Below are 144,179 nucleotides of genomic sequence, written 5' to 3'. Positions count from 1 at the left end.
GCCACATTGAGGGAAGTGTAAATTCATTTCACACGATGCTTTTTGGCCAATCCCGAAATAATCGTTTTTTTTTTTCTGGGAAGTCGTCCAAATCCAATTTCATTTTATCCAAAAGTACCGATAAAGTTAAAAATCTGTAAATTACAACACATGCAGTTTGTTTTCAAAATCTTATGTGCTGTAACAAATGAATAAAATAAAATAAAGCCAGCAGCCATGTCACCCTCCAGCTCACAACTGGCAGCCCACTGAAATTCAGCAGGTGTGAGCCTGCTCAGTACCTGGATGGGTGACCTCCTGGGAAGAACTAAGGTTGCAGCTGGAAGAGCTGTTAGTGGGGCCAGCAGAGGGCGTTCACCCTACATAGTCCCCCACATAAACCACACTGTAAAAAGGTGCCGTCCTTCAGACAAGATGTAAAACCGAGGTCCTGACTCTCTGTGGTCATTAAAAATCCCAGAGTGTTTCTTGAAAAGAGGAGGGGTGTAACCCCAGTGTCTTGGCCAAATTTCCCATTTGCCTTTACCAATCATGGCCTCCTTATAATCCCCATCTATGAATTGGCTTCCTCACTCTGCTCTCCTCCCCACTGATAGCTAGTGTGTAGGGAGCATACTGGTGCACTATGGCTGCTGTCACATCATCCAGGTGGAGCTGCACACTGGTGGTGGTGGAGGGGATCCCCATTACCTGTAGAGCGCTTTGAGTGGAGTGTCCAGAAAAACACGATATAAGTAGGGAATTATTATTATTATTATTTATTTAATTATAATGACTCGTGTTGGTTTTAAACCTTCAGAAAGAATAATGAATTTAATATGAATTATAAGAATAGAATTTGTGTTGTATGGTTTGAGTATCAAGCCCATCAACTTACTGTATCTGCTGGTTGCTGTTTCTCAGATGCTTGATGAGGTGGTGTTCTCTGGAGCATCTGCTCTTTTTTCTTTCTCCATTATCTACCCTTTTCATCACTTTGTTAAAGGTTCACAGTATCTTGGTCTCGTGTGTCCATAAAACTTTACTCCAAAACTTACTTGACTCATCACTGTACTTCTAAGCAAATTCTGAAGCATGTCGGAGGTAATGTCATGGCCTCGAAAAAAAAGGCCACCTCTGGAACTGGCTCACTAATTCTAATTGATGATGTAGTCATTGGTGGCAGTACCATAACAAATTCCCCAAATTACAAAAACATGTTGCCTGCTCATGTACACTACCTGTAGAAGCCATTGGAAAACACTGAAAAATTTCACTTCAAAACTTTTAAAATTCTAATTACAAAATGCTTCTATATTACATCACAGATGCAGCATGACGATGACCCAAAACTTGGTGAAAGCAACCAATGAGCTTATCAGGTGAAAATATTGGGAGATATGGCCAAGTCAATCTCCACAATTTGATCCAATTGAGCATTTATTTTACACGCTGAAGAAAAAATTAAAGTAAATCCACTCTAAGGATAGACAAGAACTCCAAGTAGCTGCAGTGAAGGCTTGGCTAAACATCTCAAATTACACAAAAGATCACAAGGTTTGATGGGTCACAGAATTAATTCAGCTATTGTGCGCTGAACATTACTTAAAATTAATCAGTCCCAGTACTTATGGTCTTTTGAATCTCTGGGTATAAAACAAAGTATGTTTTTCTTCTGATATGATTAAATATAGTGCCTTCAGAAAGTGTTCATTCCCCTAGATTGTTTTCAGAATTTGTTGTGTTTCAAACCCAGATAGAAATACATTTATATGAAATTTCTGTCACCCATTTATTCAAGCTACTCTCTAATGTCAAAGTGGAATAAAAGTTTATATACTGTATGTGGTTTAAAGAAAACACTGTAATGTCCTGATTTGATAAACCCTTTTTGCTAAGACTCACTAACTGAGCCCAGGTGCATCTCTTTTCCTTGTGAAAGCACTTTAAAACTTGAATGGAGTCCTCTGTGGTCTGTTCAATTCGTTGACATGATTTCAGAAGCAATATACTGCACTTCTCTGTATACGGACCCAAAAATTGTGAGGAGGCACAGATCTTGAAAGAAGTTTGAAACATATCTAGAGTGTTGAAAGTTCTCAGGGACACAGTCAGGTCCATCATTAGGAAATACGCAAGAATACGGAACTACTAAGGCTCTTTCATGAGCAGGTCATTCTTCCAAACTTGAACACCCAGGCAAGAAGTACCTTGGTTAGAAGAGGTGACCAACAACCCAATGAAAACTCTGACGGAACCACAGAATTACATGGCTGAGATGGGAGAACCTTACTTCAGTCAGCAAAAGACCTGGGGCAAAGATTCATGTTGTTCAGGGCAACAGGACAATGACTCCAAGTCTATGGACTAAGCAACACTGGTGGGTCTTCAGAGCAACTAGGTGAATGTGCCTGAGTGGCCCAGCCAAAGCCCAGACTTGAAACCCATTGAGTCTCTGTGGAAAGATTTCAAGATTTTAGGTCACTGAGACTCCCCATCCAATCTGACAGAGCTTGAGCAAATCTCCAAGGAAGAATGGGCAAAAAAAACCCAAATCCAGATATGCAAAGCCGATACCGACATAACTAAGAAGACTCACCACTGTAATTTTCCTTTAAAATGGGTTTTATGCTTCTACAAAGTATTGATTCAGGGGGTGAATACTTTAGTAAAGAATCTAAAAACTGTGGTCATAACACAGTTGTTCAAGAGAGAGTGAATACTTTCTGAAGGCACTGTACTGTACATCCACGGTATTATCCAAAAATAAAATGTACATTATATTGTACTTCTGTTTCATATTAATCTTATGACTACAAATGCAAATTGCTTAACTGCACAGCAAAAAATACCCATTTTGACTTTGCAGTCCCAAAGTTTGGAGAGTACTGTATATAACGTTCTTATTTCATTCACAGAATATTTTTCTTGTACAGTAGATTTCTCTATTCCAAGTTAATACTAAACAGTCTTGACAATTATGTGTTGGTAATTTTCAACGTGTTACCTTATTTTGAATACATTTCAAAAGCCATGCATTTGAAGTTAATATTAATAAGGGACTGTATGCTTTTCAGCATTACAATTTAGACCAGAGCCCTACAACTGGAAAAACCCAAAATGAATTAAACTGTCGTGCCATGGGAGACTGAATATGTTGTTGATGTGTCGCAAATTGTCAGTAGCATTCATTTATATTACATGTATTAAATTTCTTCAGTCTTTAAAAGGTCTTATGAAATGCCTGTCAAAGAGCCTTTCAGTTTCAGGAAAAGGCTAAGGTTAATAAGGTGAAAATAATGTGCTATTCTGACGCTTTTGTTCATTTGAGATAAGGACAGAGATTGCACTGAATGCTAATCAAAACTTTTGCCAAGCATAACATAAAAGTTATGTGATGAAAAAACTGTACTTGACATTAAAATGTATTTTTAATGAATGCTTGTGCTTCAATCAGACAGTCTTATACCGTGCATGAAATCTAATCACAATGGAATCAGGTTATATAATTTAGTCTTATAATTAATCATTTTTATTTAAATAAGCAATGAATACACCTGTGTGTATTGCTGTAGACCTCACAGATTTGGATATAATAAAAGAGAAGTGTAGGTCTGTTAATATCTATTACGAAGAATGAATATTATTTAGTTATATCCGTTTCATGGTGCCCTGACTTTTAAGCATATCAAAATACGTCGAAATTGGCAGGATCAGACAAGTTTAAGATACATCACACTTATTCATGTATTCTCAGCTAACGCAATAGATGTGTCCTAGGAAAGTGGAAGATGAAACTGTGTTAGCTCGATGCAAATTTGCCATAAGAAACAATATAAATATTGGGGAAATTTTTCCAGCCACAACACACATGTAGAAATTGTTCTACTTTATTATGATGAATCAGGTTATTCTTTTGGGTTTTTTTTAACATTGTATATATTGTATACTTTAATATATTGCAAGCTGTGAGAGAAAATGGCAATGGCAGACAGTTTATGTTTTAACCAGTTGTGACACTTTGCAGAGCATGCAGAGCACTTACAGTTTTTAAGTTTTTAAGTGTTTCAACCTGTAAAAGAAACCTTTCAGTCCTAAAACAAGAAGGACAAGAAAACTGTGATGCTTGGCAGCAAATTTCCAAGGGGAACTGGGGGTGGTGGAGGTGAGGTTTAGGGTCCCTGAGGTGATGGAGAGGGGTGAGGATGAGGGTGAAAAAGGTGATGTGGATGAGAGTGTTTCAGGTGAATGTGCCTCAGCTGTTTCACCTCCTCCTTCTTGTCCCTCAACATATCACAGAAAAGAGATAGAAAGACTCTATCACTTGTTATTATGACTCAATATGACATAATAAGTCATAAAAACAAGACGTAAAGTGCTCAGCAATCGTGATCCTGAAACCCAATTAAAGCTTCTTCAATCTTTTTGAGATTTCTTATAAAAGCCTGTTTTGTCATCTTTCATAAAGGTGCATCTTCCTGATAAGTATCTGCCTCTGGATCTTTAGAAACAAACTCTTGTACAGCTTTTTAATCTCTTTATTCTACAGTTCTTCTTTTTGTGGCTCCAACATCTCAGCAATTCTGCTCTGTATACTTAGTTGAAGACATTTTAGAGCAATAGTAGAGTTTCTTCAATCAGGTTAATGCACTGGTAATTATGAATGCACTGATGAGGCAATTTCTTCTATACACTGTACACCATTCATGCAGTATTCAGGCATTTCTGTGCCAGGCTTTGGATATGTCTATTGTGTGTTCAGTGTTGAAGGATTTCCAAAATTCCTTTTACTGTAGGTTTCTTTTCACCATCAGTGACCATCATAAGATATTCAAATATTTTTTCTGTGGTGTGAGAAGGCAGATCATTCCCCACTGTGTTCTGGTTAATGTGTTTCATGCAAGATCTGCCACTGTCTCTGAACTTCCTGTCCTCTTACATGAGGTACTGAGCCTCACATATAGCTATTGCTCATTGGTCCATTGGCTGGTGAAATAGTATAGTCTTTAGGGGCATAAACACAGCTTTTATATGGGCAATAGGAGGATGGTTGCAATAAGTTTTTACTTTATGCTGGTCTCTATCAGTGACAAAAGCAGTGAATCCTGGACCTGGAAACCAGATCGTCTTTATAGACCAACAATACACAGGAAGGCTGGATTTGAGAAATCCTTTCAGAGCCTTTCATTTCTCATCTACATCCAACTATGTGGCATCTGAATCAGCTGAATCTCTTGTGAACTGGATTTTCTGAAGCTGCTGATGATCTATATACAGTACCAGCAGCATCATCCACTGCTTGTTGTGAATTCCAGCTTACAGCCTTCACTTTTGTGGCTGAATTCTTCTTCACCTGGTTTTCAAGTCCAGCTTGTAAGCATCCTTTCTTGCATGTTTTGCACAATCTCAGCCTTGCCTGAGATGACCTGCTGTAGTAGTACCTAGAGCAGTAGCACAGCTTGCTCTCATCTCCTCCACATTTACAATAATGTTTTTTCAAGCCAGAAGCAAAGACTACATGACGTGTTCACTCATTGTTCTCATGGTGCTTAATCACATTTTGCACTGCCATCAGCCCCACTGCACCTCCGACCATGACCACTCATTGTGGGTCAACAGCCGGTCGGGTTTTCACTCCCTTTCTTCAGCACACCACAACCAGGCAAAAATCGCTTTAACCCCTGCACACAAATCCTGTGTGGAAAATCGGGTTGAACCAAATTTTTATTGGTTGCCAACGGAGACCATTTTACTTTGTACACCTGTTCCATGGGTCAGTTTCCAGTGTTGCACCAGCAAAAACAAAACACCTTTGCGAAAGATCTTCCTCCTAAAATAGATAGCATACTGTATATGCGATAAATATCTTTCTTGTAAGTACCCGAAGAAGGCTCCATGGCCGAAACGTTGTGTTTTCTTCCTTCTCTTTTCAGCAGGAATCAACCTATTACTTGTTCCTTTGCAGCCTACGCATGCTGATGCAGCTACCCACCTGATCTATTGCATACATACTAATTGTACACAATGGTAGAAAAGAAACATACCTATTTCTCTTTTGTATGAATTTTGAATGTTATACCCCCCCAATTTGGAGGAGGTTTTGGTTTTTCAACTTGCAACTATGAAACACACATCCACACTCAGGGGAGAATGAGGACGTGGGGGCAGAATCTTCCCAAAGACCCTCCCACCTTCCAGTCACTCATCCTTAAACTCATCGCAGGCGGCACAACCCTGTTCCAGAAATTGGGCATGAAAATTGGTTCCAGAAATTGGGCACAAACTGCAGAATAAACGTGTATTTCACTAATGTGTGCCACCTTTTACAGAATCCCAGTCACAGTCAGCTTGTAACCTGACACAGGCTCGAACTTGGGGTCACAGAGCTCAGGTGAGCATATTTACAATCTGAACCACTTGGTAAGCCCAATTATTCCTGTTTCCAAAAGGCAATTAGAAACACCTGTCATCATAATTGCCATGTTTATTTAAAGAAAAATTGGCAACAGTTTTATGATTAATTTGCTTTGGTAATGGCTGCCTATTCATAATTTCTCACTGAATTATTTTCTATTCAGATTACTCATTGATTCGCGCAATGAAAGCAGGACAGGTTTTGATTTGTCTTGCTTTCTGTTTGCTTTGCAACGTCTCTAATTATGATAGGTGTTGCAGCCACACATCAGCGCTGTGAGGTGGAATAATTCTGGGGTCTGAGGAGAGGCGCTTGTTGATTAATCATCTTGATTAAAATGATTAAGTGTTCACTGTCTGAATTGTGTATGAAGACAGCCTATTCTGTAGGCGAGAAAGTTTTCTGTTTCTCATTTAACAAACTACCGCTCCTCTGGCAATAACTAAAAAAAAAAATAGCAATAAAATACGCATGTTAGATTTTACTTATATCCATTCAAATGGTTTTCAATGTGTCACACTCAACCGCACTTTGTCATGTTAATGTGGGGCTGTCTGCCTACAGAAGCAAAATTGTAAATGAGACAAGCTCCCAAGTATAAACACACTGAACAACATATCTTACTGTATAAATTATAAACTGCAGCTCAGGCCTCCTGCAATGGGATTTCTTTTCTTCAACACGCTCTGGATTCTGGTCTATGACTGTGTTGACTAAATATGAAACAAACACAACGACTAAGGGAAGTAATTGATAGTGGAGTCAACAACAGTTATGTCACAGAGCTGAGGTTTGAGGGTGAGCACGCAGGCAAACAAAACACATTTCCCCTTTCCTGTAGTGCTCTCTGTGTTGCAATCACATGTGTCTGCTTCATCTTTTTTTGCTAAGGAACCAATTCAATGACCCGTGTGGGAAACCCCTCTTTCTTGTGTCTTGTACCTTTATCTGTATACACCTCGACACCTTTATGTGCCAGTTTTATTTCAGAGTACTTGAAATGTTTTAGTGGAAATTTGCTTAGGAAGGTCCAGATTTGTTTTACAAAATTCCCTCCAGCTTCCTGTCTTGACTTGGCCCTGGACACTCTCCCCTCGTTTTTACTGTACCTCACTCTTTGCGAGCTCCAGCTCTCTTTTCGCTCTTCTTTTCTCGACATCTCTCTCCCTCTCCGGGGGGACGGATGCTGACGTCAGCCATGCTTAGGATGGGCAGATGTGCCTGTTCCCTAACAAGCCACACAGATGAGCCCAGCATGCCAATAAGGGGCTGACAGATCACTTCATTAGAGAACCTGTCAGTCAGGCACACTCACGGTGGGGCTGGAGCTGCAGGAGTGAGCGTGTGCAGATCGAGAGGCCCGGTAGGGGAGCACTTGCTGTGGAGCCCTGGCCAGGTCGTGCGGGGCTGAGATGTTTCAATGGGTCTTGTTTCTGCAGAAGAAGAGGCTACAAAACATTCTGGAGACTTGAAGTTCTGAAGCTGAAAAAGTGGGATTCCAAAAGGATTTGATCAGGACTGGAGCTAATTCAACATGACTCTTCATTCCCTCTTTTTCTGCTTTGCTTTCCCAAGTAAATGATTTTAAAGCTTTTGGATGAAGTGCCTTCGAACCATTTCACAACAGGCTTTCTATGCCAAATATGTATCAACTTGGATGGCATAGAGGATAGCACTGCTCCTTCACAGGTCTTGGGTCCTGGGTTTGATTCTGGACTCAGCCCCTTTCAGCTGGAACTCCAGTGTTTGTCTTCTCCAGGTGCTCTGCTCTCCTTCAACAAAGACACGCCATTTAGGGTAATTGTTGTCTATGATTGTGCTTCTGCTTTGTTAGATAAGTATACTTCCCAGCATGTTGCCCTTTCCTGTGCCCTGTGCTTCTGGAATAGGCTCCAGTTTGCTACCACCCCTACCAGGATTAAACCTTTTGATCATGGATGGATATTGGACTTTGGAGGCATTCTTATGTATTCAGACTTTTTTGGTCCACAGTGTAACAGGGCTTAGTAGAACTGCACATGTTGTGCATACAAGGAGTGACGCCACCCCCTTGATATCTAAACAGGGTAGAAGTTCACTGCTGTCCGAGGAGTGGCATGCTGTGTGCTCTAGCCTGGAGTACCGGGGAACTAATCCTGGCAGGGGAAGAGCAGAACGGCACTCAGCAGAAACATGTGTCGTGGTTTAGAGATTATAGTCTCAGCCCACCTCAGTTGCCTGACGCTGGGTATCATTGAGACATCTGTTTGCGGCTCAGGGAGAGTTTCTGTCCACAGGCAGACAGACCCACTATCACGGGACAACAGAGTCCATTATTTCATGTGCATGGAGAGGATACAATCATACAGATATGAAAGCAGCCTCTGAATGATGATGTCAAAGGTAATGGGTTTTATACAGCAGGATCATGGCAGCATAGCTCATTCTAAATTTCCATATTAGGAGTTGTTTTCCTCTATAAATACTTCTTTGTAACTGACCGCTTTTAAAGGTGCTTTTGAAGTATACAAATAGAATGTGTGAAATTTAGCTAAACATTCTGTGGCTATAGCATTAGCATCAAAAAGATAAAATAATGTGCCTGCAATTTATTCTTTCTTACTGTCACCAGGCAAAAAAAAAACATATTAACAAGAACAAATAGTTACTATCTTGTACACTTAAAATGCTAAAATTCTTCCTCATTCACAGAAAGCTGCCCCACTTAAACAAGTGGTTAATCTGGAAAGCTGGAGTGGCAAACTGGAGTCTGTTGCAGAAGCTTTACTCTTTTACAACTGTGTGATGTTTAAGAATGTGGGTTTTGTTTTCACTTTGGAATGTCTGACACTGAGAGTTCATAGAAAAGAAGAGACTCACAAAGTTATCTCAAACTATGATTATGACTATGCAGACCAGCGAATAAGCTCCCGATGTGTTTTTATGTGTTGTAGGGCTAGTTGGCTTTGTTGGTTTGAGCTGAAGAGAGCAATGTCCTCGGTTTCAAGGCCTGTTGTGCAACTTGATCCAGCACAGTCTGACGCCAGTGCGCAGCATGTTCACAGCAGAATGCTAAATTCAAAATCCACAAAGGTGATGAACTCTACATCTGCCACAAAACACTGTTGTGATTGCAATACCAGTTCAGACAGTGAGGCCACTAGACATTGACCGGCATCTTAAATGTATTACAGCTCCAAGTATGTGAGCTGAGTTTATCTGTGCTTTGACACTGTGTTGGAAAGATGTTCAAGCTGAAGTCCTCCGCCCTCTTGAAAACGGTATTCCAATCTACTTTTTAAAACACATTGAGAGCGAAGAGCATAGTAATTACACTTAATGCTGTTTTGTGCGTGTGTGTATTTTCCCTGTGTGGTTTGATTGGATGGAGGGAATCAAGCATTAGTCTCAGTAGCTCCCTAGGGATGCAGCCTCTCCAGATTTTCCCAGCTTCAGTGTTTGATTGCACCCTGGTTGTTCATCAGCTGCAGCCCCACTCGCACACAGCTCCCTCAGCCTCTCTACTCTTCTGTCTGAACGGCTTTCTTTTCCTCCACTGGCTGCCTTCAGCTGCAAAGCATGATTACTAGGCTTCACATTGCAAGCTGCTTCCATGTGTTTGTCGCAGAGGAGAGAGGAGAGGGAAAGAGAAACGGGAAGGTCTTTTCTAATGTCTGATGGATTTAAGAGCGTTTCTTATTTCATCAGGGCTAAATGGGCTTCCAAGAATAATTTGTGTGGAACTTCATGCCCTCAATACATTTTAGATACAATAAATATACCACATCTCAAATCTTAACCTTTTATAAGCTCTTTATCGATAAAGGAAATGAAAGCTTCAAGTACTTCATGTCCACCATGCTAAAATCTTTCACAGTATACACCAATTTCTTGCTACTGGGGAAGTCAGTAATAGCAAACTCCAGTTCCAGCCTGGACACCACTGAAATCCTAAACACAGTGATCTCGTCCTCCATCAAAGCATTGTTCACGCTGCTCTTCCTGCTCTTAATTATAGTCATCTAACCAGCCAAAGCAGAAATCATTCAGACCCATCAACTCCAATATTTGATGGAATCACCTTTGGCAGTAAGTACAGCCACATTTGTCTTTGAGCATCGAGCCAGCAGTCAATATCACCATCACAGGTGCTGGTCTGCAAAGTTTTAGGCCAAATGTATGAATTGTTCAGTCTCTCTCAAATTCTTCGGGGATTTCATATGAACAGTCTTTCCACATATTCTCTGTAGGACTTTGACTTGGCTAGTCAAGGACACTCTTATTCCTAAGCCACAGCAGTGTAGCCTTGTTCTTTGGATCACTGCCCTGCTGAACGGTGGATTTTTGTCCATGTTGAAGGTCTGTAGCAGGTTTTCCTATAGAACCTGCCAGTACTTTGTTCCATTAATTTCCCCCTCCATCCTGAGAAGATTCTCAGTCCCTGTTGATGAGAAGCAGCCTCATAACATAAAGTCACCACTACCGTGCTCGATAGCGGTGATGGTGTTTCCTGAGTGTTGCACTATGTTGGGTTTGTCAGACTTAACACCTTGCATTTAAACCAAAAGCTTACAGTTCTGTCTGGTCTGAGCTGTTTGTAATCTGTGCCAAAAAACCCTTGCCACATATTTGCAATATCACGTAGATGCTTTGTTGACAAACACCATAGAGGACCTGAGTAGTTTTCATTCATTTCCACACGGGCCCATTTTTTGGAATGACTGGGACCTCGCCAGTTTCCTCCTCGTCCAGCTGCTCAGTTTGGAGGGACAGATCTTGGTCTTGGAATTTTTGTATTCCCTTCTCCTGATCTGTACCCTTCGTTCTGAGCTGTTTTGAAATTTCTATACTCTGTATGGTTGAATCGTTGCTTGCAATTTGCTATCTAAGGGACCTTTTCCCATTATATTATGCATTATTATTGCACCCAGACAGAATCCAACTTACTGTGTGACTTGTGTACGTAAAAACTCATTTGTTTTGTCCTAGCAAAAAGAGGTGAATACTTATGTAATCAACAGATTTAAAATTCTGATGTTTCTTTGTAACTGTTAATGATATTTAACTTCTCTTACCCATAAGTATTCAGTTAGACTAGAGCATTCAAGCTGCGATTAAAAATATTTTGGAAAACGGACCTGCAGCATTTGTAATTCCACAAAATAGAACATCTTAAATCGATCATCATGAAGGATGGGGGTGAACACTCTGTTTGGAAGGATAGTATTAGATATAAGCTTGACCATTTTTGGACATACAGTAAGTATACTTAAGGAAACAGTCAGAAGTTTAATCTGGTGATCAGTTAAGCGATGGATCTCAAGGCGAAAGGCTCGCACTTCATTGGAACATCTTCCACACCTTAGCCTCGAATGACCACAGAGCCTCCAGAGACACTGAGTAACTGTTGTCTTGGGCCCTGTCCATAAGTGCCCACTCTCCATGGAGTGATCGCTAGAGTGAATAATATGCCATCTCTTTGACGGCAGAGTTCATCCGTCACAGGCATGGCCCTGCTGTTTGCGTGGCACTCTGGATAAATATTTATTCAACAATCATCGTTAAGCACACCAAGTGGCTGACAGACCTGTGACATGCAAATTGCTTCCTAATTACTAATCCGGCAACTAATAATAATTAAAAAAGCCATGTTTAGAATGGTTCACAGAAGGTGGTTTCTAGGAATGACAAAAATAATAGTCTGTAATCCTGAATAGGGAGGATAGAGCTTTTATTAAATCCGGAGCAATAATTGCCATTAAAAATGTTACTTCATTGACATATACAAGGGTGAATGTGTTACTTTAAAAAGAGCTTTAAAGAAAAGGGAACAGTTGTCAAGGGTAGTGAGACACAGAGCAGACTCTTCTGAACAGCCTGAGCACTTTTTAATTTTTTTTTACAATTTTACCTACCTTTTATTACTTTGTGGCCACACTATTTACAGTATCTAAAGATGAACTCTGGAATGGATAAATATGTTGTTGGACCATACGTGTACATATACAGATGCATAAGGTCCCTGCTATTTAAATGTGGTAGATTCCAATCTTTGCAATTAAAATAATCTGGTATTCATTCTGTTTAGTTCAATCAATCTGCAGGTCCACTTCATTTCAGGAACAGTCCGCAACTAAGCAAGTGACAAATTCCATTTGAGAAAACAGAGCTCTTCCCTCTTCTTCGTCAGGATTTGCAGAGCGATTAAAAAACGTACAATGAACAGTTTTGATCTCTGGATTTGGAATCTTAATCACGCCAATAAAACGTGCAGCTTAGAAAGCCGTTTCATGCCTCAGTACCTGAAGCTGCAAAGACAAACTCCAATTATTCTCTCTGTGAATCGCACCCCCCCCCCCCCCCCCTACACAGAGACAGGTTTCAGACTGTTCTCTGCCAGTTCTGTGTGCTCGGTTTGTCAGGGCGAAAAGTACGCCTACTGAGATGCAATTAGCCACCGTTATTGAGATTAATATTCCAAGCTCTCTCTGTCTGTCACGCACTTCAGAGACACCACACAGTTCTGCCAGAGAGTTAAGTCTTCAAAGGCAGCCAGTTGGGTATAAAACAGCTCTGTAGATTTGTGCAAGTGCTGTTTTAAAACTCCTTGTTGTACTTAGTATGCCAATATAGGACACTTTATCTTCTAATGTGCTGAAAGTCAGATGGCTGAGCCTTTCTTGTTTTTAACTGTCTGTAGTAATTAGCAGCTACTCTATGATGGCCTCAGAGAGAAAGAAGAAAAGAGGGAGATGGCGAAAGAGGGAGCGACAACAGAACACGATTAACACATTCCCAACGTGAAGACGCAGACAGCCTGTTTTTTGTCATAGCTTTTCTGTGTCATTCGTCACTTTATCACTTTTGTCAGTCTCGGAGACTAGAAGTTACCACAGAACTATGTGAAGAGACTGAAATAACTGAAATAATTCAATTAACACTCTGTGTTACATAAACCTCTGCCTGTTGCAAGGAGAATGTGACTCACGGCGGGATTACGTACTGCAGGAGACGTTCTGTTGTAGTGTCTGTAATAATGTTTATTGGCGCTGCGTTCTGCAGGATACAGGCTAACACACCATGGAAAAGAACTTCAGTTACAGACCCATGTAGTGGCCACAGCACTGCATTACTCTTCAGTTGTGTGGCAAGACCACTGATTATTTTTCTATAGCTTAATTTATCTGCTCTCTGGCTGGTGTATTGATTTCCTTGCTATTTTGTCTCTCCAAAGTACCATTCACAGAGAATGAGGCCCATTTTTAACACTGTAGCTGGGAATACAGCTCTGGTGCAGATGCAGAGTCCTGCCTCACTGTCAGGGGAAGGGGAAAGACTGCTCCATGAGGCACACACCTCTAAAATTCCTAAATAAAAAAATCTATATCCCTTTTACTCACCCTGCACACGTGGAAATTGTGCTTATGAGGGCCAGGGATCCATTGTTATAGACGCTGTGGTGGCTCTGATGGAAGGCAGGGAAATCTCTGATCAAGCCCCTTTCCCAAATAAGAATTATTGACACGGGAGAGTCCGTTATTACGGCAATACAACTGGAAAACAGAAACAGGAACAAATGTGCTTGTGGTACAAGACTTGGTTTAGCTAGTGACACTTCACTGCTCTGATCATCTGGCCGACAGCCATGTTTGAAGCCATTAATCTCCTGTTCTCCAATCCAGGCAGAGGAAAAGCAGAAAGAACTAACTCTCAGGTACAGTAAGTGTAGGAAGGACACAAATCAAAGTTTTAGCTCTTGCACCACAGTTTTTAAGGTAATTAGAATTTCCTTTTAATACTTTAACAATAAAACAATGTTTTACAGTAGTTATGGTGCTTGAAGTAGCAGATAAAACATACTTAGCAAAGTAACGTAGCGATGTAACACCTTTTCTTTAATAAAACCATAATGCAAAAAAATGGTTTTTGTGCACTGCCCTGATTTTGGTTATTAAATATGCTTTAAAACCTATGTAAGCATGATTAGTATTTTATGAAAATGGTGGTTTGTATTCTATTTAGCTGTGGAAAATTAGCTAACAAAAAACAGCCATATAATTTGGAAAAGATTATTGGGTTGTTTTACTGGTCTTGGGGCTTTTATATTCAAATATTCACGAATGGATCATCCCTGCAGGGCCAGGAAGATCATTGCTCATGTGCTTGCAATACGCCTTTCCACGTCGTCCATAATCTCCTGGCTGAGAAAAACACTTTTGCCTGTCAGTGCTCAAAATGGCTGAAAAATTAATCGTAACAAGGGCAAACTGAATATGGAGACTGATTGCCAACAGATATCCATTATCAGTATTGTTCCTATCAGATTCCTAGATTACTGTATAAAATTCACAATGTAAAAGCCCATTTAAGTTGATTACTAACTCTAAAGCTTTTTGCACTGCTGCTACGTGCTGCACCAGACAGAATCTGTTCTTATTGGACACAGTGCTGTTCTTATTGGACATCTGCTACTGTCGATGAAAGAATACTGGCAGCATCATTTTAAAAGGCTTAATCGGATAGCTTTGGTTGCAGGATGTCAAGCAAAATGTTCTCCTTGATTGATTTATTATTGCTGTGAAATCATCATCTGAAATGCTCTTTCTACAAAAAAAAAGTCTGATGTTCCTTGATGCTGTGATCTCAATGATCTTGTTTTCATACTGGAAGACTCAGCTTCTGCACCGCAATGCTCAGGGCTGTGTTGGTCTAGCAAAATGATTCAGTTTTTCTAAAAGCACACTGATTATGTGCAAACATTGTGGGGGGTTATGCATTGAGACAGGAGCCAGAGCTTGCTGCTGCTAATTCCTTTAATTAACACAACCGGGTGTAGTAATTCCTCACTCATTCTGACACCTGCACAGTACTGATGCCTGTGTCAAAAAAAGAAAGCAGCCTTTATAGCAGTAATTTCAGAAATTATAGTAGTTGGGGGGGAAAAATAAAGTAATGAATACATTCTTTCATCCTTTGTGTTCTGTTGCTTTCGAAAGCAGATGTCTTTGCTTTTCCAATGACCTAGAATAGAAAGAACTGTTATTATCAATGGAGGCAGGAAAGCAAAGCTGATCCTGGTTTCAATGTGATCGCTGCCTGCAATATGTTGTGGCTAGAGTTTTATATCTCACCCATGAACTTGGACTTGCCTGTCATGTCCGATTTCTCTTGGAGTAGGTGGGGAAGCATCTCTGTTGATGGATTTCAAACTGAAACTGGACGCTGTATCTGAGGGATGAACAGGTTACAGGGGCTTCTGTCTGATTAACACTGCTGGGGTTGGACTGCAGGCTGTCTCTAGACATGTCATTGTGCTGAAGCAGGTCCATCTTGCACAGGTCTTGTGGGTTAGACTTCAGGGCTCTGGGTTTTCTATCTGTTCTTATTGGACACAGTGCTGATCAGAGTAAAAGGCTGCTGCTCCTCTCCATAGTTGTTCAGATCCGTTACTGTCGATGAAAGAATACTGGCAGCATCTGTCAAGAACAGTTCTTTCCGGGCCCTATGCGGACGACACGATCCGGAATAGTGAGGACACAATAGGGAAAAATAGTCATGCAGGAGAAGGGTCTGGAGACGGGGGGGAATGTCCGAGGAGTGCAGGTGTCCAGGGGGAGTTAATCCAAGGCGAACAATCCAAGCGTATATCCAAAGGGGAAATCCAAAACGGGAGGCAGAGTCCAAGACCAGGGGATCCATCCAAAGTAATTAAAAACCAGAACCGGGTCGGGACCGGCGGGGCAGGGAATCAGGAACAGGAAACTAAAACCATAACGGAGCCAGACGCGGCAGGACCCCGGGCTCTCACGAAACGGGATTCAATGAGAAGCGTCGGGGTGACGCCTGCGTCTGGCTTTTAAGGTGGGGCGAGAACTAAAACAGGCGCAGGTAATGGGGCAGAACAAGGAAGGGCTGGAGCGCCCTTAAGAGGGGGAGTAGCGATCATGACAGCATCATTTTAAAAGGCTAAATCTGATAGCTTTGGATGCAGCATGTAAAGGTAAGGAAAGGAAAGGTTAAGGTTATGGAAAGGATCTTAAGTCTGAATGGGATCAGCTCCTGGACAATTGACTGGAAGTGTAGCTACTAGCCAGTGACTGCCATAAGTCTCTGTCAGGCAATGCTGTCACATGTTCTCAAGCCTCAGTGATTCTTCTCAGAAGGAGACCGATGAGTGCTAGGCATCATCACAAGTCAGGTGGATCGATTCCCAGTTGAAAACAAACAGTGGATTTTTCAACCAGTGTTCCCAGATTTCTTTGCTGCGTTTTCGCAGAAGTTGGTCATTCTTTTTCATTCATAGACACCCATATGTAACCTCTCGTAGCTCACACTGCTTGTTTTCGGGTTTGCAATGGCTGAACGAGAATTGAAACCTCGTGGCAGAACAAGTGTTGATGCGGCTTCTGGGGTTTCTCTCAAATCGACAGACCTGATGCGGCAGACTGCACACTCTCTAAAGCAACATGCCATTAGCAGCACAATAGACGAATGTTCATTTAGTATTTTCCGTGTAAAGTGCTGCAGACACAATGGGGAGCTTCTTCAATGGTTTCCTTGATTAAAACAGCTTTTTGTTTGCCTTAAAAGTGGAAGATTGCTATGTCCACCCCGTACAAGCCTCAGCTGTCACATTGATAAATAAGGGAAAACTTTTAAAAGTTTTGTTTTTCCCTTCAGTGTGTCCCAGAAACTCCTTAAGAAAACTGAAACCAGGCCAGTATCAGGCAATTTCACTGCAGCGTCTACAGTGGAGCGGCTTTGTATAGTTCACTCTAGGTGAATTTACCAATAAACACATTGCGATGCTGTTATGGATGGATTTCACCAAATCTGTGTGCTTTGAGCATTAATAAGCTCAAATTAATAAGTATTTACCACATTTTTTTTACTATACTTTAGAGCCATTAATGCATTTCAAGGCAATGTACAGTAAAACAAGATGTGTCTCTTTTCTTTTCAGCATGGAATGAACCTTTACTTGTTCCTTTGCAGCCTACGCATGCTGATGCAGCTCCCTACTTGAACTTCTTCACAAAACAAAAGAGACAGGTTTACAGAAATTAAAAAACAAACCAGAAATAAAACAGAATTAAAAGCTACCGTATAACAGGACGCTTTAAGACAGGAATTGAAAGCGCTCTCTTACTTGCAAGATCTGCTGTGTGCCATTCCCGTAACTGCTCTTCATTTCTGCGTTTTTTTTTTCTCAAGTCTCGCACGATCTCCCGGCACATGTCTGAAACTGAACGCTTAGCTCCAGGTGGCAGTGAGGTGCAGAGACAAATGTAGCTGTTACTAGCTATGCTCATGCAACAAATGCAATCTGGAGCGATAATTGAGTATAAAAAATAGACATGCTTGTTTTTGTCACAGTTCAGCTCCGTAATTGTGTTTACAGGAATGTAATTGGAATTCATATTGCCGCTGGCTGGATGTATTTGCAGAGGCCTTATCTTCCAGGATTTAAGCTGTGATCGTGCAGCTGCTTGGAGTCTAATGAGACACGACCTTCACCCTGTCGCCTTGATTACATAATCAGATACTTCCCCCTCCAATCAGGCAGAATTCCTCAGTGAGGGAAGCAGCTCCAAGTCTGCATGGAGCAGAGCTGTTTACTCTGGGAAGCTGTGCTCCGGTGCCTGGGGACTGTGTGGCGTCTGTGAAGGACAGTTAATTCCAGTGTAGTACCAGTCATCGCCTTTGGCCTGTAGGTTTGGGAATAGCTGGTTCCCCACATGCTGTTGAAGGCTTTTACATTTGTCACAGGCTGCGACTGGGCTGCCTCACGCCACCCTTTGATTGAAAGCTTGGAGTTTTGTCGCAGGCCACTGCCACATGGGCCTCCGGAACATGAAGAAATAAAAAAGTGCAAAAAGATTGTGTTCTTCTGTTCTTAAGCTCGGCAGGAGACTGAGAAAGCAGTCTGAGCCTAATTAGAGGCTATCTATTTGTTGGAGTCTGTCAGATCGTCATCCAGGCCTCTTTGGTAAATGAGAAATCCTTCCCAGTCCTTTCTGGACACATACTGTAGACCTGATCTCAAGAGCTGTCGTCTCAGGAGGGTGCAGGAAGAGGCTAACAGAGTAGAAAATTCCAATTTGAGCCTTAGCACTGGGTTCATTATATATCATTGTATTGTCTGAAGTGTACAATTTCAGATGTTTTTGCATTTAGCATGAGCACCAGTTCCTGTAAATGAATTGCACTAGATCTTGCACTAGTAATGTAACACAATTCTTCCATAACTAGGAAATGCAGAAGGAATGGTCAATGTTCATTTAAAAGATTTTCAAGAAAATCAGACTAGCTGAAGAGTTCTTTTCAGGTTAAAAGTTTACCTCACTATTTTGAGGCCCAGTGGGGGAGGCATGGTGGCATTGCTGCCTCACAGACCCAGACTTATGTCATAACAAGTATTTTTTCTGAGTATTCTTTCCCTCTCGGACTCAGAGGCTGGTCACATAGTGCCATTCAGATGTGGGTAGTTTTGGACAGCATACACAAAGTCATTTTCAGATGAGAGTGCAGATTGTCCTCTATGCCAGTGCTCTGCAGTGCAGTGTGCCCACTTCCATGTCTCTACTGCATTTGAAGAAGCATGAGAACCAGCCAGAATCTTGTCACCCATGTTGAAAGTGCTGAGCCTCTCCCTTTCCCCCACACACTGTACCCCTGCTATTTACTCATTCAAACGTATTGGCTATGTAGGAGATGCTTTTGACCAGAGTAATTCACATACAATAGGTCTGGTACTGGATGAGCCGTGGGCTCATCTTCTTCTTGGTCCACGAGCTCTCTGTAACTTTTAGTTAATTAATTTTAGCCTCAGGTCAGAGATGCCCAAGGAAGATGAAGGATTAGGACTGTCCAGGGCTGCTGCTGGAGGACTCTGTATGAGTGTGAATGATGTCATCAGATGCTGCTCCAGGCTCATAGACAGCAGGACTTTGATTAGACATCTTTCTTTTCTCAGGCCCAGAGCATAAGTAGGTTCAGGCAGAAGTAAAGTTTGAACCCTCTTGAGCCTTGAGTCCTTTCATCTTAAGCACGGGACCACGTAGCCTGCAGCATTTGACATCCTGTATATCTAAAATTCTTCCTTCTGGACTTTTTCATGCACTCCGTGTTTTCCAGAAGCTCAATTATGTCAGAGGGGGGTATTCAGCTCATTGTTAACAGCTTCAGGCACAGGGAGTGAAAACAGTGTAATCGCTTACTTTCACCTGCTCTGACCCTGGCTGGGTTTCTATATGCTGAGCCCCAGTGAAAGATCGCAGGGCTGTAAGCTCATAGGCACAGTGCAGGAAAACAAATCTCACAACTCTGTTACAGCCAGGTGTGAAATATCAGTTTTAAACAATTATGTAATCAGCCCGTTATAGCCGCTTTCCAAAGATATACAGTACATTATCCAAGTGTCGGACCATTTCGATGCAGATGGACAAGAATCGTTTCATTTTCCAGAAAAACCTGGCCATCCAAGTTAATTTAAATATAAGCAAGACTTTTGAAAGAGAATAAAAATATAATAGTACATCTTTATGAGTTTCTGTACTGCTCTTCCACAGAGCCCATACAGAATTATTTCATATTTCTAATCTGCTTTAATTATAATTAACAACTCCCCTAGTATAATTCTCAGATGTCTTAAAAATAATGGCACTTCAGAATATAATCTTAATTATTTTCTATAGACTGTACATATCTCAGTTCCATATGAAACTATATATGGGGACATTTCTGTAGAACATCCATTTCTATGGAAACCTACAGGTTTTCTATAAGTAATTTCCATAAGGGCAGAACATACCTCTTTCCTTTTTACAGCAAATTGCATCTTTAGCAGATGGTGATAATCCACAGTGAATTAGAAGTCATTAAGTCAAAACTGAACCCTGTAATGCAAACAGGCTGCCAGGCTGGTATACGGTAAACACAGCAGTGCTATGGCAGGAGATATTGTAATGCACCATCATTAAACGATTTTTAGAGTCATTCCTATCCATCTGCCTCGCTTTGGAATACTTAGTATTTTTTTTAATTTGGGGAGTAACAGAACAAAGTCACGTCAGGTCACGTTCACCAATTATTTTTGCTCGCTCAGCCTAGGTGATAATATCTATTGTTAAAAAGGTCCAGACAGATGCAAGCCCTTGTACAGGGCTTTGTGTTAGTGAGGGGAGCGGGAAAGGGCTCAGCTGGTTAGAGTTCACTGTCCCTGGGCTGCATCCCACAGCACTCCTCCTGCCTCTGCAGACAAGGCAGATGTGTCACCAGAATTCTGCTGCTCCACGCCAAATTCTGCTCTGCGTGTTCTGTGGGAGCTCCTGTTGCTGCTGTTGCTTTTTATAGTAGAAATGCCTTCTCACACTTCAGAGTAGGCTGTGAAGAAGTGAAATTGAGAATTAAACTAGCGTACAGGTAGCTCTGTGATACCCTATTGTCATACTATTTTTACAAAATAAATTAAACTCTCCATGTTGCATTCTTTCAAAGAAACATTCAAGCTTCTAAAAGGTTAGGAGCCAGTTAGTGGTCTGTTGGATTTTTCTCGATGATTAGCACTTTTTTATTTATGTAATTTTACTCATAGCTCAGCATGTCTCCAGCCTAAATATTTTATGACTATGAGCAAAAGAGTGTTGACACAAAAATGCTCAAAGGGTTCATTTTGTAATCTCTGAGACTGTATTGTTGTTAGGAGTTCACGTTACACATCTAGAGAAGCCTGAATTAAATACATGTTGAATCTTAAAGATGGGGAGACTATGATATAAGAAGACAAGCTCCCATGTTTCAGATGTCATACTTGTTTTGTTCAATGGTAGAGATCAAGTCTGCACATAGCTTTTCTAAACCTTTGGAAACAAATGTGCTTACTGAGAAGTAATTACAGAAGACAGTCTATGCAGTAAACAGGAGGCTCTGCTTTACACAGAGAGTTATGTGGGTCTGAAACAAATAAGCCAGTCAACTTATTGAAGATGATTCCTTGGGATCATTCGAAAACTCATACAGGGACTCAGTCAGTTAGTGACCAAACCTGTTACGGTTTCTACATGATTAAAAACTGCTCAGGAACTTAGACCCTATGCAGCACAGCAGAAGCCCTTAAAGGGCAAAAACCAAAACTATAGTCAGAATATACATTTAAATACAAAGTTTTAATAACAAATCCATGGGAAATAACACTATAACATTGTCTATAACATAGTCTAAGGTCAAATATATCAGGCAAACAGGATATCGGGATTTACAAGTCCAAATACAGGTGTAAGAGAAAACACTGAGTCCCTCCAAAAGCAGACTTCAGCGATCACAATGTAACCCAAATATGGAGTCCCAAATCCCAAGACCAGCACTGCTCCATATGAAGGCATCTGTCACCAGGAACTGGATACGAGGCCATTCCCAGGGGGTAAACCGGGACCCAGAAAACCAGGAACTTCGCAACCCAGGAACACGGAGAAGGGCTCACGAAGAAGTCTGGAACCAGGACTAACTGGGAGTCCCACAACCGGGAAACGGAAAGCTTAACTACTGGAGTACGTCCTACTGTACAAGCTGACACTGGAGATGTTACAAATCTGACAATGCTGAGCCCCGAACACAGGGTTAATCAACCTTATATACAAGGAAGTGACCGGTAAACCGATTCTGGTTGGCCACCGCAGAATCAGCAACACTCAAAGAGTGTTCTGACAATTAGCGCATCCTGACAATACCCAGCTCCATTGTCCTGGTAGCTCATGTGCTGGATTCTGGCGTTTCTGAGTTTCTGACCTGTTGACTGGGCCTGTTCCACTTGTAGGGTATGAATGCAAATTGGAAGATCCTAGAAAACACACAGAAGATGTTTAAATCTTCTTCTCTTTGTGGTTAGCAATGTCTGATGAGTTTTATAAATATGAACATTGCTTGGCTCAGTTGGGGTTACAGCATAGACGAAAGCAAGCACACTTATAATAACTGACCTTTTGGTTATAAAATAACAAGTTACAACTCAAGGAATACATTTGCAATTCACTCACTAAGGGTAGATTTTGAGCGGGTGCAAGGAAACATACGTTTCCTGCAGTAGGTCTGATTCAGTCCCATTCAATGGATCCTTAGTCCTCAGGTCAGTACAGCTCATACAGCGATGGACAATCCTGGTGCTATAGGGCCATCAGTGAGTTTGCAGGTTTTCTAGGTCTCCTCAAAGCAGCAGTGCCTGATGACCTGGGGGAAATTGCTACATTACTCCCTTTGAGCCAATACAATCTCATTGAGTTGGAATGAAAACCTGGAGACTTGCTGTCATCAAGGATGAGGATTGCCTATCCCTGCTGTGGTTTAAGAGCTCTGAAGGGGAAAAGCAGAGACTCCAGCTACATGCATTCTCATACTGTATGTTGTCCTAGGTATAGTGGAATAACTACTAACCTTTTCCATGCTGGGTCATAAGAAAATAGTCTAGAATGAATTAATAAAAAATGGGAGCTTGGCACACATTGCCTGGCTTGTTTCAGTTCAGGCCTGAGCTGACAACTGTCTGAGTTCCTGCCCATTTTATCTTATTTCACTTCCAAAGACCCACCTCTTTTTCTCGGCAGCAAAACGAGAAAGAAAACCCTGTCAGACAAATAAGATACATAGCACATACCCAGTACAAGCTGCGTGCTGAGTGGGAAAAATGCTAGCACAGCTGTTTGTTGAACTTGAGAAACAAAGAAACAGATTTAACCCTAATGCTTACTCTTGCTCTCAGAACTGCAGTGCAGAAGAGGAGGAGAAGCCCAGATTTTTCCTTTCATGGGTCTTGAGACCCCATTGTGTGGATTCCAGCAGAGCTCCCAGTAACTTAATTGAACCCTTAATTAAATTAGCAGTGTGCTTAATCACAGCCTTTTCATCATATTCGGCCTCGTGCAGATTTCGAGGTGCATATACAATTTAAATAGTCAGCCTCCAATGTTTGTCACTGTAATTGCTGAAAGCGTTTAATGAGGTCAAAATAATTAATTATTAGAGTAGCTCAGTTAGGAGTTCAATTAGGTAACAGACCTTAAATGGATCAAAAGCCAGCAGATGCTGGAATCATAACAGTGCAGCTCCTCTGGGATTTAGTCAGCCTGTTTTGAATAGGCAGCTTAGTTAAATCATAAAGTGAAATAACAGCTGCAGAACCATGGTGAAAAGCACTATAATATCAGAAGGGTATTGGCAGAATACAATGTTTCACTTTCTGTAGATCAGAGTTAATCTTTTGTCTCTTCAATCTTGTTGCCAGTTGCAATACTGCCTTCTTTAGATGCACACAGATCCATTGTAGGTCAAGACTAATCGCCCACAGCTCACATGCCTCCTCTGTAGAAACAGAAATCTAGCTGCTGTGTCACCAGAATTCTCCTGCTGTTCCACTGCTTTGGACTCTGTTAGCCTGATGTAACTCAAGATGACTTTTCCTTGCAATTGTCACTTCAAAAGAAGTTAGAGTTGCTTCCTCTTCTCCTCAGTACCAGGCAAATCCCAAGGGTGACAGTTGCAGGAAACATAAGAGGTGAACCTATCAAATCCAATTTTATTCAGAGTTCTAAAAAATTATATACCGTTTAGGTAAAAAAAAACAGTATATCTGTTTGATAGCTCAAGATGTCTTGACACCATTGAAAAAAATAAACAGTTGGTAAAGGGGAAAATGAAGGAGCAAAAGGAAATTGAACTCTGGGCCTCAGCGCTGTGAGGCAGAAATCCTAATCACGCCGCCACCTTGTGCAGCCCTAGTTAGCTCATGGGCTACAGAAATCAGAATGGGTTTCATGCCATATCTCATGGGTTATTCTCCAATGTGCAGTGATTGAGAGTAACCATGGGGCCTTCACCCCCACACCCTCACTTAGGGGTCTCTGGCTGCGGCGTTGGGCTCCACTGCAGCAGCGCTGGAGCAGGGGCAGTCAGTACACGACACCGCAGCGAAGTGGAGCCGACAACTCAGGACCCCCCCAGCTCTGGCGCGTGTCTCACTGGGAGCAGGCGGCACTTAGGAAGAGGCCTGGAGAGCAAAATTTGTCTTGATAACAAGTGATTCTTCATTAGAGAGCTGCACTGATTAGGACCACTTTAAAACTCCCGAGAACCTGCCTAGAGGAGGAGGAACTTGTCACCACAAATTCCTGCAGTTAAAGTGCCTTTTTCAGCCAATACATCACTGGACCTTGCCTTCACCTCATGATTCTCAAACTGAGACCCAGAGACATTCAGGAAGTCCTCAACAGAATGAAAATCCAACACCCTTTATAGCCCAGCAAATTAACATGATCCACACACCGTCCTAACTCAATAATGCTTTTCTCTAATACTCTTATTGAATTGTACTTCAGCTGTTATCACATTTGTAACAAATGGATAAGACTACTGTACTGAAAGTGCTGAATAAGAATCCCCTAACTAGAAATTACTGGGAGCTGTGTTTTAAAGGCGATGTAGAAAAGAAGATGTCAAGATCTAATGAAGTGGAGCTAAATGTATTGAAAAACAAGTAGCAGTAATAAAAATATTTCATTTAATTTCCCTTAAGATTTCTGTGTCCTCAGTTTCAATTACAGGCCATTGCAGTAGCAGTTTAGTATAAATCCCTACATTGGGAATAATATAATGTAGCAAATTTATTAAAGACTCAGACCAAATAAGTGTTTGTTTTTGCCTGCTTCTAAAGCTCCATTTTTTCATGATGGCAAAAAAAATGAATAGAGAGTTCGAAATATGGATGTGCTGGAAGAAACAGTCCCATGTGTGTTTTGTACATGGAAATTGAAATTCCCTGCTCAGTGCTTAAAACCGCGTGTGTCCTGACTTTACTCCCTAATGCTTGTAATTTTCATAATGGCGTTACTCAGATTATTATATAAATGTAATAGCTGCCAAAACAGGCCTGTGCTGTGAGCCTACTGCTTCTTCCCAGCAGGGCCTTCTGTTCATTGAGTAGAAAAAGGCAGTACGTCAGTAAACACATTAATAGGTCGCACCGCAAAATCAATGTGTTCGTAATTGACAAGCTTTGCTGCAAATCAGTCGGCAAACGTTCTTGGGAATATGTTATTTATAAACGGAAGAAGTGTTCCCAGAGAGAAAAATCATCGGTGCACTCATATATTAATTTATTGACTTGTGTATATCATCGCTCACGTATTGTTTGGTAAGGAAAATGGAAGGGGAAATATTTGCTGCTTGTTTTTATGGTCTCGGGTGGAGAAACTCCATCAGCGTGTTTGCGGTCACACAATCTGTCTTACCTCCAGCAGGGTGTACATTCGGCACTCAGCTACTACATCCATCATTTTACTCTTTCCAAGTCCTAAAATGTTTATTAGATGTATTCACGCCTTGGCATTGCTGACTAATGGCATGTACCTAGAAAAGAAAACACAGAGGAACTCACCAGTGCCAGGATGCACAGGCCATTTCACAGTGTGGCAGAAAGAGTGTTGAGACATTAAGTCAAATGTGCAGAATTTCAATGAGGGAATGTTATGTAAAATATGTCCAATGTGCTAGGAGACTGTGTTCAGTTTTGATCATCATATTCCAAAAAAGATATCGCTGCTGTCTACTGAGTCCAGAGAAGAATAATCAGATTTCTTGGGCTCAGAGGACTGTCCTACACTGACAGGGCCAACAGAGGTGTATCCTTGGAGTCTAACAGAGATGACATTGAGGGGACCTGATTGAATTTCTCAAAATCCAAGCCGTTGACAAGGTCTGTGGAGTTCTCAGGATCAATCCAGGGAAACACAATCTAGAGAACAGAAGAATAAAGTCCTTGGAAGTACTTTTAAAACTTAGAACAGGCGTCTATACACAAAGAGTTGCAGGAGTTCAGAACAACATTTTGGCAAGTCAGGGGTTCCCAACCCTTGCCTGAGAACTATACTACAGCTGTCAACTGCAGTCCCGGATTTTCAGACTGGTTATTAAATATCGGTAGCAAAATAAATTAATTATAGTAATGGTATCACAAAATTTAATGGTAATGGTAATTGTGATAATGGTATCACAAAATTTTCCAAATTATGAATGAAGCACAAAATCATGAACTTTGTGAAAGTACTGGATAGTCGCTATGCTACATGCAAATCGCTAGTCGCAGCGAGGGGGAGAGCGAGTGTTAGCATGAATTGCTACATGAAGCGGCCCTTCCTGCTCACTAGTCACTGCATTGACTACTGTAATGCGATGTACAAGAGAATAAGTACTGGTTGCACAGCATATATTTCACCACAGAAATGTTCCAATTTGATCTGTATGCAGAATTAACAAGTAGTAATTGTCGGAAAAACCATCTTGAAGTCGAGATCATTAATTCTATTGGATTAGAGATGTATTTCCAAGCCTGCTTGTTTACAGTGTAATAGGGCTTCTTCACCTCACTGGAGGTTTTGTAGCCTTGTTCTGAATCGCAAAACATGGTGCTGCACATACTGTACAGTACCTGGAAATGTAGTCTATTTGGTGATGTAAATTGGAGGATTTACACATTACTGTGTACATTTTACTTTTGTTCTGGTGTGAAATGCACTCATCGATGCCATTTTCTTTCTCACCCCAAAATATAAATCTAGCATTGCAGGACCCCTTTAGTGTAATTGAATCCTTGACTCAAATAAGAAGAGGTTTGATTGGAACCTTTTCAACTGGGGGATCTGAAGTCACTTACGAAACACAAAGATTAGAAGACGGCCTCCAATATGATTAAGTTCTGAAAACAAAGAGTTCAGATCCTATTATTAGATCATTTAAGGGTCCAATTATGTAAAGGAAAAGCTCAGGTGGAAAAAATACCAGCAGATATAGGGTGTCCCCAGAATGAGAATTAGAAGTCCCTGCTGTACGGTACTGTGCGGTTATTATGTATCAACAGATTAGTGATACAAACAGGTGACAGGTGTGCATTCAGAGAAATAAGTTTAAGAAATAATTGGTATTTCCAAATTTTAAAAGTTAACCTCTAGGGAAAAGCGTTCACAGGAATTTGGAATGGAGTACAATTGTTGTGCCACATTTGTTATTTACATCAACAGTGTGACAAGACGCCTTATGCTACGGAATGTATAAATGAAAACAAAAAAATAAAATAGTTTATTTTTTGCCATTAACAACACGCAGCAGTGTGGTGCAGCATCACCACTGGCTATTAAAGAGATCGCTCAAAGTTAATAACTGCATCATCCACAGCTTTCATTAGTTACAATTCTGGAAAGGCAGAGTGAAAAATCAGCCTCTTCTCATCACAGTGTTATCTGAATTGCCCTTTGACCTTGCGTATGGTGTAGTTGTAGGCAAGTAGCAGAGACTCCTACTGCCTTTTCAAGACGAGACCAATGTGGGCCGAAGGAGAGGAAGACAAGCCACAAAATGCTACTTGACGGAAGATTAAATCACTGGGATTTATTTCCTCGCTGGAAGTCCACGAAGCTGCAAAGAGTATTAATCTATGAAATTTCAATAATTGTTTTGGAGTGCTATGGGGCCCTGTGGTCAGAAAATGCTCTATGCAGATGTAAGTCCCATTGACTTGCTTCATTAACTATCACAGATACGGACTGATCAAACCAGTGCCATCTCAGAGCTGTCTGGCATGAAGGTGGCAGGGATTTAACATGGGTGGAAGTCATTAGGAACAGTCCTGCAGGCTGCGCTTCTCTAGTTCCACTCATTTAGGCTTCAAGAGCAACCAGCAAGAGGGATTCCTGCAGGTCTCAGGAGGAGATTACTCTCTGTTTCCTGTCCTGCTTTTTCTAACCCCTCCCGAGCCACTTTCCCTGAATACAGATGATCACCATGCTATTGTAGCGGAGCTAGTTTGGGCACGGTGACGTCATCGCCATCCCCGCGCGTAGCAGGGACCTCAGCTGCCTGGGCTGAGGGAGGTCTCTTTTAGTTCATTGCGTTACGCCGCAGACCCAGGTTCGGGCCCAGGTGTTGCGGGACGAACCAGCGGGGTGGAGGGGGGAGAGCACGAGCACACTATAAAAGCCTACACAGTCAGCTTTTCACATGGACACTGAGGCCAAACTGCTGGGTCACAAGTGCAAATTATAAAGAGTGCAAATTGCCACACAGATTAAAAAATGGAGAAACCACTTCAAGCAAAGAGCTGCCTGGGACAAACTGTCATATCATGTCCTTGGAGCCCACTGGGATCCTTCAAAGAATAACTGGCTGACATTCTGAATTTCATCTATGACTAGAAACCAGGTGAGCAAGACCTTGCGTTGGAACAGGTCAGGTGTGTCACGAAGCGTTCTTTCAGGACCCTATGCAGACAACACAATCCGGGGAGGAGTGAGGAAAACATGGGGAAAAAGGCATGCAAAGGGGCTGGAAAGAAAACAGGGGGCATGTCCGTGGTGTGCTGGTGTTCGGGGGAGGTGTGGCCGAGGCAAACAGTCCAAGGGAGTCCGAGGCAAATCCATGGGTGTAGCAAAAGTCCAAGACCAGGTAATCCATCCTGACAGACAAACAGAGTTAAAAGCCGGAGCGGGATCTGGCGGAGGGACGGGAGAATGAAAGGGGGGTCACGGGACCAGACGCTCCCTAATCCCGGACTCAGAAGGTCAGGATGTTGTGATGAAGCCTGTGCAGGCAGGCTTCCGGGTGTCTATCTTCCAAAGCTGAGCCCAGATTGGTAGGAACGCCTGGCTTTTGTAGGACGGCGGCAGGAACTGGAGGCAGGTGCAGGGAATCAAGAATAAAACTAGGAAGGGCTGGAGCGTCCTCAAGAGGAGCGGTTTAAGAGCGTGACAAGGTGGACAGGGGGACTTTGGGTTAAGGATTGTTCTTAGTTTTAATATAATATCTCTGGATTTAAATGCTGCACTTTGAATTAGATATCCAAGCATTTTCTTTGCTTGTTTTATTGCTTTCCTACATTGTCAATGATGTGTCAACACAACTAACCTCTTTTTTTTCATAAGCAGCCTCTCCAAACTCAGTGTGTTCTGTTTTGTGTCAACAGTTAATATTTCTGCTACCTGCATATAACTCTGTTTAATAGAGAACATTGTCCTTCCACAGCCTGAAGCATGTGGTAGATTTCTCCCTTGATAAAAATAAGCTATACATGAGCATAATTCTGCCTGTGTACGGAGCACATATATTCTGAGACTGTGCAATAGTGATTGATGAGGAACAAGAAAGCCCATGCCTGTGTATTCTTTTGTGACATTTTAAAATCAATACTTCCCTCACCACCTTTTACTGCCAGCCACATGGATTTTGCACGTCTGCTATAATGTTGATTAAGAACCGGTCAAGGGACATAATGAAATTTATCTGTGTAGCTTGGAAGGCCTCTGGGTTACAAGCTTTGTTTGCAGGTGCCACGACGGAGACTTAAGTCCCAGATAATAGAAGTATCAGCAGACTGAAGAGAACATGTCTCCTAGTCCTCATTTTTCTGTCCATTTAAACCTTTCCCCAGGGGGAGAAAGAACAAAACTACTTTTAATCCATTTCGGAGGGCTGCACCTTGGCTCTCTGCTGATCCACATGCACTGCAGAAAGAGGCAACGTTCTTGTTCGTTTGCTCAAAGGGCAGTGAAGTGTAAAACAGAAGAAGCTGGGTTTACATTTGAATTAACACTTTTATTTCACTCATCTCCTTGACTCAGAGGCTGATCTGTGCACGATAGTTTAATTTATCATCACCGCTTTGTGATTCTATCAAACTTCATTCATCTGTATTCTTTGTAAAGAGGGAAGGTGTACATTATCTCAGTACCATGTGTGAAAGGGGGCGGTGTGGTGGCTCTGTGGTCAAGGATCTGCACCTGTGGCTGGAAGGTTGCCGGTTCGTAGCCGGCTGAGAAATCCTACTCTGTTGGGCCACTGAGCAAGACCCTTAATCCCAACTGCTCCAGGGGTGCCGTATAAATAGCTGACCCTGTGCTCTGACCCCAAGCTTCTCTCCCTGTCTGTGTGTCACATGGAGAGCAAGTTGGGATATGTGAAAAGGCAAATTCCTAATACAAGAAATTATATATGGCCAATAAAGTGATCTTATCTTATGTATGAAAGCTCTCCAAAAGATGGCAAATGAATGGATGGTTGAGACACGTGCCATAAAGCCCCCCAAATAAAATGATTGTTTCACTTCTCATTTACAAATATTGTATGCTGACAGGACAATCAGGAAACTTCCAGGAAGCAGGAGGTCATTCAGTCCATCTGGTTTGCTTTTTGACAAGTACTTCATTGATCCGCGGATCTTATCCAGACATTTGTTGATAAGGTCCCCGGTTATTCTGGCTGGATATGTCATTCCAGACTCCCACAACTCCGTGTCTAACGATATGTTTCCTCTACAAGTTTTAAATGCCTCATGTTACGTTTTTGTATTGTGAAGACGCCCACCGATCAAAGCCTTTATCAAGGCCATTTTTGGATTTTAAATATTTGACACAGGTCCCTTTGTACTGTCTCTGATCACAACTGAAAACGTTTAGTTCTTTTAGTGTCACATACCAGTTGGGCTGATTCAGACCCTGTGCGGAGCTGGAATGAAAAGTCGAGTGAGAGAGTGCGAGTTCCGTTACTGAAGTCCCAATCATCAGGCAGTACCGTGGTCAGGAAGGAGGGCAGAGAAATCGAAGAGGATCCAAAAACCAAATCCGATGCGTGAGGCAGGTCCATAGTCAGTGGGAAGACTAAATCCGTTAACCAAGAGTCGGGAGACATTTCCTGTCGGAGTCACCACACATCCATGCACTCGCTGCCTCATTCCCATGTGCCCTGTTCACTGCAATTAATCCATTATCCAGCCTCTTTTCCCCTTTCTCCCTACTTAAACCTTTCTGCTACACCTTTCCATGCTCACTATTGAGTTTCACTCACCAGAGTCGCTCCATTCGCCTGTTTGTCTAGCAACGTTTTGGATGACTCACCACCGACCACCAACCTGCTCCACGATCTGGATTTGGAAATCTCTCCCGACTCTTGGTTTACTGATTTAGCCTCCCCAGTGACTACGCACCTGCCTCACGGATCGGATTTGGTTTTCGGACTCTTCTCTCTGGATTACGGATCTCTGCCTGCCTTCTTGACCACAGTACTGCCTTACGATATGGATATCGGTAACGGAGTTGTACTCTCTCTCTCTCTCAACTTTTGAGAGCGCCCCCTGGCTGCAGAGGGCGTGACAATAATAGGTTAATTGCAGTGAAGAGAGCTTGTTGGAAAGTGACGACGAGTGTGTGGATTCGTGGAACCTCTGACATTTAGCATATTCCAGTTAGTCCGGAAATGTCTCTGGTTGTTCCTTTCTGGGCTGAATCCAGATCAGCGAGGTCAATTTTAGTATGTTGTTTCCATAATTTCAAACTATATTTCAATATTTCAGTTGAGGCCTATCAAGGGCAGTGACCGATTTTAATATACTGTAACACCAGTTGATTTGACAATAACACACTATTAAATATACATCCAAAAATTCTGTTTGTTTATTTTGATATTTCTTCCTCGCATTGTCTAGACGTTGTAAGATGTAAATGTCAACACAAACACCTACAGTATGCCTTTTTCATAACTTGCTTCTTCAAGGTCAGTATTTCCAGCTTTTATATTTTTATTACCTGGATGTATCACTCTGCATTTGATGTAAAATGTCAGGTGTATGACGTCTCCTGAATTTTATTTAAGCCATTCAGAATATCCTTTAGCACTTAGTTTGATAATCCAGAGAACTTTATTTGTTTACTAACTAATTGCTTAGAATCGATAAGTAGATTGATATAAACTACATTGCCCCAGTCAGAGGACTCACCTATTATTTGAACTGTTTTCTATCCCTTAGCCAGCTGTCAATTCAAACACATTCATTACGTTGGATGGATACTGCCCACAATTTTAGATTTGTTAACAAGGAACATTATCAAAAGCCTTCTGAAAATCTATATCCATCGGTGCCGAACTGTAATAAGTTGGTTTCACAAGATCTTAACACGATATCTGGATATATATTGAATATCTTATAGAGTGCTATTGCTATACAGCTGATCCTCTAATTATTCTGTAATTTAATAGTTCAGTTTTTCTTTGCCCTTTCTGTGAATACATTCCTGTTTCTAAAATGCTGGGGGGGTTAAAAAACCCATAAATTTCACCTGGGTGTCACAACAGTACAGTGGATAGCATGGGGCCCTGGGTTCCATTCCAGCAGGGCTATCTGTGTGGAGTTAATATGTTCTCCCTGTGTTTGCATGGGTTTCCCATAATAAGGCATAATTGGCTCATGGTGTGTTTGTGTCTCTGTGGATCAGCGTCCCATTCAGAGTGTACCCTTCTGTGCGCCCAGTGCTTCCCAGACTTCCCAGTCCAGCTCCCCCACGACAATGAAGTGGAAAAAGGGGTTAAAAAATGGACGGGTGGATAACTTTCACCTTTAGTATAAGACTACTCGCTTTGTTTCCGCCGAAACATGTTCTGCTTATTTTACTTCTTCATCTCCGGGGTCTGCTCAGTTTATTCGCCGTGACAATTAAAAAAAAAAACACTCTAATTAGAGCTCTCCTAACCTTGAACAGTTTACAGTGAGCCCCTCTCATTAGTTTGCATTTAGTTTGCATATTTGAACAAGTGAAATCCTGCCGGAGGCGGCGGGAGTTTATTATTTTTGCTCCACTTCTGAGCGGGAGCTTTGGAGTGTCTCCGGGAAGCGGCAGTAAACACAAAGCCCTCCTGGGAACTGCTCTCGGAGCCGGAGAACTTCGACACATCTCCTCCTCCTCCTCCACTGCCGCTACAGCCGCCGACTCTCTTCGGGTCTTGCGTTCGGTGCCGAATTGGCAATTTAACGAGCACAGCGCGACCGTGTTTCTCAGCCTGAAATCTGTGGGAAAAGTAGTGTGTGGGCAGATTGGGCTCAGCCGGTGAACATGAGCGTCGTTTTTCTCTAACGGATTCTCTTAAGTGTTCTCTCACCTTACGATAAGTGCGCTGCCCCTTCTATACCTGTATCACTGTATCGAAACTAGGCAGTCTTGTTATTATTAATATAACACATGATTCCAATAGGATTTATTTGATTAAAAGTCTCTGTGGTTCAAGGAACTTTGTAAGGATATCAGAGGCTTTCTTTCTGGGAGTGAGAGCAGTAATAGCAACAGCAGAAGAAAAAGAATAATAAGTCACCTTTTTTCCCACTCATACAAACCTCCAATTAGGAACAATAATAATTACAATCCACTTTATTTATATATATTGCCTTTAAAACCAATTATGAATATTTCAGTGCATTAAAATTAGATAATTAAAGTAAGCCAAAAATAAGCTCAAAATTAAAGCCAAAAGCCTTTCTGAAAAAGTAAGTTTTTAGACTACACTTAAAAGTGCCTGATGTGGCTGAGGCTGTAATATGTTTTGGTGTGCTGATGGTGTGCAAGGGAGCCATGCTAACCACCCACTAAACAGAAGCATATTTAAATGGATTTGAAACCTGACAGAAAGCCAGTGCAGGGACTCCAGTGCAGGAGTAATATAATCTCTTGCACAAGATCCAGTCAAGATTCTGGCTGCCAAAGTCTGAACATATGGTAATTTGTCAAATGTAATTTTAGAGACTCTTACAAGGAGGGTGGTTTAATGAGCGATCATTGGAAAAACAAACGCATTAATCAGTTCTTCGGCGACAGACACAGACAGCAAGGGAAGCTGTCTGGCCATATTTCTGATGTCTTCATAATATTCTGAACACAGGGTTCAAAAAATCAATCCAGGGTTGAAGATCATTCCCATATTCTCCATTTTGGATCGGAACTCAGACACATTGTGTCAGTTGACAAGGCTAAAGCACTGGTTTTGCAGAACTGACAGGAGGAACCCAATAGGAAGACCTCAGCCTTATTACAATTACAATTGTGAGTTATCCGAACTTTTATATAAGACCTCTGTGTTAGATCCTGTAATTTTAGCATTTCACCAAGGGGAACCAAATACAAACAGCGAAATGCCTAGTATTGTGCCCTGTGGAACACCAGAGGTAACCAGCCCAGCCTCAGAACTAGAACCACAAGGAGAAATTAAATGTTTGTGCTCAGCTAAATAAGAACATAAAAATTACAAACAAGAATGCATTTACTAGGCCCATCAATCTATTAGTTAGTTGCTCATTTCTCCAAAGCTAGCCGTATCTTAAAGGAAACCAGGGATTTGTTCCTTACCACCTCAACCCTTTTCAGATCCATTTAGATACAGATTTAAAACATTTAAGGGACGTGATGTCAACCAAGCCCTCTAACTGAATATCATGATTTATACCACCAGAGCACAACTCCAGTCCTGTCCTGGAGAATGTTACCGTGAAACAATAAAAAGTTCTGTGAAATCCCTACATCTGTATAAACTGGAAATTGTCTTGCACACAATCCCTGTCACACTGGTACAACAATGCAGTCCCAGTAAGGCCACTGCGCAGCCCACACTAATATGCTAACAGGAGCTGAAGAAGAAAAATGTTTGCTCCCATAATTGTGGAATACAGATACTGAACAGAAAGACCACAGAACAACTGCTTGTTTTCTCAAACACATTGATCTCATACAGTATATTTGTTTGAATGGACAAGTTAAAGCCTGTGCTTGTTCTTCAGAAGCTGGGTATTTAGACCTATAAAACGTGCAGGGCAGTGACCCTAGAGGACCAGAGTGTGGATCCCCTGACGTACTCGAATGTATGTTGAGACATAAATGAATTAATTGCTCCCGACACAGAGGATCTCATTAGCAACTGCAACAAGGAATTTCAGTACTCTGTAATACACTTGTGCTACAACAGCACTTTCTAAGATCTTTGCAAGAAAAGGCAAGTTAGATATGAGCCAAACATTATTCAGATTATCCAAAGTTCTATGAGGATTTGTATGCACTGGCGTTACAACAGAAGTTTGCACAGGCAGTCTGAACCATCCCACTTCTCAGGGAGACATTAATTATATTAAACACCAAGAGGCAAAGGGCAGACAGACAGGAGTGAAATAAAATGAAGGGAAGGGGGATTTGCAATGCAGAAATGGGCTTCACGTGAGAGACCGGTTTAGTGAAGCAGGCAGAAGTGAGCTGTGGGGAAATGAGAAAGAGGAGAACCAGCCAAGTCGGACACACAAAGCATCAGCACTGTAGAGGCAAGTGGTGGGGCGGGAGTTTTGTGTCAGATGTTATCAATCTTAGTGGTTAGAAATTCTAGGAATGTTTTGCATTAATGAGATGCCATTAATGAGGCAATTAATGAGACGAGGCATGGAGTGTGAAGGTTTTAGCAACCAATTCATGGTGGAAAACAGGTATCTAGGATTGCTTTGATTATTACTGGTAATATGAGAAAGTTGTATGCATAATGTATAATCTCAATAATGGGAATAAAAATGAGTTTCCTATGAAGTTCACAATGAGGCCTTAATTCACCACCAGAGATATTTCCTGGAAGGTTTTCTTTTAATGTTTCTATCACTTTGTGCCAATGGCTTGATCGCTGTTTTAGTTGTTGGCTAACACTTGTGCTTTAAATTTGCTTACATTTTTGAAAAGGCAGGTCAAGCAGGACCCAGCATGATAATACTGGAGTCCAGCAGTGGAAGAAGAACTTCTTAATTGGGTGCAAAAGAAACACACTTTATGTCTGTTGGTGTTTTGACAGGAAAAGAAGCTAAGAAGACTCGTTCTCACCCTGGCCCAACAATGTGCTGGCAATGTGAGTCCTTCCTTTTTTTACCACATACTTTTTCAAATAGATTTTTAATATTTTGTTAACATGTGTCGGGGGATAATGACTGTGGCACATTGGCCTCACCTTGAGGGAAGACAGGATAATGCAGGAGTTGAGAGCTCATTAGGCCTGTGCAAACAGCAAGAAAAAGGGCGCCAGAAAATCATTATTAAGCTGCAGGCCCCTGGACACACACCTGGGAAGGACATTCCTGCAGGTGCCAGTGCCAGGAATCAGAGACTGGACTGTTTTACTGTGGGCAGTGATGTATTAGCAGAGATTGGAGCTCTAGTGCCTGTTGCCCTTATTACGATAACGTGTGGTTTGAACTGAAGGCCGTCAGCCATACTTTATGAACACTGCTCTTCACAGTCTTCATGACAGTCTTCTTTTCCCAGTCCTGCCCCCTTGATCAAGGGACAAATGGAAACATAGGTGGAGAGAACTATTTCTTAGGCTCCTCCGTTTTTGGAATTAGTTATTAATCCATCTCCTCTCCTGCAAAGCATATTGGGAAAACAACATTAAAAATGGATTAGGAAGTCATTAAAAAGGCAACCAGCTAATTCAAGTCTCTGTGTGTGCAAGGTGGTGCTGGGGGTAGCAGTGGGGCTGGTGTTGAGGGAATGAACGTCAAAGGGAGAGGAATTTGGAACAGCTGAAGTGTCAGTATGGAAATGGAGGTTCCAAAGTTCTCAGCCTAATCAATCTGTGTAGGTGTGTGACTGCACCAAGAACTGAGTTTCATTGCTCTGTCAACTGGCTCGTGTGCCTGGAATACACTTCTCATTGACAAACAGAGGTTAATGGAGCCTTTAGAACAGGAAGCACTTTTACGTTGTGCTTCTGTCACACTGTAGCTTTTTGTGCACTTTAGTTGATTTCAAGGAGTTGCTTTTACTTCCAGAAACGTATTCAACTCTTCATGACAAGAGTAAAAGGTAAATTGCTTGGTAATGAAGGCACTGTTTTAGCCTGAACAAATGTATCCTTTTTTTTACATGGAAAACTGAGTTCACTATTACATTTGGGCTGTAATAGTAGCCCAGGAAATCGGTAAAGCCGGCTAAGGCACTTGTGCAGAAGTTATTAGAGAGACTGAAATTAAGAAAAGGGTTCTGAAGGAATTCTGTAGGTAAGGGAATGAGCAGTGCAGCCTGACAGATCAAACCTGGGTTCATTCCTGGGTTGGGGCAGCTCCACGTGTTCATGTGAGTTTAATTCAGGTGTCGTTCTAGACATCAACAGACATTCCTGCCAGGCGGACTGGTGTCTCATAATTGTGACAGTGTGTAAGGGGTAGTCCCTGCCCTTCCAGGTCTGGCTCTGATGGACAGGTACAATTCTGTCTTTCTTGTTCACACTATTACTAGCACATTTCCTTGGATCAAAAGGCTAAAATCCCTCATGGCTGACAGAGCTGACATAGTTCAAGTACTGTAGGTAGCTGCGTCAGCAGGCGTAGGCTGCAAAGGAGCAAGTAAAGGTTTATTCCACGCTGAAAAGAGAAGAAAAAGAAACACGTTTCAGCTGTGGAGCCTTCTTCGGGTGTCCACCTGAAGAAAAGCTAAACACACCTGAAGAAGGCTCCACAGCCAAAACTTTGTGTTTCTTTAGCCATAGCCAAATCTCAGTGTAAATGACTAATTACTGAGATCTTGAAGTCTTTAATTCAGAAATAGTAACCTTATTCTAAGTATATGAAGTTTGCCAAGTCTGTGGGGGATCAAATTGTTTTGGAACTAATTTTCTCAAAGCATTAGTAACAAACGTCTCTAGGACTCAGAGCTTGAGATAAAGGAATGGGTGATGAACTCTTCATGGATTTGTAGTGTACTAGATCTCCAGGGTGTGCAGTGTGAAACAGTTCTCCTATAATTCCAGTGTGTGCAAATGTTCTCCTAGAACTCCAGGGTGAGAAACAGTTCCTCTAGAATCCCAGTGTGTGAGATAGTTCTAGAACTCCAGGGTGTGCAGTATGAAACACTTCTAGAATCCCAGAATGAGAAACCATTCTTCAAGAACTCCAGGGTTTGAAGTAAGAAACACTTCTTCTAGAATCCCAGGGTGAGAAACTGTTCTTCTAAAATTCCAGGGTGTGCAGTAGAAATCAGTTCTATTAAACTACTGCAGATGAGCAGCCCATCAAAGAGTCTGTTCTTATTAAAATTCCATTTGCATGCTCTCTCATTCTAATTATTATGTGACAGATGTACAAGGTAACCCATAACTTCAAACGCTCCATTGTAATACATGAAAACAATGTTAAAAGAGACCCGTGCCTTGATAATTTCGTATGCTGAAGCAACATATTCACCTTCATCCCCGTGTGCTGTTATATTAACGATGAAGAACACTGGGTCAAAAAAAGTTAACTTTTTAGATTCAAAATCCAGAAAGCATTATGGGAAGTCAGCCTCACAGCTGACTCAAAGCAATTTTGCTTTGCTTTGCAATTGCGCTAACAGCCTCGAAGCCATCTGATGGAAATGCTTTCTCGATTGAGGTGCTCTCTAGGCGGTATCTCCAGCTATACCAGTACGATTCCTCTGCATAATGTTCTAGCTATTCCAAAACATCACCCTGGTAGTTGCAGGACTCCTTAAATTTTAAATTTAGACTGTCTATTTTCTTATTACTCTGTAGACCGACCCTGTCTAAGGCTGAATATCTGCCTCCCAAAGTGCTCAATAACAGATTCCAAAATAAAAGACCATAGATAGGATTTTATCCAATTTATTTCTGCTGAAATGTCATTTATCGGACTCACAGTAACAGAACAAAAATGACAAAACGAGTCATTGTCAGTTCTGCCTTTATTTCTGGGAAGGATTGGTAGCTGTGTGGGGCCTGGATGGTAGTGACTGTGTCTGTTGCTATGATCTTCAACTAAACGTCAGATGGAGAGGCTTCCTCCTTCTGCTGGTCTGCCTGGCACTGCATGGCATATGAAGTGGCAGACCACTGCCGCCCTGCTCTGTGTTGTGTCACACACATTGGCTGAAGTGCCATTTATTGTATTCAGCTGCTGAGACACCACAGCTCTCTGGAAGCCACTGACAGAACTCTGCCACCCCTCCCCTCTGTCATTTCCTGTCTTCTATTCCTGCAGTTAGGTGCTTCAATGATTGCGTTCCCTACCATCTGGTCTGCCGCACTCCTCACTCTGTGTGTGCCAGCTGCTGTCAGACAGCCCATTAGCCAGGGGGCGATCTTATAGAATCTCTCCTAAAAGGCAGTGGAGGGGAACCCTTCAGGCTAATCTTGCAAACCAAAAAGCATGTAAGTTATGAGGGGCCCTCACAGCAGTTAAAGCTGATGACTGATTTCACCCAGTGCAATGACAACCTCTTTAAAACTCCAATGCTGAGAAAGGGTGGGAGATAGTAGCTGAAATGAGCTTGCATTTGCTTTGATTTGCTTGTCAAAACGTTCTTCACAGTCACTTCGCTTTGGATCCTGAGTATTCCAGCACTCTGGTCTCTAACTCTTACTCTGTAGCAGTCAGGGCCTCAGCTGCTGTTAAGGCTGCTTCTGGGGCTCCCTCAGAGCCCCAGCATGTGTCTTGTCTGCAGGTTCACCCTCAAACACCTACTAAATAGAGCCCTCGTTCATACAGAGAGGATCACAGCTGCCATCTATCAGGGCAGTAACTGCCAGCAACTATGTCTTCTTAGACGAGCTTTAGCTGATGACCTGTCCACCCTTGCAGAAAGGGAGGTTTCAGCATTGCAGGAAGCCATGCAGGAAACGCAGACTAAAATGTGAAATTCTCGCCACTTCTGTTACCTGCTCAAGATCAGAAAAAACACATATTGGCTAGTTGGCTCACAGCCACAAACTTTTCATTGGGACAGATCCTAGTTAATCAACAGTATAGATTCTTTCAAGAAACAGGTGGATGAGATGCTCTGATTAATATGATGCTTATTAACCAAACAGGCTGAATGGCCTTCTGTCATCAGTGACCTTTCTTATGTTCTTGTCATTGATTCCAATTTCCCCAAAACCTATCATCCCACCCTTGTTCTGCTGCTGCCTTGAAACTGGAGCAATCTGGAGTTTGATCCAAATGGTTTTATTCCCTTCTGAGCTCTTTCTCGTCCAACATACGCCATTTCCCTGTCATTCCCAAATGTCATCAAAGTAAACCCATCAGAGTTAGGGTCCTTCTGTGTTGCACAGTAAATTTGGTTTTGGTGTAGGGCAGGGCCATTCCTGATATGCCCCTCACGTTTCTCTTGTGTACCTCCAGGATACTGTCCATTACCTGAATGCCTCTACAGCCACCACCAGCACTGTACTCTCTGCAAATGTAGCGGAGCTAGTTTGGACACGGTGACTTCATCACCCTCCCTGTGCGTAGCAGGGACCTCAGCCGCCAGGGCTGAGGGAGGTCTCTTTTAGCTCACTCGGGTGGTTCCCTGTTGCGTTACGCCCGGAGACCCGGGTTCGTGCCCCAGGTGTTGCTGGACAAACCGGCAGGGTGAAGCGGCGAGGGCACAAGCCACACAAATGCTTTCAACAGTGCTTCTCCACTCCAATAAAATGTGGTTTTCACTTCCTATCTTGATTCCTGCAGGATACACTATCTCTCCAGCTGTACTGGAGTAGGGCCCTGCAGGAGGTGTTTCTGTCATGGGTAGATAAAGTCGTGAATCCCTTCAGGGCTAGTGGAGGAGCTCCATCTCACTTCCCCTCCTACGAGCCTGTGTGAAAGTAAGCTAAGCGCAGTTTCACATCTGCTGCTCTTGGAGTGCTGCAACGCTAGTGGATCCTCTGTAGAAACATTGTTCTTTGGTCTCATTGTCTTTGTGCTGCAAAGCAAGGCTGCCAGACTCTTCAAGGGCTGTCCCTTGGAATGACCACACACCATGTATTCCTTCCTGCTTATCTAGTCTTGCCATTCGAATGTAGATCCACACCTTCACCAGCTTCTATCCAATGTCAATGTAGCATACATAAAGCATACATAAAGCAGCAGCCGTATCACCCTGCAGCTCGCAGATGGCAGGCCATTGACGCTCAGCAGGTGTGAGCCTGGTCAGTACCTGAATGGGAGATCTCCTGGGAAAAACTAAGGTTGCTGCTAGAACAGGTGTTAGTGAGGCCAGCAGCAGGCGCTCACCCTGCGGTCTGTGTGGGTCCTAGTGGTCCAGTATAGTGATGGGGACACTATAATGTAAAAAGGCGCCTTCCTTCATGTGAGAAGTAAATGCAAGGTCCTGATTCTCTGTGGTCATTAAAAATCCCAGGGCTTTTTTCGAAAAGAGTAGGGGTGTTACCCTGGCATCCTGGCCATATTTCCCATTAGCCTTCACCACTCTTGGCCTCCTTATAATCCCCATCTCTGAACTGGCTTCATCACTCTGCTCTCCTCCCCACTGAGAGCTGATGTGTGGGGAGCGTATTGCCGCACTATGGCTGCCTTCACATCATCCAGGTGGGGCTGCACATTGGTAGTGGTGGAGGGGAGTCCCCATTACCTGTAAAGTGCTTTGAGTGGACTGTCCAGAAAGGTGCTATATAAGTGTAAGGAATTATTATTATTATTATTATTATTATTAACCACTGTAAGACACTTTCACAGCAGAGTGACGAAACGAGAGAAATGAAAGTGGAAAGGTAGGCTTTATCAAGCACTGAAAAATGTTTCCCGTTGTCCTGTGGCACTGCGGTCTCTTTGCCATTGGGTAGTGGTCTGTGCAAGAAGCCACAAGTCTTTTGTACATAAGTAGAGACAATTTTATCTGTACAGTATGTGAATGTGTGTCTAGTTTGTGATGTAATACTTTAAAACCAGGGACCTTTTTTAGTGAATTCTAAATTGAAAACCAGGGACAGTATCAGAACTGCTGTTGCATATTGTGTGTATTTTCATCTGCAGTGAGAGGCTAGAGAGTCCACACTAAGGCCTCACATTTCACAAGAGTTCCTTGCAAATGATTTTCTCAAGAACACACTCCAAGGAATAAAAATCACAGGCTGTAGTCATGTGTGCAACACATACTGTACTTCATGGAAATGCAAGCTGATTCTTCTGGATAAATTGTTTCTTTATTACATGTTCATAAGGGAACATATTATTATATTCTTATGAACATATTGACATGTGATATTACAGTATATTCAAATATATTATTTTAAGTGGGGAATGACAATAAAGCAAAATCATCCACTTAACCAAAATAAACTGGGGAATTGGTAATTGGTAACGTAATTTGCCATATTATTAAATCCATAATACTACTGCTGAAATTATAGAATATTAGTCTTGAAAAAGAGGGGAGATACAATGGCTCAGTAATTTTGGTGCAGCCAGCCTAATGCAAAGGCAAGCTAGTTATCTGTGTGTGCACATGGCCATGCACTGAGCCTGGGGGGAGGGGGGGAGGTGCTGATGAGGGCTGGGAAGGATGGAGGAGGTCTGTGAAGTAAAGTCCATTTCTTTGCCTGAAGCGGGCAGCAGCAACATCGAGTCATTGTTAGTTAAGAACAGTTACAAAGGAGAGGAGGCCATTTAGTCCATCTATCCTATATGTTTGTTAATAGCTCATTGATCCCAGGATCTCTTCCCAGCACTGAGGTGATCTTTATTGTTAGGAAGCAAAGTAAAATTAAAGTAAAAAGAAAACGTTCTTCACAGTCGCTTCGCTTCGGCTTCTGAGTATTCCAGCACTCTGGCCTCTAACTCTTACTCTGTAGCAGTCCGGGTTTCACCTGCTGTTAAGGCTGCTTGTGGGTCTCCCTCAGAGCCCCAGCATGTGTCTTGTCTGCAGGTTCACCCTCAAACACCTACTAAATAGAGCCCCCGTTCATACAGAGAGGATCACAGCTGCCATCTATCACGGCAGTAACTTCCAGCAGCTGTGTCTTCTTAGACGTACTTCAGCTGATGACCTGTTGAGCCAAATCCCTTTATTTAAATTCTACCCTTTCAACTATATCCTAGCATTTTGCTCATCTTTTTAATTCCCCGTATTGTCTAGAAAATGTAAATGATTTGTTAACATAAGCTTCCTTATAGTGAGTCCTTTTCATAAGTAGTCATTTCTCACTCAGCATTTCATGTTTTATTTATAGTTTATGTTTTTACTACCTGCAAGCAAAACCCTTCACTTGTCTATGTTAAATGTCGACTGCCAGGTGTTTGTCCAGCCTTGAATTTTATTTAAACCCTTCTACTGAAGTGTTTGCTAATCCTCCATATTTGGTATCATTTGCAAACATGACTTGTCTATTAAATATTCCAGAATCTAGACCATTAATGGAACTTATGAAGAGCAGTGGTCCTAGTACAGATCCCTCTGGTAATCCACTAATTACATCACCTCAATGTGAGTATTCACACCTTATCTATAATGCGGTCAGAGTGGTCACTGTGTTTGAGACTTCATCTATTCCTGAAACCCCTTTGACTTCCGTTATTTCTCATTGAACAGCTTTGCTGTACACACAACCAGCTCTGATACAGAGCATGTCTGCACAATGGGCCCAATATATTATAGACTAAATCATTATTCAGTTATACCTTCTGTCTCAGATGAGTTATTTAGTGTTTATTACTCTCAGCATTTATTGTGTGGGCTCTGTGCTGTTCCTTATCTTCTCTCACCGAAAGGTGTGTAACATCTTCATTCAAATAAACACTCTCCAGGATATACCAAACCCCACGACAGATAAAAACCAGCCTCCCCAGTCAAACATTCCACTGAGACACTTCTTGCTCAGGGTGGAATCCTACACCTTCTGTGATGGGAATCGGATGGGTGACCCTTCAGAAGACGTCCGTGTTTTATCTGTCATCTGAAGACTGACATTGAGTGACAGGAGCTGCAGCCCCAGCAGTCGAACGTCTGCAAACTGAACTCACTGTCTCTGTGTTTCGTCCCTGATGGTGTTTTCCAGGCCATGATAGGAGTTTGGAACAGAGGCAGGGCTGCTATGAGCAGCTGCCTTTTTCTTTATCCCCACCTGGGAATATGGCTTCAGCCTTCTTTCAGTTGGGAAGCTGCTGTACTGAAAGGCCTGTCAAGACTTCCGTCTCGTTGCCACAGCAACAGACCACCCTCTTGTGGGGAGGGGGACAGTCCCCAGTGCTGTGGAGAGATGAGCTGACCCATTTCCACAGTGTAATGTACCTGATACCTCAGCTCAGGCTGTTCCACTGACCTTCAAAGCGGGTGAAGGGCAATCAGGCAACGCTTTCATTTGTAATTGTGATACGTCACTGTGAACAGTGGGCTGACTTCATGTAAGTTAGCCGCGGATGAAGGCAAAAGCTAAATAAATTCATTGAAGAAGATGAGGAAGAAGACAAATGGGGCTGAAGGTCACTGTAAAAGCTGCTTTATTCTTCCTTGGTTCTGGTTTTACTGCCTGGTGAGAGATCAGCTGTAGGGCTTTACAAGAGCAAAGAGGGCACTGCCCAGTTTGGTGCCACCTTGTTCTGTACTGCAGCTTTTTATCCCAAACTCACTGGGTCAGGAATTGCAGTTCACTTCATCACTTACACAAAGTGAAGTCAGAGGGGGCCTGTCCTTCAACTGTCATTGTCTCCCATGAATCGCTGGGAGATTTAAAACTCATCCTTCTTCCAGTGAGATGTTAACGAAAAGAGGATCTTGAAGGGGTTAAAAATGGAATTGTTTATAAAGGACTCCCATTCACAGACATCCTCTAAAATTAGGTCTGATGGCAGCTAAGCAGCACACCTTTAGCTGATCTAAATCCTTAAACAGACACTATTTGGGATATACTCGTATGTGCCCTTGTTTTTTTTATATTCTATATTAAAAAAGAACACTGCTAAGCCTGTTTAGTAAGAAAACTGAGGGTGGAAAAAGAAATAAAATATCCTCTCCCCTAGTATATCTGCTTTGGCCTTAAAACTGTAGACCTTCTTTCAGTATGTTTCTGTCAGTGTAACCCACCGATGGCAGTGACATCAGTGGAAGCAAATCTCATTCATAGCAGGGCACAGCAGTGTTTGTCAGGGCTGCGTCGTTATAGCGACACTGCGGCGTAGGTGTCTAAGAGCTGCTGAGCAATTAAACGTGAAGTTTAGTGCTCAAAAGTGGGTCACGCCCAGAGGTCGCTCGTCTGTTCTGCCCTGGATACAGAGACGGAGACGCTCTTCAAGATAGCACGGCTGTTGCTCACGCGGTCCTCTCAGCATTCTGGGATAGGTGCCCAGGCCTCTTTGCTCTAAAAATATCCAGTCGGTACTCTGCTTGGGTCAGGCACACAGCCACCGGGAGACAGGAAGTAGCACAGGCCCAACGAAAGGTAAAAAATAGACAAAAAAACTGGTGCAGCCAAACACAAAACTACCATCCTCGACGTCCGCTTGGCACATCTGATAACTGCACATCCTTGATGACAGCTAATGCTGAGGCTCCCTGTGGAGGTCCAGAAGACAGCGCAAGGTCTGCACTCCCACAAACATCCTCTGTTTCCACCGGGAGCTCAGTCAGTTTAGTGTGACTTAAGTTTGACTTTTACATTTGGCGACACATGCACACATATTTGCTCTTGAGAAGGGTTTTCTTCCTTGTCCTTGCTGTGCCAGGCCTCTGATGAAAACACACCCACGTGTTTAATGAGACTCCTGGTTTTCTCCAAACCACTAGAACAGCTGGACCTAGAAGAGGATGAAGGACATGTAGGTCAGGCTTTCCAAAAAAAGAGAGAAACGATTCTGAATGGGAACTGTCAGTGTTATACAGTGTCAGATGTGTGTGGACCAATTTGTAAGGTAAAGCTGTGCACTGGGAGTCATTCAGGAGCATCCAAGAGGAGTCCTGCTTGGCTTGTTGGGTCGTTAAGCTGCATATTACTAGGTGAAGAGCATGACAAGCCCAATTGCCTCCTCCAATTTGTAACTGTCCACACATCCTACTGTTAAAAAGACTGGCGTTTTGCAAACAAATGTGCCAGAGCATCACAGGAATTCTCAGTGGTGCAGGAAACAGATAGGAAACCATCTACACACTTTTAACCACAATAAAGACAACAAATAAAGGGCATCTTTCCGGTCCGTGTAGATAAATGGAAAGTTGTGTTTTTTTCTTTCGTCTCTTTTTGTCACTTGCCTTTCCTCTTCAGCCTTCAGATGTGACGATCTCTTTGAGCAAATGAATGCATTAATCAAGCTTCGCAATCAGGGCGTATTTGACACGACCTGCCTCCCAGTCTCTGCAATTGCGAAACGCAGCTGAACTCCAGCAGCGCCGCGCAGCAAGGGGGAGAAGATGGTATTGTGAAAGAATCGCTGAGGTGCTGACCACTGAGACTTTACAACACGTGGTGTCCTGGCTTTCTTCTCCCTGGATAATGTTCTGAGGGGGCAGAGAGGAGGCGGGGGAGGGAGAACAGGCAAGAGTGACAGAGAAAAGATAGAAGAGACCGAATCTGGAGAGGTTAGGTGGCAATAGGTACTAGGGAAGGCTATTTCTATGTAGGCCAAGGTCGAACAAAAAGCCTTTAAAATAAATTGGAGTGATGGAAGAGAAATGAAGCACGCTGTTAAGCAAAATAAAACCAAGAGAGGCTCATTTAAAGGACCTCGGTTTGAAATCAGCTTTCCACGTAAGCTCTGATTAAACTTTACAGGGCAGAAGACAGAAATCTAGGACTGAAGGATAAGCCTCCTGCAGGACAGTCCATTTCCCAACAGTCACAGTAATTAACCCTGAAACACAAAGCCACAGCCTTTTCTGGGAGCAAACAGGTTTACTGGGAATAACGGTAACGCAGTCCACACCGTGTTTCATATTCTATTTCTTAAATAAGAAAGGAACCAATTGTTTCGTTGTCCTCAAAAAACAAAAAACCCAGTGGCAATTGTTCTGTCTTTCGTTCTTCAATATTCGGGTCACTCAGTGGTAAAATGTTTAGCCATGTGAAAAAGTAATTGGAGGACCTCACCTCAGAGGTTTACTAACAGCAATCATCCCCGTAAACATTTTAAAAATGAAGATGCACATCACAGGGTGAGAATTTTAACCTAAGCTTCTTAACTGCGGAGCGCGGAAAAGAGTGTATATTTAGGTCGAAATACAGAAGGCAAGAAAAGAGGTCTATTCTTTCCAGAGAGATGCAGTAATTCAAAATCCTCGGAACTACTTGGAAACCCTGAATTTTAACTCTTGGGAGTATAACGGTTTGAAGAAGAGGAAACTTCTGTGTTAGTCTTACAGAACCCTATAAGGGGTATGTCTTCCAGATGAAATGGGTTCTAATACATCCACGTTGAATCAGACTCTGAAGCAAAATAAATCAACACATTTGTTCAAGAGGGGAGCTGTGTCAGTGTGTGTTGGCTGCAAAGGAACAAGTTTAGGTTAAGTCCACACTGAAAAGTCAGGAGAAACATGTTTCAGCTTCTACTGGTTTGAGAAGAAGAAGGCTCAACAACCTAAACAGTGAGTTGCTCCTTTCAATTTTCTCAGCATGGTATTAACATTTACTTGTTCCTAAATACAATTGTACAATAGTAGGATTTACAGATTTTCTTTTACTGGGTTTGGTTGATCCAGGAGAGAAGAAAAGTGCTGAAATGGGAGGTTTCTGTGAAAGATCGGACCAGAAATGTCTTGTTTGTTGCTCTGAGCATTAATACATCCTACAGCCTCCCGTACTGCACCAACTATGAAACTGTTTTATAACTTTTAAATGTGAAAAGGGAACGCTACAAACCTCAAATGAGGACATGGAAAGTTATTCGATGTCTCTGTCCCCAGCATCCAGTCGCCTCTATCTTTGAATGCTTTTTTTTTTCCTTCTTTTAAATCTTTGGAGATCGGCTAAAATGAGCAACCATCCATCACAACAGCAAAAACGCTGTAAATTTATACCAGTGAATATAGGGCAGAGCAGCTCAGTAGCAGAATCGGTAGAGAGTAATTAGGACAAGGTTAGAGTGAGACACACACACTCACTCTCCTCTCCACAGAACACAGCGCAGTCACTCCCTGAAATCGCTCAGTGCAGGATGGATGCAGCTGACAAAAGAATGATGAGGTCCCAGGACACTTTTCATGGGTCTGACCCCCTTTTCATAAGTGCGACAGACGTGGCATCGTGTCTCCTGAACAGCACAGACAAGTTTCTGAACAGCAGGGAAAGAGAGGTGACTATTCAAATGGCTTCTTTCTTGAGCAATCAGCCCATTTTTCTGTAAGAAATTATTTATCGAAATCCATGTTTTGGAATTAAATTGGAATCCAGAAATATTGAAGTTAATCCACATCTGGTTGGAAAGATTCTTTGAAAGATTCATCACACTGTAAGTGCAGTCAATCTAGCCCTCTGTATTCAGTACAGGCTATAGGACACCAGGGGCCTTTAGACATTAACTCAGGACCCTCTGCTAAGATTTCACCTCATGTGTGAAGTGCAGTCATTAGAGCATGCAGGAAAAGCCCTGTTGACTTGCATTGCTGAATTGAATGTTATCATGAATGTTATAGTTGGGAGCAGGATTGCCACAGGTCAGACCACAGGGATTGCAGGGCCTCACAAAGATGGAGGCTCATTGTGGCGGAAAGCCAGAAGAATACTTTTTGTTTTATTTAAACACTGGGAAGAACAGCAAAAGGGAGCCCAGCAGCTTGCTGTGCAACAAAGAATGGTCCTGCATTCTTCAGATGGGCTTAACATAAACTCGGACTGCTCTCAGCTCTGCGTACACCGAAGAACAGGCCATTACGTGGCCTGCTAGCAAGCTGGAGGTGATCTGCAGTTGTCTGACCAGTCCATCGGCCTAGATAAGAGCACACTGTAACTGATTAAGCATATATTGCTCCCATCATAGATCGTTTACCTCAGTGTCAGATCAAAGTTCCCATAGACTGGAAATACCGTAAGCAGTGACAGTGGGTGGAGTTAGGACGGATTAAGTTGTTGGTACAATTTCCGGTCAGATGAAAAAACCTAGCCTTCCCCTCCATTTGTAAAGATCAGAGATATATCCACCCTAACTTGCTAATGCTTGAAAGGTGCTGGATCGGGAATGTTACAGGGGTTCAGTTGGCATCAGTGGCTAACCCATGCACCAGCGTGGTGTCTGACAAACGTGATGCTGGAACTTGGCTCCACTCTCACTGCTGGTGATGTTAGACCAGCGCTGACCCAGCTCTTCTCTCCCATCCGGAAATGTTATTAAAAAGGCCTTTGTCCAACCACCCTTGAGACATTTTGAACACTGGTACTGCAGCTGACACCTCGTGTCTGCTGTCTCCATTCTGATCACTTCAGCAAAAGGCGTCTGCAGCACACTGGTGTTAAACCTTCAGCCCCAAATTCCCAATATCATCCCCGCTCTGTGAAGGCAGTTATTTAATAAAGGACTGAAGCAATAAAGCAGCAAAACGTACCCGCCAGCCCCATGATTGTGAACTTTACTTGAACCCTGACATCAGATTATGGCCCCACTGAGTGTTTAGTCTACTTCTCGGATCTATTTTATGTGAAGCAATTTCCTTGTTAAACTTTCTGGCCTCTTTGAAAGGTCCACTGAGTGCATTCTAGACTTGAAAATGACTGCCTGAGGCCAGGAGTCAAAATGTGAAAGTTGGTTTGGTTATGAGTGAGTTTTTACCATTGTAAAATGGTTACTGAGTTCAGACAAAGGGCCCATTGCACACCTTGGTTCTCCAGAATTAAGGCTGTCAGTCCCTCGAATACTTACGGACCTGATGTCTTTCACCAAACCCAGTCAACATCATCTAGAAAAGGCCTTCATCCCTGCTGTGTCCTGGTCTTCTTTGTTGTAATAGAGGAATGGTAGGCTGGACTGGTTTGAAAGATGGAGCCTGAGACTTGTTTTTATCAGAGCAATTAAAACACATCTGGGATTTGTTTCTAAGATTTGTCAGGTCTCAAACCTAATGATGAGAAACGTACTATTTTGCGAATTGGTCCCTTAGTAAAATCATAATTTTCACTACAGTGCAATCTGCCTATAAAATGGTCAAATGGTCCAGTGGACACGTTGGGTATTTCTATTCCAGGAAATATGCAAGAACTTACCAAAGTAAATTTTGTTTGTAAATTAAGTAAAATCGACAAAATATTAAAACCATGGAAAAGTATAAAATGTACACTTTATGGTAAAATAACTTTAATTAATTCTCCAGTTTACGTCTTTTAATGTGTCTCCCATCCCCACCTGAGACTTTTGTTTAACTTGAATGAGCAAAAGATATTTAATTTTGTCTGGAACGATAAGCCAGACATTATACAATGAGTGCAATCAAGGGGTGGGTAAAATATTAATTAACATAAGGCCTTGAATTATGTTCTTAAAGCTACCTTGATTCCAAAACTGTATCTGAATAAACTATGGTTTATTAGTACATTATTGAGATCTTATCATCCAGTTTTTGAAAAAGGGTTATTTGACTTTTTGCAATTACAGCCTGTTAATTTCAAAAAGATAAGAAAAGAACTGTTACTAAGTATGTCAGGATTCCTATGTCAGGCAATGCAAAGCAGGTTGGAGATTCAATTTAAATCCCCAGAAATTCAGACTGCTGTACAGAAACAAATCCTTTGGTTTAACTCAAACATTCAAAGAACTGGGAGACCTTTTGCATGGAATCTAATGATGCAAAAAGGTATTATTTTTATAAAAGATCTTATCGACAGTAATGGTAATTTTATGTCTTACACAACCTTAAAAGAAATACATGCAAGTATCTGTTCTGTGCATCAGTTTAATCAACTTGTGTAAGCAATTCCTAAAAGATGGAAAACGATCCTGTAGAGAGGAAATACCACAAATACAGGGTCTTGTACTGCTCCCATTCCATGTATAAAAAAGTCACGTGGTTGAAAAATATCAAAATGAATAAAAAGATCTACACCTATTTTAGAGAGAGTAAAGGGTTGAAGTCTAGTCCAATAAAGATACAAAACAGTTGGGAATACATGTTAGATATGCCAATTCCATGAAATCAAGTTTTTTATCGTGATATATAGAACTACCATGGATGTCTCCATTAGGATAATTCAATTTACATGATTACACAAAATATTAGCAGCTAGAAAAATGCTTAATCTACGGGGTTTGGAAAACTCCCCTAGGTGTAGGTTTTGCCATGTAGAGGAGAAAGATGTAACTCACCTATTTTGGTTTTGTCCAGAAGTGGCTTTATTTTGGACCGAGCAATGAATTTCTCCATACAGCGTTGCCTTTCGAGTAGATCTTGTAAATGTACTTTTGGGAGACTTAAGAAATAATTCAGACGATATTAGAAACTGAATTATAATGTTATGGAAAGCCTTTGCCTTTAATGTGAAATCCACAAGAAACCTAAACAGGTGCAAGATGTTTGTAAAACACCACTGGCACCCTGAAACGCTCATTTAGATAGATAGATACTTTATTGATCCCGTGAGGGAAATTGCAGTGCAACAGCAGCTTAACACAGACAACACAGCCACAGTGAAACAAATGATAGAATAATAATAATAATAATAATACAATACATACAATACAATCAGTACAGTGAGGGGTGCACTAAAGGAGTTACTCACAGTCCAAGGCCACAAAAAGAACAAACTAGAACAGAACAGTACGCAGAAAAATCATATTGCACATATGAATATAAATATAGATGTAAATATAGATATACATATAAATATAAATGTATTGCACGGGTCCCTGGCATATATTGCACAAAAAACAGCTGTAAACGGGAAAAAGAAAAAGAACAGATGTAGCAGTAGATGAGTAGATGTGTTCAGGCCAGAAGCAGGTCCCTGTCAATGTTGCCTCTGCCCAGACGCAAGGTGGATGCGTTGTACAGTCTTATGGCAGAAGGCAAGAATGACCTCCTGTAGCGCTCCCTGTCGCACCGTGGATGAATCAGTCTATTGCTGAACGTGCTCTTCATTTCTACAAGCCTGTCATAGAGGGGATGGGAGATGTTGTCCATGATGGCCTCTTTCAAAGGATCAAAAGCATATTAATTGCCTTCAACATAAATGGGGGAAACTAATTGAGGGGAAGTTTGGGACCCAACTTGACAGAATAAGAGGTTCAGCCTTATAGACAGTTGAGAGGAATGCAGATTGGGTCAGGTGGCAGGACGTGGAAGAAGGATAACAGTAAACTGGCTGCTGCTCAAGTTGACTGAACTCTGTGGAAGTCACTGCTTTCCTTTCTCATCTGCTCTCTCTATGGACAATGACTAACTGTTATAACTCTACGTATCTGTCTTGTGTATTCTTTAGTGTTCTATAAGAAAATGTGGAAATTGTTTATTTGTCCTTACAACTACTTATTATAGTCTATATATCTGTTTTCCTGTTAAAACGCACAGATTAGTGATCTAAAGGACAGAGAAAGGATACTGCTTGTCACTTACTGTAGGAGCAGTTATTGTAATTTATTGTTCCGGTGGGGGAAAAAAAGACAAAGTTGTAAATATCGAGTGTGTGTAGAATATAGGAAGTGGAAGGGAAATTAAAATGGTTTGGTAAAGGAAGAGAAAGAGGTGTATTAAGGAAATGAAAATGAGGCATATTAAGGAAGAGAAAAATGTATGAAAAATAAAGATGTCCTCCGATCTTGGGGGGCATTAGACAATGGATTCGTATATAAAACAAATCCCTCCGTAAATTGAAGGACTCTTTCAAAAAATCTGAGTTAAACCACTGTCAGGGGCCAGATGCTCAGTATGACGTTGAAGTTCCCTGGTGATTCTGGGGTATCTCTTCCGTAGGGCAATCACCCATCAGCTCTTTGTTACTGTTGACTTTGCCCTTCCGGTATAGGCTACAGCTCAGATTGTTTTACAAGTTCTGGTAACCTGGAATGTGGTGAGGCAGCGGGACTCAGGTCTCTTCCTTGGCCACTCATGAATCACGCGCAGGCCAGAGATGTAAAGAGGTCTCATTTTCCAGAGCCAGGCTGGGTGTGCGCGCTGGCGAAAGGTGACAAAGAGGCAGAGGTCGTACAGTCCTCGCGAGAGATGCGGCGCAGGGGTTTCAGGCAGGAATCCCCACGGCCTGGGCTGTTTAACGCTGTTAAAACCGAATCAAAAGCCCTGTTGTATCACCCCGTGCTCCCCTGCAGTCACGCAGGCCGGGCTGGCGTGTTCAGAGCGTCTCAGCAACAGTTTTCCCACTGCGCAGCCATCAGCAGGTGGCCTCTGCTCTTCTGCTCCTGCAGGAACAATTACAGCCTATTAATGATTTAATAGCCACCTCATGGGAGCCTGCCGATGCCGTCTCTCTCCCTTGCATCTCCCAGACCAGCGGCTTAAAAGATCCTCAAAACCTCAAGGACCTGCACAATCGCCATGCCGACGATCACCTTCGCTCGGGTCAGGGGAAAGAAAAGGTCTTTTTTTTAGAGTTAAAAATAACAATCGGCGATAAATCTATCCTCCTACGCTTGCTGGGAACTGCAGAGAGCCGACCCCTTCCCCTCTGTCACAGCCTCCTCAGAGAACGTGATCCAAATCCCCTGATATTAGAACATAAAAACATCCGAACAGTAACAATCGAGTCCCTTTGGTAGTTAGGAGTTTATTGATCCAGGGATCTCATTCAGCCATTTGTTGTAAGAAACCTGGGTATTAGCTTTAACACCATGGCTGGACAGCTTCTTCCCCACTCCCGCCACCTTTAATGTAAAGAAACCGCCTCCTGTTCTAGATGCAGGTTCCACTGGTTCCCTCTGGTTCATGTTTCATTGTTCGTTGGAAACCAATCCATGCGGTTGACTCTGAATCAGAGGGTTCTGAAGACGTGTATCGTCGTTCTCGGCTTAGGATTAAAAAGACTCCGTTCCTTCAGCCTGTCCGTGCAGGACATTCCCTTAAGCCCCAGAATGTACCTGCTTACTCCACTGTGAACAGATTCCAGAGCATTAATAACTTATCTATAATTTGGTGACCAAAACTGTAGACAATATCCTAAATGAGGCCTCAGTTGTGCATTTTAACAGTTAGAGTAATAACTATAAAACAGTAATACTGTTTTAAAAAGAATACAGTTTTAACATAAGATCCTCATTATCTAGAAGACATAACTGATGTCTCAGCGTAAATGCCTAACTCCTTTTCATAAGCAGTCTCTTCTAGCTCGGTGTTTCCCTTTCCTATTTCTAATTTATGTTTTTACTACCTGCAAGCAACACCCTGCACTTGTCTGCTTTAAACTTCCTCTGCTGGGTGTTGGCCCAGTTCGGAATTTGATCTATATCATTTTGAATTTCATTTGCAGTTTCGACAGTGTTTCTTAATCCTCCTGATATGGTATCTCCTGCAAACTTGAATAGTTTGCTAATTCCTCCAGAAAGAAGATCATTGATATGAACTAAAGAAGAGCAGTTTACCCCCCTGGTAGTTTTCCGACACCTAATTACGGCAAAGTCTCTTAATCTCCAAGCTGTGCTTTTTAAGAATTGACATAATTTCAAAGATTTTCTTTTTCTTGCACAGAAGTTCCTAAGAAGCATCCATTCAAAAAAACGCTTAGCAAAGACTTCAAGCACTTTCATCTATGGCAGTGGCTCTCAACCAGGGGTACGATAGAGGGTTCCCTCTAATTCTTAATTTTGCACATTTTTTCCCCAGTGACAAAAACTTGTGCGCGCTAAATTGAGTGTATGGAAACTTGTAAACCTGAAATTATTTTTTATTAATTTTAGATTTAAAAGACCGGGAGAGCGATTCAACGAGCCCAGTCATAGAGACTGAGTGTCGAGCGAGCATGAGCAGGGAGGTACGAGACTACGAGAGCAGAGATATCGATAATCGAGTAGCAATAATAATGCACACAGCCAAGTTGTTCCTCTCGCAGCCAGTCTCATGTGGTCAATTTAGCATTTTTCAATTGGCGACCGTGTTTGTTTGATTATTATCATATTTCTTTTGGAATTAAAGTTTTTGTGCGCAGTTCAATTTCCTATGTGCGCTGATTTCATAACCTGTGTGCGCGCACACGCTCACAACTTAGAGGGAGCATTGCCCTGTAGGGACCTCAAGATGGGCCAGGGTACAGGGGGTACCTCGAGATGGACCAGGGTACAGGGGGTACCTCGGACATCGCATCCAAAATGGCGGATTTTCATGTGCTTAGTTTTTCGTAAAATATTTATCAGCTCATTCTGAAACCATTTAGATTGTAAACGATATATGCATATTTACGGTATTACTATTTCTATTGTCATGAGGAGGAAGGGAGGCAGTGCGATTGCAGAGCGTGTCCTCCATCCGCTGAAATCTGTTCCCAGCCGCAATCGCGGTCTCTCATTAGTTTATTAGTCTATTTTTGATTTTTTAATTTGGAGTCTTAATAATACTTACATTTTTGGGGTGGTTTAAAATTTGAAGAGTGGCGATGATTTTTTTATACCACTATAATAGAGGTTACCTGAGGACCTGGCCGACCCTTAAGGGGGTACCTGGGCCAAACTGGTTGAGAACCACTGCTCTATGGCATCACCAGTACACTGTTTGAAAAGTTTGAAATAAGGGTTCTCCAGTTTCTATGAGCTTTTAATAATTCACATTTTAAAGGATGTAAATTAATTGCAACTCACAACTGGCAGCCCCACTGAAGCTAAGCAGGTGTGAGCCTGGTCAGTACCTGGATGGGAGACCTCCTGGGAAAAACTAAGGTTGCTGCTGGAAGACGTGTTAGTGGGGCCAGCAGGGGGTGCTCACCCTGCGGTCTATGTGGGTCCTAATGCCCCAGTATAGTGACGGGGACACTATACTGTAAACAGGCGCCGTCCTTCGGATGAGATGTAAAACCGAGGTCCCGACTCTCTGTGGTCATTAAAAATCCCAGGGCGTTTCTCGAAAAGAGTAGGGGTGTAACCCCGGCGTCCTGGCCAATCATGGCCTCCTAATAATCCCCATCTATAAATTGGCTTCATTACTCTGCTCTCCTCCCCACTGTTAGCTGATGTGTGGTGAGCGTTCTGGCGCACTATGGCTGCTGTCGCACCATCCAGGTGGGGCTGCACACTGGTGGTGGTGGAGGGGAGTCCCCATTACCTGTAAAGCGCTTTGAGTGGAGTGTCCAGAAAAGCACTATATAAGTGTAAGTAATTATTATTATTATTATTATTATTATTATTATTATTAGAGAAGGAAGGCACTGCCACAATATGACCTGGCCTGTCTCTGAGATACTGAGAGGCAGACTGGTGATGACTCTGGGCTTGGCTCTGTTAGTATCTCATTCACTCATTCCCTGTGTGTCACTCTGAACAAATTACTGACCTTCCTTGAGCTTCTTCTTTTGCCTGAAACTACTGCAACAGATGTTGAGCCTTCAATTTTCTCCCCTGTGATCTGTCAGTGGCTCTGGATAAACGTGTTATCACATTGTTAGGAACAAACAGAAGTCTGTTACTGTCCTGACCAGTGATATTTCTTAAACAGATATGACGCAGCCTCTGACATAACAGTTATGAATTCAGTTTTAGAAATACATCTGATACATTTTTACAAACTTAAGATATTGCTCATTACATTAACAAAATCAGTGTGGAAGTGTGTTTTGGGAGCCTTCAGTATCGGTGTTTATGTTTCTGTGAAGGTAATGGCAAAACATGTGCCCGTTGTGGTCCTTCAAGAAAAGTTTCGACACAGCATTGGCAGCAGCCTTATTACCCTGCAACCCACAACTGGCAGCCCCACTGAAGCTCAGCAGCTGTGAGCCTGGTCAGTACCTTGATGGGAGACCTCCTGGGAACAACTAAGGTTGCTGCTGGAAGAGGTGGTAGTGGGGCCAGCAGGGGGCGCTCACCCTGCGGTCTGAGTGGGTCCTAATGCCCCAGTATAGTGACGGGGACACTACACTGTAAAAAGGTGCCGTCCTTCAGATGAGACGTAAAACTGAGGTCCTTACTCACGGTGGTCGTTAAAAATCCCAGGGCGTTTCTCGAAGAAAATAGGGGTGTTACCTCAGCATCCTGGCCAAATTTCACCCTGGCCTTTACCAATCATGACCTCCTAATAATCCCCGTCCATGAACTGGCTTCCTCACTCTGTTCTCCTCCCCACTGAGAGCTGGTGTGTGGTGAGTGAACTGGCACACTATGGCTGCCGTCGCATCATCCAGGGACATTTGGAGGGGAGTCCTCATTACCTGTAAAACACTTTGAGTGGAGTGTCCAGAAAAGCACTAAATAAGTGTAAGGAATTCTTCTTCTTATTATTATTATTACTATTGAAGATCCACTGGCTTTTATGACCTCATAACTCCTGATGTCTGAAGGAACTGGTTTCAGATCTTCATTCTGTCAATTTCATGCTCTTGGTGTCCTAGAAAACAATCATGACACTCCTGAGGTATAACTCAATGTATTTAAAAACCCTGCTGTACTACAGTACAGCCCTAGGGAGCTGGAGCTCGTTCGTGTGATCCACAGCCCCACCTGGTGGCTGCTAATGGAAATGCACTTTTCCCAGTGCCTTGTCTCTGCCTGTATGGCACCATGTAAGGTCAGTGAGAATTGGGTGAGCCAAGGACTCCCTTCCTTGCCTTGACAGATGGCTGCTCATGGTGTGCAGGACTGACAACAGGCTGCTTCATGAAACTGCACACGGCAGAGAAAAGCTCCATTGGTGCTGGAGAAAACACACTTCACCATCCCCTGTATGTAGGTCATAATGATCAATCAATACCAAGGAGTATCAATCGAAAACTATAAACAAACAGAAACTGGAAGCCAGACGGAAGAGAGGAGAGCAGTCAAGCAAAGAGATGGCTGCTTAAAAGTGAGTTAAATTCTTTTAAAAAAAAGGACAAGTCAGACTGTTTTGTTTTGGTATCAATACATTTCATTATGCACAATGAGTAACAAGCCTCCTGGCTTCCTAAAAATGCTGAACTGCGCACAGTTTCCTTGTAGGAAAAGCCTTAGTCTGTGCTGTAGATATCGATCGATGGCATATCGGACCTCAAACACACAGTGTTAATGTAAACAGGCCCACAGATGTCAGAGCCCCTGGAGAGTACTGAAGGCCTTGTCCAACATGAGAAATGCCTCAGCTTGAGCTCTGGGCTTCGGTCTGCCAGGCTGTTAACCCTCTGAGCGCCGGGTTACAGGGCAGAGGAATTCGGACAGATAGTCTGCTCCACCGTGCTGGGAGTCCTTCACCCTGATGAGACGAAAGAGCTGGCTCACTCTGCAGGGCTGCAGGCACCTGGTCAGGCTGGCTTTCACTACGCTTGCCCTGGAGCAGGTTGGAAAGGCCTGCTGTTTCACTTCTCTGCTGATGATACACTGATGGGTGTGTGAGTTCCCTGATTGACAGGGCAGTGTCTGTCTTCACTGTGTGTCTGACAGAAATGCAGTCATGGTTGGTGTCTAATTAGTCAAAATGAAGACTCCGCATCAGCAATTGGAACTGTTTGTTATCTCTTGAGAAACACTGTTGAAGTCAAACCCCACCTGGATAAGGAGAAGGCTGAGATGCTGGTTCGTGCCTTTACAAGTTCCTCTCCTGACTCCAGCCTGCTGCCCTGCGCTTGTCTCTCTGATCATCTCACTGCAGTGCTGAGGTGTTCTGTGCTTCCTTGAGTGGACTTCAAGGTAGCGACGATATCTGTTACACCTGCCCGCAGCAAAGTAGTATCACAAGAACAGAGGACCCCAGTAACACCAGCCCACAGGACCCCAGTAATACCAGAACACAGGATCCCAGGTACACTAACCTATAGGACCCCAGTTACACCAGTGTTCCACAAACCCATGGTATCCCAGTATACCAGAACATTTACACCAGCCCACAGGACTACAGTAATACCAGAACACAGGACCCCAGTTACACCAGAACAGATTACCCCATTTACACCAGAGTTACACCAGGCAACAGGACCCCAGTAACACCAGAGTTACACTAGCCCACAGGACCCCAGTTTCACCAGAGTTACACCAGTAACACCCCAGTAACACCAACACTAGAAGACCCCAGTTACCATAGCATGCAGTGCTCCAGTTACAACAGCACTCAGAGAAACCAGTTACTCCAGTACTGTGAACCTCAATGACACCAGCGCCCAGGGCCCCAGTTACACCAGTGCATACAGCCCTATAGGAGTTTACCCTGGCTCTGGGAATAGGGCATCACAAACACATATATCTTTTATCTGCTCGATTGCTTGCCTCAAGTCTCAACAACTGCCATTTGTATTTTTTTTGACAGTGACAGAAAAGAGTTAAAGACAAAGTCTCGGCTGAGTGGCACTGATTTTCAAAGGCTTGGCTCTCCTCTGCTGAAGAGCTAGCCTTCTCTCTCTCTCTGATCTCCAGCTGCTCGCCGTCTGTCTCATGCTTGGGACTGGAAATGACTGGGTGGGACAGCTACAGTGCCGGGTCTGATGAAGCAGATTAGAAAGAACACAAGAGTTGAGCTGAACCCCTTTCTAATTTAGAATGGTTATTTTTTTCTATCTTTCTCAACCCCCATCTTTAGATTTCAGATTTTCTTTCATCAAGAAAGAAAAAATGACCGTCAACTCTGTACTAATTTCTTCAGCTAGAATATTGACTCACATTTTATGGAGCAAGTAAAAGCTGCCAGAAAAGGCTGGAATTACTTTTTCGTGTCTGTTGGAGGTGTCTCTGGCACAGACTGCATTTAATAGCTTCAGAAGTCTACCCCAGTACAAAGCAGGGGTCTAAGCAAACCGTTGTCCCAGTGGCAGCACATGATAAATTGACGTTTTCTGTCGGGTGAAAGCCAAAAGCCCTTGGGATGCTGCAATCTGCCATCCAGTAACGCCATATTTATCATTTGTGATTAGTCAAATGTTTGATTTTGGGACATATTCCTCCTCTCTGCTTGTCCCCCACAGTTGCTGACTGCAGAGCACAATCATGTTTTCGGGGGAGAGGACTGGAGATCTTGATTTCAACAGCTCTGCTGTCTGTCACGCTCCACCCTTGCAAATACCATTATATTTCCAAACCCACTGTTTCACGATCCCATTCCTGACTGAACCCATCCCATTCTCCCAGGCACCGGATTCCACAGATTCTCACTCCTGAGCCAATTATCCAACCACGGCCCTCTCCCTTCACTATTTAAAGTTCCCTCACGCACCAAACCATGCTCACTTTTGAAAAGAGTTTTCTAGTGGGCGGTTTTTGTCTTGTTGGATTTCCCGGGTGTTTGGACGTTACTTTTCCCTTTTGATCTCATCTCTCGGCCTTCGCCTTTCGGATTGTCTTCCTGGTTTGTCTCGGCTCTTTCTGGTTGACTGATCTCTAGCTTCTCCTCTCGGCCTTGCTTCTGGGTTATGATTTTGGATTGTTTGCCTCTGCATCCGGCAGGAATTCACGGCTACACGCAGGATCCCCGGAGAACTACCTGCCGGATCCCTGACACTGTCAGTAAAGGTGACAGACAGAAGCATCATTCTGTTTCGCCTCTCTTCTACCTTCCTTTAGCCTGAAAACATAGATAGATAGATAAGACTTTATTAATCCTGTAGGGAAATTGATGAATAAAAAAAAACATTCGCCAATGCATTGGCTGGGAATCAAACTCAGGTCAACTGCTTGGAAGGCAGCTATGTTCACCACTATACCACCAAACATCCTTCGGTAGGGATTGGATTGCTGGATGCCACTGGGTTTTTCCACTCTTGCATTTCTCTTCTGCGTAACATCTAAACACAGCTGCTGTCTCACAATTCCTCTGTACCAACAAGGACTGGGCATTCACTGCAGCTTGTCTTTGCCGTGGCAGAATTTTAACAATATGGGGAGTCCTTAAATTGAGAAAAAATAAGCCTTGACTATGAAGGGCCTGTTGATTTTTTCCCTGAATTCCAAGAAATATGTAAAGCAGAGTAGTAATTCGGCAGGGGAGCGAACAAGCAGTGGCTTAGACAAGCATAACACAATTACTGTCAACCAATTAGATAATTATTCTCAGAGCTTCCTGATGGCTCTTTTTAATATGTATAACCCACAGTGCCACACTTTTATGCTGAAATGTAATATTGCGCTGTTCAAAACCGAGACTGAGAGAAATTGACTGTTAGCCAATAATTAAAGCTGCGTTTTAGCGGGCTATAGTGGAGTGAGGAAAGACATTAAATAAGCATGTGTCAACAGACTAATCATTAAAAAATTTAAAAACATTGCCAACCTTTTGCATATTAATGCTTACTGACTGGTTTACAGGGCTGATGATTCATTCTTGAGTGAAGCCTTGTTGATCAGCAGTTAATAATCATTTTAAAAGCTGCATCAGAGCCAGGGATTAAAATGGATCACCTAGAAAAACTCAGAGCTCTACACAGCTGGCTCAGGCTCTGATCTAGAAAAAAGAACACAAGACTCCATTTCTACCCATCTTGGTTGTCTGTTTTCTAGTAGCTAAACTATCTGGGATCTCCCCTAGCTCTTTATTAGAATTTACTCTGTGTAAAGAACTGCTTCCTAAGTCATAGTGTAAGTGCAGTGCTGCTTAACTTTTGTTTGTATCCCTGGGGTCTTATTTAATAGTTTATGTATGCATCTCAGGACTGTGAATACTTGCATCAGGTTCCTTCACAATCGCCTTTTGTTAAAGACTGAAGAGAATATGATTTGAGGGCAATATGGTGGTGCAGTGGTTAGCATTGCTGTCTTGCAGCACTGGGACCCTGGGTTCTATCAAATTCCTGGGGTACTATCTGTGTGGAGTTTGTATGTTTCCCCAGTGTTTGTGTGGTTTTCCTCTGTGTGCTCCAGTTTCCTCCCACAATTCCAAGGATATACTGGTATGTTAATTGGTTTCTGGGAAAATTGGCCTTGGTGTGTTTGTGTCTGTGAGTGCCCTGCAACAGACTAGCGTCCCATCCAGGGTGTATCCCACCTTTCTGGAATATGCTCCACCTCACTCGCGACCCTATACTGAATAAATGGATGGATGGAGAATAGGTTTTCCAACCTGTCTTTGCAAGACAGGTGACACAGAGTCCAAATACACTGAGACACATGGGGATGCTGATATAGAGCTATAAAGAGGGGAAATAATGTCTGATTACTCTGAAAATAACACAGATACCATTTTGAAAACTGCCCAGTCCATCGCTGGGGTTGCTCTCCCATCCATCCAGGACATTTATGACAGACGGTGCTTGAGGAAAGCTCTAAGCATCATCAAAGACCCCACACGCCCCAGCTACAGACTGTTTGACCCTCTGCCATGTGGAAAACGGTACCGGAGCATTCGGGCCCAGCCTACCAGACTCAGAGACAGTTTTTACCCCCGCAATATCAAACTATTAAACTCCCAGCCTCTCTCACCTACGATCTGAACCCTTACAATGCCTTCTCTCTTTATCAAAAGTCAAACACACTTTGAAATCTACCTCTACCTCACATGTCAAGAAGTTCACTCCCCATAATTTTCTATCCTTTATTTCATTCTGTTGATATATGATATTGCACAGCTAATGTTGTTTTGCACATTACCTGTTTCCTGTTGTTGTTTTGCACATTATCTGTTGTTGTGTTGCACATTGCCTGTTGTTGTTTTGCACATTGCCTGTTGTCTCTGTCTTTCTTTTCTTATACAATTGTATTGTTGTTGTTTTGTTGTGCTATTTACCATCTGAGAGCTAGCTAAATAGCATTTCGTTATACCATATACCTGTGTATGAGTATAATAACAATAAACTTGAACTTAAACTCAAACTTGAACTTAAAACTTGTACTTGTCCTACCTAAGAGTTATGGTGTTATTAAAGAGAAAATATATTCCTTATATTATACAACCATCCTATTCCTATTTTAATGGCCTAGTTGATGTCATAACTATAGTGATTGCCAATGACAGTCCTATTGCATTGTCAAAGCTAAATATATTGTTCTGTTTGGGTTCTGCAGAGCAATGCCTATATATACAGTTTGTAAATAAACCAATTATAGATATAACATCAATCCATAAAAACCAGAACAAACCTGGATCACAAACTATAGACCAGCACAGACATCTGTGACTGATAATGTTAGGGAATCTGTTTTAAGACCATTGCTCTTCCTGAGCTATCTAGATTCTGGTAGAGTTAGCAAATAAATTAAGTTTACAGATTGAACAGAAAAAACAGGAGGAGTAGCAAACAGAAACGAGAGCAAGAAAATTACAAAGGTAGCCAACCAATTCTGACAACATCATGGATTAGGCACAGAACGTTATCGATAAGTGATCCATTTGGGAATTAGGAACTTACATTATATGGTATGCTTTATTGCACACGGATGTTTCTGTGTTGCAGGAAGCTATGCATGAAAGGGATCTGAGTGTTTATGTAGACGTTTCCTATGTATTCATCATGTGGGAAAGCAAGATAAAAAGCTAAATTGAACATGCAATTGAATGTGGACTTGAAATCAAGGGACGTTCGGCTCAAGCTTCACAGCTACCTCATAAGACCTCACTTTGAATTCTGTGTCCAGTTTTAGTCACTGTACCGTTAAGAGGATAAATATAGTCCTAGAGTTCAAATAACAACATCAAGAGTTATTCCTGGTTTTAGGGATTTGTCATGTGCGGACTGGTTAAAGGAACTGAATTTCTTCCATTCAGAAGTACAGAGAACTGAGAGGAGACCTTATTCAAATTGTTCAAATAAAAGTGTAGAAACGTGTATGCACAGGGTCAGGCTGGCAGTCTACTTCACCGTGGTCACAAGTGGAAACTAAAAGACATGGAGAATGGTTCTTTACATAGAGAGAAGATACACCATGAACAGACTGCAACCCAGGAGGTAGGGTTCCTTCAAGAACAGTTTGGACGAAATTACTTATGTTTCCTAAGCTATATTTTCCCAATATCTAAAAATGCACTAGACCAGATGCAAAACATAAAGCTGGCTACCTTTTGGCTAAAGAGAGATTACTTTTAAGTACTTAATTTCCATACTGTTTACTGCAGCTGAGTGTTAGTCCAAAGACAATATGGTTAAACAGTGTAAACATTTCTAGATTTTGTTTGTTATTCAGAATTTTAGTGACTTCCTACCTATCTTCTAACTCCAGATTGTGTGAGAGTGTGAAATACCCACAGGGTGGGAGAAGTGGCTTACAGTACTTCCGTCTCATGACTGAGGCATACTGAGTTTGTATGTTCTCCCCTGGGTGATGTCTGTGTGGAGTTTATATGTTCTTCCCATGTTCACGTGGTCTAAAAACATGCTGGTGGGATAACTGGCTTCTGGAAAAACTGGCCCTGCTGTGAGTGTGAGTATTTGTGTCTGTGTGTGCCCTGTGATGGATGGACTGGTGTCCCATCCAGGGTGTAGCCTGCCTTGTGCCTGTTGTTTGCTGGGACAGGCTCCAGCTCCCCCCAACCTCATGATGGATAAAGCAGTCATAAAAATGGATGGTTGGATGTCTTTAATTGACTTGTTAAAAGTGTTAGAACAAAATTCAGCAGTAGCATACACAGAGCAAAATACACTTCTGGGAGTAGATATTCCTCATGAGGAGGGGGATGCAGAGGAAGTGACAACTGTTCTTGTTTGGGTATGGGCCTGTTAATGGTGTGAGAATATCATGGCTGTCAATTGAAGAGCATGATGTTTTGATGGTTTGGTTTTGGAAGAAACTAATTTCAATATACAGTTAATGTCAGAGTCTGTGATGGAAGGAGCTGTAATGGAGGTAACTGTGAATTAGAAAGTTCAAAGTTTTCAGTTCCTGGTAGTTAACAGAGAAACATATGTCCAGGAAAGGCAAAGAGAGACTGAAGATGCTGTATATTAACTTGTGTTTGAGAGATGAATGGAAGATGGTGACGTGATGTAGAAATTGCTGTAGCACCAAAACAGATATCAATGTAACAGTGAAATAGCCAATACAGGAGAAGAAGCACTCTTCTATCCAGCTGATAAATTTGTTTCACCTTTCTGGTACCTGTGCACTCAACAGGTACACAATGCATTCGGAACATGTCACGGTCGTCATCCCTCCTCTAGTGGGCCCTCCTACCTTTTTCGTTGTGTTCCCAGTTTTATTTGTCCCAGCTGTGTCTTGTCCCCTTTTCCCCATTCAAGCCCAGCATCTCCGTAGTTCTGGGCTCAGCTTTGGAAGACGGATGTCTGAAGGCCCGCCTATCCACGGGGCTCAGGAGCAGTCCGAGGGCAAGGCCTTATCCCCAGACGTCCTGACCTACTGAGTCCGGGGCTCGGAGCGCCTTGTCCCGTCAAGGTTTTAACTATTCGTATTCCTAGTTCCCTGTTCCCTGTGTTCGTCTTGGATGGATTTCCCAGCACCTGGAATGTGCCCTGATTTCCCCCTTTGGACTTCCTTTTGGACTCGTTCACCTGCGCTCCCCCCATGCACCAGATCACCGCCATTATCACCCCCCTGTGTTTCTACCTGCCCTGATCCTGCTGTGTCTTCCCTGATGTCCTACTCCACTCACTTCCGGATTATACAGTACCATCACAGGGTCTTTAACAACGCATTTCACGGGAGTCAGAACTGATGCCTGTGACAGGATGCAAAAATCATCTTCTAGTCTGAAGGTATCATTCAAGGGTCTGTGCTGGTAGCTCCTGCAGTGTATGTTAGTTGGAGTATAAATGTAGCATGATGACATCCCCCATGGCTTTCTTTCATTTGTCATCTTTTTTCTGTTCTTACTGCTAATTCACAGGTGCTTAGCAAGTCACAAGGTCAGTCAGTGAGACATGCGAAGGATATGACTCCTTTAACCTCACCCACATCCAGCAGCACTCAGACAGCTGTGTTCCACCACAGAGTCCAGTCACATCCAGCTGGTGACAATGCCGACCAATGTAAGGCTCATGCTGAGAACTGAGTGAGCACCTTTACTGATCGTAGCTTCTCTTTACATGAAGGTAATATGTGAGTAGTAAACGCCCAGGGTTTTGTTAGCTAGAAAAAATAATTTGCCGTACCATGTCATCCATTCATCCATTTTCTAATCTGTTTTATCAAGTAAGGGGTCTCATGGGAAGCCTGGGCCTATTCCAGCAAGCAATGGGCTTTGTTTTATTGCCAAAGGTCAGAGGTCAGGTGGCCTGGCTACACTTTGTGTTGATGATCTAAGCAGAGGTCTTCTCTCTCTCACCATCATCCACAACAGCCTACATTGCCCCTTTCAGCCATTTCAGCAGTTCTGTCCAGCCAGATAGTTTCTGTTGTGCAGATTCACGTATGAGAGCCGGACAGTGTTGGCCGATAGGATGACCTCAAGTCCACTGCGCTTCAGCTTTCTGCTCTTCACAAAGGCCTGAGGCTGCTGCACTGGTCTCTGTTGTTGCTCAGCCCCCTCAGCGAAGGCACATCCAGGTTTTTCTTTTCAATTAAACACGAAGCTTACGGCAGGGCTGTGCAGTCTGTTTAATGGGGTCATTAAAAACAGCCTCCCCGCTGATTAAAGACAGGAGCTGTCGTCTCCAGGACTCCAGGAGCTCGGCCTGCTTCCTTGTCCAGCAGGGGCTGGTGGCACAGAGAGAAACTGTCAGCCTGCGACCTTTCCTCTTACAGCAGAGCTCACTTTGGCCGCTGTTCTTCAGTTCCAGGCTAAATAGGTGTATTTCGATTACATTTAGACTTGAATGTCCCCATTCCCCTTCCAGCATACTGCATATGGTGTAGCTTTTATACTGCAGATTGTGTGCAATGGAGTGCAGGGATGGAAAGAGGATTCCCTAAAGTTGCATAGTGATTTCATGCACTGCAAGGTTTGTGAGGAAAGCAAATCCATATCACATTTATATGAATCCAATATATGAATCAATAGATAACTGTACTTGAAACATGCAAATGAAATCTGCAGCTCCTGGTGCTGGTCTATAAGTAACAACCTGCAGCTTTAATAACCTGGAAAGATCAGACTGATAGGCAGTGGCAGATCCACACTATGGCACAGTTGTCTGGAAGGCGTGCAGTGAGCCTACTCTGCGTGCATTGATCTGAGAGTCACACCGCGCTAGTCCCGGCTGAAGCTGGATGACTCAGGACCCATGGCAGCACAGTCCTTGGCCCGATCTCTCCTCTTGCTAATTACAACATGAGAAATAGCACAATCTGAACCGCAGACTCATCAGCGTAAAATTAGTGGGTCTTTATTCTTCAAGAATAATGGAATGATTTGTCTTGCAAATGGGATCCAAGAATCTATGGATCATCTCCCTCTTGCCCAGCCCTGAGATTATTCACACATTGTAATTCACCTCGGCGCCCATTTGACACTGAGAAAAGGGAGTTTGCCGTTCTCTTTAAGATAACCATCATCCATCAGCACTCCTGAGGAGCGAGGATCTAATTTCTCACCCTCACCCCTCTCCTGCCTGCTCCGAGAAAGAATCTGGATGAACACGAAGACCCTGGTTCCTCTGCTCGTGCTCATTTTCATATAGATGTGAAAAGACTCCGAACCTGACAGCTGAGGCCCTAACAGCGCCGACGCTAACTCACTTTGACAGCTGCGCTAAAGAGAGAAGTCGCTGGCGTTTTTAGGGAGAGAAGCCCTGTCATCTTGTCCAGAAATTGCATTTACGGTTTACAAAGGCTGCCTGACTCTCGGCTGTGCTCCGGAGAAATGATATTTCTGCTGCTGGATATGGTATATTCAAATGCAGATTTGAAGTGATGCATTCTACCATTTGCCAAGCTGGGGCTGAGTTACAGGTTTGGGCAGAAATGGAAAACTTTAGAGGGTAAGGGAAGCGAAAGGCATGCACACCCTCACATTCACTCTCACATTTTCATCTGCCGGCCTGTCAGTCAGTTGCCCTGTGGCTGACCGACTTTAAAACTGGTGGTCAGAAAGGGCATCAGTTCTCCGGTGCTGAATTCGCCAGTCCTATCTGTTTTTTCCTCACTGACACTGCTGCCCGCTGCTGTCTATCATGCCAGTCTGTATTCTGCCTGCCTGTGTGCAGAGAGTTTGATAAGATAAGATAAGCTTCAGTGGGCTGCCAGTTGTGAGCTGCAGGGTGACATAAGAGATCCCTTCATTAGCCCTATACAATTTCTTGCATTAGGAATTTGTCTTTTTCGCATACCTCAACTTGCTCTCCATGAAACACACAGGCAGGGAGAGAAGCTTGGGGTCAGAGCGCAGGGTCAGCCATTTATACAACACCCCTGGAGCAGCTGGGGTTAAGGGCCTTGCTCAGGGGTCCAACGGAGAAGGATTCCTCTGCCAGCTGCGGGCTTCCAGCCACAAGCGCAGATCCTTAGCCACAGAGCCACCCCACCACCCCCTCCTTTTTTTTAAGATGGCGCCAACCTCCTGTCCAGTCAGTCCCTGTACTCTTCCGCGGGATCTCACATGGCCAGCCTGGGCTGCCCCGTGGACAGAGCACTTTCAGCTAATGCCAGGGGAGCTGAGGCTTTGAGCCCGGTCTGCCAAAGCAGGTGGGAGCCCACGAGAGGGCTGGCCTGTCACGGCAGCCGGTTCTGACTCCAATGAAATACGTAGTTAAAGACCCTATGGTGGTATAATCCAGAAGTGACTGGAGTAGGACATCAGGGAAGACACAGCAGGATCGGGTCAGGTAGAAACACAGGGAGGTGATGATGGCGGTGATCTGGCGCATGGGGGGAGCTCAGGCGAACGAGTCCAAAAGGAAGTCCAAAGGGGGAAATCAGGGCACAGTCCAAGGTCCAGGTGCCGGGAGATCCATCCGAGATGAACACAGAGATACGGATAGTTAAAACCTTGACGGGACAAGGCGCTGCGAGCCCCAGGCTCAGTAGGTCAGGACGTCTGGGGATAAGGCCTTGCCCTTGGCCTGCTCCTGAGCCCGGTGGATAGGCGGGCCTTCAGACGTCCGTCTCCCAAAGCTGATCCCAGAACTATAGAGACGCCGGGCTTAAATGGAGAAAAGGGGACAAGACACAGCTGGGACAAATAAACCTGGGAACACAACGAAAAAGGTAGGAGCGCCCTCTAGAGGAGGGATGACAACCGTGACATGGCCAAGGAAAGGGGCTTCCTCGGAGGTGGGCACAGCAAGCGGCTGAGCTGGAAGTAAAAGTAATTTAGCCATCTCCTCTGGCCGCTGCCAGCAGCTGGGTATTGGAGTTAACGAGAAGCAGGTTGGACGGATGTTGGGGGTGGCAATTTCAGGCACAGGGAGTGTCTGTGAACCCCCCAACCCCGGGACCCGCCCCTGCACACTTACAGGAGCTGCTTCTGTTTTCACCCTCTGCAAGGCCCCCAGATGGGACTGGAGGTCTCTAGTGGTCAGAATTATGGCCATGAGTGGGAGTGACTTCAGATCTGTATTGCTCCACTTAGCTCGTGGGGAATCAAGACAATCCCAGTGTTACAATCGTGTATTATTGATCGAGAGGACTAGTGGATCCTGTGCAGAGAAATAAACAGAGGGCGAAACACTATAACCAAGAGCGTAGTCCAGAGGTCGTAGTCGAGTATAGAGCTGAGTTCCAATAAGCCGGGCATCCGATAAAGTACGCCAAGTGTATTAAGTCTAAGATCCACAATCTGTAGTCAAAAGCCAAACAGAGTTCGAAAAACCAGGTATCTAATATCCTAAAAGCCTGAGAGCAACAAACCAGAAACGAAGTCCGCAAGCCGAGGTCAAAGGAAAGTAAGTTCAAAAAACCCAAAAGAGTTATCCGAAACGAAACGTAGGGAGTAAGCAGCTCAATGGCAGAGAATGTCCAAGACTGAGCAGTTTGAGTTGTGATGGGGTGTCCTAAAATAGGGCAGTGCCTAGGGGTGTGGTGATAGAACAGGTGAGCTGGGTGGTTAGGTGCTTCAGCGGGGTCTACGCCTTGTTCAAGGGGCGGGGTGAGATACAGGAGTTGTAACACCCAGCACGTGTTGTGGGCAGCAGGGAAGACGAGAGAAACGGCAGAGGTCAGTTTGGAACTAGACAGGCCGAACGGGCTCATCTCATTTGTGGTTCAATATATTCCTTCTGTTTGTTGTGGCTTGTTCAAGCAACGCACTGACCAGACCAGTCTGCACATCCTTTCTCAATCGAAATCTGAGTAATTTCCTTGTGAGACTTTCTCCCCTGGAGGTTTTCAGGGGTGATGAAGCTGGGACTATTTTTATTCAGAATTAACGTCAGCCCAAGAGGAGTGATTAACATGACCAATCACTGATCAGCTGGGAATTGTGTGAGAAATCCAGAGGGCAGTTTCCAGCCGTCATTAAGCACTGTGTACTTCTCTGTGTCAATACAGGACACTCTGAGCATCCATCCTGCACAGTAAGAGCCTGGAGGACCTAGACCGAAGTTGACATTAAAATATTTTTTATCTGGCTGGAAGATCAAACCCCCCTCTCTTCCTGCTACAGCATATGGTTGTTGTTTTAACCAGTATTTCGAGAACTTTATCTGAAATGAAAAATCACAGGATGTAAGCTTTCTGTCTTCGTGAAGTGTTTCCCTTCTACAGTGAGTCACAATATTTAGCTACACTAGCTGGTTTTGGGGACTCCTGGTGGTTTGGTGAAAGATATACTCCACCATCATCACTGATATTGTATCAAAAGTGTTGGCTTTATAAATTCAAAATCTCAAAAGCGTTAGACTTAGATTTTTTCATTGCATGTTAGCTGATGGGGGAACAAGATCAATACACCACCTGCTGGGCAGATTTCGTTCTGCAAGAAAGCGCTTGGGAGGATGGATGTGATCGGGTGGCAGGTTGTTAGCAGCACAAGTTTTTCCTCCTGGCCTTTTGAGTACTAAAGAGGGCTGCTTTGACACAGATTATTAAATAAGTTCAATAAAAACATGATATAAACAGCAGCTTGTTGAGAGACATCTACTCCAGACCTGGAAAAGACAACTGATTTCCAAATATTTGAGGAAAATTGTGGAGAGCAAGTAAATATATAATTCAATTATAGAAGGCCTACAGGTGCCATTTACTTTGACACTGTCATGGTAAAATGAGCACCTTGAAATACAGTGGCGTTTTCCAGTTATCCTCTATATTGCTGTGCCTCAGAGTTACTGCTGTATCTTCTCATGAGTATCTGCTTTGTGCCAGCAAAAACCACCCCAATACTTCTGTTTATGTCCTCTCCCTTTTATGCCTGGTGTTGTGCTGTATAAATACATATATAAACTCAGCATAGTGCTGGTTTATTCTAACACAGTAGGACTCTAATGTAAAGCTATGTATGCTTTTCTAAGTATTGCTTATTTCATATTCTATTGAGAGTAAGTAGTGTCCCTTGTAGTGCCCTCTAGAGTTTTCTGGATTTTGTCAAGCAAAACGTTTCAGAAAGTTTTTTTTCCTGGCGTGCCGAAGGAGGACACGAGGAGGGGAAGGGTATTGGTGTGACACAACCTTCTGCTGCGCTTCGGTTCGTCATTCAGCTTCAACAAAAGCAGGAAGCCGAAGGATCAATAAGTGAGCAGGACGCACAGGGACAACAGGAAGGTGCCGAGGACATGAACCATTTCTTTAGGACGATGATGACGTAGAAAATATGATTGTATGCTTTGTTCATTTATTTCTACTGCAAATGCAACTGGCAGGAGTATTTCATAATGAGTGCTTTAAGGGAGATTAATTTAAATTTGCCGTGCTCTACTCTTTAAGGATAACCCATTGTTGAATCAGGATATCCTTCTAATGAAGTCAGGGGGCTGAGATCTTGTCTCTTCGAAGCAGGCGTGATGGGCTGAACAGAGGCAGTACTTTGGTGGGGCTGAAACACACAAGTCGGTCCTGGGCAAGGTGACATCGCCTTATTCCAGTTTATCCTGCTAAACCCGAGTCTCACTCGGGGTAAATGGCACTCACAGGGCTGTTAACACCCTGTCGAAAGCTCTTTGATCACAGCGGAAACACAGTTTAACCAACAATAAAACCTCTAATCCACCAGCAAGAGTGTCACGCACTATGTTAATGTGAGAGCAGGGAATGGGCTTATGCGCAGTTTTCAAAACAATTTACGTAATGTGGGATCACTGCTGTTTTTCTACATGCTGGGCAATTTCCTGGAATGCGAAATCTCTTTCTCTTTTTCTTCACTCAGAGCTGAGCAAGAGCTATTCAATTTTTAAATATGAGATTTATTTGAATTATTATTGCAGCTATATCACCCTGCAGCTCACAACTGGCACCCCACTGAAGCTGATCAGGTGTGAGTTTTGGTCAGTACCTGGATGGGAGACCTCCTGGGGAAAACTAAGGTTGCTGCTGGAAGAGGTGTTAGTGGGGCCAGCAGGGGGTGCTCACCCTGTGGTCTGTGTGGGTCCTAATGCCCCAGTGTAGTGACTGGGACACTATACTGTGAAAAGGCACCATCCTTTCGGATGAGACGTAAAACCAAGGTCCTGACTCTCTGCGGTCATTAAAAATCCCAGGGCGTTTCTCAAAAAGAGTAGGGGTGTAACTGGGTGTAACCAATTTCTCATTGGCCTTTATCAATCATGGCATCCTAATAATCCCCATCTCTGAACTGGCTTCATCACTCTGCTCTCCTCCCCTCTGAGAGCTGCTGTGTGGGGAGTATTCTGTTGCACTATGGCTGCCATCACATCATCCAGGTGGGGCTGCACACTGGTGGTGGTGGAGAGGATCCCCATTACCTGTAAAGTGCTTTGAGTGGAGTGTCCAGAAAAGCGCTATATAAGTGTAAGCAATTATTATTATTATCATTATTAATCATAATAATTTCAACGTTTTCTTGCCTTAGACAGGGAATGTGCTTCTGCCATAAATTATGTTCCCTACATTTTAATAATCTGAATGATAATAATATAATTGAATCATCTGAATCCTTATTATTAGAGAATTCGGTATTTGGAGAGCCCTGCGATTGCGCGCTCAGTGACCTCCGCCCCTGAGCGGCTGCTGGGAATCTCACCTCTCGTCTCCCTGTCGGTTTGTCTTCCAGGATTAGCCCCCCCGGATCTGGTCTCCCCGCCGCCGGCACCATGTTCTAAAGGGGACTTGCTGGCGACCATGAAAGGGTTAGGAGCCAACCGCAGCCGCCACCTGTCTGACTCCTGCGACCCGTCGGCCGGCCCCCAGGAGCCCCTGTACCCGCCCGCGCCCGACCCCCGAAGCCCGTACCTGCTCAGCCCTGGCATCGACCCCTATGGCACCATGGACCCTCTTCACTTCCCCCCGCCCACCCCCAGCTCCCTGCCCCCCGACTGCATGCTGCCCCTCAACAACCAGCTCTCCAACAGCAGCACCTTCCCCCGCATCCACTACAACTCCCACTTCGACCCGCCCGACTTGTCCCCCAGCTCGGTGCCCGGCGGGGGCAGCATTGGGGGCATCGGCACGGGCACCACCCTGGGCCCCTCCATGTCCATGGGCATGGGCATGGGCATGGGCCTGGGCCTGGGCATGGGCATGAGCGGAGGCCCGATGATCACCAGCGGCTCCGCCACCATCTCGGCGGGCAGCCGGATGAACCGGCTGCCCCCCAACCTGCTGGACCAGTTCGAGAAACAGCTGCCCATCCACCGGGACGGCTTCAGCACGCTGCAGTTCCACCGCAGTGGCGCCGCCAAGCAGCGCAGCGAGAGCCCCGGCCGCATCCGCTACCTGGTGCACTCCGTGCAGAAGCTCTTCGCCAAGTCCCAGTCGCTGGAGAGCTCCGGCAAGGGCAGCCTCAACGGGCGCTTCGCCAACAGCACGGGGGGCGGCGGTGGCGGCGGCGGCGGGGGGGGCGGGGCGGAGGATGCCAAGCAGAGCCGCCGCAGCAAGAGCAAAGACCGGGCCAAGACGGAGGGCAGCAAGCGCAGGCCCCGCTCCAACATGTCGGGCTTCTGGAGCTCCGACGACAACCTGGACGGGGACTCCGGCAGCTACCGCAACCCCATGGCCCTGATGACCCTGGGCCGCCAGGGTCCCGACGGCCAGGCCTCGTCCAAGTACTTCATGCACGCCTACAACACCATCAGCGAGCACACGCTCAAGGCCTCCAAGAGCAGCAACGACCTCAAGCTTCAGGCCTGCCCGTCGCTTCCAGGCCCTGGGGGTGGGGGTGGGGGTGGGGTAGGAGGGGGAGGAGGGGGAGGAGGGTCTGGCGGGGACAACAAGTTTGTCAAGCGAGGCTCCTGGTCCACCCTCACCCTCAGCCAGGCCAGGCAAGTGTGCCAGAAGGGCTCAGCCACCATCGACAAAGCGCTGCTCAAGTCCAAGTCCTGCCACCAGGACCTGTCCTGCCACTACCTGCAGGTACGAGGGCAAGTGAGTATCCCTGCAGGACACCCGGCCCCCTTTCCCTCCACGGGCCCAGGGTTTACCGACAAACCAGGCAAAACAATCAGGCCGCCTTACTTACAGGAGCGCGGGTCTTTGGGGCTCTCTGAGATCACTAACGTGAAAAGTCAAACAGCGTCGATCGTTTTTTTTGGGGGGGGGGGGTTTCTTAGCTGCAATCTTAATTGACAGGGATGGAAGCTGGAAAAGAAGATGTATCTGGCCATTAATCTGGTTAGAAAAGGCACCTTTAGAAACTATTTAAATTAACGGGAAGCTATTAGATGAGTAAGCTATTAGCGAAGCTGCCACGGAGGAGTTCATCAGATTCTTGATTTTTTTTTTCAGCCTTAATTGCCACGTTAAACTTCAGTATGACAGGGGAAGTCTTTTAGTCATTGTTTGTAATTGAATCCACCCTTAGGCCCGGCTGTGGTATGAAGCAGATTGAGTGTGCTGGCAGCCCAGCGGGGGTGTGGAGTGGAGGTCCTGATGGAACTGTGCTTCCCGCAGATCCCGCTGGGGGAGTGGAACAGCACGCTGTCCCGGGACAGAGGGGGGGGCTCCAGTGAGATCCCCTGCCGGCGCATGCGCAGCGGCAGCTACATCAAGGCCATGGGCGACGAGGACAGCGAGGACTCGGAGGGCAGCCCCAAGCCCTCGCCCAAGACCGCCGCCCGCCGGCAGAGCTACCTGAAGGCCACGCAGCAGTCTCTGAGCGAGCAGCTGCCCCCACGCAAGTAAGCGCCCCCCCCCCCCCCCCCCCCCCCTTCTCGAGACTGCCACCCACTGGAAAGGCTGTGAATCCTCTTCAGGATGTTGGGTTCTTGTCTCAGCCAGAGCAGTAACTCAATTTAGGCCCACCAGCTGTAGTTATATCCTGCTGTACAGATGTGGAACCACAGTTAGACAGGAAGCAGAAACAACCACCTAATGACTGTACCATGAATTCCATTTGGTTCTCAGAAAATGTTACCCCACACTTGCACCCTTCAGAAAACGGCTTGTGCTCTTTAAAGGTTCCTGAAATCGACTGCTACCTGCCCAATAGTTCAAAGGTACTTTCTGGCTGAACATGCATGTAGGGTTTCCAGAAATTCCACAATCCGGTGGGTTCAGAAAATGCTGGTACAATTTCAAAATGTAAACCATTGCACGTTGGCTGAAATTCCCTAAATGGGGAATTTGTTCTAGTATTTTTCTATGGAAATCTTGGTCCTGGGCTTTTTAAAGGAGACGACACTGCGCCGAAGAGCTCTTTTTAAACGATGAGCCCTCTCGATGCCTCTGTGATGAGCTGTACGCAGAACGCGTGAGCCTTTGCCTTCATCAGCTCTAGCTCAAACCCAGGAAGTGCTCACATTGTTAAGGAGAGGAAGTTCATGGTTTTGTTCTCAACCCTGTGGCAATAAACGTGAAATCCGCCCTTTTGTTTTCATCAGGTTCTGCTCCAGGGGTGTGCAGCCTTCCGGATTTTATTCCGCCTGTCCTTTCACGTATCCCGATCCATTAATTTTTGCCTAAATTGGACCAATTTAACCAGTTACGAATTTCAACACACACACTTTCAACCCACACCTGATGGACAACTGACAGTTCAATCATCCTACACTAGGGGGCAGTGCTTTGTCAAGATATTTAACCAGACGGTTCTGTTATTATTTTGGCAATATCCAGAACCTTTCAGTGCTTCTATAATTCATAACATGCACCCGATCCAATCAGATTCCATTGGTGGTCCAGTGCATTTAGCTCTGAATGTTGTTTTAATGAAGAGCGACTGTTATTCCTGAAGGATGATCGTCTTTTAACAGACTCAAGCTGTTCTTGTAATTAAAGAGTCTCACACGCTGAATAAACACAAACGCCACTAGCGGGCTCACTAGGCAGATCTGTAATAAAATTAAGAAAATATTGTCTGTGTCGTTCTGTTCTTTCAGGGGAGAACCAGCAGTGAAAGGCAGTTGATGAACCATCTTCAGTAGGGTTGTTGGGTTGTAGGAATGGTCTGTGATTGCAGTGCCATTAGGATTTAGAGTAAAAGTAAGATTGGTAGCCTCTTTAACGCTCAACCTCCCCCCCCCTACAAACACCCACCTCCCCCCCCAAACCATGTGTCCCTGCAGATCCCGGGGCTGTTCGGTCCTGCAGGGGGACTTTGAGGGGCTGTGGTCTTCTCAGCAGAGCGTGGGCTCGCTGCTTCAGCTCAGCAGGTCAGTGTCTCACGCGGCGGCCTGGAGCTGGCTCCCCTCGGGGGGCCGGGGGGCCGGGGGACCGGAGGGCCGGTCCCCCGCCCAGCACCAGAGCCCTCCCGCACTGCTGACAGCTCTGCGAATTCACCATGTCTGCTGCTGTGTTTCACATCCAGAGACCTGAATCCATGTAGTCCACACGGGGGTCAGAGCAGTTCAGACACCTGGCTCTGATCTCTGGTGTGCCCCCCTTCCTCCCAGTCCAGATCTCCCCCCCCCCCACAGCGTTCCTGCTTTCCTTGTTCTCATGTGCTTTGCATGTAGAGGCAACAGAACACAGTAAAGAAGCAGCAGGCAAACCACAGCTTTGAAAGCTTTTGTCTCCAGTGTGAAATTTACTCCGCTCCTTGTGGTGGCAAATAAAATTCAGATTCTCCATTTTTTAAGGGACATATATTTGCGTTTATTTTCTGTCTGGTTAACCCGCAATGTGTGCGAACTTTGCAGACTCATACGATGGTTTTCTTAACCTCGGGAGAAAATTTCACTCAGTAGGAAAAAGCTTTGAGATTCATGCTGTTAGTGCTTTGACATTTCGAAAGCAGACTTGAAATGCGTCGCAGAACGACTCATAACTCAGTTTGCCGCGTCTAGGAAGGGATGGTCACTCCACGATAATCATGTTACGCTGGTGTGACCAAGTCGATATTTACAGCAACGCAAAATAGGCTAGCAATGCAGTCGGACTTTACCCTACAGAAGGACAATTAGACAGAAAGCAGAAATTATTTTGACTCCTAGTGTTGAGCTCACCTCTCGTAGAAATGTGAAATGGAAAAATAACACCTTGTTTTAGTGATTTGAAATAAGTGTTCTTTGCACAATCAGGCCACGTGCCCTAAAAAATGTCTTTGAATGCGATCCTTATTTCTTTAACAGAGAGACGTGACAGCAGATTACAGAGAATGGCCAAAGGCCAGCTAGACAGGGCCTCTCCACTGCGGGTCTAGGAGCTGGAGAGATGGTTTATTGCACATGGAACCAGCAGAATGGTACCTGCTCCTGCTCCTCTTTCCCAGCGCATAGAGCCGGGATGGAATAAGGAGAGGGCTGTAGTTCTTCGCTCTGACACACTGATCTGACTCTGCTCCTCCTCCTTCAGCTGTCTTCCCTCGCTCCGGGAGCTCTCCAGCAATCGGAGTCTGGATAACCTGGACTGTATCGGGGCTCCCCCGAGCTCCCCCTTTCAGCGCTGGGAGGATGAGGACTTCAGCCCGGACAGCAACACGCTGGGCAAGAACAGCTGCAACAGTCAGGTCAGAAAACACCTCCCTGACACCCGGGGCTCCGTGGAAATGTGAAAATGGGGATTTCCTGTTCGCCTGTAGAGTGAGAGAGCCAGACCAATCCACAGGTTCTGCATTGGTCTCACTCTCTTATCAGAAAGGACAGGGCAGAAGAGCTGTGCTAACACTTTTATGTTGAGCACTTCAGCACTAAAGAACTTCAATATAATAAAATTACTGTTCTCTGCCATCGCCCTCCTAATCAGCACAGAATAATGCTCCTGGCTGCTTAGACCTCACCTTAACAATGACAATGAGCCATTACTGTAGCTCATCACATTGACCAGAGCTGGATATAAACTGAGGAGGAAATATAACTGGACTACCTGAGGGTCTCAGAGGTCTTCGAGGATGACATGGATGTGATGTGTACTGGTGTCAATAATACATGTACATAAATTCAGTGTTTACATTTTATGATTTTTTTGCTCCAGCCGAGTTCTTAATCACAGGCTAATTGATTTCATTTTTCTATCTGGGGTGTTTTTGTAAATTTGCTTCACAAAATCAGCTGTTTGAGGGTGAGAATTGGAATTGGTGTCAAACCTGTATTGAATTCTGTTTCAGAACTGCACTTATTCAGATGTCTTGTCAGAAATGTAACCAACTCGATTTTCACAGAAGGGTAAAATGCTCATTGTGGATGTACGTGATACATGGACATGTGTGAAACAGTATCACTTCCATCGTGGGTGTGTCTGATTTCAGATACACTGATAACAGACAACTATAACTATAACCAAATTGACTTATGCAGAAGGACAGAAAAATGCTCCTTGTGGGTGTATCTGATGCAGTGTCACTCCCAGTGTGGGCGTGTCTGGTACAGTTTCAGTTTCACTCCATGTGTGGGCATGACTGATACATTATCACTCTCAAAGTGGGCGTGCCTGATACAGTATCACTCCAGTGTGGGGGTGCCTGATACAGTGTCACTCCAGTGTGGGCGTGCCTGATACAGTATGTCTCCAGTGTGGGCGTCTGATACAGTTTCACTCCAGTGTGGGTGTGTCTGATACAGTATCACTCTCATTGTGGGCGTGTCTGATACAATTTCACTCCAGTGTGGGCGTGTCTGATACAGTGTCACTCCAGTGTGGGCATGCCTGATACAGTGTCACTCCAGTGTGGGCGTGTCTGATACAGTATCACTCCGGAGTGGGCATGCCTGATACAGTATCACTCCAGAGTGGGCGTGTCTGATACAGTATGACTCCAGTGTGGGCATGCCTGATACAATTTCACTCCAGTGTGGGTGTGTCTGATACAGTGTCACTCCAGTGTGGGCATGCCTGATACAGTTTCACTCCAGTGTGGGCGTGCCTGATACAGTATCACTCCAGAGTGGGCGTGTCTGATACAATATCACTCCAGTGTGGGGGTGCCTGATACAGTGTCACTCCAGTGTGGCCGTGCCTGATACAGTGTCACTCCAGTGTGGGCGTGTCTGATACAGTTTCACTCCGGTGTGGGTGTGTCTGATACAGTATCACTCTCATTGTGGGTGTGTCTGATACAATTTCACTCCAGTGTGGGCGTGTCTGATACAGTGTCACTCCAGTGTGGGTGTGTCTGATACAGTATCACTCTCATTGTGGGTGTGTCTGATACAATTTCACTCCAGTGTGGGCGTGTCTGATACAGTGTCACTCCAGTGTGGGCGTGTCTGATACAGTATCACTCCAGTGTGGGCGTGCCTGATACAGTGTCACTCCAGTGTGGGTGTGTCTGATACAGTATCACTCCAGTGTGGGCGTGCCTGATACGGTATCACTCCGGAGTGGGCATGCCTGATACAGTATCACTCCAGTGTGGGCGTGCCTGATACAGTGTCACTCCAGTGTGGGCATGTCTGATACAGTATCACTCCAGTGTGGGCGTGCCTGATACAGTATCACTCCAGTTTGGGCGTGCCTGATACAGTATCACTCCAGTGCGGGCGTGTCTGATACAGTATCACTCCAGTGTGGATGTGTCTGATACAGTATCACTCTCATTGTGGGCGCCTCTGGTACAGTTAGTTCTGTGACAGTTATAGTTAGTAGTTAGTTGACAGTCAGAAATAATTGGTGAGGAGAGTCTGTTTAATGTCATATACTGTATGCTGAAGTTGTACCCTTGAAGTCAGGCATCCAGGATTGACTGAAGAAACAAGTCAAATAAAAGTATAAATCGGATCAATTAAATCAGCATTTGACACTGGAGATGAAAAAATTTCAGCAGATTCAGTGTTCCTCCAGGACCCCAGATAGGAACCGCTGCTCCGCAGTTTAATACTTAACACATTTCGGGTGAATTTTAAAAGTTCAGCTGGTTTTTAAAAATCTAAATAGGTCTCTACAGAATGTAAGTAATGCTGTCAGTAGCCTCATCCATTGTCACCAATCGTGTTTAAAAACAGGTCAGAGCGAATTATCATCACTTCACTCCAGTCCTGGGAAACAGACAGTGTGACTGCGGAGGGTGAGCCCTCTGGATAACACGATGAGAAACGCAGCCTGGCTAATCAGCTTAAATGAGACAGGCAACTGCCAAGAAATGCTCACCAACATAAGAATAAATAAACAAAATCTGAGGTGTCTGGCTTTATCTAATCCCCAAGGTGCTGCTACAAATCTGTGGCGCTCTATTGAAATGAACCATCAGACTCAAAGACAACCTATATATGAAGCTGAACTCTCAATATTATGTGTGTTTAATCTCCAGTGTTGCCCTTCAATCACTTTTTTTCCAATTGCACAACTTATTTATTCATGAAATAACCAGCAAGATGGGTCCTGGAAGTTTACCTGTCAATCCTGCAGTTTGTTATCACACAATGTGCACGATTTTTGTCCTTTGCCTAGGAACTAAAAATGGATGCTGGAGATAAAAATATAAAACTTTGGGATATCATCCAATTTCTCTAGAGAACAGTACATTCCACAAGCATTTGTCAGTTTGCTGTGGCATAGTGTTCTCTTGTGTCAGATGTCTGATCACAGCCTGGTGCCTTCGTTTGTTTAATTATACCAGCCTATATAGCTGGCCTGAAAAACAAATGCCTGCAAGGGACTAAGCAATCTACACCACAGATCTGCCAGTGTGAGACCCCAAACGTGGGTGTAGTGGTTCCTGCCCATAGTGGCTCTTTACTCCCAGATGGGGTTCATGTCACAATGCGTAGTTTAGGACCCTGTGCAGATGGTATAATCCGGAAGTGACTGGAACAAGACTTCTAGGGAATCGCAGCAGGAGCAGGATGGGAAGACAGACAGGAGGGCGTGGCCCGGGCGAACAAGAATCCAAAAGGGAAAAACAGGGCACAATCCAAAGTCCAGGTAGCCGGGAGGACAAAACAGGGAGCAGATGCATGAAATCAACTAAAACACGAAAGGGCAGGAGAGCCCTTAAGAGGAGGGATTACGATCGTGACAGTTCACGCAAGGATCATCTAAATATTGTACAGTGTAAAGCAAAAAGGAAGTCCAGCTGTACCAAAAGACAGTTTGTTTCTTTAAAAAGAAACAGCCTGTTTTTGTTTTTTTTTAAGGAACAGCCATGAGAAGCAAATTGGCAGTCGCTCGGCTCAGGACAGATTGTTACTCTGCGCTGGCCAAGTGCCGTAAAACTGCCAACCAGTGCTAGGTGGGCATGACTGATTCTGACCTGAATAAGAGAATTTCTGCAAAGACATCACTTTAACACTGCCAGTACCTCCTCCAGGCTTTAGCCAACACAGGACAAATGTCTCGTGCACAAGAATCTTCAGCTTGATGACAGGATTGCCGACAGATAGTGACAAAGGACAGAGGGCTCTAAAATGTCGACTTACACGGTGAGTCTGATGACGGGCCCTGTGACGCTGTTACAGTGCTGCTGGGAGTTTTATATGGCCGATATTCTGATGTTACAGATGGCCCCCTGATTTCTGAAAGGCTTCCGAGACAGGAAATTTGAACTCAAGCCTTCGAGGAAGTGGTGACGTGCTACATTTTTATTCAGCCAGTTCTGACAGCGATGGATGCAGAATTCGAATCCGTTTTCCTGTACCACTGCGAATTAGCACATAGCAAATTTTATTTTCATTTCGATTTACCTGTCAAGTGGCTGTGTGTATAAAGTTCCAGAAGAAAGAAAGGATTCCAAGCTCTTTGTCTCAGCAAATGCTTACCTGATAAAACCCATGGCTGACTTGGTAGAGTTAGGGTCTCTTTAAACAAATGACTGTATCTGCTGCTCAGACTGCGATCAGCTTGCAAAAACAAGGGTTCAATAACGTGCCTGCATTTCGCTGGCATGTTCCTGATACTAATTAAGCCTCAGATGTGCTAGGTCTCTGTCAACCACATCACACAAGATACCACTCCTAACATGCTGGTAGGAGGAAGGCTGTAGACACCAAGTTCTCTTTTTCAGCAAATGGGTGGAATGTGCTGTACTGTATTTTGTAGCACTGTATTTAGTTTGACCCTGTATATAAACCGCAGTTCTCTGAGTGCCCGAGCTGCTTTGCTCAAACAAGTATCAAACGCAGCAAGGGGAAAAGCTGGTCCTCAAACACACAAGCCTCAGACGCAAACGAGAGCTGAAGGAAGTGATATCACCATGACTAGCTCATTATACTCATTCTGCCATATATCGGTAACCCAATCAATCAATGTGGGTGAAGAAATGCTCATGGTACTGTACATTTCAGTACACTCCGGCAACAATGTCACCGCCTCGACTATAAAAAGCTCTGAGCTGTTGTTTTCTGGCACCCATCACCCAATGAACACAGCACACAGCCCCTGAGATCAGGGGAAAGGGCTGATTATTCAGCTGGGCTGTGACACCACAGTGACAGTTTCTCAAAGACTCCCAGCTGTTCCCTCCATCTCGCTGCGCTTTCTGTGTTGGAGTTGAGAGTGGCGAAAAGTGTCATGTTTGTTAGCGCCGAGAGCTGTAAGCACACAAAGCAAATGAACTGACCTAGTAAATCTCAGGGCTTTGCTGGGTCTCTCACTTATCTTTCTAGACTCAGCATCTAGCCTACTTCCCTGCTCAGTATGCAGCTGCTTCACAGATTTGTGTAAATAAAAATCACCCATCCTTAAGCCATTTACCTCCTGCGCTACTGCTTACAGCTGATGATAATGAAGACATCAAGAGCACAGGGATATACAGTAAGAAAGGTGACAGATGAGAGAAGATTTGACCCATCTTGCCCATTTGGCTACTAATAGAGAGTTTATCCACAGACCTCACCAGGTGTGGATTCCAATAAGTACAAATGAATCGGTCATTTAGATTGTTCATTCCAGAGGTCAAGAGCTTTGTGGAATGTATTGCCGTCGATTTTTGCTAATAAATACTCTGTCAAATAAATGCTTATGTACCGGTTCTTGGGGTCTCCACCCTTGCCGCTCCTGCCCTGCCAGTTTGTCCCTCACTGCCTGGGTGCGAACCCGGGTCTCCGGCGTCACGCAAGAGGGAACTTGCCGGCTGAGCTAAAGGAGACCTCCCCCAGCCCTGGCGGCTGAGATCCCTGTTATACGCAGGGGTATATTCGTTACATGTTGTGTCCTTTTGGTCCCCATCTCCCAGTTCAAACTGAGGAACATTCACAGACATTAGGAACTCTCTTGCCGAGTGTGTTGGCCCTTTGCAAGGGAACAGCACAGCACACGGACAGGTATTCCGTACGGTTTGGAAATACTCGCAGCCCTTTCCAATCTCGATCTCAGTATCGACTTCAGTCGAGTTGGTATAAGGGTAGTGATATGCGGGATCTAACTGCATATTCCAGTTTTCCGATAGGACTGAGATCTGGGAAGCTACCCATGCATTGAATGCCATGGATGCTGTCTATATAGTGGACTAGGGGTCCCTACTATTTTGGCCTGTGACTGCAGTTGTCCAGCTTCTCTTTGTCAGTTCCTTGTAAGATTTCAAACTCCTGAAACAAAATCGAATTAAGTCTTTTTGTTCCTGTTCTTGTTCCTTCTTGTGCCAGTGTGCTTAAGGCATGCTGCACACATGGGACCTGTGTGCTGAAGGTGCTGCCCATATGTTGTCTACATGTTGCTCATGTGTTGCCTTGGTATTGAGCACATGTGGCCCATGAGTTGCCCGTGTGTTGCTCACGTGTTCCCTATGTGTTGCTCACATGTGGCCCATGAGTTTCCCATGTGTTGCTCACGTGTTGCCTATGTGTTGCCCATGAGTTGCCCAAATGTTGCTCATGTGTTCCAGGCACGGGAGCTGGAGGGCAGCCGTCAGTACGAGGAGACGAGTGAATCGGTGTTCAGCGAGGCCGACTCCCAAGCAGTGGAGGCGTTGGACCTGCCCCTGCCCACCTGCTTTCGATCGCGGAGCCACAGCTACCTGCGCGCCATCCAGGCCGGCTGCTCGCAGGACGAGGACACCGCCTCTGTGGGCTCCGAGTCGCCCCCGCCCTCTGCCACCACCGTGCGCACCTACAGCATCAGCACCAGTGAGTGGGAAGGCTGGGGGCAAGTAACAGGGGTTACTTTCAGAAATGCTCACTACAGTTAATAGCTGGAATAGTGCCTTTGTAACCAGGTGATGAGGTGTGGGGCACCGGGGTCAGGAATAGCGCCAGGAATAGACTCTCGCTACCAGCCAGCTGTACGCCTGACTTGTACATATCTCTGGTAACCCTCCCATGTTTTTTTCTCATTTTTTAGGTAAGACCCGTAGACCCAAAGTAATGAGGCTTTTTTGAAAAAAAGGTCTGTAGTTGTATGTTTACCGATGTCAGTGTTTCAGTTTAAAGTTTTACGGGTTTGTGTTTGTTTTAAGGGTATCAGGAGTGTATATCTGGGGCTGCTGCAGATGGTCAGAGACGAAATACAGAACTTCGTTAGCTAATTGTGTTAAGTCGATTGGTGAAAAGTGACTGTGTGTGTTGTGAGTTGAGGGTATTGTAATAGTAATATCAGAAATGATTATGTTTTGTCATGTTTAAATGTGTAATGTTACAGTACATGTTTTAAACAAGGGAAAATGACATGTAAGAGAGTTTGAGTGAGACCCTCACTACCAGCCTGCTGTACGCCTGACTTGTACATATCTCTGGTTACACATGGAAATATATATAGTGTAACGTGGCAAGGTCTTTCTGGTTAAAACATGATAGGAAGTACAGTAACATGGTAAGGCTAATGAAAATTCAAATTGTTGGGATTTGACGGTTTGTATCATAACTGGATGCAAAACACCCAAGAATTCTTAGGAGCAAACACCCTTGTTATAAGGGGATGCTGTCCTGATAGCTGTTCTTTAGGAACTGAGTAGGCTCTGTACAAAGAGTCATTTCGGACAGTTGAGGGCCTAATTCAGCTATCAAGTCTTGCAGGTGTGCTGGGATGGAATTGCAGATCTGTGCTTTGAGCTGGTGGCTGCCCTGAATGTTGGGTCAAGCTGTTGCAGGTTTACTGCTGGATTAGCGTGGTTTATTGGCAATAATTAAATCATGTCTGTTTTGATGTTATTTGCTCATTTTTGTTGTTTAAAATCAGGAAAAGGACATTAGTTTCTTCTTGCACTAAAAACAACCCCTTTTTTTTATTGGATACTATGCCCAGTATTGAATCCATTCTGGAAGGCAGAGCAGTCTTCATGAAGATGTAACTGATGGGAAAAGACATTTACTTCCTTTTATCCCTTCATTAGCTTTAGGGCATATTACTAAAATGATTCATTCTCTACTGTAATGAGATCAAAGGCAAGATGAATCGCAGAGCTGTAATCCAAATCTGTGGGAATGGACTCTAATGGGTGTTACGCCAAAGTCACAAAAGGGCGTTTGATCTTATGCAAAGGAAATGGAAACACACAATTGCAATATTGGAGTAATAACAATGGGTTTTAGTTTGAGACTCTGGGATGTGAACAGACAGAAGCAATGGTTTTCACTCAGAAAAAAAAGATGTACAGACTTGGAGGTTTTTGTAGAGTTAGATGAAGCGACAAGTGTTGGATGACCTGACAATTGAATATAACTCATCCTCTTCTTTCTTAGCACAATTCCAGTTGAGTGACTATTATGAGATACTATAGATGAGATATGGCCAGCAGCCATATCACTCTGCAACTCACAACTGGCAAACCACTGCCTGGTCAGTACCTGGATGGGAGACCTCCTGGGAAAAACTAAGGCTGCTGCTGGAAGAGGTGTTAGTGGGGCCAGCAGGGGGTGCTCACCCTGCAGTCCATGTGGGTCCTAATGCCCCAGTACAGTGTTGGGGACACTATACTGTAAACAAGCGCCGTCCTTCGGATGAGATGTAAAACCGAAGTCCTGACTCACTGTGGTCATTAAAAATCCCAGGGCGCTTCTCGAAAAGAGTAGGGGTGTAACCCCGGCATCCTGGCCAAATTTCCCATTGGCCCTTACCAATCATGGCCTCCTAATAAACCCCATCTATGAATTGGCTTCAATACTCTACTCTCCTCCCCACTAATAGCTGATGTGCGGTGAGCGTTCTGGTTGCCGTCGCATCATCCAGGTTGGGGCTGCACATTGGTGGTGGTGGAGGGGAGTCCCCATTACCTGTAAAGCGCTTTGAGTGGAGTGTCCAGAAAAGTGCTATATAAGTGTAAGCAATTATTATTATTATTATTTTGAAGAGCCCCAGCCAATCTGGGAGGGCCTTAAAGCATAAACACATGCCCTGTATTCTCATTTTATTACTATAAACAGGAAGGCAAAGATGGTTAACAGAGCCTGATAAACCTAAGTCAGAAGGCTCTCAGAATGCATTCTATTCCCACAAAATCCCTCCGCAATGCCCCCACGAGAGAATTTCTAACCTCACTGGAGGATGGGGGTCTCCTACCTGTGGTCTCCATGAGGGAGCTGCTGCAGGGTTGAGCAGCTGGCTGATATTTTCAGGCTCTGCAGCTTCTGCTCTGCCTAAAGCGCTCTGACAGGCTCCCACTCACACAGAGACTGACCCATATTCTACAGCAGAGGCAGATAAGCGGTAGATGGGACGCACACACACATACGCCTCTGGGTCATTAAACTCTGCTTGGCAGGGTAGGCTCCACAGCAGGCCAGGCCACCCCTAGCTAATTAATATTTAAAGCTGGGATCATGTACTGCATGTGGACCGTCAGAGCTGTGCTTTAAAATAACCAGTCCACTCCGTGAGAGAGCTGTCTCGCTCTTCAGGTGTGGAACCTGTTGCCAGCTGGGGAAAACCCCAGGAGAGCTGACGTTAGACAATCTAAAAAAAAAAGTGCTGAATCTCTTTTATGTCCGAAAGAGATCCTGGGAGTATTGCGAGCATTTTTTTGTGTGTTTCTTCAAAACATAAACAGATTGATCTTCCTAGTTGTCAACCTATGGGCAAGCTGCCCACTAAATTAATTAACTACGGGGCGGGCAACTTGCCCGAAGAGAACAGCAGACCAAAGTCTTACTCAGAGCTTTCAGGAATGAAAGCCGAACTTTGGTGGGCTAAAAAAGAAGAACTGGAGTAGAAGATTTAGAAACTTATGTGCATCAATGGCAGATATTTCTACGTGCCCCAAGTTTCATATTGGGTTCTGCTGAGCACGAACGATATGACAGGAAATTAGAAAGAAAAAACACAATGTGCGGTACCTCAACACCGTACCTCAACATACCCGTGAGCTCAACATCCAAAAAGTTGTGTTGTTTCTTTCTACTTTTCAGTGCAGAAATAATCTCTACCTATTTCTTTGCAGCCTGCACACACAGACATAGCTCCCTGCTCCAAAACTGTGGCATTTGTCTTTGCTGCAAGTGTCCAGCTGTGAACAGAACACACAAACATCAAGACAATGTTTATAGATAATTTGTAAAGAATGTAATTCCATTGTCATCGAGAAATGTTAAAACTGAGAGATTATGATCTAATTTAGATGTGGCTAAAGGCCTTTTGTGTTATAAATAGAACAATTAAAGGGAGAAATGCTTTAGAAAGAAGGCTATGAGATTCCTCATTTATCTGGACAACTATTTGAGGTGGTGGGGGGAAGACCTGCTTTGTGCACAACTCCAGCTCAGGGTTGTTCAAATTGAAGCTTTTCTTACCAGAAAGAGTGTATCTGGAAAGGCGAGAAATGAAGTTTCATATGGACTCCAGTGTAGAGACTGACAGAATCTGCAGCTGCCCTATGTAATGGTGTAATCTTTAATAGATGGACAATTTTTTATTGTTTCCAAATAAATGTGCACAGAGCTTCATCAAGTAGACAGGTGGTACTGGAATTATTTAAGTTTTCAGAGGACAAATAAACACATTTCACTTCAAATGCCACACTTTCATCTCCTGGCAGGCTTGCAGGTTATTTTAGGAAACTGGATCACAAACATCAGCTCTCTCTGCCATCTTTCCCAGAATAAACAAGCCCCAAGCAAAGCTCTGCTTATTGATGATGGCTTTTGTACAATAAAGAGAATAGTCAAAGAGAACTGTTAAACCAGACAGTAACACCCAACTGTATTGATTCTGTGATATTAAAATGACCTTACAGCACTGTGGAGGTGCAAACGTCAAAACAAAAGGGGAACATTGGTTTTGAAAGTGAGGGCCAAATTCTCAGCCCGGTTATTAATTTGTGGTAAAAAAATCAATTCATTCAGATTATGGACAAAATGGCAGATTTCAAATGAAGCACAAAATTGTGAACTTTGTGCAAGCACTGGATAGTCACCATGTTGTCGCAAACCCCTGGTCTCACCACGGGCGAGAGCGAGAGTTTGCGTGATCCGAGACGTGAAGCGGCCCTTCCTGCTCACTAGTCACTGTGATGGCTAATGTAACGTGATGTACAGGCGAGAAAGTACAGATTGTGCAGCAGACATTTCACCGCAGAAATGTTCCAATGTGATCTGCATGCAGAGTTAACAAGCAAGTAGTGTATGTCAGCAAAACCGTCTGGAAGATGAGACCAACATTTCTATTGGATTAAAAGAGATGTATTCACAAGTCTGCTTGTTTGCAGTGTCATAGGGCCACTTCACCTCACAGGAAGTTTTGTTGCCTTGTTCTGAATTGCAGAATATGACTGTGCATACCTGGAAATGTTGACTATTTGTCTGGAGGTTTTACAACTAACTGTGTGCATTTTACTTTTATTGTGGTTTTAAATGCACTCATCAATGCTGATTCTTTCTAACCTCAAAATACAAAAACCACAGGGTTGGTGTCTCTGTGTTTTAACCCAGTCACAAAAGCAAGCTGCTGCAGTCTTTACATCTTTCCACAGAACTTGAAAGTGCTACTTTATTTATTTCGCTCAACATTCTTTGTATTCTTTGTATTATTTGGGATACAGAAGAATATCTTGGCATGACAGAAATTCCATTTCCATAGTTATTTTCCAAAAACTCCCTAATACAATTTCAAAAGAATATGTACCTAGTTCTAAAGAAGCTCCTATTTTTCTGGGTGGGCTTTAGGTACAATAACACTCTACCTGTGTATATCTCAGCTCTGAAGCTGAACAAAGTAACAAAGGCACCTATTAGCATGTTCATGTTTCCTTATTCTGTAGTCCCTGATCCATAGAACTGCCTTGATGTAGTCTTTCAGGATCTGAGCATGTGCAGTTACTTCTGTTTTACATATATTTTAATTTATCTCTAACCATCTATACCGTACAGTTGCAGAGTTAAGTACTGACACCTTTTAATCATACGTGAGATAGGTCACTTAAACACTTCAACTACTGTTTGTTAGGATGAGTGAGTGCTTAATACACATTTCATTATGATGAACATTTGCTAACTCATTGAAGACCTTTATTTCAGATACAGATTGCCAATGCGTCAGTCTGCAGCTTGAAAGTGCACACCTAGAAGCAACAGTAACAAGTGATCCTTCTGGTTCAGTGAAAGACCAGTTTTTTAATTACAATATTATTTTCATGAGGTACTGAGTCTGAATTAACAACCCCCTTTATGACCTCATTAGAGTGTTAACAAATTATTGTTAACCAAAATATAGATCTATTTTTTTTTCTATTGCATATCCATTAGTCTTTTCCACCATAGACTTGAATGGTGTTTTCAACATACCGTTGTCTGAATTAGATTAATAAATATTTATGTACTATTCGGTGGTAAATGTAGAAACACCTGACAAAGAAAGGGTCTCTGGTATAATTAAGATAAGCACGGTACTTCAAGATCCAATGGTAGCCATAGTGTGTATATAATAGCAGACACAGTACATGTACAATAGCAGACGCAGGGTATTTCATAGCAGACACTGTGTATGTATGATAGCTGACACAGTGCACTGACAGAGTGTGTACAATGGAAGATGTAGTGTGTGCATAACAGCGGACACAGTGCAATGTACAGTTGTGGACTAAGTGTGCACATAACAGCAGACTCAACGTGTGTGCAATACCAATCGCAATGGGAGTAGAATAGCAGAGGCAGTGTTTATACAATGGCAGAAGCAGTGTGTGTACAATGGTAGACATATTATATACATAACTGCAGATTCAATGTCTGTATAATAAAAAATTGCAATGTGTGTACAGTATGCAGTGTGTAATAATAGCAGACCCAGTGTGTGTACATTAGCAATAACATTGTGTCTATAACACTAGACAAAGTGCTTACAATGGTAGATGCTGTCTTTTTACAAAAGCAGACACAATGTCTGTGTAATAGCAGGGACAGTATTTATACAATAGTATAAGCAGTATGAGTGCAAAAAAAACACAGTGTGTGTACAATAGCAATTGCAGTGTGTCTACAACACTAGACACAGTGTGTGTATAATAACAGTCACAGTGTGTACTATATCAAACACAGCATGTACACTAGCAATCACAGTGTGTGTATTAATCCAGACACAGTGCATGTACAATAGTACACACAGAGGGTGTATAATAGAAAAAACAGTGTGTTTATAACACTAGACACAGTGTGTACAATGGTAAATGCTGTCTTTGTACAATAGCAGACACAGATTGCATACAATGGTAGACATAGTGTGTGTACAATAGCAGAATCAGTGTGTGTACAATAGTAGATGCAGTGTGTGTATCCAATAGTAAACGCAGTGTGTGTACAATGGTAGATGCAGTGTGTGTACAATAGCAGAAACAGTGTGTGTACAATAGTAGATGCAGTGTGTACAATAGTAGATGCAGTGTGTGTACAATGGTAGATGCAGTGTGTGTACAACAGCAGATGCAGTGTGTGTACAATAGCAGATGGAGTGTGTGTACAATAGCATACGCAGTGTGTGTATAATGGCAGATGCAGTGTGTGTACAATAGCAGATGCAGTGTGTGTACAATGGTAGATGCAGTGTGTGTACAATAGTAGATGCAGTGTGTGTACAATAGCAGACGCAGTGTGTGTATCCAATAGTAAACGCAGTGTGTGTACAATGGTAGATGCAGTGTGTGTACAATAGCAGACGCAGTGTGTGTACAATAGCACAGTGTGTGTACAATAATAGATGCAGTGTGTGTACAATAGTAGATGCAGTGTGTGTACAATAGCAGACACAGTGTGTGTACAATAATAGGTACAGTGTGTGTACAATAGCAGACGCAGTGTGTGTACAATAATAGATGCACTGTGTGTATTCAATAGTAGATGCAGTGTGTGTACAATAGCCTATGCTGTTATATTCCATTGTGTACACTTTAAGTTCCATTTCCGTTACAGCTGAGAAGAAATACTGTGACAGCTTGCGCTGACATTAAGAGGCGATCTAGTAATAAAGGAAGAAAGCAAATGGGGCAGAAATAATTTCATGCATATTAAACGAGATCCAGAACAGATTAAGAAACTTGCAATGCCTGACAGATGGCTGTGAATTATCCATCATCCTTTTGATGAAGCCTTCTTACAGTTGTGCACTGCTTCCGTGCAATCTTTATGGATGAGGGTTATTTAGTCAGGAGATGAGTGCCTTTTAGAATTTAATCATCTTCTGTATTATCTTGTAGTGGTTTTTCTGCAAGAATAATTGCACAGATAGTTGAGCTGCGCGTACAACTGGCTCGTTTTTTGTAACAGTGGGGTTTTTGGTGTTTGGACTTCAGAAGTATGTTTTCAGAATGAAGTTCATGGTGCGGCTCGCTATCTTCACCCGTTCAAGATGGCAGAACTACACGTCATTCCCGTGACATCAAAGAGTCCGTGTCACTAAGGGCTGGAAATAAAATCCCTTTTTTACGTCGCCGGACGAAATAATGCAGTCGATGCAGAGTGCTGCGCAGCCGCACTCCAATCTACCTTGTGACCAAATACACATCTTGACAAATTAAAACGTACCGCTTTGTGTGCTGGGTTTTCGTTGTCTCGTCTGTTAGTACAGTACAATAATGCGTTAACGAACAGAGTTTTTAAGCGTGAATCCTATGAAAAGAATTGCTTGGCCTCCCTGACAAACACCACCAATTTTGCTTGGACAGTAATTTAATTATATCTTGTGTTTAAAAAGACCGTTATTCTTCCCAAGCCCATCGATAGCGCCACCCTTTCCGTAGGCATTCTCTTTTACCACAGACTGGAATACTGGCAGCTGGAAGAGCAAATATACTTCGTCTTCTGTCTGTTTTACGTTGGAATTTGAACCTATAAAGACGCTTCATGGGCGGGAGAAGTAATTATAAACCAATAGAAACTCGGGAAAGGCGGGCTCCTGCCAACGCCCCTCCAATGAGAGAATAGATGTTGGGAGGGGACGACTGGAAAGGCGGGGGCGTGTTTGCTAGCGTGAGAGAGAGGCGTTGACAAAGATGCACAACAGCCAATAATAATGTAGATAGACAAACAGTAGCCAATGACATAGAAGCGTGTCTGGAATTATTTTGACGTCCCTCATTAGGGCAGGGTCTCTCTCGCTTACGACCAATCACACGCGACTATGGGCGGGATTGAAGGTACCTATAGTCCAATCAGAGTCAAGAGTAGCCGAGCGTACGAAAGGTCTCCTCCAATAGTGTGAGTCCAAGGTGTTTCTTAATGGCCCCTTTCTTTCCGCGACGTGGAGCTGAGAGTTGAAAATGGAGCAGATTTGTAAAAATTACAAAAATACGAACGCGAAACACGGATTACTTGCCGTTTAAGGGGATTTTCTGTGCAAGGATTATTCGCTACCTGGCATTGCAGGATGCTCAATTTGTGGAATCAGCCATCGATCATCAATCAAAGAATATATGTGAGTCTGAATTTGGTCATTCATACATTCTCAAAGGCTCGCTTGGTGCCTAATTATTTTATTGTTGGCATATTCCATATTTGTTAGAGAACAGTACCTCTCTCATACATAAGTGGTTACTGTGATGAGAATCCTTTTTGCTGGATCGAAAGTCTTTGGGGTGGGAGATGTTGTAGCTGGAATTCTGTACAATAACGGGAGTACAAAACGCGGATTCCCCCAAATGCACAATAGTACAAGTCAGCTCTCAAGTCTTTTGTATGATGGTGATGTCTTGGCGCTTTGTGTGAGCGGTCTTATTATAATGTGAAGTCGAGAATCATCAGATTTGGTAATCGAATCGGCTAATCGGAGCAACTGTCTGGCCACAGATGAAGAACACTTTGCATTACACTGTGGCTATATGACACTTTCTCCTGGATTAGTAAGAATTCGGCATATTGCGGGGAACACATGCCTGCTGTGGTTATTTTTCGTGCGGCTGGTTTCGTTCAGGAGGGGCCAGTTGAGTTACAAACTAGCGTGTGGAGGGGTGCGCGCTTCTCAGTGCGGTGCCTTGTGGAGGTTGGCGAGAACCCCTGAAGTCGTTTTCCCCGGCGCTTGTGTGTCGAGATCGGGCTGTCCGCGTTGTTAGCTGTAGTACTCCCGCAGCCCCCGGTCAGTAGCCCCCGCTCGGCGTGTGCCATCCGAGAGGCGCCGTGCAGCTCTTTCTGAATGAAACACCCAGGAGACGAGCCGAGCGGGGATTCGGATCAACCCGCGTCTCTTCTTGGGGGGGGGTTTACCCGCTGGCAAGTGAGAAAGACTAACCATCTCTGTCACACGTGGAGAAGTGGGGATCAAGAGCCAGTCCCAAACATCTATGCGTTGCAAGCATTAAGTATTGGGTTTTTTTTTTTTACAAAGGGCTATTCGGTAACATGTATTAACGTGTTCTTAAACGTTTTTAAATACAATTGTGTTACACAGCGTTTACATCACGGGCAGTGATGCACTGCACAGATACTCAGTCGTTCTCAGCCAGGGGATGTGTCTGTCCTTTCTGCATAGTGGATGTGGGATGTTAACACGTGTACCGGTCTCCGTGTTTAGAGTCCGTCTGGTGAGCATGCTTAACAGACCTCTTACGTCTGCGTGGACGGAAGGTGGTGTTTTTAATGTTGGAAGCAGAACTGTGTAAGTGGTTGTAAATATTCGACAGTAATTGACCTCTAGCCTAGAGCGATGCTCATGGCCGCGTACGAAAAGGCAAGGGCTTGATTAATTAAAAAAGAAAGTTGTTTTTTTTTTGTCAGAGCAGCAAGTGTGCGCCGGACACGTGTTGCTGCCCGGAGTGGCTTTTTAATTTCAGTGCGGCCGGCCGCCACAGGGGGGCGCTGTGCCGTCGGTCGCCACGCCTCTTCCTTCGGTGCCGAAGGCCGGTGTGTAGGGACTATTTCCTGCACTCTCAATAGAAAGAAAATCGGAGCTCGTCTCCTTCGTGTTTTCCGCTCTCTCCGTGGGGGGCGAGTGCGAGGCACGGGTGTGGACTGACTGGATCCCGTTCCGGAGGCGAGGGGACCGACTTTTTGATCTCGACCACAAAACGGGACTATCGCTTCGGAGGCGGGGGTGAGCAGTTTAAGCAGAAGAGCAGTTCGCGGCGATATCTACGGGGTCGGTGTCCCCCGGGGGTTCGTGAAACTCTGTAGCGGCAGCGATCACGTCGCTGGGTCAGGGTACCGTGGATCTCACCCCGCAGCTGGCGGAGTGGGGCTTAATTCTAGTGTATGAACTATGTCGCTGCCTTCTTGACGGAGTTGAATGTTACTGTACCAATTCTGCAAAGCGTTGAAATATCAGCTACAACGAGCCGATTCTTTTTTTCAAGGTGCTCTTCAGGATGTCTGTGGTTACGGTCTGTGATTTGGAAACCTATCTGCGAGACACTTCGCTGTAACAGTCAGTAACTCCGTCTGCGGGATGCTCTCATTTTGTCGTTCTCGTTTTAGGGGACGAAGTCGAAGCTGTGGTACGTGTTGACGATGTGTAGCGATTGCGGGATTATTCATTTACAAATCTTCTCTTGCAAAGTCTGCTGCGGGCAGGGTTCTCTTCTTTTTAGAACAAGACGCTGTACTGAAGCGCCTCAGGTACCTTTGCGGGGGGAGGGGGCGTGTTAGACTGCGAGCTCATCCCACTCGTGTTCGTGCTTCAGGGGGCCACAGGGCGAGCGCGCCGGGACTCCCAAGCGCGAGCCGCATTCCCCTTTGTCAGGTGTGTCCGTTCCGAGTTCCGCTCGGGACGCCGAACGCGAGCGGCTCGGGTCGCTGGGATGCGGAGAGGTGACGTGCTGTTGGCGGTTCAGCCAGTTTTACGGCAGCCCGACACGCTGGTAGCCTAGCAACCCCGGACCCTGGTGGGGCAGCGTCAGGCGCGCAGGTGAGCTGCGCTGCGCACGGGGCACTGGAGCGAGACCTTCCAATAGTCGTTCAGTCCCCGAGCAGGGATGTGTCTGACGTCAGCGCTGCTGTTTTGATCTCATTAATACATAACTTACAGCAACAGTTCTTGATACTGTTTTTATGGAGAGTATTGGTTTGCTTGTGTGGTGCGACATGCCGGTATCAAAAATGGAAAAAAAACAACTAGTTTTTATTAAGATAATTGCGTAATAAGTGTTTTTCGAAATTAACGATTGTTTTTTAACTGTCCAATTGCAGTTGCGCATATTGAATATTTCACTGTGTGCTTTCGGGCTCGGCTAGTATGGAGTTTGACCCCAGAAACGGTGGTTCTTTTCCCTAACACAGGTACACCCTCAAAACAGTTGGTGTAGGCGGACACATGCTGGAGTCCTGCGTCCGAGTCCAGCGGGCAAATCGCTCTTTTCCACTTTCGGGACTCCTTTTGCAGCTAGGAACTGCCCGTGTTGCGACATCAAGACTTTAAAGTGATTAGAAACCAGGAATAACTCCAGGGGCTGCTAAAATGTATGGCGAGTTCTGCTCCCATCCTTGGTCATTCTTACCTCCATCCCATATACCTCCCATTGAATCTGAAATGTAATTTCCATCTGTCAAAATTAGTTTCTGTTCAGACTGGCTTTACAAATTAATTGACATGTCGGCGTTATTTTTGGTGGAGAAACCCATTCCACTGTAGCATTAGGCCCATAATTGTCTGCATTTAACCGTTTGCACGTGCTTAATCTTGCACATTTGAAAGTTGTACCATCAGCAGCGGTGCGGTAATGATCGAATAATTCATTAAGACCGTTTTAGCTCATTACTAAGCCTGTCGGATTCCACAAGTCTCATAAGCCAGCTCATGAAGATAAATTGTGTAGTAGACAAAGCAGGCTCTGAACCCAGTAACATGGTAGCAGAGGTAGTGTACAGGTACTACTGTATTTATTGCATATTGCCAAATTGATTTAATGTTGTTTGCCTTCTCAGTTGAGAAAGATATTTGTTTACAGAGTTGGAGTGGCCAAGCCATGGTTTTGTGTGTGCGATGCCCCAGAATGTCTTAGGATGTCTCCTTAACCTTTGTCGCGTGGCTATAAAGACCTCTTCAGTGTGGTTGCATTTACCTTTATGATTTACATACATTTACATCTCTGAATTGGCTTCATCACTCTGTTCTCCTCCCCACTGAGAGCTGATGTGTGGTGAGCGTTCTGGCGCACTATGGCTGCTGTCGCATCATCCAGGTGGGGCTGCACGCTGGTGGTGGTGGAGGGGAGTCCCCATTACCTGTAAAGCACTTTAAGAGGAGTGTCCAGAGAAGCACTATACAAGTGTATGGAGTTATTAATAATTTTAACATTTTTCCTTGCCTTATTAGACAGGGAATGTGCTTCTGCCATAAATTGTTCCCTACATTTTAATCATCTAAATGACCTTGTGTAACACAAGGAAAGTTGAGTAGTTCCTGGTTTCCTCATCACATTAGTATGCGTTTTTCATAGCCCAAAATCACGCCAGACGTTCTCGTCACATATGAAGTATGTAGGGTTTGTTTGCTTTTATGAGGTCTTTGATAGCAGTGGTTTTGAAGGAAAAGTGATCATATGGATCTAAAAATATGTTATCGCAGGTGTCAACGGTGGCATGTTTGACTGCGGGGGTTGTGGGTTAAATGTTAAAAAGTGCTTGTTTAAGCAACAGTTTTTACCCTGAAAAGAGATGCAATTAAAAAGGCAGTCTTGTTAATTTGGTCAAAAAACTGAATATTGTTAAAAAGATTATTGGTTATTAACAGTACAAAACCCTTGATGATATACCATTACACCTGTTAAATTTTGGACCTAATGCTGTGTTTTGAACCTGTATTTCTTTTATAAGAATCCGTTATGGTAAATTTGCCACCAGTGCTGAAGTGAGCACAAATAATTTGACAGCACAGATGTCGCAATCACTGTTACATGGGTGTGAAAAGAAATCGGAGATGAATTTGACGTCCTTCTGCTCAAAAAGGAACTGTTGTGATTTCTCGGCAGCAAGCGCTAAAGAGCGAGGCGGGATTGGAGAAGCTCTCGCTGATGGTGGGACCCCCACAGGGCCACAGGACGGCCCACTCGCGGCTCGTCAGGTCTCAGGTGGTGTTTTTTAGTTCAGCGGTTAATGTATAGAACACCTGCCTTGGATCCAGACTGCAGGGTTTTGTTTTTATTAAGAGCAGTGCTCTTGAAAGTGTAAGTGTGGCTCCTGTTTCCACACCTAGAATGTCAAGTCTCGCTCCAGTTAGAGAGAACGCGGACATAACACCTCCACACCCGAGCTTCTTGAATCATATTGGAACCTCTCCTGGCAAGCAGCGGGCGCAAGGCTGGCTACATTCTGGGTGGGATGCCAGTACATTGCAGAGCACACACACACACACACACGCACAGAAGGGCCAGTTTTTCCAGAAACCGGTTAACCTACCAGGGTGTCTTTGGATTGTGGGAGGAAACGGGACCACCCAGAGGAAACTCACATGATCACGGTGTGAACATGCAAACTCCACACAGAGTGAACCCAGAGCCCCAGCGCTGTGAGGCAGCAGTGCTAACAACTGCGCTTACCTGTGGAAGCGTCCTGACTTAGAAATAAAACCGTTCCAGTCTCGTGTCCCTTCGGGAGTAAAGACGGCACAGAGCTTATTGGTTATCCCAGCTTCCTGGCTCATCTGCCCACCGTCTTGCTCCAGTCGGTTCTTTAGCCTTTGGTATGGAAAATGTGGTGCGAAATACTGATATCAAAAATTAAAATGCCTATTTTTGTTAAGATCGTTCTGTACTACGTGTCGTTTTTTTTTTTAAGCTAACGGTCGCTTTTTCGCTGTCTGAATGCAGCTGTGCATACTGAATATTTCACTGTTCGCTTTCGAGCTCGGCTCGTGTGGAGTTTGACGCCAGAAACTGAGTCCCCCCCAAACGCGAACCTCAAAACGCGGAGAGGAGCCGGGACACGTAGTCGCTATGACTCGTGTCCAGTTGGTGTGGCCGGACACCCACGCTGGAGTCCTGCGTCCGAATCCAGCAGGCAAATCGCTCATGTCCGCTTTTGGGACTCCTGTTAGCAGCTAGGTACTGCCCGTGTTGCGACATCGAGACTTGATTAGAAACCGGAAAGAACTCCAGGAGCTGCTAAAATGTAAGGCGAGTTCTGCTCTCTGCTGATTCTTTAGTCCTGGGAAACATCAGTGCCATGCTGGCCATCTCTTTTGTGCGACAGTACACCTCAATATGCCCTGAGGGTTGTAACAGCCATGGTCCCACCCCCCCCCCCTCGTGTGCATCTGTTTCACAGCCCAGCGACTGGGGAGAAGGTTTGGGATTTTAGTTTGTCATTGATCTGAAACCCTGTCTTTGTGCTCTCTTAGGATAATTTTATGTCAAAGCTTAGGTTTTAGGTTCAAATCCTGCGGCTGGCAGAGGAATCCTACTCCGTTGGGCCCCTGAGCAAGGCCCTTAACCCCAACTGCTCCAGGGGCGCCCTACAATGGCAGACCCTGTGCTCTGACCCCAGGCTCTCTCCCCGTCTGTGTGTCTCATGGAGAGCAAGCTGGGGTATGCGAAAAGACAATTCCTAATGCAAGAAATTGTAAAGGGTTAATAAAGTGATGTTGTTGTTGTTGTTGTTGTTGTGACATTGACGGTCTCTGTCAGGTCTTGTTACGTCTTTCGGCGCTCCAAGTCACAACACCTCTGCCCCCGCGCTCTTTATTCCTGATCTGCAGCGGAGCGCAGCGCGATTCCTTCTTTCTTTCGTGTATGGCCGGTTCCGGGTGCTCACCGCCGCCGCCAGGGAGCTGAGGAGACTCGTCCTGGCAATCCTGCGTATCGAGTCGTTCGCAGTCTGACCTGGCTCCGCGCCCCGTCCTCTCTCTTCCACGACGGGATCGTCTTTGCGCCGGCTGGGCTGCCTTTGAACGCGTTCGGATTCTGCTCCGATAAAATCTCCACGCCCAAATGCAAGATTTAAGCAAACAGAGGCGGTTGCCGGAGGGGGGGGGGGTGCAGCTGACTGCGGTTTATTACCAGCCCGTCTAGAATAATTGCTTTGTCAGCTACATATCAGTTGAGCTTTGTTTCTCATTTACAACGCACGTATAGAAAGTGCGCTGCTGTGTGTTGTGGTTTGTTGAGGCAGATGAGTTTGGCGTGTTTGGTGATATTTTGATTTTCTGGGGAGGGGCGAGTGGGCTGTTTCCCCAGGGTGCGTTTGCTCTGCTCACTGGCGAGCAGCTGTTTGTACTGGTGTCAGTTACCTACCCCCCCATTCAGCTCCTGCTGCTGTCAGCAGGGGTAAGGAGCTGTTCTCACATCGCTAACTCAGGGCTGTTTGCTTGGCCCTCATCGTTTGAAATGTGTGTGTTTGTTTGTTTTTTTGCTTTATTTAGACAAAGTCCTCTCTCTTCATGTTAACGGTTATCAGGAGTTTGAGTGGCTACACAACACGTTTGGACGAGCACAGCTCGAGGTGCTGTACAGCCAGTGGACAGGAAGCATGTGGCCTATTTGCTACAGCGCAAGGAAGGGAGGCAGGTCATCAGAGCAAGGTTATCGTCCACAGCTTTCCCCCCGATTTCCACTTCCAGCCGTGAGTGCAGACTGAAGCACCTGCTCTTCGGTCAGCATACAACACCCCCCCTGCGCTCCCGAAAGCTATCTGGGGGGGGAAACGGAGCATCACAGGTCAAATGGCCGTCCTTGGTTAAGAACCTTGGTCTTGCTCGTTAGATGAGATCACTTTATTGGCCATATACAATTTCTTGCATTAGGAATTTCTTTTTTCGCATACCCCAGCTTGCTCTCCATGAGGCACACAGACAGGGAGAGAGAAGCTTGGGGTCAGAGCGCAGGGTCAGCCATTTATACGGCGCCCCTGGAGCAGCTGGGGTTAAGGGCCTTGCTCAGGGGCCCAATGGAGTAGGATTCCTCTGCCGGCTGCAGGATTTGAACCAGCAACCTTCCAGCCACAGGTGCAGATCCTCAGCCATAGTGCCACCACTCCATAGTTATGTATAACATATATAACTATGATTATATATAGTGTTATATAGTTACTAGTTAGTAATCGCACATAGTAAATCATGTATATCTGCCAAGTAATGGTTTGTTACGTACTTATGCCGAATCTCAAATCACCCCTTACTAACAAGGCACAGGCTACTTAGATAGGATGTGTGTTGCCCTTACTGAAGTGAAGACTGTTCTTGAATTGTTCTTGTTCTTGAATATTAAGTCATCTACTATCTTCCCAGTGATGATTAATATCTTGGGAGAACAAGATGAGTTATTGTAATTGCCCAACACGCCGCCCCAGAATTATAAGGAGGCAGGAAGGTGGTTGTGCAGCCGGTATTCAGACAAACACACAGACAGGGAGAGAAGCTTGGGGTCAGAGCACAGGGTCTGTCATTTATATGGCGCCCCTGGAGCAGTTGGGGTTAAGGGCCTTGCTCAGGGGCCCAATGGAGTAGGATTCCTCTGCCGGCCACGGGATACGAACCGGCAACCTTCCAGCCACAGGCGCAGATCCTTAGCCACAGAGCCACCGCACCACCCTGTAGAGAAGTGATTGGTTTGGGGGGCTTCAGCGCAGGATGTCATGAGTCTGTTTGCATTTCAGTGCAGTAGTAGCCCTTCAGCAGAATTCCCAGCTTGCTCTAGGAAAGAGATGCTTGTGTTGGGAAGACAGCAGCTGTAGGTGGCTCTGCTGTTGTGGAGCTGTGAGAGGCAGGAGACGCTCGGAAGGTTCTGCTGGAGTCCCTCTCTGTCATGACGAGCTGAAGCAAGGCAACAGCAATAATACAGCCACTCTAGAACCGTAGTGTGTAGGCTGTCGCTTATTATACCTAACTGGACAAATCAATAGGATTTAAAAATCACATGGGTGTCCAAGGATGCATTTCAACAGAGTGGTTTTCTGTGCTGTTGCATTTATTCCAATGTCGGATTTGTGTTTGTTTGGTTTTTGGGGGGCAGAATAATACAAACCAGCATTTCAGAAGCACCCGAGCAGTTCTAGGTTTTGAGGGGTAGAACCACAAGCTGTCAGGCTGTCATACTGTACGCAGTGCAAGGAACAGAGTCACTGTCACTCAAGGGCCTGTTTCAAGAGCAGCACTGATTTAAACGGAGAGAGAGAGAGTTCAGCTTCAACTGGAAGTTAAAAAAAAAACGGTTTTGTGAATTGATCGAGCCTTGATTACACTGATAGGATACATTTACCAGGTCGGAGACTATACAGCAGTGTCAGCTTGGTATTCATGGAAGTGAGAGGGAACTCGGCGCGCCTACAGACGTGTCCGAGTGCAGCTGGTGAAGGAATAAGGCTGGAAAGATGCGAATTGTGTAAAGGTGGGGACATCGGATTTGAAGTGAGGATGTCGAAGGGCTGTTTACGTGTTGGTTGAACAGATCATGCAAGAAGTAAAATCTCCCATGTTTTAGCTCGGATTCGGGGCAGCTGGATTGTATGTCGGGTCTCTCTGTGCCACTGTTTGTTGGCGGGGCCTTCGCGACAGCTGACCCTGGAAACACAGCTTGGGGCCACTTTCCTGCTCCATTAGCAGCTTGTTTGACATGACTGACAGTAATAACCAGCTCAGATTGCCTCCCTAGAGAAAGGGCTGAAAAACCAGCTCCTCAGCACATTCCTGGGGGGTGCTTGTGCACGGTGTACTAGTAGGACGAAAGGTGGTTATTCCGTTTTCTGCTTAATTTTAGATCATATCCTCAAATTACATTTTTGCTTACATTTCATGAATTTATCCTTTTTTTTTTTTTTAGCTCGTGTGATCTGGAATTCATTGAGTTAAGTCATGTTGGTTTTGTGCTTCAGACCGGCTAAACCACTTGAGCTGATGTTTTCCTATGGGTGTTGAAAGCTGCATTGATCTTGACATCTTTAGTGTTGCTGTACCAGGGTTTGACAATTTGGGGCTCAGTACCCCCTAGCCCAGGGAGAGACAGAGCTTTTTATGTTTTATGTTAGCAGTTTGTAGCACAAAATCTCTTTTGTGTAGAATAACTGAGGATCCAAATGGGTATTTCTACATGTGATCGCTAATGGCATTTGTGCATTCAAAGTATCACAGTTTGAAAACTATTCCATCTTTTTTTGAAAGCCGCCTAACCTGGATGTTAATCTGCGTGAACACTACAGGTATTGTAGCGCAGCAGGGCTTGAAGTGGTTGCTTTTTCCACTTTCCGTTTACAAAATGTTTTCAGTTTTAGTTGTATATAGCGCCTTTCGCATCACGTTGTCACAGATAAGTTATTCGCACAGAGTGTACAGACAGGGTTGTACAATAAATCCAAAGGAAAGTATTGTAAGGCAGTGTCATGTTATTTCGCAAGATTGTGATGTCAGTGTCAAATTAAATAGCCCTATTGTAAATAACAGTGTAATAAGAATAAAAAAAACAACAGTGGTAATATTAATATTTTACAAAGTGAAAAGAAACATGTTAAGATGGTTGCTGTAGCGTTTATCTACATTTATTGAAAGGTTTGATTGAGTTAAAATCTCGAGGGGGTGCCTGAGGCAAATAATTTAGGTTGAAGGGGTTCAGCTGACAAAGGTTGGGAACCCCTATTCTAGAGTAGGAGTGTAACCATCAGATATGGAGCAGAGAAAAACACAAGCAATGCCATTAGGAGAAAAATATCATTTCCGGGATACAAGGCCTGATAGTTTTGCCTCCCTTCCTAGCTGTGTGTATTGTCTGTCTTATATCGAGATATCACCTATAAAATGCGTGATGTCAACCAGTATTGTTTCCAATAGGCTCAAACCTTGAGTTTAAGGCTTTTTGACAGCAGCATTACCATGTTTAGTCTGTCGTATCTCCAGAGCTAAGCAAGGCTGGGCCTGGTCAACACGGGGAGTTGAATCCAGAACAGTACTGATTGTAGGTGGTGCTCTTCTCTCTGGTTCCCAAAGCAATGCCCAAATATAGTGACCACAGGACACTATGCGTGGGATGCTGTCCATTTAGCCTTCAGATGAGACGCTAGTTTCTCCTTACTTCAGCTGGTGGTGCAGTTCCTGACTCCTTCCCCCCCCACCCCCGATCGGCGGCGCAGTGGGGCAGCTGTGTGTCCCCCAGGTGGGGCTGGAATTCAGTGACGGGTGAAGCAGGTGTCCTCTATGTAAAGTGCTTTGGGATCCTTCAGAAATGAGAGTTATGTAAACATAAGGAATTCGTCATTTTTCAGTTCAGTTTCAACATTGACACCACCAATACACTGTGTTTTAAGACTGTGTTACATGCTGTTTCTTCCATTTCATACATTTTTAATTGCAGAATCCTTAATAATAAGCTGTTCTAAAACATAGTTTTAGCTTTGCAGGTCCTACAGCTTACAATATTACACGCATGCATTAACATACTGTATATGAGCGCCAAACGTGTTTAAATGTGTATATTAAAATTATAGTGCTTGCTTACAAAGGAATATGGTTTTCACCGATCATTCAATTTTCTCTTGCCCTGTACTTCGCCATAATATTTGGCAAAGCTAGCTGTTTCTTTCACAGCCCCACACTCATCTCCAACTTTAAAATGAGGACTGGCCTCATAACAGGTCAAACTGTGTCTTCCAATCACGAAGGAGCGTAGTGCATTATCAGCCTGGTGCTCTCGGGCTCCAGAGCAGGAAACCTTTCTTTTGCTAAAAATGAGAGAAGAAATTTGCATTGCAGTTGGATGACGTTTGGGTCTCGGTCTGCTGTGTAACACTGTCTGTGTTGATCCCTCTTGCCCTAATCAAGGTCTCCACTGCATGCCTTACCCCAGATCTCTCTTCAGTGTAGAGAACTGTGGTGGTATGATGTAAACTTTGTGTTCTGGAATTCAATGAAAGTGATAGTATCATGTTGTAACGCAGTTCAGACACTTAAGAACAAATCAAGTTTGTTGAGAACCCTAAATCGCTGTACAGCCATGTAGGAATTCTAAGATCTGTTTTGGTCTGGTAGATTTCCTTTCACACCTGTATGTGTTTCTGGGTTAAGCATCACAGTTTATTTTCTATGCTATTGGACCTTTGTAAGTTCAGCCTGACAGCTATCCTGGCTCTTCAACATTAAACAGACACTCAATACATCAAAATTTGGTCAATACTTGGGCAACTTCCTATCCTTTCAGTGTTTTCTTTACTCTCTGGAGAGAGTGGGGGCTCAGCTGTGATCTGGTGAGGGGATGCTGGTTCTTACAGTGAGTTCCACTGTACTGTAGGCCAGTGGGCATCTTGACTCCGTGCGGGGGTCTTGCTGCTGTCTACAGTGCCAGAAGTGAGCGGTATTCTAAACCCATGTGACTTTTCTGCTGGGTCACGCGCTACCTCAGCCACTAGATGCCCTATATTCTGTCCACTTAGAGGGTACAGTCCTGATCTGACAGAACCACAGTCTGTCAAGTCTGCGTCAGCCGTCTGCACAGACCCAAGACACAGGTTTTTGATCAGCTCCTTTGCTCCGGGACGTTCGATGAGGTTAGCTAGGCAGCATGTTAATGTTGTCAGTTCAGAATTGACTGAACAGTCCGTTTGCCTGAATCATGGGCTGTGGTGCTTTAAGAGTGGATGCTTTCAGAGGTTCATGACTCTCCTCGGGGCCACCATTGCCCTCTATACAGCTAGATCTTGCTTCTAGACGGTGCTGCCTCAGACTGAAGGCTCTTCCTGCGAGGCAGAAGCCAGTACTTGCCTGAGCTGGTCGCGCCCGCACAGCTGACTCGCAGCGTTTGCGGAGTTTCCGAGTCTCCTGGGTCTGAGGTATGGGAGGAGCAGGAACTGAGCTGATCTTGTGGCTCCGGGCTACGTGCCGAATATGAATCATTTGGCTGCTTTTCAACGAGCAGCAAGGGGCAGGTCTTGGTGCTTGAGCACGCGCATCTAGGTACAGTCCTCTCTGTTAACACAGTCGCTGTGCAAGTCTATTGGGCATCCCTGGTCTCGGATGGGGAGTGAGGGGTGTCTCTAGGCCTCTGGGTGGGCCTCGCTAGTGAAGTGAAACTGAGGTTGTGGACTGAGCTAACGGCAGGACAGGACTTGAACTGAGAGGTGGCTGTGGCGATGGGTGGGGAGGGGGTCTCGCTGTTTCGTGGGGAGTTCATTATGGCCACTTGTGCAAAGCTCTAGCGTCTAACTTCCCGCTGTACTAGATGTGAAAATCCTCTGTCTGTTTGGGAAACAGCCTTCTCTTTTGCTCATTCAGTGGAGGGGGAGCTGTGAAACGTGCTCTGGAGGGGATGTTGAGGCCTGTGTTGTTTTCTGGCAGGGAGGCCTGGTGAGCTTGGCAGTGGGTGTGTCTGGGAAGGGAGCACATGCCCAGCCCATGTGCCGGTTGTACGAGAGGAAGCCTTCACGCCAAGAGACAGATTAGCCATTCAAATGCTGCCTCTGTGTTACAGGCTTCATTCTACGGCAGACCTGCGCTCCCACTGCATGCTGTTCGCCCTCGTAGTGGTGAGAACCTGCTCTGCCGTAGTCGAGTCGGGTTCCAGTCAGCGGACCTTGAACTTAAAGGTTACCAACAAGGTTTTTCAGGAACTCTCTCCTAACTCTCCGGTTAGTTACTATCTAAATGGAGGATCTCATCCAGCTGGCATTGCCTGGAGCCAGAGTATCAGGCTTGAACAACCTGTTGGAGAAGTGTGTTCCCCACTCCCACAACCCTCTGGGTAAAGCGTTACTTTAGGAAGCCTAGTTTTTGATGCAGACAACCGCAATCTTCCCGTATAGCTCTTTGCCAAGCACAAAAGGCTGGGGATTGTTGGCTTGCATATTCTAGGTACTGCTTGACTTTATTGATGTAATATGGATTGCCTGCTTAGTGTTTTTTTTGGAGAACTAAATTTTTTTTTTTAATCAAACCTTGCAAGCAACAAGCAGACCCTTCCGAATGACACAGCTGGGTGTGTGAAGGAGTCACTCCAGTTACAAGTCTTCTGCTTCCTGTGCGTCAGCTGCTTTTACTGATAATCAGCTCTTCTCCTTCATTTGCCTGCAGGAGTGTGGGAGAGAACTGGAGTCCCACCACAGGACCAGGACTGCACTCTGACGCACATGATGGGTAGAGTAGAGTAGTGGTCAGGGCACTGGGTCGTGGGTTCAAGTGCGCACAAAGCGCTTGAGCCTGTTAGCTCCAGTCTGTCCAGCTGTGTGAATATGTCTTTGCTGGGAGGAGCCCTGCTAGGATCGGTATCTCTCCCATGAGGCTGCTGTGCACTCTCCTCCTGCTTGACGTGGGGAGCACACTTATCCAGCAGGCCAGCAGGGAGTGCTCACCCTGCAGTCCATGTGGGTCCTAATGCCCCAGTATAGTGACGGGCACACTATACTGTAAACAGGCGCTGTCTTTCGGATGAGACGTAAAAACCGAGGTCCTGACTCTCTGTGGTCATTAAAAATCCCAGGGCGTTTCTCGAAAAGAGTAGGGGTGTAACCCCGGCGTCCTGGCCGAATTTCCCATTGGCCCTTACCAATCATGGCCTCCTAATAATCCCCATCTATGAATTGGCTTCATTACTCTGCTCTCCTCCCCACTAATAGCTTATGTGTGGTGAGCGTTCTGGTGCACTATGGTTGCCGTCGCATCATCCAGGTGGGGCTGCACACTGGTGGTGGTGGAGGGGAGTCTCCGTTAGCTGTAAAGCGCTTTGAGTGGAGTGTCCAGAAAAGCGCTATATAAGTGTAAGCAATTATTATTATTATTATTGTTATTATCCAGCCCATTTTCCAGGTTTTCAGGTGTAATCCCTTTCCAGAATGTTTGAGTATTTCTGTCTTCACTTGGAGGTTGTGTTGATTTAATGTGTCTCGATTTCAGGTGTTAGGCCACAAAGTGTGCTTCGGAAAGGGTGTGTAGACTTTCTGTAAGCGGCATTCATCCGGCCCGGTTCTTATTCAAGTGGGAGCTCCATTTCTAAATAACGGCACAAAGCGTTTCGGCCTCCTCTCCGCCGGTTGATGTGTCACTGCTGTCTGGCAGGTGAGCACGTTACCGTGCTTTGCTGTCACTTACTGTGAGGATGAGTTGCCTTGGCGCAATACAGATAATTCACCTTTTGTTTTAAGAAAGTTGTTTCACTTGTGTTAAGAGTGCCGGCATCTTCCAAACTGATCAAAACCTGTGGGTGTTCTTTGTTAGGTCTCTCTCTTCCTTCTGTTCAGCGGATCTTGGCCTCTTAAATTCCTCCAGTCCGTGCTCAGTTTTATTCTCCTAATCTTGCCCTGGAGGTTAGGAGGCTTGTAGAATTACCAGACAAGGGATGGTTAAGTCCTCCCAGCGATGTGGAAGGCAGCCCAGCTGAGCAGCGGCTGCCACTCTTGGCGTCCCAGTCAGCTTTCCCCTCCACTGTGAGGCTACCTTCTCGTAAGGCTTGGAAGATTAGTATTTCCAGTCCGTTCTGCTGTCAAATTACTGGAAACGGGCTGGTTTGCCTCTTGTTTGTGGGCTGGTTTGCTCTACTGGCGCAGTGAGAGGTTCCTACCCAAGGTCTTTCCCCTCTCTGCCTTCCCTGCCAAACGAGACCGGAGGAGGTCTCTCCTGTGGCCGAGTCACTGAGCCACTGACTCCAGCACTGGGGCTCCCACTGAAGTTAGGGAAGGGATGCACCCACAGACAGACGCTGACTCGCCCAGCCAGAGCTCACAGCCGACACCAGGGGCTGGGTTCAGAGAAGAAAGAGCCCCCGTCGGTCTCCTCCAGAGGATGTGGTTTGTGAAACAGCTGTGGGGGGAGGGCTCTCTGACTGCCGTCTGGAGGGACAGAGGGCTCTCCCCTCCAGAGTGTCCTCCCACAGTGCAGCCTCCAGGCTCAGGGCAGACACAGAGGTCCCTCAACAGAGACCGATTTTGTACTATGGGAACTTCTTTAAAATTCCTGATAAAGACATGGATTCATAAGCATTATTGTTGATGTAAGTGTATAAACTTACAGTGTATAAAGTGTATAAACAATTCAGTGTCCCTGCAGTCTTGGCCTTGTTAAACTGTTTTCTGCTTTGGATAAGAGCGTGTTCTTAAAGTGTTCTTGATGGACCCTTGGGTGTCATTGTAGCAGCTGCAGTATGTCTGCCTGCTAGGTGTTTTTAGGCTTCTTTTCCTAGAGCCATTTTTAACACCTGACTTCAGGAGGACAGGAAAGTAGGCTGCATGCAAGTTGTGTGTGCAACATGGCCGTCAGGAGCGTTTTCATTCACAGAGTGGCTGAGCTCGGTTTTTTGTAGCAACAAGGTGGAGATGTACTCTACGGGCTCTGAAGGAAAGGGAGAAGGTTCATGACTCTCCACAGCCTGGAGCCCCTCTATATACCAGAAACCTCCTGGGCTGTTGCTCCTCTTGTCAGATGGTTTCTCCTGCCTGACGCACTGAACACCGACAATCTTTCCTCGTGGGAGTGGGAGGAATTTAGCTCAGACCGAGTTTCGTCTGGTACAGTTTGTTTCAGGCTTGAGAATTCATACTTGTTCGGTTTAAAAGTACAGCAGCTGTTTATTTTTTGTTTTTTTTCTGTAGGTGAAACTATTTTTGTGGTGGTTTACATTGGGGGACGGGCACTACAGCCACTTTAGTGTGTCCAATATCTGCTTCAGAGGAGCAAGCTTAACGGAGCACAGACTCTGGATAGGAGTGTCTTCCCTGGGCGGCCGAGTCCTGTCTCACTCCCCCACCCCTCTTGGGCCCATTGGCACCCCACCCAGTCTGGATTATTCACGTTAGTGCCATAGCTCTCCTGGCACATCTTCCCAGTCCTGTGCTGCATCTTGTCTCTGGTCCCTGTTCTCTCCCAGCATGAGCGCTGCTGTGATTTAAAAAAAAATCAGCAGTAGCTCGCTCAGCAGTAGCACAGCAGGCAGACCCTTCAGAGTCTTGGACTTTGCCGGCGGTCCCGTGGGCGGCGACGTGTGGGCACGCCAGTGGTTTAGTTAAAGGGCTCGTTACCGGGAGAGTTACAGCTGTGCCAGACAGCACACCGCCCAGAGCGAGTTACTGAATCTCCTGATGTTCTCTGTGAGCTGTCGCGCCAGGAACTCGACCGCAGTGCTAGTTAATCCCTAATTCACCTGCGTGCTGTACGTTTGATGAAAGCAGCAACTGAGTGACTCAACACAAAGCCCAGAAATTTGAATAGTTGTGCTGCAGAGTGCGGTGGATATATTTGTTTGGGAAGGAGTACCAGGGAAGAGATCGAGGTTAGTAGTAAAACCCAGGGTGAATAACATGGAAGTTCTTTTTTTTCACCCTGGGGTCGTCCAGTGGGGCTTTCTCGGTGAGCGATGCTGAACAGGGAGTGTCCGAGTTGCTGGTCCCGACACAGAGGCCGACTTCCTGCACGAATGATCCCCTTGTCTGTCCAGCCCAGATTACAGGCTGCTGGATCTTTATAGGGTTTCTTTCCTGTAGTAGAGAAATAATCTGGGAGTCCAGACCTGAACTAACTGGTGCATTGTGGGTCCAGAAAAAGTGACCTGTTTACTACCCTCAACCTCCATCAAACTCGCTGTCTTCCCGTCGGGGGTCCATTCTCTTGGTTCCGTGTGAGGTCGCACACTGGTTGTTGAGATTGTACTGAAGGTGTCAAGAAAACGGTTTGTTGTCTTCAGTTTAGTGCACGGTTTAGTCCATTCTACGATTCCACATTAGCAGATGTAACCAAGCGGCCTTGACTAATGTAGGGAGAAAAAAGGCAAATGATTGTGACGTATTTGGCCATTTAAAAATGACACTGCTTTGTTTTGAGACTCCACGAATATAGGAGGTTTTCAAGGTTCCAATCCTAGACAAGGCCATTTGTGAGTTTTCACAAATGGAAGAATCATTTCTGGTTATTTTGCAATTCGGTCTTTCACATTTTTTGAGTGGGAGCTGCACTCTTACCTCAGGTTTACTAAGCACACCTGAGGAAGTATACCCTTTCTGTTTGTTGTGGAGGTTATCTGAAAAATACAGAGCAATTAAGCAGTGACACAGCAGACGTTAACTGTGGGTTTGGTCCTAGACTCTTTGTTTCTGTGTATGTGTAACCCACTAAGTGGAGGTTTGAGATGGAAACGGTGCTGTTGCCAGGGAACAAATATAAACTACCTTGAGAAAGTAAAGCAAAATGTGTGGACTTCCTTCTGCTGTTATTTTCTGCCTCCTACTCAGGATACTGTAAATGTATCCGGTTATTTTAACTGCTCAATATCACAACTGCAAAACTAGCAGGTAGTAATATAACAGAGACCACTTGTCTTTCAAGAGTCCTATGCTAAAAGCCAAAGCTGGATCATGGTGTTGGAGGAGATCTCTCCTGCATTATTCAAAACAAAACTGCTCAGGTGTGCTTTTCCCTGGCCAGTCAGAGCTTCGTGACCATAGGGGATTCGCTTGTTTTAATCCTTTCCTCAATTTGTCTAAACATTTTGCCATTAATTGATGTGAACATCGGCACCAGCAACCAAATGGAACACTTTGTGCCGTGACTAATACTTGATTTAGCATTAAGAGAATCACCATGGGCTTTGTTGTTAGTGGGTGAACCCGAGTGTTGTCTGTCTCCACGGAGCTCATGGCCCGGATTCATTAAAAAAGAAAGAAGCGTACTTATTAGTCAGCGCTGACACCTATGAGTCATGCCCAGTGTCGGAGTGCGAGAGACGGCAGCTGTGCCGCTGATTAGAGAGGTTTTGCGTTCCGACGCGGTGTTTCAGCGCGCTGTGTTGTCGAGTAGCGCTCGTTAGTCTGTCAGCGGCGCTGTAATTGCTTTGTGTTTCACCGAGCTTGTGGCGGCGGAGCCCGGGTAGTCGGAGACAAACGGGAGCCTCCGCTTGCTGCCTTCGGGTTGCGCGACCAGCCTCGCCGCTGTCAGATTTTCGCCGTGTGATAACTCGGACATCGCCTCTGCCGAGTTAGAGCGGACGTTTGTCAGTAGACCCTGGGCAGGGAGGGGCACTTTTCTTCCTCCTCCGGCGGGGCTGATGCAGCCGGAGAGATGTAGTCTGTAGCGGCAGGTTTCTCTAACCCCACCTACGGTGTCCCTGAAACAGCACACGGTGTCGGTCACGGGCGAGACTCTACCGGTGCCTTTGGAGCAGAAATCCACATCGGTGAGGGAGATGAGTGAACTCTGACCCCAAAGACCAGGGCTTACTGGAAGACTCGCTATTGTCCCGAAATAACGGCTGAACCCAGCTAACAGGGTGGTGAACTGTTTTTTTTTTTGCAAACACCCTGTACCTGCTCTCCTCCCGTCTGTTGTGTAATCTCCAGTAGCTGGCTGTGCACACCCTGTGGGTCTGGTGAAGGACGATGGAGGGATGGGGAACTGTGATTCACAGAGTAGCAGATTGTCCTGCCGGTTGTGTTCGGCCTTCTGTTCAGTACAGAGCTCTTGCTAATCTTGGGCCCCTCTGTCCACTTGCTCTTATTGTAGCTGAGCTCTCAATTAACTGATTTAAATCTAGGAGAAACCTTGAGCCGCCATGTTGAACCCTTCTGAACACCTTTGAAAATTTATACTGTGAATAACGAGTGCTGCTGCTGACCTGAGTTTACTACAGTATCTGATAGCTCATCTACTCACTGGAGTCTCGGAGACCTGGATGGGGAATTCCTGTGGTAATCCAAAAGGGGGGAGAATTTTGCCGGAAGAAGAAAACGTCAAACTGTCATGTAAAAGGTTTGATGTTGACCAATAATGTCTACAAATTGTAATATGTATACCTGCTATTGAAATGTAATTAAGGTTGCCATAATGGGATTATTGGAATAACCTGAAAAGTAATCAATTAGAAAATCAATTAATCAGTTTGTAATTGAACCTTAGAACTGAACTATCAAGCACGGTGCCATTTTCAGCAGGTCTGCTGCTGTAATGCAGTGCTATACATGTTCCCTGTAAATGTCTGTTACTTCTTCCAAAGTGTTTTCATTTCCATTTACAGTACTGAGTATAGGTGCTGGGGAATTGGTTGGCAGGACAGTGCTCTGAAGCCCACTGACAATCGTGAAGCACAAGTCCGGACTGTTGTGTGCTTGTGTGGCCATTAATGCCAACTTCGGATTGACAAACCAGCCTTTACAGATGTTTTGGATGGCAAAGGGTGCGGTGGCCTGCGATGTGAATTCTGTAGAGCTCCGTAGTCAAGCGTGACGATTTTTTTGTATTTTTCCTTCGCGGTCGAACTTGTCGCATCGCGCGGCGTGCGTGCAGTTCACCTGAGGGATCCGTTCCGCGCGTGTCCGTTGTCCCACCAGGGCAGCGAAACAGTCGTGCCGGTTGTCGTCTAGAGCCATGTACTGCACGTTCGAGACCCGCGTCCCTGTGCAGTAGACTCCGAGCTGGTCAGGCACCTTTGAAACCTGTTCCTAATGCAAACCCCTGATCTCGGGTGTTTGTGTCTGCAGAGCCGGGGCTGAAGGGCCCCTGTTGATGCTTGATCGCTGTGTGATCGGCTCTCGCTGGCCAGCAGCCATATCACCCTGCAACTCACAACTGGCAACCCACTGGAGCTCAGCAGGTGTGAGCCTGGTCAGTACCTGGATGGGAGACCTCCTGGGAAAAACTAAGGTTGCTACTGGAAGAGGTGTTAGTGGGGCCAGCAGGGGCTGCACCTGCGGTCCATGTGTGTCCTAATGCCCCAGTATAGTGACGGGGACACTGTACTGTAAACAGGCGCCGTCCTTCGGATGAAACGTAAAACCGAGGTCCCGACTCTCTGTGGTCATTAAAAATCCCAGGGCGTTTCTCGAAAAGAGTAGGGGCATCCTGGCCAAATTTCCCATTGGCCCTTACCAATCATGGCCTCCTAATAATCCTAATAATTGGCTTCATTACTCTGCTCTCCTCCCCACTGAGAGCTGATGTGTGGTGAGCGTTCTGGCACACTATGGCTGCTGTCACATCATCCAGGTGGGGCTGCACATGGGTGGTGGTGGAGGGGAGTCCCCATTACCTGTAAAGCGCTTTGAGTGGAGTGTCCAGAAAAGTGCTATATAAGTGTAAGCAATTATTATTATTTTTATTATTATTACTCGCCCGCTAGCACCGTGCCGCTTGTTGGGGGCATGGTGCTGGAGCTTTCAAAGGCTCGATTTACTGTCCAGCGCTCTGTGTTTTGGGATTCGCTAGTTAGCAGTTCTTCTCCCCTGCAGACCTGCGTGGGCGCGCAGCTGACAGCCGCGGCCTGCCCTGTAGTCTTGGGTTGCGGGGTGTGGGGTGACCCCTCCTCTTTCCCCAGAGGAGGAGATGCGCCACACCGCAGGGGGGAGCTGGCAGAGATCGGCCAGGGTTGGGGGTCGGGGGGTGGGGGAGGTGTGTGGTGGACGGTAGCAGGAGCTGGAGAGTTGCGGGCCAAAGTTCGGCGAACTTGGGGGGGGGGGGGGATCTCCTTACGGCTGGAGTTCCTGGCCTCTGAGGAACTGTCAAGGCCAAAGCCGGGGTGCTTCTGCCAGAGCCCTGCACTTCGACGGCAGGCAGCCATGTGTTATCGCTCGCCCTTCACAGCCATCGAACACAAGGGCGTTGGCAGGAATTCCAGGCCTGCGGTTCTGTCGCCAGCACATTGTCAACTCCAGAGTCGATGTGCCGGCTAGGATGGTGCCTCTGGAAAGTCATACTTCACTGGAATATGAAATGTTTAAGATTGACTGACTGCAAAGCAATATATATGTTAATTCAATATGCATTGGATTGGGAGCTAAGTACTGTGAGTAAAAGGAACTGATATAGTGTATAGCAGCACCTGAAAAGATCAGCGCTGCTAGGAAGAGGAGGATAAGTCTGACTTCAGCAAGACCTGTCTGTTATCTGAGCTGCCAAACGGGTCTCTCTCCCTGCTGCTGCTCGAATTTACTGTAAAAGCTTTCCTGTTAAAAGAATTGTGAAAGTGACTCTGTAAGTAGGGACACATGTTTGGGGTGTGGGGGGAGTCTGTTCTGCAATTGCGATTTAGGAATGCAGTCGGCTTGAAACTTACGCGGTCGGCTCTGGAAAATTAAAAAAAATTCTGAAAAATTCATCAAGCATGCCTACAAGACCTAGTTAGTGAGCATATATAGTCCTCTTATTTACGGTTTTGATACTTATTTTAATATCTTGACGGTTACAGCTGTAGTAAGGTTTTTTTATAAGGGTTATAGGTTAAAATGATCTGCGTGGGCGCAGATATGTGAATTTGGCATAATGGATGGATGTTTGCCTGTTATGCCCTCCGGCTTGTAGGGGCAGCAACATCCTGTTGCTGTTTCTGTAACATTGTTTTTTTCACGGGACAGGGTTGTTAGCCTTGTGCCCAACCTCTAATATGGAGGACCTGGCACCCGATGTGGGACACGAACCCACTACCCTGAGAGGATGAGTCTCATGCTCTACCAACAGAGCTAGGTGGTGGCTCTGTGGCTAAGGATCTGCGCCTGTGGCTGGAAGGTTGCCGGTTCGTATCCTGCAGTCGGCAGAGGAATCCTACTCCATTGGGCCCCTGAGCAAGGCCCTTAACCCCAGCTGCTCCAGGGGTTATAAATGGCTGACCCTGCGCTCTGACCCCAAGCTTCTCTCTCCCCGTCTGTGTGTCTCATGGCGAACAAGTTGGGGTATGCGGAAAAAAGACAAATTCCTAATGCAAGAAATTTGTATGTGGCCAATAAAGTGATCTCTCTCTTAGTCGGGGCCTGGAATTTGGCATTATGTGTTACTCAATATCCTTAACCCCTGTGTAAGTTGCGAGTTGACTCTCCTTTCCCCTGATTCGCACTGAGCGTGTAGCTGAAGAGAGCAGCAGTGTGGAAGAGCTGCCTTCACATTCTTTAAAGCTCACTTCAGGGACAGGCTGGTAAGTGTCTCGGTGTGGGGAGCGAGGGAGTCCTTCGGTGTCGGGCCGACTGTGCTGCGGGGGGGGAGGCGGGAGGCAGGAGGCGGGAGTGTGCCGTGTTCTCGCAGAGGGGCTACAGCCCTGGAGACGGGGTCAGCCGAGCAGGCCTGGAGCCGCACCAGGGGCTCAGCACGCATCATTAATTAGGATACCTCTTGTGTCTGTTCCAGGCATCTCAGGAATTCGGCTCGTTACAAGTGAATAATGTTTCCCTTTGTCCTCGGCTGGCGGCGTTCCCAGGGAGGAGGATTAGTGCGCTATGTGTGAAATGTGTGAGGCGGCGTTCTTGTGGCTGCTCGGTCGCAGTTGTGTGCGAGAGCGCCGAGGAAGCGCAGGGAGCTGCAAGGCTCCGGCTCGGAGCACCGGAACAGCGGATGAAGGTTACGTCGCTATACGAGGAGAACCAGGGGTTTCGGATTTGAGTGCTTGGTTGTGGCGTGTTTCTAATGACCGGAATGGATTTCCGGTTGCGTTTTTGCGATTTGTGAACTCTAAAGCCCTTCCTTTCACATCCCCGCCAGCCTGTCTGTCTGCCCGGCGGAGGCCCGTTCCCGAGCCCAGGTGGGGGAAACGGGACCGTCCCGTTTCCTGCTGCCCAGTGCTTCTCCTCAGCAGCGGTTCTTTCTGTGAGGGGTTGTTGCCGTGGCGACGGCTTGAATCGCGGGGTGTGACTTGAAACTGGCGGCGCCCACACCTGTGGAGGGGAGTGGTCTGCTCTCACAGGGTGCACTTTAATATACTCAATGGCAGCAAAGACCCAAGCGCGCGGTGCGGTGTTGGGGGTATAGCCGGGAAAGTGTCGGCGCCGAGGAGAGGCCAGCTGCTACAGTGTGGAGTCGGTCCGGTTTCGCCCTGAGGACAGACTCCCCCTTCCTCGCCGAGAGAGTATGGTGCTGGACCATGGGGTTCAGGGGACTAACACGTGCACTCATCTCGGATGAGAGCGTTTTCAATGTGCTTTCTCTGATTTTAGGGCAAAAGGGCATTTATTTCACATGGACTGAGCCAGTAAGCTCGCCGCCTTCGTTTTTAGTGTGCGAAGCCTAGACATCCCCCATGCCTGGTGCAGCACTAAGAAATAAAGCGCACCGTCCACTCATCCTGCCAGGATATCTGCTTATCCCACCCAACCAGCTGTCCTCCTGGCCCAGAGAAACATAGCTTGCTGAGATTCCACCTTTGTTTTCTGCTTGCTGCTAATATCGCCATCAGAATCGTAATTCCGGTTTAGGAAAAAAGGCTCTGGAGGTCCTCACACCAACAGTAGAGAGAACAGAAGCCCAGCAGTTGTGTGGACTAGGAGAACATAAGAGCTTGTGTTCAGGAAAGCAGCTTTGTGCTTTAAATCAGCTGCTGCACAGTTCTGGTACCATGCATGCAGCATTCCGAAATATTTTTCCTGTGGTTTGTCATTCATCTGTTTGCGCGTGTTGGTTGTAGCCAAGACCGAGCCCAGGAACCAGCAGTGCGGCACAGTGCTCGGGGCTCTGGACTTGTAACTGGAAGGTTGTGGGTTCGAATCCCAGGTTGGGAGGTGCCGTTGCTCCCCTGAGCAAGGTGCTTCTTTCGGAATGCGCCTGTAAAATAACCAGCTGCAGAAGCTGGCACAAACCAAAGCCACTTTGGGGGGGAAATAAAGGAGTCTGCCAGGTAAATTAGTTGTAATGCATACGGTTATCTCCAGAGCAGATAGCTTCTGGTCTCCTTCCCAGTCCTAATATGCCCTGGAGGCATGTGTTGGGATATCCTGTTGGTCAGAACAGGGAACCAGACATTGCGTTCAGTATTTTTCCTGTTGTGATAAAACGGGTAGTATAATGAGAGTCTTTCAGAGGCACAGAAACAAAGGACAAATGAGATCTGAGGAACCGGAGTTTTCAGACTCTTCTTCTACAGAGCAGTGCAGACGGATGTGGGTGTGGATTAAAGAATTTAACCTAAAAACGGAGGCAGAGGGGAAGTTCTCGTGGTTGTGAGGCGCACGAAGTGCCCGACACTGAGCTTGTCTGGTCTGGCTGCTTGCTTACAAGGATATCCACTCGGTCTGCAGGGACGTCGCTGCTGTACACATAAATGATGCGTTAATTATTAATTTGACTGATCCACCCGGGACTTTCCTCCTGTACAAACCGAGTCATTATTTTTTCAGCTCCGATCAGCCGGGGCACAGCTCTGCCCTTGTTTAGACTAGCATTCTTCTCGGGTATTTGCGTATAAACACACCACATGGCTGAACATATTTTCAGAGATCAGTGACCATCTACTGACGAAGTTTCCATGTGGGAGGTAAAAGGCTCCCATCCATTACGTTTCCAGAATCTTGAGAATACCAGCAGCGCTCTTACTGCCAAACGCACACACAAAGGGAATTGAATTAACAGCACAAAAAAAAGAGCTCATTTAGAAAAGGACAAAGAAGGTAAATTGATGGCAGTAATTGGAAGGTTATGGATAATGTTAGTTAATGCTGTATGCTTTGCGTTTTTATTGATTAAGACCGTTATAGCTACTTGTTTCGTGCATGGGTCGCGATGTATTGTGCACAGCTCTGCCGTGAATCTCCGCGCTGTGCGTGATGCATCTTTATCCCTCAGCGCTGTTCTAAACAGGGCCCTGGTTCAGGTTGCCAAGTGTGTATTTCAATGGCTCGATTAGGGAACTGCCAAGTTTCTCTCCCTGCCCACTAGGTCAGCTGAGCTCTCCAACAGGAGAGACTTTGTTTGAGCTCTGGCTGTGGGCTGCAGGTAGAGATGGGCAGATAAACGCACCAGGGAGGGAACTCGGCGTGTCTGCCAGTCTGGGGAAAAGGGAACTGCAGTCCCAGTTTCTCAGAATGGTTTTTCAGTCTCGGTAAGACCATTCATTAATTGGCAGTATTGCAAAAAAAAAAACTTACATTTAATTCCTAAGTAAGCACTTTGCCATTGTCTCTGGTCTGCTGGTCTCGCCACGGGCAAAAGTGAGAGTTGGCGAGAACCGTGATGTGAAGCGGCCCTTCCTGCTCACTAGTCACTGTGATGACTACTGTAACATGATGTGCAAGCGAATAAGGGCAGGTCGTACTGCAGAAATGTTCCAATGTGATCTGTATGCAGAGTTAACAAGTAAGAAGTATTTGTCGGCAAACCCACACAAAGTCGAGAGCAATATTTCTATTGGATTAAAAGAGACGTATTCACAAGCCTTCTTGTTTACAAGGTAAAGGGAGAGCTTCACATTACAGGACGTTTTGTTGCCTCGTTCAGAACCGCAGAATACAGCACTGTGCACACCTGGAAGGTTAGTCTATTTGGCAATGTAAACAGGAAGAGGTTTTACACAGTACTATGTACATTTTACGATCATTGTGGCTTGAAATACGCTCATCAATGCCAATTCTTTTTAACCCCCAAATGTAAAAATAGCATTGCAGGTCCCCTTTAATTCTGCTGAACGCAGCGCTACATTTATTACATAATGCTTTGGCAGTTTTTTCAACCATCTTATGGAATCAATTGACTGTTCTATTAATAACACAACAGGCCACATCTTAATTACATTAGAACTTCTCCGTCTTAACATTTCTCTGTGACAATGGAATTATATTCCTTACAAATTACAAAGGAACATTGTCTTGCCAGCAGGGTTTGGGGGAAAAAAATACGAAAAACTATCTTACGATAAAACACAAATTAATATAACACCTTATGTGATTGCATCTGTTGTTAGAATGGTGGTTTTCCTTCCTCTGTTTCTGGGTCAGTGTTTTATCCCAGTCCTCGGTGTGCTATTTTGTTCTGGATTTAGCGGGATGGGGCCTTCCTGATTGCTCTCATCCTAAACTTGTTGTTTTTTTTTACAACGTTTTGGTTTCTGCTGGAAATACAGAATCGGGCTGCCACCAGGCTTTGGTGAAATGGGCCAGTAGGACCCTCTAGTGATGACAAGCTTGGAGCTCCGTGCCCCTGGTCAAGACCCCCTCAGGAGCGTGCTTAAAGGGTCCTTGAGAAATGTCAGCTGCCACCACACCCCTAGATATCTCTCATATCGGCCCTTCCTTTCCACTTCATTCTGTCAGGCTTTCCCTCGGCCTGTCTTGAAGAGGTCAGTGTCACCCGCTGTGACAGTATTCCCTTCCTGAAACCGTGAACTTTCATTGTTCATCTATTCATTGAAGAAGCTCAAGAAGGTAGCTGCGTTGGCATGCGTAGGCTGCAAAGGAACAAATAAAGGTTTATTCCTTGCTGAAAAGAAACAACATTTCGGCTGTGGAGCCTTATTCAGCTGAAGAAGGCTCCACAGCCGAAATGTTTCTTTTCTTCCCTTTTCAGCAGGGAATAAACCTTTACTTGTTCCTTGTTAACATCATTGGTCTGGGAAATGAGAGGGAGTGCACACTTTTCTCTTCAACAGCTGGGACCCCTGGCTCCGGCACTCCGCTCCGCTCATGCCACGGGGGTGCGAGCGGGGGTCTGTCCTCCGGGTTCGGGAATTGCCGTAGCTCAGTAGTGTGCCCATGTAAAAGGATACGTGCAGGATGCATGACACTCCCAAGATGACAGTGGAACTGAAAGAGCGGCAAGGGTTGAAGATCTCTTGCTTGTTTCAAATTAAAGCCCTAAATCTGATGTAGTTCAAGTAGGGAGCTGCGTCAGCACGCATAGGCTGCAAAGGAACAGGAAAAGGTCAATTCCAGGCTGAAAAGAGAAGAGACACAACGTTTCGGTCGTTTCAAACGAAGAAGAGACACAACGTTTCGGTCGTTTCAAACGAAGAAGAGACACAACGTTTCGGTCGTTTCAAACGAAGAAGGCTCTACAACCGAAATGTTGTCTCTTTTCAGCATGAATTAAACCTTTACCTGTTCCTAAATCTGATGTATTGTTTTTCCATGGCGCCACAAGGTGATGTCCTGTTGAACTGTTTTCTACTCCGTTTCAAGGCGATGCAATCTGGTCTGGTGTAGATTCTTTGTGAATAATGGCTTTGCGCTGCTAGGCCTCGAGTTGAGAGTCGTTTTAATTGCATGTTTCAGACGTCAGATCTGGCAGAGATTCTCTGAATTTCTCCAGCTGCCTGCTCCTGCTGTTCTCTTGGATCGCAGGCAGTCGGAAGCCCTATCAGCCAGCAATTGCAGACTGTCTTAATGAGGCAAGCAGGAGGAAATGAAAGACAGTGGCTAATTGTCTGCATTTCCTGTCTCGGGGCACGCGTCCACACCCCGATGTAATCAGGTTAGGCGTTTATTGTGCAAATTGCTGCCTTGCCTTAAGGTCGCACATACTGCCTCCTTAAAGCACACTGGCCTCATTCCTGTTTGATAGGGCATCTGTTTCTTTCTTGTTAAGTTTTTAAGATTTAAGAGAAAGTCGTAGTTACTGACATTTTGCTGTATATCTGGCCCAGTTTTCGGCAGGTGTTTTTGGGTTGGTTGTTCGTCTGTACAATCGAGTGGGGGGGGGGGGGGGGAAGTTGGGACTGCTTTTGTAGCGTCCCAAAGTGGTCTCAGCTGCCACCACACCCCCATGCGTCTCACGACTTCATCTCATGTGCTGGCCCTTCCTTTCCACTCCATTCTCTCTAAAGCTTTGCACGGCTTTCATTTTTATCCAGTCAGTTGCAGATAGAGACCGGGAGACTTTGAAGAGCAGGAGGGAATGGTTCACTGGTGCAGTAAGGTTTTCTGCCACCACCCCCAGGCAAGATGGTGAAGATCTGAACTCATCCAGGCTCTGGTGGTTCAGCCAGCAAGCAGTGTGATCTTTTTGTGATGCAATGTTGAAATTTGTGGACTCTAAATGCAAGGTTCCTAAAGCCCCGTTGTTAACCAAGATCAGTGTCGCTAACACAGTGGTAGGGCTGGGCGATATGGCCAAAAAACATTATCACGATAAAAATTTTCATGTCGGTCGATATCGAGAATTATCACGATAAATGTCAAATCATTATTTCTTTCAAGTTTAAAGGCAGATTTTTTCTCCTGAGTGAAAGTTGAAGAAACCAGACAGTTAATTTGGTAAATTAAACAACTCTTATTTTAAGAACACAACAAACACTTGCCAAACAGCAGTTACATTAAACAAATCTGAGGTAGAGAGTATTCAAGTCTTTTTTATGTCAAAATATGCATGAGTAATATTTATTTTGTAAATTTCTTAATAGAAAAATTAAATACTGCAGTGTGATAAAACACACATAGAAGATGGCTCAGACTGCAAAGTTTTAAAGTGCTCTGTTTTATGTCTGATCGTAAAAAGCCAAAATATCTCCAAATGACAGAAGCTGAAGGACCTTTTCTGTCGACAATGTCATCGTCCTTCGAGCTGGTCGTTGGCAGCACTACATTTGCTTCAGTGTTGCTCATTTCTCCACTCTAACTACAATCCTGTCAGCCACCACCGTGTGGGTAAACAACACCATGTTCGCTGCCCGGTCTGCAACACGCACGCGCACTCGTGCAGTATTTTTTACCCATGTGCAAAACATATATATCTAACATTTATCGAACTTTTGTTAAAATTATATTGAGGAAAATTATATCACGATAATTGTCCTTATCGAATTATTGCCCAGCACTACGCAGTGGTAATGAGTTCTAGTAAAACTCACACTCTGGAAGAAGCAGGTCGATGCTGGTGCTGTTAGTGTGTGGGAGTAGGTGACCAGCGATCGCACTGGGAGTGCCCATTCCCTAACTGACCTCCCCTCCTGTCTCTCTTCCTCCCCCAGCTTCTACATGTATAACCACCTGTAAGAAGACGCCCCCCCCAGTGCCCCCCCGTACCACCTCCAAGCCCTTCATCTCGGTGACGGTGCAGAGCAGCACTGAGTCGGCCCAGGACATCTACCTGGACGGCCAGGACCGCAAGAGCGAAGCCAACAGCCAGTCGGGGCTCAGCAACTCCTCGGACAGCCTCGACAGCACGCGGGCCAACAGCCTGGCCAAGGGCAGCCCGGCCCTGCCGCCCGTCGCTGCCCCCCGAGACCCTCCGCCCTCCGGCACCCCCCCCGCGGAGCCCCAGCATGACACCCTGAAGAGCAACAGGGGCACCCTGACCGCCGAGGAGGCCCGCCCTGAGCCCGTCCCCAAGAGGAAGCTCTCGTCCATCGGCATCCAGGTAGCGGGGCTGGCAGCCTGGGGTCCTGACCTTGTCCCAGGTCGTAACTGAGCACTGTACTGACATGCCCAGGGGACTTCCAATAACCTGTTCTGTCGCTCGGGAAACATGCAGTTAACAGTGAAAATTTACAGTGTGAACTGTGATTAACTGGCAGAGATTGCTTATTTATCTTTGAAATTGCACTCCTTTGTGATATGACAAAACGTGCATGTGTTTTTAACTTCGTATCTGCCAGTGGATTTAATATGAAGTTGCTGCAGGGGGGGATAACGATCACAGTGGGGGGGTTTTGTCCCGAGCCAGTCAGCTGCTGTTTGGTTAATCCTCACGCTGTTGATTAGCGCAAAGCCCCTCGCAGGCAGCAGGGTGGGATTTGCGGGTTTCTTGGGAAGAAGAGCCCTCGTCCGGACCCGGCAGTGACGGGTTCTCCTTTTCGGGTCTCTGGGCAGGTGGACTGCATTCAGCCCGTGCAGAAGGAGGAGGTCCCAGTCCTGACCAGATTCCAGTCGATCGGAGTGCAGGTGGAAGACGGCTGGGAGTGAGTGTCCACTGTGTTCGCTGTGCTGCTCGCAGAGTCGGTGGATTCGTGACTGGAGCCTTTGTGCTAAAGATAATGAGGCCAGCAGCTCCATTTCCATTGATATACTGCACAGACTTTGTTCATTGTACAGTAGTGAGCATCCTGAAACTGGGATATTAAAGAACATCAGAGCAGTTACAGAGGAGAGAAGCCTTTTGGCCTGAATAGCTTGTTTGGTTAAATCACGCTTTAATCTTGAGCATTCTTTCAGAACAGGGAATCTGAAAGCAAAAATTTCTTTTTATCTCCAGAAGAATAAGAGTAGATTTTACAGTGGAATTTCCTTTCTTCCCAGAAGGAATTGTGGAGATTGCAGCTCTCTCTCTATTCTGAATTAGGTGTTCAAAGGCCAGTCTCTGCCCTAAAACATAGGACTGGTTAAAACAGGGTTTTCATGGGAGTTCAAGTTCGTAGTGAAGTTCTTAACTAATCTCGTCTTGACGTGTTTTTTTTTATCGGGCTCTGTGGTAGGAATATTTAAATCCGTTTCAGGGCTGACAGGTGGTTTTGTTCGAGGTTTGAAGATGTTTTCTTAGAAGCAGCATTTCACAGCATGAGTGCTTCAGCAATAAATCATCTGTCTGACAGACTGGGTATGACCGGGTCTTGTTGTGGGTGAGTCAGGAGTGAGGCCCTTTCTGTCCAGGTATATCCGTTGCTCGTTCGGCCTTTTGGGGAATTTGCAGGATTGAACCCAAGGCAGTGAACTTGAGCTTCAGTCTGCTTGCCGCTGGAGCAGTCTGTGCCACGTCCTGTGTCTTACGACCTCAGAATTCCGCGCTGGGGAGGCCTATCTCTTTGGGTCATATTTTTACACGTGATGACATATTTCGGAGGTTTTTGCTGCTGAAATGCTGTAGCCGGGTACTGGCGTGGGCACAGACTCCTGCCAACGATGCCCAGCAGTCCAATCCAATCGGACAGTCAATCCATCGTCCCCTCTGTCTCTCCCTCCACACCAGCTTCTGGGAATGTGCTTAGCCAGCACTGCCCTCCCATCGATTCTGAGCTTTTTCTTATTTTTATCTGCATGGATTGCTGCTAAATGAAGCCCCCGGTAGTGTTACGTACAGAGAATCGTATTAGTAGGCTCACTTTTCTTCTGCTTCTGCAGGGCTGCAGTATTTACATAGCAGATTTACATGTGGCCTTTGGGAGGGCTCTCCTCTGGCCCTGCAAGCATGCTGTGTGTTTTTTTGTTTGTTTGTCGTTAAGAAGTAAACAGCCATATGCTGTTTTATCTGTGTCCCTCTCATCGGCCGTCTTAGTCTGGTCGGTATCAGTGACATGCCGGCTGGTTGTCTGGCCTGAGCTGTAGCACCAGCAACACAAGCTCTGATCACTGTGGCCTAGAAGAATAAGCAGTCACTTAAGACAAGCACACGGCTATAGGCATGCCTGCGTCTTGGGATGTTTTATAATTTATTAGGTATAATTATAATTGCTTACACTTATACAGCACTTTTCTTGACACTCCACTCACCACACACCAGTTCTTAGTGGGGAGGAGAGCAGAGTGATGAAGCCAGTTCGGAGATGGAGATTATTAGGAGGCCATGATTGGTAAAGGCCAGGGGGCAGTTTGGCCAGGACAGCCGGGGTAACACCCCTACCGTTTAGAGAAACGCCCTGCGATTTTTAATGACCACCGAGAGTCGCGACCTCAATATCCTGGGGCATGAGGACTCACGCAGACTGGAGGGTGAGCGCCCCCTGCTGGCCCCACTAACACCTCTTCCAGCAGCAGCCTTAGCTTCCCCCCAGGAGGTCTCCCATCCAGGTACTGACCAGGCTCCCACTGCTGAGCTCCAGTGGGGCTGCCGGCTGTGAGCTGCAGGGTGATGATAGTGTTGTTAGCTTGTACTGATTTATTAATGAGGCCTGTGTGGGTGTAGGGTTTATTGGTTAAGCCAGGTTGATGGAGTGGTGGATGGACGGACTCCAGACGCAGGGACACTGGGGAGTAACAGGGTCGGGGGCGGCGGACCCCTGTAGCCCTCTGGCTGACGCGGATGCTCTCCCCCTCCGCTCAGGCTGGGACGCTCCGGCAGCATGGCCTCCAGACCGGCGGACGCCGACGCGCAGGACCCGGCCAACTCCAAGCCCTCCGACAAGACCGGGCCGGGCGGCGCCAGCCAGCCGCCCTCCGACCCGGCGGCGGCGCCGCGCCCCCAGGCCGCCGGAGAGGGCGGGGCCACGCGCCAGCTGTCCAACCGCACGGCCACGCGCAGCAGCAGCTCCTCCTTCTCGGAGAGCCTGGACCCCGCCCTGGACCCCTCCTCCCTGCCCCCGCCCGAGCCCTGGCTCGAGAACGCCGTCAACAGCGGCGCGCCCAGCGGCGTGGCCCCGCCCGGGGGGCCCGCCTGCCTCCGCGACGGCTACTGGTTCCTGAAGCTCCTGCAGGCCGAGACCGGTCGCATGGAGGGCTGGTGTCGGCAGATGGAGCAGGAGACCAAAGACAACCAGCTGTCTGAGGAAGGTAGGGCAGTCCTGGGCGGCCATGTTCATTTTGCCCGGCTTTCTGTTTTGTCAGGGGTTTGCCTTGCTGTGCCTCACCTCCCGGCGGTTTTCCACGTGTTCACTGTACTTTACTCCTTTTACTACAGAGTGACGCTAAGTTTTCATGTGGCCCGTAAGAGTGCAAGAACATTTGAAAGGATCCAACTGAGCACAGACCACTCAGCACGTCTTTTTTCAGTTTGTTAGCGGCTTATGGCTAACTATCCCCCAGGATTCCCAATATTCCTTCCGCTTTCCCGGGAACGGGCGTCAAAATTCAAAGGAGCAGGTAAAGGTTTATTCCATACTGAAAAAAAAAGAAATCCTTCAGCTGTGGAGCCTTCTTCAGGGTTGGGGGAGAGAGGTTCTCTCATGCTTCGTCTACTGCTGGTCACTCTCTCTCCCCCACGCCTGAAGAAGGCCGAAACGTTTCTTTTCAGCATGGAATAAACCCTTACCTATTCCTTTGCAGCCTACGCCTGCTGAGGCAGCTCCCTACTTGAACGTCGTCAAAGTTCGACTCCCTGCGTGGGAAGAATTTCCCCGTTTTCATTCATGTACACCGTATGCAAATCATTCGGTCATTTGAAATTCAAATGAATGTCCAAACTGCACTGAGACAAAAGGCCAGGTTTTTGTAAGTGCAGCACTAGTGTAGACTTCACAATAGCGAATCCAGGATTTGGTGCCGAATCTGGCCTCAGCGTCTGACACCTATCGTGACAGCTGGCCTCCGTCAGGGTGATCAACTCCACGGCCGCGGACTGAGCTCTCTCTTCCGCTACGGGACTCCGATTGAGCCCCTAATACCTGCAGCAAATGGAGCAGGAGGGGCATAAAGCCCCAGAATTACACTGCTCTAATCTTGGCGTAATTGAAGTGGGGATTAGTGTCAGTGGATCAGCTGTGACGGCGGCAGTCACAGCACCACTGAGTCAGTGAGTCCCATTTCCACGGTAAAACTGCGCTGGACCACTCAATGGGGCTGATTCCTTAGCTGCCGCACTGAAGAACCACAGTCACTGTCGGTCAACAGAGGACTGTTGCAGAGAGCCTCTGTTAGATTTACAGTTTCTTTAGCTCATTCTTCCTCTTAACAGAACCGTGTTTTTTCTTAGTTCTAGGAAAGATTACGCACGTTAAAGCTGCGCCTGTTTCTCTGTGTCTGGGGATTTCCCCCTGTCACTCTTCAGGCGTGGCAGCAGGTGAAACTGGTAACGTCTGATCGGCTTGTGGAGTTTATCTGGTGTCTTTACCCCCAGGAGGGATCGAGGTGCCCGCTCGCTCATGTCCGAAAAGCGATCCCGAAATGTTAGCCTTTGTGTAAACATGTCATTGCTGTGTCCCGAGCCTCAGGAATTTTAACAATCGCACATAATCCACAAAGCCGTTTCTCCTGCGAGTCAACAGGGCCTTTGTTATCTCCAACAGAAGAATTTCAGTAAGTTCCAGTTAAGTCCAGACTGTGACGTGAACAGTTTAAAGTATATGTGAGTGCGCAAAGCTTTTTACTGCAGGTCAAAGCGAAAGCAGTTATTGCACTCTACTAGAAACACGGGGGTTTTTCTCTTGTCCCTCATAGAGAAACTGTGACAGTCCACCTCCGCTGGTTTTTTTTGCTATTCTTGTTGAAATGCCTGTTGACAGGTTTAAAGGGTATGAAATGAAGTATGTGGAAATATATGAAAACAGAGCAGTAGGTTCTCACCTTGTGGAGAGAATTTCTCCCTTCGTGTCTGCCTGGGTTTTCTCTGTAATCTAATCCCACGTGTAATAACGCTGGACTTTGCCCTCTGGGGCACAGGCCTTATTCACAGGAGGCAGCTGTGTGCCGAGCTGCAGAGAGCCAGCATCCAGGAGTGAGCTGCCTTCACAGGAATTCTGTTCTTCCACCTGTCAGAGGGCTGTAGGGGCACATGTTGGCCAGAAGGGGGCAGTAGTACGTGTCTGAAGTGACCTGCATCTTAAGTGCACTCAATATCCACGATTCGTGATGTCAGACTGCTACAGCTGATCTGGATTGCATAGTTCAAAAGGGAAAGTTTTTACAAATGAGTGTTGAAACCATTTACAAACACTCCCCCAGACATCAACACTCATCAGTGGGGAGGTGTAGTGTCCCCGTCACTATACTGATGCATTAGGACCCACACAGACCGCAGGGTGAGCGCCCCCTACTGGCCCCACTAACACCTCTTCCAGTAGCAACCTTAGACCTTAGCAGGAGGTCTCCGATCCAGGTACTGACCAGGCTCACACCTGCTGAGCTTCAATGGGGCTGCCAGGTGGGAGCTGCAGGGTGATGATAGTCTGTTAACTTGTACTGATTTATTAATGAGGCCCGTGTGGGCGTAGGGTTTATTGCTGGATTATTTTGTGTGCGAGTCGCTGGGCGGCCAGACTGCCGACAGCTCCCGGCCTGGGGGGCGGTGTTGGCGGTGCCAGGGGTCCTCCTGCTCACGGCTGCGTCTGCTCCTTTGCAGTGCTGGGGAAGATCCGCAGTGCGGTGGGCAGCGCCCAGCTCCTCATGTCCCAGAAGTTCCAGCAGTTCCGGGGGCTCTGCGAGCAGAACCTGGTGAGTATCCCCCGTTCCCGTGCCCTCCGGTGACGAGCCTTTCTCTTGAAGTGCGCTTTAACCTACAGGTCTGGAAGCACAACAGTGTTTCCCCAAGGGCCGCCAGAGTGGAGTGGCTCTCTGCAGGGCTCGGTCCGGCAGGCACAGGGCCCTGATGTTATCACTGTACCCCTCTGACACGGGCTGGCTTTCTTGTTCCAGCTCCCTGTCCTTCCTCTCTTCTCACCCTCACTCTTCCTCCTCCAGCCTTCCCTGCCCAACCTACACAGGACAGGAATCTCTGGCCCATTGTCTGTGGATTTCGCTGCTAGTTTATAGGGGACAGTAAACATCCTTCTTAGTAGTTCTCCCTTCCAGTCCTGTTTAATGGTGTGACTTTTTAATGGTTTTAGTGTGGCTGCAGCAGTGGAAGGAGTAGCTTTCAGCTCACAAGGCTAAAATGACTGTCTCCTATCGGCTGCTCTTGGAGTTCCACGTTTGTAGTGTTTGTTTTTTGCCACACAACACCCTCTTAAGCCTGCCATTGGTGCGATTTTTTTCCCCCTTTCTCGGTTAAACTCCAACTCGGCGAATTCCAAAGTGAAAGCTGCTCCTCATGATCTGTCCACCGCTGGCGCCCCTGCCTCAGTCTCTTGAACACGGATCCCAAGCGAGGCTGATCGCTAATCCCACCGCCTGTCCGGCGCGCGTTTCGGTCCTGCAGCTTGCTGCCCGGTCCGCGACACTTTTCACCAGGCCTTTCAGCCGAACAGAGGCGTTTGAACTGGATAAGCTCGCCACGATAAAATCCTTGTGGTTAATCATTATAGACTATCTTGCGCTCAAAGTGCATTTCTTGTTTTGTTAAATTGGGATATAGTGAAAACGCAGCAAATCCCAATTCCAGTTTAAAGAGCTATATGCCATTGTAAAACACAGACCACTAGATGTGTTTGGACTGCAGTAACCCTGGTGCGTTGACTTCGTCACTGGGATGAGCAGAGTTCCCATCCAGACTAGACATCAAACAGCTAGCTGCTTATTTTTCAGTCCCTTCAGTGGGGGGTGAAGATGAGAAAATTGATTGCAGAGGGGGTCAATACCAGGGATGTACATTCAGCACACTAACAACACTAACCTTCAGACAAGGTTTTTCGGCAAAACCTTGGATCAGTCTTTGAGCGATGCCAGTTCTCCAGCCTTCTCCATTCTCCAGAGAACTAGAAAGGCCCTTCCCATACTGGTGACTCCTACAGATTTCTGACTCTTGGCATTTCGGCTTCAGCACAAAGGAGCAGTCCCACTTGTGAAGCTGTTAACAATGGAATTAACATAATAACTGTGTCTTGCATTCTTGGATGGGTTTCAAGCCAGCAGGAGATGACAAATGATTATAGGAGCTTGATCTCCGAGTGTACAGCTGGATCTGAGCTGGCCAGGAGAGGAGACACCAGTAGAATAATTACACTTGTAAGAAAGAGAGACGAGCAATTAGGGGAGCAATGTTTCCCTGTACAATACTGGTACTTGTCAGATCTTGGATGCTGCACAAGACAAGAAGCTCTTTGGTGTCTGATTCTTGCACATTGTCTTCTCTGTCTGTAACACTGTCTCAGTTACAAGCTGGTTCTCAGGTTTTTTAACGTTTTTTAACGTATTGCTTTGAGTTAAGAGACCTTTTCATTTTGTTTGACAACCCTGCTCCGAGCTGGACCGAGTGGAGCTGTGAGAGTATCATCTAGTGGACACGTATTTAATGATCCAAACTTGAAGGCATCCTAAAAGAGCAGCGTGTGTATTTTGATGTTATGGTTGTTAATTGGGTATTTGGATTTTTTTTTCTCCTTGTATATCTGCCATAGCAGAGGAATTATCAAGCCTACAGGAGCAGTTTGTTTTATTTGTCCACCTCTCATTTGAAACTTTCATCCCAACTGACCCATGAGTCACAACCATCTCAAGCAGCTAATTTATCCAAAGATAGTTCCTTGAAAGAAGCCAGTGTACCAGATGAAAACGGCACACCTGGGTTTTTTTTGTTCCAGACTTCCACCACTCTTTGTGTAAGGAAGTGCCACCTGTTCTTGGCTTTAAAGAGACTCCCACATGGTTTCCAGTTGTGCCCTCTAGTTCATGTTTCATGGTTTATTTTGAAGAGGTCCACTGGATTGACTTTGTCTTCTGTTGAATTCACTTGCATCATTTCTCCTCGTAATCATCTCTGTTCAAGACTAAATGGGTTTCGTTCTTTTAGCCTATGAGTGTTGGACATTCCCTTAAACCCGGCTGTAAATGGTGCTCCTCTCAGCACTGATTTTAGTTCACCTATTTCATTTTTATGATAACCACAATTTACACAATATTCTCAATGACAGCTTACTAGGGCGTGGTACAATTTAAACATCTCTTAATTTGAATTATCTGCTTTGAACTATCCTAACATCTCCTTATATATTATATATTGCATCACATCATTTTGTATAGACGAAGCAACTGATATGCCAGCGTAAAACACAGATTTTCCATAAATAGCCACTTCAAGTTCAGAACTGACATTTTGGTATGTATATTCTTTTGTTACTTACATGTGACATTCTGCACTTGTCTACATTGAACATTAGATCTGAATCTTTTTTTACTTTTGTTTGCTGCTTCTGTAGTGTTTGATAATTGTATATTTTAATATTATCTACAGACATATTTAGTTTATGATTTATACCAGAATCTCAGAATGATTCATGCCAGAATCTAAGATCATTAAGATAAATTGCAAAAGCAGTGGTACCAATATAAGATCCCTGCGGTACTCCACTAATTACATCATACAGTGCAGTTATTTTTCTATAGCCCAATTCTCCGTTCCAACAAGCATTTCTCAAAAGGCCTACCACCTGTATTTTGGGAATTCCTCTTTCGTTATGAACTTTATCAAAAATATTCTGAAAATCTAAACTTGTACTCTGTGTGTGTCATGTACCCTCTCTGCTTGTTCAAAGGAATCGAACAAGTTGGTTAAGCACTGTCTACCTTTTTAAATTCCATATTGTCTGTGCCCTATGATCCTGTTTCCATATAGGTTATTCTCTAGTTAAGGTCTAAATTTCTTCCATAACCTTAAGTGTAATAGAGGTTAGACATGTTGGCCTGATCTTACGTGGTTTAGTTTTGTCACCTTTTTTAATAAATCTACATTAATGCTTTTTTAGTCCAGGGGGTCACTTGCCCTTTCTTGAGTAACAGTTGCATCAAGGGTGTATGGAAGTCTTTTTTTTTTTTTTAAGTAAAACTGGTAGGATACAGTCAGTACCTGGAGATGTATTAATCTGGAGTGCTCCTAGCACTCAAATCATTTCTGAGTCTTCAATGTTAATAGTGTTTAACACATCTTTTGTTAATGATTTATCCTCCTGCGGTCTGAGTCATATTGTTAATGTTTTCCTTAGTTATCATCTCATTTAATCCATCAGTCCTGAAAGAACATCTTTTAGCCTCCATTGCAATTTCCCCTTCCATCTTGATCTGTTATCCCTTTTACCTGTGCTTGTAATTCATTATACAGTTTTAACTGGGTCTGATGATTTGTAATCCATTTCTAAAGTGTTTTTCCTTTCAGGATTGTAATTTATTTAAACACTTTGAGCCATTGTTTCTAGATTTTGATTTACTTTCGATCTTGAAATCCGTTCTGTGCCTCAAGCTGAATGTCTGTAACCTGTTGCCTGCTGTTCTTCAATGTTTCTACAGTGTTCCTTTTCACTTCTCGTTCACTCCTTCAAAGTTCGATTTTTCCTGAATTTGTGAACTTTTGATTTGAGCTCAACCTCTGCAGCTTCAAAATAATCTTCAGACCTCACCATATTGTGATCACCGTTCCCTAAAGGTCCTCTCACCCCTGTTGGCCTCAGTGTGTCTTGATAGTTTGAAAAATCAGGGACCGGATTAATCTCTGTGTGTTTGTGTTCCTGCAACAGTCAAAGTGTTAGCATGCAGAAACGTTTATTACTCTCCGAAGGGGAAGAACCGAGGCAAATACGTCGCAAGCCCATCAGCTAGTTTTCTTTGAATCTTGTCCAGCTCTCGGTCAGCTCGTTTGGCCTCTTCCGGCTAACCCCCTGACCCCTGACCTCTGACACCTGACCTCTGACCTCTCCCGGCAGAATGTCAACGCGAACCCGCGACCCACAGCCCAGGACCTGGCCGGGTTCTGGGACCTGCTCCAGCTCTCCATCGAGGACATCAGCATGAAGTTCGACGAGCTCTACCACCTGAAGACCAACGACTGGCAGCTGGCCGACGCCATGGACAGGAAGGTACTGCCGCCCCCCGAGGCACTTTGCCCAGGCCGGGGTAGGGAACCCGCCGTACTGCCGCTGCCGGCCCGCAGAGAGGGGCACGCACACTGCCCACATGCATGGCCACGGTCACCCCAAAGAGGTTCTGCGCCCCATCTCCCCCCCCCCCACCCCTGCGCTGTCACTCTCGGGGCTCAGCAGAGCCTCTTTGAGCATGCATGTTCATTCCCAGAAGCCACCGTGTAGCTAGAGCTGTGCATGCCTGCTGGGGGACTCCCTCCTTTCATGTGCTTTGCTTTCAGAGACTTGGCATGACACAGGGGGAGAGCTGGGATGGAGCGAATGCTGTGTCTGTCCGTCTGTAGGTTCCGCAAGGTTCGCCTTTCACGGTTACAGTGTTTTCAAGGCAAGCAGAAATCCCCTTGCGTGATGGGATGTGTGAATATTAAGTCACGCCGTTTCTCACCCCACGGCCACTGAAGCATGCTGTTAAAAACATAGTACCCCGGAAAGGTGTTCCTTGATGCATCCATGTACAGTATAAGCCCATTTCACTGTTTAAAATACAGCTGTCACGCTGATGAGGGTGAAACAGCTGTCCATAACCTCTTTGACATCATATACACTGCTGTGTAAAAGTCTTTCTGCACTGTTCTGCTATTTTCTCCTTTACTCCTTTATGCAGGATCACAATTCTGTCCAGATCTTCTGCTTGAACTTTGGAGTTTTAAGCGCACTCCTAGATCTGTATTTTGTAGTATAAAAGGTTTCCTTTTAGCTTCATGGATGAGTAGTCAAGAGAAACAAATATCGTTAATGACAAGTCTGTCGTATACCTGTGTGCTATGGATTGCCTAGCATACCACTTCACATTGGCTACTTCTGAATTATGTTTTGAAAGATCTGGATCGATATGAGCTAATGATTGCTAAATGGCAGGTTTGGTTTCATCTGAAGCCAAGCAGTATCAATAAAGCCTGCATAATCGGAAACCATTAGAGGACGATTTAAATCTTTTTTTGATGCTCCTACAATAGAATTCTGATTGTGTCTATGATGCCCAAGACGTTTGCACAGCAGTGTGCACAAAGCACAACTTGATATGGACATGTGCATTGGCCCCTGAATATGGAATTATATAGTTTTAAATTATGCTTATTTAACAGGTTTGTCTGTAATAGCCCTTCTAAGTTTCCTTACCTTACTCAGGGAAGGTATGCCAATACTGACGTCTCTGTGAATGAAGATTTAATAGCAATGATGATGGCGGTATCCAGGGTCACCCCCACAGACTGAAAAGATCCAAGTCATTTAAAATGTAAAATATGTCCATGCTTCAAATGTATTTTTTTTAAACGGCCACATTTGCGATTAATCCCTTCTAAAAAGCCCACCCCGATCATCACCGTGTCTGATGGTACCCAGCAGCACGCAGTCGGTGGATTTTGGAGACCCCGATCTTTCCCAGCAGCGGGATTCGTGTTGCTCTTCCTGTCCTGTATCGGACAGCGGAGCTGGGCTAGTGAACGAGCTGTGTTGCTCACCCGTCCGATTTAGGGATCTAAAACCAGGGTGGGTCAGGAAACGGGAAGGTTGTATGCAGGTGGTAGTGCTATCGGTTTGTTGGAGCAAAGGCTCCGATGTGGTAGAATAATGGGGATCTGATGTGCTGCCCTTCAACCCTATTCCTCCCAGAGTGCACGGATTCGGTACTCGAGATTTCCAATACCCCACTAACCCTGAAGTACTGGCTGGAGTAGCAGCCAGGCTTTCTGTGTGGGTGTAGGTACCGCTCTCCTCTTTCTGAAATGACTATTAGAAGACTAATCCGGGCCAGAGAACCAGGGTCGAGGTCCATGAAGTTTGACAGCTTGGCGTTACAGCCTCTCATGTTTTCTCTCTCCCTCTTTCCCTCTCTCCCCACGCGCCCACGTGCTCGCAGGAGGAGAAGAAACAGCCGCCCCCGGTGCCAAAGAAGCCCTCCAAGCCCAAGGCCGCGTCCGGCCGGGACAAAGGCGACCCCTCCTCGGACAAGCAGCGGCAGGAGGCCCGCAAGAGGCTGATGGCCGCCAAGCGGGCCGCCTCCGTGCGGCAGAACTCGGCCACCGAGAGCGCTGACAGCATCGAGATCTATGTGCCCGAGGCCCAGACGCGTCTCTGAGGCGGCCGCGCGGGCGTCGCCCGGGGAACACGGGAGGGTAGGCGGGTCCCGGTGGCAGCAGAGACAGCGACCGGAGCAACGGGGAGAACAAACCGCAGAAACACTCCGTTTCCACGGCTGCCATGGGAAACCTCAACAGACTTTGAGAGGAGGAGGAGGATTATTATTATTACGATTAATATTATCTCCTAAACTATATCAAACTGTCTTAATGTTATAATACCTTGGATAAGAGATCTTCTACCACTTGGACTGAGGCATCAGTGCACCCCGACATCCACCCTTCTTTCTCTTTCACACATCACTCCGGCACCCCAAACTTCACACGCCCACGTCTCGCCGGCACCCCCCCCCCCCCCCCCCGACTGCACACACAAGTGTGGACACATGACACTCCAGTCCCCCGACTTTACACGTGCACCCCGACGTCGCACGCGCACGTGCACACGCGTCACTCTGGCACCCCAAACTTCACTCCACCCCCCCGACAGGCCTCGTACGCCGCGTGCAGCTCCGCATCGTCTTCCTCCTCCTTTGTTTTCTGCTGTGTGGCCGCCTGCCGGAGGCCAGGATCAGGTCGTTCCTTAACCCTTGGGTGGGGGAGTCGGTAACTCTGGGGGGGGAGAACTCTCCTCGGACGAAAGACCAGAGGCGAGGCAAGAGGGACGGACCCGGGGGCGGCTGGGGCCTCCTCTTCTCCGCCCCACGGTTTCCCTTTCCATCTCCTGCCCCCTCGTGTGTGTCATCCTCCAGCCTCTCTATCCTCCCCCGGGTTTTTCGCCCATCTTGACGTCGTTTCCTTTTCCTCTCCTCCTGAGCAAGCTGCCTCTTCCCTCGTCCAGCCTGGGCCTGTGGTTCCAGGGAAATGGGTTTGGATTTTGATTCCCGGGTAGTCACGCGCGCGCGCGCACACACACAAGTCCAGAGTACCGTCCCCCCCCCCCCCCCCCCCCCAGCAGCTGTGGCCGAAAAGCCTGGCCGCAGAGCGTGCCACAACATCCTTGTCCTGTGTCGCATCTGGTCTTCTCACAGTTGTAACGTCTCCCAATGCTGACGCGCGCTCTCTCTCTCTCTCTCTCTCTCCAGCTTATCAAAACAAGTTTTTGGTTTTGAGCTCCTCTTTTTTATCTCCCCTGGGCTGTATAAGCTCATCTGTCTCTCCTGCCCCGATACTCCTAGTCTAGAAACCGCGTCCACTCAGGCTTGCGCCAGGGTGGGGCGGGCAGTGATGACGTTTACCCCAAACGGCATGAGCGGGCAGTACACAGAGACTTGAATAAGTGCTTTAACAAACGTCAGAATCTTTTTCTGTTTTTGTTTTCCCCACCGCGTGAGCTGTTCGCAATGGCTGTGAATTGTCAGTATTGTCTTAGCTCATTGCCAGCTTTGTGCTCAGCTCCCAGTGGTAGGGGAAAGGGCTGTGCTTCGAAGAGGTTCCCTCCCTCGCTCTGAGGACAAGTGTGAAGCACGACCTCCGAAACGCAGGTTTTTGTGACACCGTCAGGTTTTAATAAGCTGGAGAAGGCAGACGGGACCGGCTGTAAACAGTGGCCTATCGGTGGAGAGCTGTCCAAATCCCAGTTTGTTGTGAACAATAGTCTGTGTGCCTGTTTTCATGTAACTGCCAAGGACAGTGGTATCAGTTTTGTCTGGGGGTGGGGGGGGGGAAGGGAATCCATCCTGTTTTCATTGATTTTTTTCGGGATGTCGGCAAATCTGGAACGCCAGGACTGTTCATTAGATTGTAAAATACGAGGACACAGTCTGTGGGCGTTCTCCATGTCTGGCTGCCCCGTCTTGTGCTCTGAACGTCCTCCATCCTATACAGCGGTCAGGTGGCCTCAGGATTCTGCTGTCTGGTCCAGCTGTTCTTTCCTGGAGTGTGAGAAATTTCCTGCAGAGAATTGCCCAGATCTTTGCAGTTCCCTCCCAAGTCTGAGTAAGTTCACAGGCGTCGGGTGGAAATTACGATTTCATCGTCTCATAATCGGACTGGCTAAAAAATTACTCCTGCTTATCTTTGAAAGGCTTATCTATTTTGACATTAGATTTTTTTTTCTGACAGCTATTTTATGTTGCTGTAATTCTTTAGGCTGCTTTGTAACCCTGTTGCAAGAACAGGATATTATTACATCACTGATGCAAGGTGTCCTAAACGATGTAAAAGCATTCCCTCTGTATTACAATATTTGTTATAGAATACGTTTTTCTTCACATGTTTAAACTGAAACTTAAGTCCTGAGCTGCAAGCACAGCCACCCAGATCTTCAGCTACAAATGCAAAAAAAAAACGGCACTCATCCTTGAGCCAGCCTTGGATAATCCTTACAAACCGTGTTCTGCGTTTGTACGCTCGTGTCTGTGCGCATGGGCATGCCCTGTTGCTACGGTTTTTGAATGGAAGTGACCACTAGCTTGAATGGTGTTTCCTGTGGAGTGAGAGCTCCCCCTGCTGGCTGGCTTTCGGAACCGCACGTCCCTCCCTGCTCTGTGCCGAAACGCTCCCTGTTTGTTGAATGCGGGTCTGGGCTCGCAGCGCGTCAACAGGGGATGAACACGACCGGTGGGCGGAGGAGGGTGTCCTGTAGTTACACTCTCTCGCCATTTTTCACTGGGTGGACAATCCGCAGTCACATTTGCACTCCAAATCCAAACTACCTACACATTTACCTTTTCCATTGTCTGCAGAAATCATTAAAAATCCATTATTTTACACACCATTGTCATGACTTGTAGTATCATTCTTCTTCCTGTTGAGGTTTTTTTTTTACTTTTTTTTTAAAAAAAGGTTTTGTGATTTCTATTCAGGTTGCCCATTTTGACATTGCAGTAACTTTGTTAGTGAGAAAAGTGAATTGCTTAGCTGATTCCGTTATTCAAAATATAATGTAGGGGATAGAAATGAGAAGATTGGGTTTCTCAGAATTGGGTCGTTTAATAATTAAAGGAATCTTCAATCACTTCCCATTTCTTTATTTTAGGCCTGAGCAGTCAGAGCCTGAGAGCAGGGATTACAGACGAGTGGTGTTCGCTGCTCGGATCTTTCTGGAAGGCCCATTGGGAAGGGCTGTTCCCGAGCCTCCCCGCCCAGTCAGGCTGCGCTCACGGGGCGTCCTGCTGAGTCCTGGACCTGTCAGGGGCTGCCAGCAAGGGGGCGCCTCACTTGTCCCCCTCTCCTCTTGTAATGGAAAAGTTTGTCCACATCTGTGTGCAGACTATCCAGAGCCAGACAGGCTCAGGCTGCAGGCCCTGGGGGGGGCTCCGTCCAGCTTGAGGGGAGGCCGCAGGCCCTGGGGGGGTTCCGTCCAGCTTGAGGGGGGGCCACAGGCCCTCGGGGGGCTCCGTCCAGCTTGAGGGGGGGCCGCAGGCCCTGGGGGCTCCGTCCAGCTTGAGGGGAGGCCGCAGGCCCTGGGGGCTCTGTCCAGCTTGAGGACAGTCAGGCCTTTTGAGAAGTTCTGCAGTTCTTTGAACACTTTATTTTTTTTATTGGCGACTTAAATTTCATAGCTATATGAACTTTTACACGTTATAACTGCTAGAAATGGAACATCGGTGTTATATCAGAGTCCAGGCAGAGCTGCCCAGGAACAGGTAGCAGTTAAAGGACAGAAAAACAAGCTCAGCTGCAGAGCTGCCTTTTGGTGAAGAGGCTTCATAGTCGAAATGTTTCATCCTCATTCGTTTTACCTTTCAGTGCAGAATATACCTCAGCTTGTTCCTCTGCAGTCCATCACTCTCGCCTGTTATGCTGCAGGGGATGTGCAATTCTGTCCCCTGCTGTGAAGGGCTTCTCTCTTCCACACTCCACCTGCGAGCAGCGAGCCCTGGCCTGCTGTGTTTTGTACCGGAGAGAGCAATGGACACAGTTCACGTGCTTTCCCCTCCCCCCCCCCCCCCAAAAGTAAACCACCCTTCGCTTACCGCGAGAGTGAAATTTCAGCACGTACTGTAGAAGCAGAGTGCAGTCGCAGCAGAGGGAGTGACTCACAGGGTCACAGGGAGCAGCTGTTGAAGCTCAGCACGTCGGAGATGTTGGGGAATGCCATACTACAACATGCCTATCTGTGCGTCGCTAGCATGTCGTTCATTTCGTTCTTGTTAACTGCAGCACCCTGGGGCCCCCAAGCCATGCCCTTAAGACGGGGCTTGTCTGCACGTGGCATCGCCGCCCTCTTGGGCAGAGAGTGCACAAGCCAAGCCCGCGCGCTGGACCGAAACAGAGAGAGCAAAGGAGATTGTTAGCAAGGGTTCCCCTAAACTAACAGAACATGGCTCTGCGGCTTTTTGTAATCTCCACTGGACAGCGCAAAGCATTGTGGGTGTCTGCCTTGCTAGATGAGACCCAGGCCCATGATCTGTCTTGGCTTTCTCAGCAGATGCGTTGTGCTGTTTCCAGTTCAAAATGTGCTCCGCAGTAATCGGCTGAAATAACAGCTCTGTTTTACATTCAGTTGTCCGCTAGGTCCACATGTTGTGTTTTAGCTGTAAACAGAAAAACACTCCAGGCTACATTAGAATAGTTTTCAGCTTTGGGGAAAAGGGCCTTTTGGGCTGCACATTCTGGTGGAAGCAAAGTGGATAACCAGCCTGCAACCTCCCCTCACGTAAGGCTGGAATTGAAAAGACTGCAGCACATTGTTTAAACCAAGTGTGTGCTGCCTGTTAACCTGGAGAGAGGCAGAGCACTTGCTGCTAATAGAAGTGGAACTAGCGAGCTTGTACAGTGTGCAAGAGAAGCTCCCACTTCTTCTGCCTGCAGTTCACTGACCGCTTATCAAGATAGTGGGCGCCAGAACACCAGGCTGATTATATGTCAGAACCACGTCACTGCCTGTGCAGGGTAAATTGCAACCTTTTTGATTATAATGTTTAAAACGTTACTTTAATCTCCTTTTTTTTTTGTTGTGTTCAAAGTTAAGGCTTCCTGCTATCTTGCTGAGGCCAGCCCTTTGCCTCTTTTCCCTGTTAAAAGATAAAACCGGTACAGTCGCTCCAGTCGGCTCTCTCCTGGTGTTAATGCAGAAGCTGTTCGCGTCCCCAGACACTTGGATCGAATGTGTGCCCGTCCAGGTGGCCAGTGGGATCAAATCCTAGGAATGTCCAGTGAACAGCAGGACATGACGGCGTGGTGCTGTGAATCCTAACTATTGGCACATCAATTATTGATTTTTAGAGTTCTTTGCTCTCTGCTTGCTCTCAGGTCTTTAGGCAGAGGAGAAGGTTTAAGATAGATACTTCATTGATCCCGTGGGGGAAATTGCGGATTTTGTTGTACACAAGAGGTCCCTATCCCATTGAGTGGTGTCCCACACAAGAAGACAGGGAAGGTCGCAGGGAGAGGACGCCCCCTGATCTCTGGGGGGTATCCTGGACTCTTTTACCCAGTCCTCCAGGAGAGAGCAGGCTGGAACCTCCACATCCCCTGGTGATGTGTCTTTGCCTCTTCCTCTTGGAAAAGGCAGGATTTTCCAGGGGTGTGCCGAGGGGGTTCCTTGTGGTTTGTGGAACCCCATTTTTAACCTCCATTGTAAACTGTTTGCCCCGTCATGTGAGCGCCCCAAGTTGTGTGCCCAAAGTGAATCCAGCTGTTTGTTCCTCTGAAGTTTGGCTGGAGAGCTGCAGGGAGTCTGTTTTCAGTGCTGTCAAAGGTAACAAAACCACATCTGCCCTGACAGCTTGGGGGTTATTTCCTGGGTGTTATGTTATTGATACAGTTTTTACACATGGGTTTGCACAGAATGAAGGCCTGCTTTTTGATGGGGTTTGTTTGTTTTTGGTTTTTTGCTTGGGATGTTCTTTAAAGGACCAAACTAGACTGATGCCTTTTTTTTAATGAAATTTCACAGTTCCCCTGTGGAGAGAATCTTTCCAGTTTATTCCCAAGAAAGAGGTGCACTTGTCTTACTATTAACAGTAACCTGTAGCCTCTGGAGAAAATTCAGTAGGGACCAGATGGATTCTGACAGCCTGTTGTTGAGTCCGAAATGACAATCGAAAAGGACAAAAATATATATCTGTAAAGAGTTCAAGAGAGTCGGAAAGCCTTTTGCAATTTAAAGCGTGAGAAAAAATGTTTTTAGTCTGGACAGGTCCGAAAAGCTAACACTCCAGCAGCACTTCACAGCAGTTGTGAGGGTACGGCCAGCGCACGGCAGTTTCTTGCATGCCTAACTGGAATTTGAACTATTAAATATTTTTCGGGAAAGGGGAAGTTTGTCCTTGGAGCACGCGTCGTGAAAGGGCGGGGCACATTTGTCTTTTATCTCCGCAGGTCTCTCGAAGATGTAAACAGCGGTAGTTTGTATAGAACGGATTTAGCTAGTCTTGCGACATTCCAAAATAGCTTTTTTTTTATTCTTATTTTTTTTTCAAACGGAGCAATATGACATCATCACTTCATCTGTCATCCAAGAATCAGGGTTATGATCCGCGGTCTGAGGAAAAATAGAAAATGCTGTATGAGTAAGGAACTTGGAAATTAGAATTCCCTGCCGTACCTTTTCGATGTGTAATAATGGCAGAGGTAAGCCCTTCTACCAGAAAAATAATTTGTTTTAACCCCCCCCCCCCCCCCTCCTTAGTGAGGCTGTATGTGGCTAAATACATCAGTTCACCCCCAGGAGCAAGAAGACCAGGCTCTGCAGAGAGCATCGCACTTCTGGAGAACTGGCAGTGGGGGCAGAAAACGGGGCAGCACGAGGGTGGGGCTGGTGATGTGAGGGGCCGGAGTGGCAGGAGTCTCCCGACGTCCGTCCTTGAGCGCCACAGTGTGACGCCGGCTGCTACTGCTCACAGTTAATTGTATCAATTATTCCCGGCGAGAGGACCTGCTGTTTCCAGGTCTGCAGACGTGGCCGAGCGCCTGCACAACCTGCAGGAGCCCGTGGCTCTCCGCAGGGCCGGCGGGCTCCCGAGGCAGGCTCCGTTCATCCACAAGGAGGCTTGATTTCCTCTACACCGGAAGTCCATCCCGTTTTCCTCCCGCAGCCGGACCCCGATGTGCCCATTCCTGACTTCCCACACAAAACGATGCATTTTTAAAAAAAAAAAAAAAGACTCCAGATGCAAAAAAAATACCATCGTCATCTACCGACATTAGAGTCTCGGTCTTACCCCCTGCCCTGTTACCTGCAGCTCACCAGGGGCCTCTGGGACTCTCGTACAAGGGCTACAGCTGAGCTGGCGTCGAACCTCGGCTGTGGAAAAGAACTCGCCTGGGCTTCGGAGATGGACTGGACGGAGTTCTCCTGGACTGACCGGAAGAAGGCGAGGACTTTTCCAGGCCAGCATAGACCAGGACTCTCCGCTTGGTAGTGTCAGCTAGCCTGAGCTGCTTCCCTCGCCACGCTGCTCGTCTGCTTGTCATCCCTTCACTCGCCCTGCAGGAGGCGCTGCGCCCCTCCCTGCCCGCAGCCCCTGCTCAGCGTCGCCGCCGCCTGCCTGCCTGCCTGCTGGTTTTCTTCTCGGCAGCAGTGCGCAGCAAAGAAAACTGATGCTCTTAATGCAAAAGAGATAGTAGCAAAAAAAAAAACTTATTAATACTATTAATTCTCATTGTTTTACAAAACAAGCACATATTTTACTGATCTTAAGGTTTGTTCGATATCTCTAATGCGAATACTAGTTAGACTGTGTCTGTCAGGGTTTTTCTTTTGGTATAAAAACAATAAAAAACAAAAAAAAATCAGCGAACGGGTGTTTTCAGCTCAAAGATGTAGCTTAAGAGAAAATAAGAGTGGGGCAGGGTGGGGGGGGGGGGTAAATTGGCTGTTGCAGCCCAGTTCAGTGAAGCACATGGATTCTGAAGACTTGCTTGATTATTCTAGCTGTGTGTTGGGAGTTACAGGACAAATCCCGAGGCATGTTGGGAGAAAGGGGCTCCGTGCCACTCAGAAAGTCTGAAATGAAATCGGTTAAGACTGTCGCAACACAGGGTTCGCAGTACCTCCCCGCCAAAAAGCCCAGTACCAGAGCTTTTGAAATGCACAGCCTTAAAGCACCAGGGCACTGCTGGGTTTGCACTGCAGCTGAAGGTTGGGGTCTTCGAATAAAGGAAACCTAAAACATTTAAAGCAACCCAGCTCTGGGACTACAGAAATGTCCTTTATTCGTATTAATAGTTTACTGTATCACTGGGATCCTCTTCTTTTTTTTTTAACCCTGCACTAATAGCAAACAAGTGCTCTAGTAGTTAAAGCACGGGAGTTGTGGCGTGGGGTCGTTAGATGCTGCATTGTAATTGATCAGCGCTGACAAATGCAGCTATCTGTGTGAAGCACCTTCCTCCTGGTTGTCTGTTTGTTCATGTATTAGTGTAGAGCGGCGTCCCTGGAACTTGAGGCTTCCTGTTACCAACGGTCTCCGGGCCCTTGGTATCGGTCCTGTTCCTTTCTGCAACACAGTGGAGAGACCAGATGCCCGCCGTGAATTCTGGGTCCTGTAGTTTTCCACCAAGGTCCGGTTTTCCCAGCTGGCTCAATATTTTGGATCAAGTACCTGATTACGTTCTGTATCACACTTTTATTTTCACTTTTAAATAAACTATGTGCGCGCTGGAATAACGCGCTGCACACTGCAGCGACAATATTAACTAAGAGCCATCCATGATCTGGTTGTGACTGAGAAACCAGGAGGAAGTGGCCTCTCCGTAGCCCTGACAGGTGAGTATTTCCCACTGAGAAACTACTCTCAGTGTAACGCCCAAGTGTCAAGAAATGGAATGATTCCCCCCATCCCTGCTGCTGCTATGCCCCAGCTGTTGAAGGAGAGGCTCAGAGACAGGTTTCATTCGCCCTCAGGCCCTGGGGGCTGGGACTTCCACAGTTTCAGCAATGTGAAAGAGCCCAGCCTCCGAGCTCGGGAGTTGATAGAGCAGAAGCATCCTTTCTGTGATGAAGATGTAAATAAGAGGCCCTGAGATAAGGCAGTCCCCGCTTCCTCCCAGGAGGTGTGAAGGACAGTTCTCTTGATCACAAGCCCATCTGTCCTTTGCTGTGTCTGGTAGTCAATGTGGGATCCACCCCCTCCTGTTTCCAAGAAAAGAAACCTTAGATGGCAGATTTGGGCCTGTGAATTGAATGACAAAACCCACCCCTCTGAGCTGTTACTTTTATTATTTGAGAACGGGGCTTTTCTCAATATTGCGGGCAGACTTCCTCTTCGCAGCCTAAAGCCCGGAGAGCAGATTTCTGCCGTCACTTGACTCCTGGCTGATCCAGTTTTCCAGTGCTTTCTCTGGGCTGGCCGAAGTCAGTGCTGAAGGCCAGCCTGCCAGCCTTCCAGCCTCAGTCTGCACTCCTGTGCCATAAGTCCAGCCCTGTTTTCAGAGTTGATTTGTTGAGATCAAATCAAATCAAAGTTTATTTATCAAATGCACAACCATACAGCGTGCAGCAGTAGTTGCTGGCAATGAAAATAAGGTTACATAATAATAGATGTAATAGAAATTGAATAAAACTCAATACGAGTAGAGCTGCTATGTGTCCATGGTGTATGCAATATATACAAGTAGTGCGGTTATGCTGAATACAGTGAAAACTGTGTCCATGTAGCCATTCCAGGTGATTTGCTAAAGGAGCTGCAGGTTGGCCATTTAGCAGTCTTATTGCCTGGAGGTAGAAGCTGTTCCGTAGTCTGTTGGACTTGGACCGAATGCTTGGTACCGTTTACCGGA

General features: G+C 45.6%; 1 protein-coding gene across 1 annotated transcript; it reads left to right on the top strand.

Moving 5' to 3' along the window:
• The first annotated feature begins 73,031 nt into the window (after positions 1 to 73,031).
• Positions 73,032 to 137,226, top strand: LOC148818140 (disks large-associated protein 4-like). The gene is made up of 11 exons (XM_088937737.1): positions 73,032 to 74,273; positions 74,799 to 75,025; positions 76,412 to 76,498; positions 77,640 to 77,793; positions 84,040 to 84,280; positions 122,029 to 122,417; positions 122,870 to 122,958; positions 125,034 to 125,479; positions 127,983 to 128,074; positions 132,211 to 132,363; positions 134,288 to 137,226. The coding sequence occupies exons 1-11, from the start codon at positions 73,032 to 73,034 to the stop codon at positions 134,504 to 134,506; spliced, it is 3,339 nt and encodes a 1,112-aa protein (XP_088793863.1). The 3' UTR covers positions 134,507 to 137,226.
• The last annotated feature ends 6,953 nt before the right edge of the window (positions 137,227 to 144,179 follow it).

The sequence above is a fragment of the Atractosteus spatula genome, chromosome 19 (assembly GCF_055471065.1).
Source record: "Atractosteus spatula isolate fAtrSpa1 chromosome 19, fAtrSpa1.hap1, whole genome shotgun sequence".
Classification (NCBI taxonomy): domain Eukaryota; kingdom Metazoa; phylum Chordata; class Actinopteri; order Semionotiformes; family Lepisosteidae; genus Atractosteus; species Atractosteus spatula.
This window is presented reverse-complemented; position numbering and strand designations above follow the sequence as displayed.

Excerpts from the sequence above, each read along its gene's own strand:
- LOC148818140 (XM_088937737.1), top strand. The coding sequence starts at position 73,032 with ATGAAAGGGTTAGGAGCCAACCGCAGCCGCCACCTGTCTGACTCCTGC. Across the intron at positions 74,274-74,798 it reads ACCTGCAGGTACGAGGGCAA|ATCCCGCTGGGGGAGTGGAA; the intron begins GTGAGTATCCCT and ends TGCTTCCCGCAG. Across the intron at positions 132,364-134,287 it reads CCGACGCCATGGACAGGAAG|GAGGAGAAGAAACAGCCGCC; the intron begins GTACTGCCGCCC and ends ACGTGCTCGCAG.